Source organism: Oryza brachyantha, chromosome 8 (genome assembly GCF_000231095.2).
Source record: "Oryza brachyantha chromosome 8, ObraRS2, whole genome shotgun sequence".
NCBI classification, from domain to species: Eukaryota; Viridiplantae; Streptophyta; class Magnoliopsida; order Poales; family Poaceae; genus Oryza; species Oryza brachyantha.
In genome coordinates, this window is record NC_023170.2 from 15669936 (window position 1) to 15780296 (window position 110361).

The 110361-nt window shown below is 40.8% G+C and overlaps 12 protein-coding genes and 1 long non-coding RNA gene across 17 annotated transcripts; 7 read left to right on the plus strand and 6 right to left on the minus strand.

Moving 5' to 3' along the window:
* Positions 1 to 9137: 9137 nt before the first annotated feature.
* Positions 9138 to 10776, plus strand: LOC102713844 (serine/threonine-protein kinase UCN-like). Its single transcript, XM_015840171.2, has one exon. It carries the CDS (start codon positions 9244 to 9246, stop codon positions 10549 to 10551), a length of 1308 nt encoding a protein of 435 aa, XP_015695657.2. The 5' UTR covers positions 9138 to 9243; the 3' UTR covers positions 10552 to 10776.
* Positions 10777 to 23492: 12716 nt separating this feature from the next.
* On the plus strand, positions 23493 to 24996 carry LOC102707422 (60S ribosomal protein L31). Its single transcript, XM_006659503.2, has 2 exons — positions 23493 to 23646; positions 24624 to 24996. Exons 1-2 carry the CDS (start codon positions 23558 to 23560, stop codon positions 24901 to 24903), a joined length of 369 nt encoding a protein of 122 aa, XP_006659566.1. The 5' UTR covers positions 23493 to 23557; the 3' UTR covers positions 24904 to 24996.
* A 2530-nt stretch (positions 24997 to 27526) lies between these two features.
* LOC102707702 lies at positions 27527 to 31641 on the minus strand. Its single transcript, XM_006659504.3, has 8 exons — positions 31461 to 31641; positions 29760 to 30534; positions 29377 to 29671; positions 28995 to 29201; positions 28727 to 28900; positions 28364 to 28555; positions 28153 to 28266; positions 27527 to 28022 (listed from the first exon to the last, which is right to left on the minus strand). The coding sequence occupies exons 2-8, from the start codon at positions 30497 to 30499 to the stop codon at positions 27681 to 27683; spliced, it is 2064 nt and encodes a 687-aa protein (XP_006659567.1). The 5' UTR covers positions 30500 to 30534; positions 31461 to 31641; the 3' UTR covers positions 27527 to 27680.
* Positions 31642 to 37421: 5780 nt separating this feature from the next.
* LOC107304781 lies at positions 37422 to 38600 on the minus strand. Of its 2 annotated transcripts, none has more exons than XR_001550837.2 (3): positions 38411 to 38600; positions 37794 to 38211; positions 37422 to 37713 (listed from the first exon to the last, which is right to left on the minus strand). It is a non-coding gene; the product is annotated as an uncharacterized LOC107304781 (long non-coding RNA). The 2 variants fall into 2 exon arrangements; XR_001550836.2 differs by having other exon boundaries at positions 37794 to 37873; positions 37964 to 38600.
* A 3105-nt stretch (positions 38601 to 41705) lies between these two features.
* LOC107304747 lies at positions 41706 to 42383 on the minus strand. The gene has a single exon (XM_040527015.1). The coding sequence runs from the start codon at positions 42291 to 42293 to the stop codon at positions 41937 to 41939; it is 357 nt and encodes a 118-aa protein (XP_040382949.1). The 5' UTR covers positions 42294 to 42383; the 3' UTR covers positions 41706 to 41936.
* Positions 42384 to 45595: 3212 nt separating this feature from the next.
* On the minus strand, positions 45596 to 47123 carry LOC102714118 (DNA damage-repair/toleration protein DRT100-like). Its single transcript, XM_006660197.3, has one exon. The coding sequence runs from the start codon at positions 47119 to 47121 to the stop codon at positions 45988 to 45990; it is 1134 nt and encodes a 377-aa protein (XP_006660260.2). The 5' UTR covers positions 47122 to 47123; the 3' UTR covers positions 45596 to 45987.
* A 6330-nt stretch (positions 47124 to 53453) lies between these two features.
* On the plus strand, positions 53454 to 56777 carry LOC102707990 (OVARIAN TUMOR DOMAIN-containing deubiquitinating enzyme 4-like). Of its 3 annotated transcripts, none has more exons than XM_015840359.1 (7): positions 53454 to 53740; positions 54558 to 55075; positions 55183 to 55304; positions 55393 to 55433; positions 55533 to 55631; positions 55959 to 56156; positions 56240 to 56777. In XM_015840359.1, the coding sequence occupies exons 2-6, from the start codon at positions 54577 to 54579 to the stop codon at positions 56122 to 56124; spliced, it is 927 nt and encodes a 308-aa protein (XP_015695845.1). In that variant the 5' UTR covers positions 53454 to 53740; positions 54558 to 54576; the 3' UTR covers positions 56125 to 56156; positions 56240 to 56777. The 3 variants fall into 3 exon arrangements, with proteins under 3 accessions (XP_015695845.1, XP_015695847.1, XP_006659568.1); XM_015840361.1 differs by having other exon boundaries at positions 56295 to 56777; XM_006659505.2 differs by having other exon boundaries at positions 56298 to 56777.
* A 2917-nt stretch (positions 56778 to 59694) lies between these two features.
* On the plus strand, positions 59695 to 61979 carry LOC102714397 (receptor protein kinase-like protein ZAR1; the record flags this gene model as incomplete). Its single annotated transcript, XM_040527178.1, has 2 exons — positions 59695 to 61144; positions 61222 to 61979. Coding segments are annotated over 2 exons (2067 nt in total), but the record flags the coding sequence as incomplete, so codon positions are not given.
* A 1099-nt stretch (positions 61980 to 63078) lies between these two features.
* Positions 63079 to 65699, minus strand: LOC102708271 (putative tRNA (cytidine(34)-2'-O)-methyltransferase). Of its 2 annotated transcripts, XM_040526923.1 has the most exons (8): positions 65561 to 65699; positions 65340 to 65449; positions 64664 to 64732; positions 64490 to 64548; positions 64305 to 64365; positions 64164 to 64217; positions 63549 to 63839; positions 63079 to 63452 (listed from the first exon to the last, which is right to left on the minus strand). In XM_040526923.1, the coding sequence occupies exons 1-7, from the start codon at positions 65697 to 65699 to the stop codon at positions 63561 to 63563; spliced, it is 771 nt and encodes a 256-aa protein (XP_040382857.1). In that variant the 3' UTR covers positions 63079 to 63452; positions 63549 to 63560. The 2 variants fall into 2 exon arrangements, with proteins under 2 accessions (XP_040382857.1, XP_040382856.1); XM_040526922.1 differs by having other exon boundaries at positions 63083 to 63839.
* Positions 65700 to 81414: 15715 nt separating this feature from the next.
* LOC102714669 (transcription factor bHLH130-like) lies at positions 81415 to 84316 on the plus strand. Its single transcript, XM_040526910.1, has 6 exons — positions 81415 to 82352; positions 82522 to 82877; positions 82975 to 83130; positions 83244 to 83309; positions 83487 to 83555; positions 83801 to 84316. Exons 1-6 carry the CDS (start codon positions 81887 to 81889, stop codon positions 83864 to 83866), a joined length of 1179 nt encoding a protein of 392 aa, XP_040382844.1. The 5' UTR covers positions 81415 to 81886; the 3' UTR covers positions 83867 to 84316.
* Positions 84317 to 94316: 10000 nt separating this feature from the next.
* LOC102714945 (cytochrome P450 76M5-like) lies at positions 94317 to 95944 on the plus strand. Its single transcript, XM_040527053.1, has one exon. It carries the CDS (start codon positions 94327 to 94329, stop codon positions 95842 to 95844), a length of 1518 nt encoding a protein of 505 aa, XP_040382987.1. The 5' UTR covers positions 94317 to 94326; the 3' UTR covers positions 95845 to 95944.
* Positions 95945 to 101120: 5176 nt separating this feature from the next.
* On the plus strand, positions 101121 to 102731 carry LOC102715230 (cytochrome P450 76M5-like). Its single transcript, XM_006660201.3, has one exon. It carries the CDS (start codon positions 101121 to 101123, stop codon positions 102642 to 102644), a length of 1524 nt encoding a protein of 507 aa, XP_006660264.3. The 3' UTR covers positions 102645 to 102731.
* A 668-nt stretch (positions 102732 to 103399) lies between these two features.
* LOC102715506 (IRK-interacting protein-like) lies at positions 103400 to 106209 on the minus strand. The gene is made up of 2 exons (XM_006660202.2): positions 105752 to 106209; positions 103400 to 105019 (listed from the first exon to the last, which is right to left on the minus strand). Exons 1-2 carry the CDS (start codon positions 106202 to 106204, stop codon positions 103511 to 103513), a joined length of 1962 nt encoding a protein of 653 aa, XP_006660265.2. The 5' UTR covers positions 106205 to 106209; the 3' UTR covers positions 103400 to 103510.
* Between the last annotated feature and the right edge of the window lie 4152 nt (positions 106210 to 110361).

A 110361-nucleotide genomic window follows, 5' to 3' on the forward strand; every position in this document is an offset into this window, starting at 1 on the left:
GACGGTTTGAATGGATGCAAAAATTCCTCCGTTTTCTCTTTGTAACCTACAGAAAAGACAAGTCCTATTTTCCTTTAACTATGCTTTACTTTTTTACTAACCAAATAGCATCCATTGAAACTAATGGTTAGTGATTATACCATCATCTTTTTGCTTATATTATGCTTATAAGCCAAAGTTTGAATTTTTAGTCTTAAAACTGGAGTTGATTTTGGGTTTTTCACCAAAGTTTAAAACCTTGATTTTTTTTATCGTTAAGAATATATATATAAAAGTTTTAGTTGCAAATTATTATTCATGTCCAAATATATCCAAATAATCACCCCTTAGTTTTTTCTTCTCCGAACCTAACGAGCCCTAAAATGAGTAAAATCTAATTGCTAACTGTCACGGCAGCAGGATGGAATAATGTACTACACTTTACCAGTCTTTCATCCTTATCTTTTGCACTACAAGTGTGCAGGCGGCAGCTCCGGTCGAGGATAACTGACGCGGAGAAGATCCATTTGCCAGAACAGGGGCGTCGAGTACAATGATTGGGACTTCTGGGGACGCCATGAGAGGCGGCCTCAGAGAAACACAGGCTCAATGAACTATTGAACTCTGCTTTTTCTTGACAGCCTTCTCCTTTCCTTCCTTCCCTTTGGCCATCCGTCCTAATCGAGCCGCTGCTACCTTTTTTTTTCCTGTCATGTTTTGAGGTTAGTGATGATAGATCTCAGTGTCTCGTTGGGTTTTGATTCTTAGTGGTGGCATGCCATCATGAATGGAGCTTTTGACTAGGTGTAGGGTGATCGGATTGGCTGGCGAGAGATGTTGTACTTATGGAGGAAGCTTGGGACAACAAGGCCAGACAGCGAGAGATGGATGGACTGCTTCCTTTTCCCCTTCTATTTTTTGGTCTCTTTTTTTGAGTTTCTATGACCCTGCATCATGCATGTGGAAAAGTTGGTGTAGGGGATGGGGTTTTTCTTTCCATGGCCGGAATTTGGCCCACGTTGGGCAGAGAGACCAGCGGCCTGAAGAATGTATAGCCCATCAGCAGGCGGCCTGAATAAGCTCGTAAGTCTATCCCAAACTTGCGATTCGGCCAGCCGCGGATGGATGGGCCGCAGCAAATCGCTGGTCGGCTTGGGGGGCGTTGGCGACTTTTCGCGTGGTGGGCGTGCGCCCCGTCACCCGTGTACCGATCGATGCCGATGAGGCGAGGAAGAACGCGCGCGGCGGGCGGGTGCTGGCCCGGCTCGGCGCCCGAGCCAGCGCGATGTATGTATCGCCTGCAAAATTAAGGCTGCACCGCGCGTCACGATGCGAGAGATTCGATTGGAGCGCGCCCCATGCCGTGCCGGCGGTCCCTCCACTCCACCGGGCCGACGCGACTAGGGTGGGGGGTAGCTACATACCACCATGCGTCGACGTGCATCGCCATGCGTACGTATGTGCGTGTGCGTGCGTACCCGGCCGGCCGGCCGGTTGCTGCCTTGCCTTGCCTCCGCTGCGCCTGCGCGCAGGACCACCGCTCGCTCGATCCGCTGTATCGCGAATTCCTCCTTTCGATGCGGCGCCCGCGCGGTGAGGTGAGGTGATCGTGGTTGCACGCGTGCTGCGTGTGCGGGGGCCGCCTGGTGCGTGCACGCATGTGCCGGAATCATGCCCGCCGGCGCGGTGGAGGTTGCAGCGAGGCCTTCTCATCATCACCTGCCGTGACAGGCGCCTTCTGTATCCGTTTTAAAATATAAATATTTTTAGAATTTAAATTTTATTTAAAATATAAGTATTTATTTGCAGTACCATTTATCTTATCGACCACTTCATATTCAAAATATTTTATTATTTACCTCTATATAATGTTTCATCATCATTCACTCCTCACTTATTAAGGGTATCATAATATTTTCTTTTCAGCTTAATTTCTGCTAGACAATCTAGAAATGATTATATTTTAGAACGAAGAGAGTATTATCTATCTATCTCGATCATCTTCATATTACGAGTTACCATTGTTTCATCCGTTTTAAAAAATAAATATTTATGTAATTTAAATATTAAATTTTTTGGCAAAATATAATAAACTTTAAAACTAGTCATACTATTACTTGCCTCATCCATCATTTCTCATGCTAATTTTTTTCTACTTTTATCCCTCCATGCCCTCCTTAATCCTTCGCATTTTATCTCTATGTATTCTTCTGCTCCCACCCATTACTTACTTATTAAGAAACATCATAGTATTTTCTTTTCAAATTTATTTCATTTTAAATAAATTAAAATATCTATGTTGTAGAGCGGAGATGGTATAATTTCCCAATAGTCAATACTTAACAGCTCTACCTCGAGTACAAAAAGATCTTAAAATGGATGCACCCTTTTTAGAAGATAAAATTAGCCACTTGATCTTGCGTAAAACAAGAAAAGAAATGTGATTGGTATATGATTAATTGAGAATTAAATATTAAAAGTTAAAATTTTTGATTTAATTAATTTTTAAAATACTTTTACATGTAAAATTTTCATTAAAAAAACATCCTTTAACGGTTTAAAAAGCGTACTATGGAATATCGAGATAGTAGCTTATGTTTAAGTAGTCTAGAGCACGGCCAATATCAGTCTAGCTAGCTCTCACCTGCAATACTAACTGCTAAGGGCTAGCTGTATATGTCTAATTGCCTACACCCGACATCCATTCTTTGGCTTAGATTGGTGGCCCCATCCAAAGGATCAGAACGGCTCCTCTTCTATAAATTACTACTAGTACTCTATCTCTGCTTAATCACCAATCACCCCCATCATCTCTTGGTGCCAAAAGGCCAAGAACCACGGGTTAGCCCATCAAATCTAATCCTCCCTCTCTCACACACACCCAACATGACAAACGGCGCACCATTCAGCAGCAGAGTGAGAGATCAAAAACAAAATCAACCACCTTTACACATTCATGTCCCCCTTGACATGTCCAAGGACCACTATTTAATTGATGCCCAAATGGTAAGCCTCCCTTTACTCCCTAAACCATTACGCAATGGCCGACCGATCCACCCATACAAAAATGGGCAATTTCCCTCTACTTTAGGCCTTTTTGCATTGGTGGGCTAACATGCTTGCAAGTGCAGCTTTAGAGCAAGTTCAATGGTAGAGCCAACTACTAGCTCTAATTCATCTATAGTCAATTTATATAATAGTTACCTACAAAACATCAATACATGGTCCCACATGTCATATACACATTTTGTCTTAGAGCTCGTGTGCAGCTGGCTACAAATTAGTAGCCAACCTCTCTTCTCTCTCCCATTTTATCTCTTTAAATATATTTATAGCTGGTTTATAGCCTGTTATTATACCTGCTCTTACACCTCCTTTGTTTTTGCTTGGGAATTGAAGTAGTGGGGATGCATGGGCAAATCATGTTCAGCAAATCAGGGGCTCTACCCCTGGTGTAATTTGGCTTCTTGCTTATGTTGTTTCAATTAGGAGGAGGGACAGGATGAGATAAATAATTGTACCAAACAAAAGGAGGCCGAGCTGATTGTGATCTAGCTGCTAAGTAGGTGAGTAAGTAATTAACTCTTTGGATTATCGATGATTAGTAGTAGTACTCGAGTGATTCTGGCAAGTGGAGAAAGTTTGCTACAATTTCTAGGGGAGACTTCTGAAATTGTGGACAAGAACTAGCAAACATGTCACTGTGGCAGGCCATCCTTACAGTTAATTACTCAAGGAACTAGGCCATCAGGCATCAGCTGTCACCTTCTGCACCTTTGCTTTGCAACAAACAGTGCTGTGCTGCGTTTGTTGAGCTCAAATAATGCCATGAGGAGAACCTTCCTGACTCAAGATGTTGTTTGTTTCTGAGACGCCGCTAAGAAGAACGTAAACACTTGGTTGCTGCATAAGAGACAGAAGTACGCATAAGACGCTATCACTCTCAGTGACAGCATAAAAATCTGAAGAGAGAAATATGAGAAGGTTATATCTATTTTTTTTGAAAGAGAGGCCGGAGCTCTGCCGATCAATAAAAGAATTCAGTACAACCTCTAAAAAGTAGATGGGGTCAATCACATTTTAGCAAAGGCTAAGTGTCTCTCGTCATATAGATCCAAACGCTTTCTGGGTAACATCGCTCGGTTGAGCGTCGGAGTTGTGATTAAAAATCCTATTGTTCCTCTCTAGCCAAATTGTCTTGGTAGTGTAGACCACGAGGCCATCAAACGCTTTCATCACCTCTTTTAGGAATTTTCGCCTGCACTTACTCCACCCGTGCATAAGTTCACCTTGTGTCAGTAAGTTGAGGGGGGACGTGGGCCCAAGCCCTTGAAAGGTTATATCTATTCAGAGTGCCTTTTTATGGGCTACGCGAGCATTCAGTAAAATTTTCAGTTCAGTAATTGCTAGCACTGAAAATATTAAGTTAATTTCCATCTGAGCCGATAATGTGGTTTATTTCTTCATCAACTGGTTATGAACAGTTAAAAACATGCTTAGACGGCGATCTGTTCAGGCTTCAGCTATGAAGGGTGGCCTAAGAGGGATAACTTCCAGGTCTGTCAAATTGATTGGTTTTGATTTTACTTTTAACTTCTGGGCGATGCTTCTTTTTAATTATCATAATGCCCAGAACCCAAGATCTTTATGAGACGATCCAATGATAAGTTTCAATTATTTATCTCTCTCTTTTTTTAAAAAAAAAAGGTCAATCCGCTATCCATTACTATTATTAGGTAGGTCAGCACTGGCATAATTTCTCTTCAAAATGTTCATATGCTATCATTCAATTTGCCTTAACCACCCAATACTATAAAAGTACTAAGTACGTCCTATAATAATTTTATTTTTTGTTTTTCAGTGTCTAACATTTGACCATTCATCTTATTTGAAAAATTTGCACAAAAACTTTAAAAAATTAGTCACGCATAAAATACTATTCATGTTTCATCATCCAGTAAGAATAAAAATATTAAACATAAAAAAAATTCAAATAAGACGAAGAGTTAAAACATTGTATCAAAAAACTAAAAAATAATCTTATTTCTAGACGGAGGTAGCAGCATGTATACATACTTCAGAGAGGGGAGATATACACAATTGAATGTCCTTTTCTTCTTCGTTTTTAAGAGAATAATTTGAGAGAATTATGTCGACTCTTGCACGTGTACTTGCCTCTGAATTCTGAAACCTTGAAACACAGATCAGATCAGACATTAATGGAATCGGTCAGAGAATTTATTAGATGACATATAAAGGTTGTTGAGTTCAGTTAAGAGTTGGCTCAATGAATTGCATTTCCGCCAGAGATACACTTACCCCAATCTTCTAGTGGTAGATTACGGTGATGTTTAGGTGCTAAAATTTTTTGGCAAAAACATCACATCGAACATTTGACCGGATGTTATAAGGGGGTTTTGGACACGAATGAAAAAACGAATTCACGGCTAGCCTAGAAACCGCGAGACGAATCTTTTGAGCCTAATTAATCTATCATTAGCACATGTTGTTTACTGTAACACTTATGGCTAATTATGGACTAATTAGACTTAAAAGATTCGTCTCAAGATTTTTTCCATAACTGTGCAATTAATTTTTTGATTCATCTATGTTTAATGTTTTATTTAGGTGTCCAAAAATTCGATGCAATGTATTTCGAAAAAAAAATTTAAGAACTAAACCATTCAACGGTTTGTCTTGCCAGCTTGTATGTTTCGGTTTCCATATGCATCATCGTCTTTACTTGCTACATATTGACCCAAATGATTGCTCCAGTTATATTTATACTAATTTCACTTAAATTTCAGATAAGGTCTCTCAAATTCAAGTAGTAAAATTAAATTAGAGGAAGTAATTCTGTGGGGAACACTACAGCTCATAGTTCAAACTGCACTCTCTCAAAAAGTAAAAACAACAAAATTTGTCATTTTAAATTGAGAGAGCTCTCTGCTCACTGCTATTTTGCACCTGACCATTCTCCCTGGTTGACTCTGAGTTATTCACTGCATACACATTAGCTTAACTTAATCCTACATTTTATTGCCTCTCAAAAGCATACTGAAGAAACAAAATTCAGCTATCTTTGAAACATTCGATACTCCACACAAAAGCTATAGTACTAATAGTAACAGACACAGCAACAGCAATTGCACTACTTGTAATATACTATTAACACTAGCGCTGTCTATACAACTCTGCACTGTGATTAGGTGTTACAGAAGAATAATCCCGTGCCCTACTCTATGATTCTCATCACATGCAGCTCATCGGGATGAGCAACTTGATCCATGGCTGAAAAAATATTTATGGCAGCAGATTCGAACTGTAAAGCTAGCAAAAAAAATGGAGTCTGCTGCTGATTTTTATCAGAACGAAGGGCTTCAATACTAGCTGTGCACTCTGCACTCTTTCTCTTTCTCTTTCTTTTTCTTTTTCTTTTTCTTGAGAAGCAGACTTGTGATTTAACAATGTATGTGTGCTCCTTCTGGGTTGCTTCAGTTGCTCACTTGATATTTTTAAAATTTAACAATGTATTTTTAAAGTGATGTTTTATGGTGTGCATTGTTTGTGAAACAAAAGTATTTATAAGAGCAGACTTGATACTATACATGCAACCTGACACCATCTGATATGTTTTTTTTCTTTTTCTGAAGCGAAGTCAGAGTTGCACGAGATACTGTATTGAACAATTGTTCAGCCGATGTCCACGCAGAACTGTTAGTTTAGCTTCATCACCTGGAAATTGAACAAAACTAACAGAAAGTAATCTGTTGGAATTGTCTCTGGTCACACACGTAGTGCATTAGATAGGTAAAGATCAAACAAAAATTCTCCTGTGCATGCTGCAAACCAAAACGCCGTGACCTTTTCTAGTTGTGCAATATTCACACATCAGAAAAACAGTGCGTGCAACTTAATTATCACATTACACTAGTAACTACTCCATCAGTTCTAAAATATAACAATCTAATACGAAATGTGTTACATCACAGTGCTACGAATATAGACATTAGGATGTTTATGTCCAGATTCATACAACTAGTGCTAAGATATGTCATATTCTGTTATAGGTTACTATAATAATTTTGAAAATGGAAAATAGCAACTAGTTTACATTTCAGGTGTGTTAAACAGTGAGAATTAAACACCATGACGGTTGCACCCAAATTTCGTTGGGAATTATCCCTTCTATATAAAGGCACATCGGATTCTAAATTAGCTCATGCTTGCATCCAAATTCCTCTCACAATCTATTCCATTGCAGTATGATTAATCAGTTACTTATTATTCTTCAATGGATTTATATTTTCGTTTCTGTTGCATCCTCCACACGTGGAAACCTCCGTTTTTGCCTCCTCGAGCTCCACGCCCAGTGCTAACCCTTTTCTGCTTAATTAATCAAACAATTAACTAACGATTTGCATAAACAAGAACAGTTTTTTTTTACTTCATCCGAGTTACAGAATTAGTGGATCAACAACGTTGTCTGTTACTATATTTTAATCATCTTCACCGGAAAAAGGAAGCATTCATCTCCCTTTTACACATTCACGCCAAAGGCACGCATGCATTGTTACTCCGGTTGGTGCAACATTCTTGTAAAGTGCTAAAGTGTACTGGTTGGCATTTTTACGCACTCAAACATGGCATGTCAGTATTAGAGCGAAGTTTTGTGGCGGAGGTGACGATTAACTCTAATTTTGTCCAAATCAGTTATTCATAAATTTAAAATCAATATAAACAATACGTTTAAAGTGCACTAGCCTAGGAAAATATTTTCATAGTTCAATTGGATATACAAGTTCAAATTCAACTTATATAAGTTATAACAAAATAATAAATTTAACCTTAAACATGCACATGTATATTAGTTTTAGTTTAATTTATTTTTTACAACATGTGTAAGTTAAATTTGAACTTGTATTTTTGTGGAGTGATATAACTCATTTTATCCATTTTTTTTAAAAAAATGATAACTATTTATATGACACGTCAGAAAAGAGTGAATATTTAACCGAGAGATGAAAATTCATCTCCTAATATATAGCCCCAATACTCTATCTACCATTTAACTCGGCTTTTTCTCCTTATTTCTTCAAATTTGTGTGGAGTTTGTCTCTTGCATTAGGGGAGACTTATCATCTCTGTTCTATTCTTTTCTCCACATATAATCTTTTAAATCTACATGGCACCTTCGGGCTATTTCTTAGAGGTGCCTATAGTATTTGCTGTAATCCTGACATGCCATTCTGTTATTCTTAGATCTGAACTTCAGAAATAATACAGACGTAGCAACCAAACAGTGGATTATTTGATACAAATTACATGAGGTATTAATTGTTTGGCATACACAAATTCCGTGCAAATTTCTATATCAGTAAGAAACCAGACATCCTGGAAGGAACTGTGCTTTAGTTACCTCTAGAGAGGGGCTGGTCTAAGGAGTAGAAATGACAGGAAATTGAGACTGGCTTAAGACTAAATGTATTCAATATAAAAACCAACATCAAAATTGCAAAATAATATTGGATATAAATCTATAATCTCTATTGTTATAGTGCTAAAGCTACAGAAAAGATTAGTACCTGTACGCTTGAATTAATATGTTAATGAGAGGGGGGCAAAGAGCATGATTTATGCTATCGATCGATTATGGTAGCTCAGGATTATAAAAAGTAATGTGGTGCATTAGCATTAACTTTGAAACTGCACGAGTAATTTGATTAGTTTACGAGCGAGGATCTGATCGGTTGAGCAACAACCGATGAGCGTAGATAAATAAATGACCAAAAATAATTTATGTATAATTTTTTTACGTGTATATTTAATTATTAGTGGTTTTCACTTATGTTTATGTTTATAAGTCAAATATTTAAATTTTCAACGTTAAATTTGGAGTTGATTTTCATCGTAGTTTATTTTTTAGCATATGCTTTTATATTGCTAAGAACACATATAAAAATTTTATTTGCAAATTATTTTCTACTCCGTATTTGTAAAAAATTAACCCCTATAGTAAAGAGAAAAGAGAGAGAGAAATGAAAAAAAAAACGAAAATGAAGCACGTCCATGTCAGTTATTTTTTTTCCCACGCTTGGGTCCTCTTATATCTCGCCTCCAAACCCTCTTCGCCTCTCCATCGCCTCGCCTCGCCTCGGCGTCTCCCTATTCTTAGCCCGCCTCGCCACCTACGTCCCGGCGCGCGCGCGGCCGGCGCACAAACCAGCGAGCGCGCCCTGCCCCCGCCGCCATTGCCGGCCACCCATGGACATCGACCTCGACCGGGCGCGCGCCCTGCGCGTCCTCGGCCGCGGCGCCATGGGCACCGTCTTCCTCGTCGCGGCGCGCCACGGCGGCTGCCGCTACGCGCTCAAGGTGTTCGACAAGCGCGGCGCCGCGGCGTCCAAGCCCGACGCCGACCGCCGCGCGCGGTGGGAGCTGTCCGTGCTCTCCCGCCTCGCGCACCCGCACCTCCCGTGCCTCCTCGGCTCCGCCGAGACGCCCGACCTCCTCGCCTGGGCCGTCCCCTACTGCCCCGGCGGCGACCTCAACGAGCTCCGCTACACGCTCCCCGACCGCGTCTTCTCCCCCGCGGCGATACGCTTCTACATCGCTGAGATCGTCTCCGCGCTCGCCGAGCTCCACGCGTCCGGCATCGTCTACCGCGACCTCAAGCCAGAGAACGTGCTCCTCCGCGCCGACGGCCATGTCACCCTCACCGACTTCGACCTCTCCCGCATCCTCCCTCCCAAGCAGACGCCGTCGTCCGCGTCGCCGCAGCGCACCAACCATCACGTGTTCCATGGCGGCCACCGTCCGCGCGTCTCGGCGCGGAGCGAGATCCCTCTCGTCAGCCAGGCCAAGCACGAGTCCTTGCCGCCGGCGATCCCGTCGCCGAGGCAGCAGCTCCAGAACCTGGTCCGGTTCATCATGAGGACCGACAGGAGCGAGCTCTCCAAGAAGGCCAAGTCGGCTCGGGTCTCACCGGTGAGCCGGAAGCCGGCGAGCTTCGCCTCCTCCGGCGCGTCCGGCGCGTGGGGGAAGTCCTACTCGTTCGTCGGCACGGAGGAGTACGTGGCGCCTGAGATGGTGAGGGGCGAGGGCCACGGGTTCGCCATCGACTGGTGGGCCGTCGGCGTGCTCGTCTACGAGATGGCGTACGGCCGGACGCCGTTCAAGGGCAAGAACCGCAAGGAGACGTTCCGGAACGTCCTCCTCAAGGACGTCGAGTTCCCGGGGGACAGCCGGCGGCGGCTGCCGGAGCTCACCGACCTCATCGCGCAGCTGCTGGAGAGGGACCCCAAGAAGAGGCTGGGCTACCACGGCGGCGCCGACGAGGTCCGAGCCCACCCGTTCTTCGCCGGGGTGGCATGGGACATGCTCGAGGTGCTGTCCCGGCCGCCCTACATCCCGCCGCCGGCAGACGACGACGACCACGCGGCCGACGCCGGCGGCGACAACGAAGTCGACGAGCGAAAAGAGTTCAGCGTAAGGGAGTACTTCGAAAAGCTCCACCAGCCGCCGCCTCCGGAGACGGAGAGCTCCTCGTCGGAGTTCTCGTCGGAGTTCTGAGCTGTTGTTCGCTAACGTGGCTACTATACCTGAGCTTCTCTTTTTGCGTTTTGGTCCTCGTTAGGTTACGATTTTGTAACGAAGGGGCTGGAGTGCGGTGTATATAGATGGAGGAGGGGTGGAAATGTAAATTCGGTGTAGAGGCTGTGGAGATGCGCAAAAACATTTTTTTCGAGCGCTGTCGCACCTGCAAGTTTCTGAATCTGTCCAAGTCATTTTCCTCTATATTTTCGCGTGGCATTGAAGGCGAGGAACACAGGATATGAGCCCACCACAGGTCTCGATGCAAACTAAATGTACAATAATTGTGCATCCTCCTATTTTAATTTGGTTTATTTCTTTCTAAATCGACTTATTTTAGGATATATTTTATCGAAATAGTCACGTATTTTGAATCAGAGAGGATAATTTTCTAACACCTAAAACATGACCCTTTGTTACTTCAGAATAACACTAACACTGTTCATGTGGTACAGTGGTGGAGTTATAGCTATTAGCACTATTTCATATTACAATATGTTTTAGCTAGTAATATATTTATATAAATACTAATAAATATAGATACACATATATAAAACATACTCATCGTTTCATGGATGAAATGATGAATCTAGATATGATAAAAATATCTTATAATTATTATGAAACCAAAGGAATAATACATGACTTAAACTGTATACCCATCAGCGTTTGGAATTCTGGCGCCCATAAATTCTATCACGCTCACATACACGGGGTGCATTTTTATCACGATTTTAAGTGAGGTAAAGGTGCATCGATGGTCTTTTATCTTCTTAAATGTGTGTGTACTGTGCGTAGAAAATGTGCAAGTATTTTGTGATCCGTATTGATCAGTGTTTTTCTCCATCATAAGGAAGCCATACCACGCACACAAGTGTGCCATTGGGTACTTGGGCCTCTTTTCTTTCGATTTTGCATGCCGGGGAGAAATTAAATTGTATACGCATGTTAATTATAATTGAAGTTTATAATAATTACCTGATCCCGTACATCTACACAATGATTGATTCACGAGCGTCGCTGGTTTATTTATCACGCCAATTCCGGTTCGTACACATGCAAGCCCGATATGATTAATTAGTCTGTGTTGTTAATTCTGAGCTGTTTGGTGGTTGAAATACTAGCTTGACATGCTCATCTATCATGGTTTCCAGAATTTTAATTGACACGCATGGCATGCTACTCCGTATTTTTCAAAATATAAGTGTATTTTGTTACGCTAGGAAATAAGTTTTACCAAAGGTTATATACTCTAGTAATATCACTTTTATGTGACACAAAAATGTAATAATAGAAACTTTCAAATATGAATAAACTAATATCAATTTTATGTCATAAAAATATATTCTAAAGAGTAATTTTTTATCAAACTATTGTCCTAACGAAATAAAATATGCCATATTTTATGCATGCAATATTTAATCTCTACTCCCTCTGTCCCAAAAAAATCAATTCTCCGGTTTTCGTATCCAACGTTTGACCGTCCGTCTTATTTGAAAATTTTTTAGAAAATTAGAAAAAAAATAGTCACACGTAAAGTACTATTCATGATTTATCATCTAATAAAAATAAAAATATCAATCGCAAAAAGAATTTGAATAAGACGAAGAGTTAAAAATTGTATGTGAAAAGTGAAAAATTAGTTTATTCTGGGACGGAGGGAGTAGACCTTAAGTGTTCATGAGGATATACATATTGCACTTATTTTTTTAGCTAAATGTGCACGGATGACCTGATTCCTTAGTTAATTTTTTTTCGTATCATATTCAAGACAATTATATGTTAGCTCTCATTAGAGGGAAAGAAATATGTGCTTTATCTGGTTACATAATACTCGTTATTTGAGATAAATCTAAAATCAGACTTTTAAACCTTTAACTATAAATAACTTATAATTAAAATATTTACATCAGAAACATGAGAGCTATATATATCCACACATTAATTTCGAAAGGTTCTTCTATAAAATCGTATATTTGTTGATAATTCTATTTATATTGTAACAAAAAATAGTGGTTAAAGTTGTTTTCTAAAGATCATATGTTTTATCCAAATGACAAGTGTTACGGAACTATTTATATTGTACTTGAAGTGATATATGGTCAGTCGAACAGGTTAGTTAGCGTCGGCCATATATAGACCCACAGATTAATTAGTTAATTAATTAACTTTGGGTGTGAGCTTGCAATATATAGCTAACGTACTAGCATGGCACACCATACACACATGTCGTTGGTTGCCGAAAGCTATTAAGAGTGGTACAATAGTAGACTATAAATCAGCTATAAATATATTTTAAAGAGGTAAGAGAGGAGAGAGAAGAGTAGTTGACTACTAATTTATAGTCAGCTGCAACAGTCTTCAAGACGCAGTGTATATGATAAGTGGGACTATGTATTAAGGTTTTGTATGTGACTATGGTATGAATTGACTATAGCTAATTTAGAGCTAGTATTGACTGTGGTATTGAACTTGCTCTAATATGTACGATGGTATTTAAAGTCCGGCATTTAATTTGACCAACTTTTGGTGTGTGTGGGCTCCTAAATCTTTTTATCCGATTTTAGTGTAAATTGAGAGAATTTCGTGGAGAATGCTCGAGCATTAGGAGACAGTGGGCTTGCTTTACACATAAATCAAGGGGCTGTAGCCATGCATCTTCCTAAAAAGCATTAGGATGATAGATCCATACTGCGCGTGCATGATACATTTTGCACATGTGTGCGTGTAACACTTGGTTGTGGGACAAAAAAAAGGTGACTTGTTGGTAACCACGTTCAAGTATGGGTTGAATGCCCCACCATTCTCCTTGAGATGAACATATTTTTAAGGGTCGCTTTAAAACGCATAATTAGGAAAAAAATAGGATTTTAATAGAAATAAAAGTATAAAATAGAGAATTACGAATTATAACATGAACGATCGTTTGACTAAACCACAGGAAAAAACACAGGAATTTAAAAAGAGTTGGAGAATCAAAGGAAACTTTATAAGATGTTAGACTTTTGGTTAATTTTACCCCAAAACATGCAGGAATGAGACATTTCATAGGAGTTTTATAGAATTCAATAGGATCCAGTCTTTTGTACCAAAGAGTCATACATAGAAAAGTATATTATAAGATTGGAATCCTATAAAGTTTCTATATGTTTCCTCCAAATCAAAAGGAACCTAGGTACGTCGTCCAGTTTATTAATTTTTTTCATGTTTTTTTCTATTACACGAAGACACATACATAATAGGCCCTCTTTAAAAAAGTCAAACAATATATTTACAAATAAAAATAATTCATAAATAAAAATTTATATATGTGTTCTTAACGACCTAAAAGTAAATATAAAAAATAAACTATGATCAAGAAACCACAAAATCAACTTCAAAATTAAAATTTTACATTTTGACTTATAATAACAAGTAGAAGTGAAAAGATGAAATTGATGATTGCCTTAATTTTTTAAAAGAAGGGTATATTTTTACTAAGCCTCTGTATGCAGCCATTTTAAAAAAATTTGGGAAACTTAGCTCAATTAGAGAACTTAGTCTATCAAATAACCAATTTAAAATTCACGTTCCTAGAGAGATTTGAACGTAGGATCTTAGGTGCTACTTAGTTCGCTGCAACCAATAGACTGGCAGTTGTGGAAAGAGAAAAACCGCGGGATCTTCGACTCGACGCTGTCCCCCATCCTTGCGGTGAAGGAGCTGGTACTCTCGGAAGGCCAGCTGTGGTCGGCCGTCGGCGTCGCCAACTTTGGAGATCTGTTAGGAGTGTAGAGCGATCCTGTCCCCCTCCCTTCTCCTAGTGTTACGTCTTGTTTCTTAATCTCGCATCTAGTTTAGTTGCTCTGTTTTCACCTCTCGGGTCTGTGCCTTAAGCCTGACTCTGTCAGGCTTCTAGCCGTCGTATACCAAAACTCTTTCCTTTTAATATATTGACGTGCAAATCTTTTGCGCGTTCGAAAAAAAATTAAAATTTTATAAAATTCAAATCTTATATGATCAAATTTTATACGATTCAAATCTATAGGAGCGGCGAATGGCCAGCATCAAATTAAGGCAACCATTCGCCCGCTCCTCAGTTTGTTCATTCCTCTGCTGTGCAAGCTTGTACAGTATTAAGTGTTCAGTTAACTGGAAATTTAGGCTCCATAATGTTCAGTTCGCCGTGATCATTATGCAGATAATATATTCATCTTGGATGCCGACGGTTCGATACATACAACCATATCTACATACACTGAACATTCATCTTTTTTGCTTTGAGAATTGAGATATACTGGTCACTTCCTGAGGATCTATCAGCACATTTTCTTGCAACATAAATACTTTCAGATTGGCTACTGCAGGGTGATAGTTGGCTTTTTCATGAAAAAAAAGATAAACGACATACTTACAAGTAAAAATAATTTATAAATAAAAATCTTATATATATATATACGTATTATTATTGACCTAAAACTGAAGGGTGAAATATAAATTTTGATGAAAAAAATCAAAAATTAAAACTTTAACGCTTATAAGTATAAACAGAAACGGAAAACGAAGACACGAAGACATGCCTTTCTTTCGTCAGCTACTGAGAATCTTTCAGCACCAACAGAACAGCTGGTTCATACATGTGCCACGTAGTCTCTGACGAAATTAGAGGTGTGTATGTATAGGAGAACTACACTTGTCAATGTGTAATCACAATGGGGCCTCTCCTTTTTGGTCACTACTCTGCATTCATACGCAGTGGGTCTATCGTGAATTCATGATGCAGTCAGTCTCAGATACTGATGGATCAGTGTAAGCTACTGTCTGCATATAAATCCGAGTACATTGAACCTATCTATGAACCTTTGGCTTCAGGCGATCGATAATAATGTCAACGAGCCTAATATAAGATATTTTAATTTGAAATCGTGCGGTTAATTTGAAATTTGCAGGGACAAGTTGGGAAAAAGCTCACTACATATATACACACACACACACACACACACATATATATATATATATATATATATATATATATATATATATATATATATATATATATATATATGCTAGCTCGGTCCACAAATATAAGATATTTTAATATTTAAATTATCCAAAAATACAAGGACTCTTACCCAACTACTTCCATTTAATTTTCACCCAATCTTATCCCAATAACCATCACACCCCTAAGTCTTCCCACATTTAATGAGATCGATTTTTTTTTCTTGTCGTGTTTAACAATTAAAAACCCTAAAACCTAAAATCTCATATATTTTTGATAGATTGAATAACTTTTTTTATGAAAGCATCCTTATGTAACATTCCATCCATTATAACTATTGCTAGCATTCATATTTTGTTATAAAACACATCTATTTCAAAAGAAACATATAGTGTTTGTAGTAATAAAAATGTCTAAGGGCTCCTTTAATTGGATCAGAGTATTTTCATATGAATTTCAAAGGATTTAAATTATAAGTAAATTTTACTAACTAGATTTTTTGGAACATATGATTGAAGCTAGCCAAATTACTTTAGATTGCACGTGAGCTCTAACATCATTTTAATTTTCCTTTTAAGAATTCCAATGCTTCTTCCCCTTTATCTCTCTTCATTCTCTTTGCAGAAGCAAACTAACTTCGTGTGTTATTTTTCTACGAGCTATCCAAACACGTTATCTTGGAAATATATTTTGCATTCATGTTGAATTTGCTTATACATAACATCTTAATCCTACATTTTTCTCATTCCTGTATTTCTAATATCCTCACTCCAAAAAAGCTCTAAAAATACTCCTAATTTCTAATCCCCCTACACACATCCCACTAACAGCGTAGGCAGATCTAGGGTTTTATTTTTCCGCAGCCCACCCAAAGGTCCCAAGGTCTAGATAGGTATTTTGATTTAAACCAATTATGTATTGATATAGTATATTGGTATACTATATTTGTGATTTTTAAAATATATATGTTAGCTGGACCACCTGTATCTAGCTATAATTTTAGACGTCACAGCTAACCAATATAGATATTTTTTTGGGGGTGGAGGTTGTAAGTTTCTTGTGAAGTAGCGGGAGCATATTGGCCAGACGTATGTGTGGGTTTGTAATTTTGCAGCATTTCATTGTGGTCATTTTTTTATTTTTATCTATGCTTATAAGCTAAAATTTAAATTGTTAACCTTAAATTTAAAGTTGATTATGAGATTTTTTTTTACCGAAGTTTATTTTTCACTCTCGATATTTAGATCGCTAAGAATACGTATATAAAAGTTTTATTCATAAATTATTTTCATTTATAAATATATCGTTTGATTTTTTTTCTCCTAAGAAAACCAAACAATCACATGTCTCTCGTAAGAATTGACGTATCATGAGTTGCTTTGTCTCCCCCATTAATAGGACGTCAGGCTACTTCTAGCTAGGTTTTCATTATAATCCAGAGAGTGGACATCATGCATGCATCTGCGCACTCTTAAGACCAACAGATTTTTTTTAAGTATGTGTCGTATCAAATGTATTAGAATTATTAAATATAGACTATTAATAAAACTCACTATGTACTATTTCGCGAGACGAATCTACTGAGCCTAATTAGTCCCTGATTAGCGATAGTGATGCTACAGTAAACATTTGCTAATCGTGACTTGATTAGGCTTAAAAATGTCTAATGAAATAGCATTTTTTATGCAATTAGTTTTATTATCATTCTATATTTGATACTCCTAATTAATGTCCGAACATCCGATGTGACAAGTAACTAGAAAAAAGTTCCTGGATCCAAACAACCACTTACGTTACTTAGGGCAACACCAATGTATTTAGCAAAACAGTACATAGATGTGAGACCCACATCTGGGAGTCCATAGTTTTGGAAACTACCACACGCGTGCAATTAAGGTGGGTCCCACTAAAGGCAAAAAAAATCAGAAGTGTCCATAGTGCTACTTGTGTAACGGGTTACAAGTTCTTTTGTTTAATATTTGTAAACAGTGCCACAGCATAACTATGCTTTTTATTATCTTCTTGCCTATCCACAGTGCTATGGACAGTTTTTATTATTTGCTTGCTATAGACTAGTTGCAAAATATGTAAAGATAGCTTAATGGACTTTTTTATTCTCTATGGACTGCTTTTCAAGCACATTGTGGATGCCCTCGATCATAATGTGGCCCTGCCCTTTCTAGCTTTCAGAAAAGAAAAAAAAAACTCCTACATAATATGCAATGCACGCATGCGCCGATGCATGAACACACGTGCATATATGTTTCCATGCACCAACATTTCCAAAAAAGTTGTCACACGAGTGTTCCCGGGCTAGCACAGCCATGGCATTGCACTGCAGCAGCAGCAGCACGTGCGTAGATTCTACTCGACGGAAACAGCTAGACCAACTTACAGTCTTGTCATGACAGACATCACCAATCCACTATCGCCCTCATGTTCGCACGAAAGCAGAGGTAAAACTCACGATCGTGTTTTTGATGGATGAAGGACGAAGATTCTAAATGTATTTTACAAATATAAAGCGATAAAGTTGTATATTTACATTATTCAGCTGTTCGGATAGCATAAGTATAGAAGTCAAGTAAAAGGCCGAGAATAATATAAGAAGAACATATACATTTTACCTATCGGAAGCAAGGAACAATGTGATTGATGTGCAAACTTTTGGTGCAACACATGTTTTTTCTTCCAGAAAAAATAGGGCACCGTACGGTTGTAGGGTTTCTAGGGGCTTACCTTTTCCAAAAGTATATTTGGCGAGTAATTTGTGTATCCCAGCCCAATGCCATAAGCCAGTATAGTCGGTTGGCCACGAAGTAGGGCTCTACCGTGTTTTCCTATTCTAAAAAGTATGACACATAATCCATCAACTCACCAGTCTGGAGTAGACCGACCGACCAAGCAAAAAAAAAAAGTCACTTGAGTGGAGCCAATCCCTAATGTATACTAATGTATATTAGGCTGACGGACTACATCTCCCTATGGGTTACTGATATATATGTAATCCACTTATTCCTTGTCCTTGAGTGGAGCCAAATCCAAAAATGTGTTTCACATGTAATTCACTCATTCCATAGCTCGGCGCAATGGCTGGGGCTAGTTTAGTTGGTCAAGAGCATCACACGACTTTGGTTTTTTTTTCCTATTCCAAAGATGTGTGTTTCAACATAATCTCACGCATGGTGCCCATTCGGTAGGCCGTCATCCAAGTAGATTAATTTGTAGTGCTCCATCCAACGGGATACTTGGTATAGAATACACCTTACATCGTGCCACCAATACCATTTGGCCGTGATGTGATGTGCGCATGCACACCAAGTATCGGTGGGCTGATTGGGCAATTAATCTGTTTGATATTAGCTACATTCTTTAATTGGATTATGTACTAATTAATTTTGCCAAATCAATATATTGGTACCTCTACAATATCACCATAAATTGTTTACAACACCATGATTTTGTAGCCCAGCCATGTCATATGCCATGTAAGGAGTCCACATGGATGTGTACGAGGTATCCAATCACACTGCCGTAGCAAAGAAACAGAACAAGACATTCATAATAATACCTATAAATATCAGGTCTTATACATAGATACTAGATTTAATCCTTATATGCACAACGTTGATACCTAGGTATCAAGTGCGATACCTATAGATACTGCATCAAGCTGATGTGGTACTCTTAAAATGTTAGTTAGGATGAAACTAAGCATTGAGCTATAAACATAGTTTTAGTTATCAGAGGCCCTCGGATAGTCCTAGCAGTCTTTAATTGTGGTTGTGAAGGTTACTAATCATATCTTATTAAAAAATTAGGGACTTGCAATAAATCATGTGGTTACCTTTGTAATTTGCAGAGACAGCAAATTGGACTTGCCAAGATCTTATCTGCCAGTTCCTTTTTTTTTTGTGCAGTACTACCTAGCTAATTAGCCTTGAGCTTTACCATGCTACTACTAGTTAGTATATGTACAGTACATGTCACTGGGTGAAAAGCTGGATGTAATGTTTATCTGTTGTCTTTTTGGAGGGAACTGTGTTTATCTAGGTTTATGTGGAGTACCAGGAACGCCTATTGGCTACTACGACACATGCATATAGTTTTGTTGCTATGTAGCATTTCAACTTAACTGTGACCTAACGTCCAAGCAGCGAGCTATTAGCATATAGTGCGAAACACCAAAAAAAAGGATTGATATGAAATGACGCATTAGAGCAAGCCCAGTAGACACGCCATCCAGTCCTCCATCCAGATTTTGGCATACGGAAGCAAAAAATCGATCTCCAGCGGAAGCGCTGTCGGGTCCTCCAAAATTAGCGCGTCTGCTAAACTTGGAGAGAGAAAACCCAGAAATAGCGTACCTCTCTCCCCAGGTCAAGCTCCCGCTCCCTTGTGGACTCCGGCGCGACCTCCCCTCCATCGCTGTCGTCGCCGGCCGAGGACAAAGGTGAGTGGAGGAGGGAGGCGTACCAGATCTGGAAGGATGGCGGCCGCCGCTTGCGTCGCCCAGCTCGCGTCCGCCCCCCTGCCGGCGTCGCCCAGCTTGCAGCTGCCGCTCGCTCGCCATCGCTTGGCTCATCCCCGCGTCGTCGCCGCTCTGCCGCATGCCCACCCACCTCCGGTCACTCCACAGCACACCCTCCACGCCGCTCATCCATACGCTCGCCAGCGCCGGTCAGCCGCCGTCGCACCGGCTGGCTCGTCCGCCACCGCTCCTGCTAGCTCGCCTGTCACTGCGCCTATTGGCTGCCTGCGCCCACAACCAAAATCAGCAGAGACTGTGTTTATTTAGTTAGAGCAAAGAAAAGAATATGTTAATTTTGTTTGATGCTACAATGTTTGGTGTACTTTATGCTCATTATATTTATATTGGCACATTTTTAACCATTAAACATATCTTCGGTAAAATTCACTCATTTTTAATTATTATAGCGATACATAACAACATTAAAATTTAGTTATTTAAAATATATCCCTTAATAATACAAATATAAAGTTAGTTGAAAAATATTACTAAAATATAAAAGAGTGTAATATAGATGATGTAATATAGATGATTTGTTGGACTAAAAAAAGATATGGATGAGAAATCTTGTATGGATGACCATCCATATAGGCATTTGGATGATCAAATGTGGATGATCTCTTGGGGATGCTCTTATGATTTGCTATGTCTGTCTCCCCATTGGTTTATTCCATCCCTTGGATCGATTGGATAGTTAGCTCTTAGAGCATCCTCAACAGCTCTTTCATCCCATCCTCCATCCTAGAAATACAGGATGAAGAGTAAAAGTTGAGCTCCAGCAGAACATCTATCTCATCATCTATTTTTGGATGTCATCCATATTAAGAAAGAGAACCTTTATATTTAGATGTTCTCTCTCCAATCCTCCAAATAGATATAGAGGATGTTATATATAGATAATCTGCTGGAGTACAAATGGATATGAAGGATGAAAGTGTTTTAGATGATCATCTAAATAAAAATATAGATGACCAAATTTAGATTAGCTGTTGGGGATGCTCTTAGCTGGCCTGGTTTGGTTGTAATAGTCTTAGAAACTACTCGATCCCTTCGTCCTTAAATATTCGGCACCGTTGACTTTTTATATACATTTGACTATTTATTTTATTTAAAAACTTCTAAAGCATGGGAATGATCCAAAGACTCAATCATCGTGGCTCTAGTTTTAATTGAACTGATTCATTGAATCATAACAAGATAAGTTCTACCAGAAAACTACTCTAATTTTTTCTTTATTTAAAAAAGCTAACTCAATGTATGTTAAGTCTTTTTATGACAACTCCATAGGATATATCGACGATCGAGCCATACGCCTGCATTACGTGGTAAAACTGTCAATCATTTTGAAGTTTGAACAGTTAATAGTTTGTGCATGCACCGATCGATGGCTCGATGCATGAAAAGTTTGGACATGCACGCGCCGCGTTTGACGTTCCCATTCCATGCAGTGCAGTGCATCGACATACGATCCCAAAATGTTGTCACACGGGTGTGCCCCGGTCTAAGCTAGCTAGTGGCTATGACTTGGGGCGGCACGTGCGTAGATTCTACCCTACGGAATAGCTAGCCCCAAGTTACAATCTTGTCACGAGAATGGTAACTGCAGAGTGCACCGGAGTCTAGCTTATCCAGTACTATTTTTTCTGTTTTTAAACATTAAATAATTTTATTACTAAACCTATTAATTAAATATTTTTATCACATAAATTCACGTCACCTCCACCTGGCGTACGGTAAGATAACGTTACCACGTATGAGTTTGAGTAGTTGTTATGGCAGTCTTACCACGTATGTCAAACTTGGTGTGATAACTCTTTGTTGCCACGGCAGAAGTAGGACAGGGCAAAAAGGTCCAGATGATAAAAATATTTACATAATAGGTGTAGTAATAAAATCATTTATTTATTTAAAAATAAAAAATTTCAATCATCCCTCAATAAATACTCTGCCATCCAAAATACCCCCTATTTTTCGTAATATAAGAATTTGTAGTCTTGTTTAAATTTATATAATATATATACTAATGAATGAGACGTCGATATAAATTATATATATTTACCATGGATGAATTTTGACAAGTCTTGATATTCTTACCATATAAAACGGAGGTAGTACTACTTTTAAATTTAAACCAAGGAGTTAGCAATATTTTAGGATGAAGGGAGTGTAAAGAAAACTTTCTTACCAAGAAATTAAGATATCGAGTTCACTAGTTTTAAAAGAAAACACGAAGGATTTTTGGGGGGAAATGATGGTATTTTTGGAACATATGGATTTTATAGGCTTTTCATATGAAAAGGTTAAATTCCTCCCGTTTTGAAAATATTTTAAACCAAACCAAAGCAACTCTGAACTATTTCATGTGAAATTTCTGCATTCCAAATGAGTCATGAGGAGGAATTAAAAACAATATTATGCCCTCATTAAATAAGAAATATCTGGAAATGGGAAGTACTAGTACTCTACAATTTCCTATATTTCAAATGAAAAAATAAATAATAAATGGTTGTGAAGGGGACAAGTAGTACACTAGAATTTCCTATATTTCCAACAAAATTGAAACCATATGTTCCCTTATATCTTGGGACAGATGTACTAATTAATAATGCAGGAAAGAGGGCAAAACCACGCAGGTTCCCTATAGTAGCTCACATATGCAACATGGTCCAGGAACGATACGAGTAATGTGCAAATCCTTCATGCACCATATTTTCTTCAGGTTACAGAATGAAGCTAGGGTGGTTGCCACAATTTCATCTATGTTTAGAGGAGCTTCTACCAGCTAATGGTACTCATTCAGTAACTTTTATATGTTTGAAAATTTGTCTTATTTAAATATTTTATATAAATTTTAATTTACAATTAAAATAAATTTACTAATAAATCCAACCACAACCAAATATATTTACTAATAAATAATAATTACATAAGTTTTTTAATAAGACGAATGATCCAACACTTACCGAAAAGTCCACCTCATCCTCTACGAGAATACGTAAGGAGTAGTATATAATTAGAATCTCTATCTCCCAAAGTAGTTTAGATCCTTGCTTAGATTCTAAGATTTTAGTGCCTAAAAGAATCCAAAATAGTATAATTTCTCACTTTGGTTGTCAGAATCTCCAGCTACTAGGCTGGTTGGTTTGCCATTGCATCGGCGGAGCAAAACGAATCGGCGAGGCACAGCACACGCGCGGCCCAGACTCAAACACGCCTGGGCCCATACACGGGCAGCTCGGTCACACGGCCCATGTCACACGTGAAACGCGGGCCTGGCCCATGACTACGTGAGAAACGCGGCCCTCGTGAAAAGCCCACGCGAAACGCGGCGGCCCAGCCCATTTCAGCCTTGGCGAGGTGTAGGTAGGTATAAAAGCCTCCCCCCGCGTCGCGGGGTAGGGTTTTCCTCTCGCGCCGCCAGAAGAGCAGAAGCGAACCGAGCTTCGGTGAGTCGAGTCGAGGAGGGAGAGGAGATGGTGGAGAAGAAGGGAGGAGCGGCGAGGAAGGAGGAGGTGGTCACGAGGGAGTACACCATCAACCTCCACAAGCGCCTCCATGGCTGGTACGTCCGTCCGTCCTCCTCCTCTTCTCTGTTCCCCGCTACGTGAACTGTGAGATCTGACCCGATTTCTGCTAGATGCGAAGCTGTCATTTCGCATATGATTTACGTGTCTTGATGCGTGCGCTGAACCCTAGTGAGATTTGAATTTACGGTGCCAAATGTGCGCTCGTTGTTCTCGCGTATAATCGTGCAATGATTGGCAGCTATGTCTCGTCGTCTGCAATATCTGCAATATCAATCTCAGTGCTCTTCGGAATTGCAGCTAGTCGTGAATTTGTGATTCGGTTGTCATTTCATGGTAACATCCCGAAAGGTTAATCTAATTGCGATGCTTACGGCTGCGAATAGTTAAAGAGCTCAGTTGGCGTAGGAAGATGCATTCTCGTAGGTGAATTAGTTGGCAGTGTGAGTGGCAGATCTTAAGCCCCAATATATTGAGCTCCACAATAAGCTTATTAATAAGCCCAGTATAATTGATCACCACAATAAATTTTCGTTTCAGCTTCTTACTCTAATATACTGGCTGGTTTACCTTATTCTTGAATGGTGGTGGACTGGTGGCACAAGCTCGATAATTGACAATGAGTACTGAATGCCAAGAAAATGCAGCTTGCTCATGCTATTTTCATGCTAAATTTTGTGTGTATTTCAATGTGCTTGCTTTTGAATTTTGGTAGCACCCATAGCATTTCTCTCAACATAATATGTTCTTCAGTATTTCTATGAACATAAATCGTAAGTGTTTTTATCGTGCATTCTTTTTTTGTCATGGTGGCATCTTCCCTTAACCATGCTTCGTTTAGTTAATTCTATTTTGGTATTTAATTAAAACATTCAGAAGTCCGGTGCTGTGATTTCTCACCCAACAGAACATGATGCCTTTATTACTTGATAACCTGTTCCTATGGGCAAATTTCACTCATGTTGAATATAAATGTGTCTTCTTTTAATGGTGTTTTTGTTCTTACGTTGAACAGTACATTCAAGAAGAAGGCGCCTAATGCCATCAAAGAGATCAGGAAGTTCGCACAGAAGGCTATGGGCACTACCGATGTCAGGGTTGATGTGAAGCTCAACAAGCACATTTGGAGCAGTGGGATCAGGAGCGTACCACGGAGGGTTCGTGTGAGGATTGCCCGCAAGAGGAACGACGAGGAGGATGCCAAAGAAGAGCTCTACTCTCTGGTCACTGTTGCTGAGGTCCCTCCTGAGGGTTTGAAGGGGCTGGGAACCAAGGTTGTTGACGAAACGGATTAAGCTTTTACCTTCTCTGCATCTCTAGAATGAGTTTAGTTTGAATTGCAACAGCAAACTTTTTTTTTTGCAAATCAGAAGTTTTGGACTATAGCACATCGCAAGCTGTCTATTTATCATCATATATACTCCAAGGATTACCTTCTTGATCGTGTAGTGTTCATTATTGCTGCTGATATAAGCTCTGGTATTCTGAGATATAAGCTCTCCATCTTTTTTTGCTTATGCTTATGTTTATAAGCCAAAAATTGAGTTTTAGACCTTAAATTTGGAATTGATTTTAGGGTTTTTTTTCATTGTATTATTATATCTAGCTTTTGTTTTTCGATCAATAAGAACACATATATAAAAGTTTTGCCAATAAATTATTTTTAATTGTTAATAAGGCGTTTTTCTTATGCTCATAAAAAGCAAAGAGATAAGGGTTATGTTACATGTTATACTCAGAGGCTTATGGAATAAATCATAAATGCGATGTACTCTCTCCTTTCCGCAAGGACTTCAACTGGGAGGCTAAAAGATAATAACCTAGCAGTATTGCCAAGTGACGGGTCACATTTATTGTGGGATTTAAGTTTTCGATTTGTGGGGAGTATATATATATATATATATATATATATATATATATTGATTGTGAGACAAATGGGATGGTTAAAAGATGTCTTTTTGGGATGCATGGAGAACTTTGCCATCACTTATAGATTTATGTTACTTTGTGGATAACCCTATGTTCTAAGTTTTCAACCATGCAGTGAACCTTGGAGGTAATCGAAAATCAGTGTCATAATACCAAAATTCGGATGGTACCAATTGATGCCACGGAACATGGCCGTTAACCGTAATAGTACATTAGTATGGTTACATCCAGATGCAATTATTCGTCACATAAAACCCATTCATGCATCTATGTTGTATTATTTTTTTCTTGGCCGTCCATGGCCGTTTTAGCAAGAAAAAGGTTCACTTCGAGTCCCACGACTGTCGGTCAAGTTTCATTCGTATCTCTAAATCGTAAAACCATATATGAAGTATCCCCTGCTTGTAAAACCAACATTAATTGAGTCCCTCCGCTGTGCATTTGTTACTTGATACTCATTTCATATGATATCTAAATGGCACATAAGCAAAAATTAGAAAATTGAGTTACTTATGGGATCCACATATTTCTCTCTTCTTTCCCTCACCTGCCCCCTTCTCTATAGAATCATTGCTCTCTCCTAATAAGTAGGGTTTAGTGCCAATGACGTCAATCGAAGGAGGTGGCAATAGAGGACAAGATAAGGAGAGTTGATGAGGGGATGCACCCATCAACCAATGGTGGTGATGGAAGCGCACTCCTATGAAGGCCAAGCTCTCGTGCCCCCAACCAAGCTCTAGTGATCGATTTGTCCCAATCATCTTCTAGGTTTAGTGCGTCAAAAGACTACATCTAGCACAAGGTTTACATGTTGGAATAGGGAGATGGTCAACATGTAGGTCACCTCCCATGGTCCATGACCACCACCAACAAAAAGGAAGTCAAGAAGATGACCAACGCAACCTGGGTTGTCACCTACCCTGTCTCTGCTAAGTTGATGGCTTTGTGTCCACCTCTATTGAATCTCAAAAGAGGCAATTGGACATACAATGACACCTCTAGTGAGGAGAAGGCAAGGCGAAGGGGGCAGCTCGTAACATCGGTTGCATTATCGGCAAGAGGGAGGATGCCAAGCCTAACTACATCAACATGTCGGTTCTACTGTATTCTTACCCAATCTAAAATTTATACTCCTATGGAGATTTGAACTTAGAACCATCAGGCTATATGCCCTTTCACGTCATTGTAACCATCAGGATACATAAGCTAGCTATGTAAGTCAAAGTCTTATCCATACTGCCCTACGACTCGATTTGCGTTGGTATTAGAAGATGATAAATGTGCTATAGCTAGTTTTACGGTTAAAGGACACATGAAATTTGATCGACAGTTGAGGACGTAAGGTGTATATATTTTTTTTTCCTTTCAGCAAGCATGGACATGCACAAGAAAAGCTGGCCCAATTAGGACCTTTTGGTTGTTCTTACTAAGCCCAGAAGGAGACGGATTATTGACACTGCTGTATATCATCACTAATGTGATCAAATACCAAAAACACTGTTGTATATCATCACTAATGCGATCAAAATGCCAAAAACATCAAGTAGATCATCACTAATGTGATAAAAGAAAAACATGGAGTTGCAGTAGTGAAAACATGACCAGCATCAGCTCAGCAACGCGTTAAACAGTAGTGAATGCAGGTGGCGAGTCGCCATCGATGGGCGGCCGTCTGATGAAATGTTGACGAGGACTGAATTTTTTGTTGGGCCGTCACTTGCATTGTGATATGTTAATACCAGTGGAAAGTGGAAACAGCTCACACGTAAGTGTCTCTCAGTCATGATCAGATTTGTCGGCAAGAATAAATCTATCTATATACAATAGAACTGTTGACAAATCATGCATCAGAATCTGGCCTACACAATGTGTCCAGGTAGAACATTCATTCGTTTCCCAGGGGACATCGCATTTCTTTAGCTTCAAGAGACAGCAGAAAAGTTCATTTCTGACTTTCTTCTATTATGCTACAAACGAACATATTATGTATATGAATGTACATGAAATGGTTTGCATTTTCAAAGCAGCCATTCTTCTGGAGTTAGCTGGCTCTGCTAAGAAAGCAGCTTCTCTCAAAGGTTTCACCTCAGCAGGTTTTCCTCCCAACCATTTTTAAGATTCCAGATTTGTACAGGTCCATCGATCACTGCCTCTCCAACCATACCTCTCTGAGAAGAGTGAATCTCGCATTCTCCATGGAAGCTCCTCCTTGAGCAGTAAAATGTGCAATACCGTTGGATGGCGAATGTGGAGCGCTCTTGTCGATAAGGGATGCAAGGGGAGAGTCCAGGTCATCCAGATCATCGTCACTGGTGTATCCTCTCCTCTGGACCATCGACGCTCTCCTGTCTAGCTTTGCATTGCCACCAGTATCTGCCACTTTCTCTGCCACATCCAGTAGCGATGGAGGGCGGTACACGACAGGAGCAGCGATGCATGGAAATGCGCTGGTCGCATTTTTGTCGGTGCATCGCTCCAGCAAACTCTGTGTAATGTCAAGAATCATGTCAATGTCAAGAATCATGTCAACTACAAAGATGAATGTATCTTTGTTGATTAAACAATGTTTGTAACACTAGAAGCCTACAAAGTTTCTTGAGAGAGAAAAACAGCACCTCAGAATTCAGCTCCTCTAGGACTACGCTAGGAACAGGATCAGGACAGAACTCATCAGGAGTGAAGTTACATAGGATTCTTGTTACTAATGGAAGGCCAATCGAAGGGCAAACCTGACAGAGAGATAAAGTCTTAAACACAGCTAGATCGGTTGCTAGATAAATAAATAACGGTACGACAATTCATCAGGAGCTATGCGTGAACACTAACCTCTTTCCTGATAGATTTTTCTATTAGCATGTCCTTTGGGAGCATAAGGAGATCACTCAATTCATTAAGCAGTTGAAAAGACTTTGATTCTGCTGCACTTGTTTCGTTCCCTGTGTCAGTGCCATCCTCTTCCTCTGAGTCATCAGCGTCGATTCCAAGGTTATCTGTCAACCATCTCGACCAATTCCCAATCTGCATATGCGTTTTATTTCATATAAATTGGTTACTTGCCATCGATAATTCAATATTTGTAGTCTAGATTTTATGCACATCAGTTTAGCTTTCCATGCATGAATCGTCGTTGAGTAAATAAAAGGAAACTGTTTCAGAATGCACTTAAAAGGAACTGAATCAGCTGCGTACAGAATTCTTCAGCTGTGCGCCTGACCCAAAGCTTAGATCACCAGCTGGAATTGGCAGGACTTTTGGGTCAACAATTGGATCTGATATAGGATCAGTGGGTATCTCACTAGCTGATTCCCGAAGGATTGCATTAAACATTGCAACGTCTAAACGGGCTACACATTGCTCCATCACCTGATAAATCGCAAAACACATCATTATAGATTTATAATTATATTTTGAGTAAGAAAATGCTTATTTTTTTCAAGCTAAGGATGTCAAAGAATACCAATTTGGCCAACACTGGTAAACAGCCACATTCATGTCCACCAGCACGGAGGGGGCAGATTCTGCTGAATGCGTCGTGAAATGCAGCCTTCCACAGGTTAACAGAGAAGGTGCCTTGCTGCTGATCACCCAAAGAAGGACCTAACACTCTCCCAGCCTTTGGGGTTGATGATCCCTCCACCGGAGTTTGCATGTGAGGAGTTAGTGCCTGAACAAGAAATGTTCTTCAGATAATTGAAAAAATGGAAAAATCAGACATAATCACAGAACAATATAATTGCAAAGTATTTCTTTGTGGAACCCTAGACTAGCGCTGCCAGTTTGGAGCAAGGGGTGCTCTTGGTTTCATGCATGTGTCAACAAGAATATAGTCTAGCTTTTACCTGCCACCACACTGTCTCAACTATCCGAGAAAATATCCACGATTCAATCTTCTCCAATGTAGCCAAAAGCGTACTTGTTTCCTGCCAATCATCCGGTATCTGCATGCCAGTAAATTTGGTTTGTTTGCCGTTGGAGCTATTTTTCCATAGCATTGGCATCGATCTCCCATCAGGCCTTTTAGCACCACCATTCATGTTGATGGTTGTAGTGGTTGGAGGCGATTGGTGCGAGATGCCGAAAGTTTGTGCAATTATCTCCCTTAGCACAACTGTATTGGACAGCCAGAATGTCAACCTACATTAAGAGCAGAGTTTAATTGAAGGAAATTGATGCTTATAGCCTATTTTCAAGTTAAAGTAGAGACGTTGTGGCCATATTTTACCTTGATGCATCATTACTGCATGATTTTGCAACAAGCACTAGGCCAGACACAGTAGTTTTTGCCACTGAAGCTATCTTATCAGAGGACCAAAATTTTGATGCATGAATGTACATCCTAGAAAGACGCCGTGCTGGGGTATGCAGCTTATGTGCTGAACTTCCATGCTCCGGCAATACAGAGTAGAGAGAAACTTCAAGTGCAGCAACTTCACGAAGTTCCTGTTCCAACTTGTCAATCTTTGACCGTAACTCCTCATTCCTGTGATACACAACTGATTTCTCCTCATCCACTATCTTTTCTTCAATTTCAGGAATTTCATCGTCAGTGCCAGTACTCTGGTCACAGTGCGGAGCTTCATCTAGCACATCAATCTCCTTGGCCTCTTCATTGCCTTTATCATCAATGGTTCCAGCCTCGCTCACTATATCATCTGTTTCCTCAGACAATTCTGATGGAGCACGAGAAGGAACTCTTACAGTATCTGACTTTCTAACTTCAACAGATCTTGCAGTGTTAATTACTTTCCTTGGTTTAGGAGATCTACTCTGAATGCTGTTTGAAGCTTTATTTTGCAGCTTGTTCTGAACTTGACGGCTGCCACTGGTTTTGGCAATGCGGGGGCTGTTTTCTCTTGTATCTTTTCTCATGAGCTTCTTTGAAACTCCAGAAGCTCTGGCTGGTTCATAATCTGATCCAACTCCTTTGTCATCTCTCACTTCCCCATTATCTTTGGCACCCATTTGTGAATATTTCTAACCTGTTAGAAATGTGATGCCTGGGGAAATAACAAGTCCAAAATGATTAAACATTCTAATTTGCAACAACTTTTGCAAGGGCGATCAAATAATAAAAAGAAACGCATGCCCAAACAAGAAATATCCAGACCACCAAATTATGATTCAGAAGATTTTCAGCGCATCAAAAACGAGACTTTGTCATACTAGGACGTGTAATATATCATAGTGACATAATTCCGCATAAAAAAAGATCAAAATTTTGACAGTAGACTACTTCAAGTGAGCGGTTAACTGAGATAGTAAAAAGATTATTAAAAACAAAAGTAGCAACCAAATCATAACTATTGGCCAAAGAAACCTCCCCGCAAGAAAAAAAAAAGGCCAAACAAACCAATCATCACCAGAACCAACTAGTAGTAGCATGGCAAAGAGCATCTCGAAAGAAAAAAAAATTATTACTAGTTGCCTGAACGATATTCCGTCATAAATGCAGATGGCACCACGCATCTGCCCCCAAAATCCTAATCTGCAACCGAATTGCTCATGTAGACGACAAGGAATGCACAAGCAGGAAATGAATCAAACAGGTTGAACGCACGCTCATGGAAAACACAGTGTCGCCGGAAGGCAGGAATGCGGATCAGGAGCTCCCACCAATCACTCTCCTGCGCATGCCCAATTCATCATGATTCATGAGAGCTCAAGTACAGTACGGGAGACAAGGTAATCAATGCTGCGGCTGCTGCCCTGAAGCAAAGATCCTGGTCACAGTGAGAGCAACGAAGCTCCAGACGAACACCCCTCCCCCTCCCGACAAATCAAGAAGCGGCGGCAAGAAAAACGGCGAAGCAAGATCGAATCCGGCGAGCGAAGAAACAAATCAAGAAGCACACCGAATCACCCCCAGAAGAGCAAGAGATCGATCCGGCTGCGGAGGAGAAAAACAAGCGCAGCGCTCACCCACCTGGCTCAACGCCGGGCAGCGGCAGACCGCACACCCCCGCGGCGGCGGCGGGAGGTGGCGCGGCCGTGGCAACCGACCGACCGAGCAACACGACGCAATGCGGCGGCGGGGCGGTTCCAGTCCCACCAAGAGGACGGTTGTAGTAGGCCGGGAGGAGTGGGCCGTCGGCGGCGGGAGGAGGCGGAGGTGGTGGGCTACGCTGGCGATGGAGTGGTCGCCGGCGCTTGGTTGGGGGTTATATGGGACTCGACTCGACTCGAGTGTGTTTTCCACTCGCGAGGGGCGGGCGAGTCCGCTCACCGGGTGGTGCACGCCGCGTTTGTTTGTAACCGGTTTTCACTTAAATATAATTAAAAAATGTGGTATTCCTTACGTCATAAAAGAAAAAAAAATAAGGGAGGCTGGATTTAAATCTTGTATCAAAATATAAATATTTTTTATTATTTATGGTACCGATTGTTTTTCTGTCGTTCACGGTACTTTTGGATTTAAACCTAATATCAAAATATAAACCTAGAAGCGCATATATTTTAGGACGGATGTGATAACTATTAATTTTGTTTTAAATATAAATATTTTTAGGTGGTTTTATAGGGATTAATGTTAAGAAGAATTATTATAATATCTTTTAATAAATAAAAATAAATAGTGGTGGGGTGGTAGATGGGATAAAATAGCAAGGACTTTAAATGGAAATGATCGAGGGTTGTGAGTAGGCTAGCAACGTTTACAATGTAGTATCAGATTATATAAACGATTACATTTTGGAAAAGCTAGAGTATAATGAAATATAACGTAGTTACATCCTAACTAACATATAACTACCATATAATGAATGATATGTAAAGAGTGAAATAACTACCCAGGTTTGGAAGATTAAACCTCTTCACCTGTAAGTGTGGCGTGATTTTATTTTTATACGAATCTGAATATATCTACCAAAAATATATTTGTATCCCTTCTTATGCACATTTTGGAACGAGTCTAACTACATCTAGCGAAACCTCTCAGGAACTCATTTTAGTTTTTTTTTTTCCCGGCGAGAAGTGACATCAGTGGACTTTTGTGTAATATGTTTTTTTTTTGGACATTGTAGTTGTTAGAAACATTAAAAAAAATCTATGTTCAAGCTTCACAAATTATTTTATGTTCTTCCTTTTAGCCGGGCCGTCGTGAAGAGCCGGCCAATTTTATTAAGATCCAGCTAAATTCATTTATTTGATGCTTTAAAATGCCAGAGTCTCAACCGTGGATCTTGATGTGCCTAAATTCATCAAAGTTGGGAATGCATGAATTTTAATGATGCATGTAAGCAATGTTGTACTCAAAATTACCACAAAACAGAATGAATAAGTGAGGAAATAATTTGTGTGCTATGCCATGGTCTGAAATTAAGTGCACTTTGGACGTGATTTTGTGCGGTGCTTAGGTGCGTACTGTTTACCTTTGTTGCACGTTGGTCTGTGGGGATTAAAAAAGGGTGCACTCTAATTCTGTCTTGGGTAGGCGCATGCTTTCCTCCTCTCCTTTTTGTCTCACTACTTTATTATATTTTCATTTCAATTGTTTTGGTAAAAAATATTTTATGTTTGTTATGTTAATCATTCTTAACTCATTTATCTAAAGGACATGTACAAAATTATTTATTAGTTAACTCTCTTCGTTGTCACGTAAGTAAATACGATGATATGGAGAAAAGAGAAGAGATGGAAGAGTTGCTACTTATGATAGTTGGCTTATATCGACTTGTATTATTTATTAAAGTTTTTTTTCATATGTGGATAAAAAGATAATAAAACATTATTTTTATTTTATTGATTACGAGACCATAATTGACTACATCTCCTATAATATGAGTTCTTGTTACTGATATGGATCAGAAAAATGGATCAGAAAAGAATCAACTATAGAGTTACCTTTGAACATGTCACGTCTTTATGGTGCCTTTCCTTTTGTTGTATTTCTTTTTTTTACGAATCAAAATATTATTTTAGTACATGCGTTTGTAAGTAGTCCTAAATGCATTTAGCAGTAGAGGAATCCACAGCTTCATTTACAAATTAATTCTTCTGGGCATACACATTTAACAAGTTATCAGCTTTGAGAGTACATAAACAACTACCCATGAACGAACAAATTAATAAGAAAGTGTTTGATCCCAACTATCTTCCCTTCACCTTTAAAGATAAGATCATCATTCCCTTTAATAAAATGCTACTTTGGTCCTTTATTCGGACCCTATATTTCTCAGTCATGTCATTTCTTTTCCTTTGTTCGTCCACACACATTCACGCAGCAAACATGCATACTCTTTTTTAATACATGATGAAAGATGCGCACATATGTATATTTATTGTGGTGCTCCTTTAACACACGCTTAAAAAAGACAGAGAGCAACAATAAATCTGCGGCAACAAATACCTAGATCTTTTGTTTTAAATGCACAATAGATTGTCTGATTTTGTGATAAATCTTAAGGGTATAAATGAATAATTTAGCCGTTGCAAAACTAAAAATGTTCTAAAACGAATATAAAATTCTTACATGTATTTCTTTAAAAAATGGTGCCGTACGCCTAGAAAGCATGTACCCTTCTGTTTTATATTATAAGACTTTCTGGGTTTGTCTAGATTCATCCATATATTAATGTATAAGTTTTATATATATATATATATATATATATATATGTCTAGATTCATTAGCATAAATATAAATCTAGACAAGGCAGGAAGTTTTATAATACGAAGAGAATACGTCATATCCATGATCACATGAGGAAAAGAAGGGGTCTAAATTAATTTCGTCTGGTCCTCGAAAAACATATCTTTATAGGAACTTTTGTAAATTTATCATTGGTCTTTTTATTATAAAAAGATCAATCGAATGACAGCTATGACGATAATTTTATAATTTTTTAATAGCAGTTTTACAAAAACGATTTAAACCGATAGTAAATTTGTAATTGCGCCGTGTCTATGCCGTGGTGCCGTAACAGCAAGTCCTTTAAAGTAAAATTGGTTTGTGCACCGGCCAAAAAGACATACATCCACACTTCACCACCAAATCACCTAATTACGAGAAGATGGATCCTTGTTTATTAGTCCCCACCTCACGCAACGCGACACATTTACTACACACATCCGTCTGCTACGCCGTTGACAAAAACGGCGTGACAATCTGGATCCATATAGTGTGCTGCCAGTACAACATGCCAGCACAGAAGAGTCTCCTAACGATTGCGCTGTTAAAATATATCAACTCGCAGCGTTTAAAGTTTTTAAAGTGTACTCTGTCTTTATTAGGACAACATTCGATCAAATTTCTAAAATTCGATAATTAATATTGTGCTAAGATAAATTTATGAAATATAATAAGTTTATGGTATGATGGTAGTGCTTTTTGAGAAGAATATATGTATTATTTTGTCGTGTGTTTAACCTAAGCATTTACGAAATTATTGAGGCTTGGAATTTTAGAAGTTTAACCAAATCTATCTTAAATGATAAATATATTTGACTGAAAAGAGTAAGTAGTTTCTCTGTCTGTGTTTTTTTATCAACCAATCACAGCATCGCTTTATTTAATCTCAACCTAGTTTCTTTACTAATCAACAAAACATTTTTCTATTTTAATTCTACCTACTCTACTGATAACCGTACTTAATATTATTTGTATATACACTTTGAGACGGAGGTGACACTAATTAACCTTTTCTGTGAATAAGCATCTTTGTGCAATATTACTACAATGCTGCACACCTGCATGTGAGATACAGACAGGTGGGCCCGAGGTGTTCATGAGAAGATCTGGACAACATACCACACACATGCATATGTTCCTACCATCCTTGTGATGCATGCATATTCCAGTCCAATATGCGTTCTCTCTTGGCACCAATTAAAAGAGCACAATCCCAATTGTTATTATCATTTCAACAAAAAAAAAAGAAAGATGAAGAACATATTCTCCTGGCCAAGTCATTAGTGCAAAGAGAAAGAAACAGACATGTAAAAAAAGAGAGAGAGGAGGATCTTGTTTTCTTTCTTTGATTTTCTTAAAGGGGAGGTGACCGGACTCCGGTGCAGTTTCTGGGCAACCGGGAGGAGCTGTCGGTGACCACCGGTCGCCGTGCGTATCACAGAATTGGCTTATGCTACGGATTAATTATGTACACCCACTTGATAATTCTAGTCGTTTCGAACGGTAATACGGTCTTTTAAATTTAGCTTTAACCATAACTTTTATTAAAGCATATTTTGTGATTCATCTATATATGTTATAATATTAATTATATATTTTAAAAATTATTAATAGTTAAAGTTTTAAGAGTTCAATTCTTATTCTTATCTGACAAGATAAAGAATTACGGAACAACTCGAGTGAGTATTTAATTTTTGGTGTATTTATGCTTTTGCCCTCGGCCGCCAGCACGCCGGAGTATTCAAGATGCATGGGCCCACATGCAGTGGCAACGATGGCCGGGCTCCCTGCTGCTCCGCACCGCAACCTACCTACTGTAGTACCGTATACAGATCATTACTAGCCCATACATGAACGTATAGACAGGGGAACGCCTTAGGTGGTTGTTAGTTGCTAAAATTTTTTGGCAAAAACATCACATCGAATGTTTGATCGGATGTTAGAAGGGGTTTTCGGACACGAATGAAAAAATGAATTTCACGCCTAGCCTAGAAACCACGAGACGAATCTTTTAAGCCTAATTAATCCGTCATTAGCACATGTTGGTTACTGTAGCACTTATGGCTAATCATGGACTAATTAGGCTCAAAAGATTCATCTCAAGATTTCTTCCATAACTGTGCAATTAATTTTTTTTGGTTCATCTATGTTTAATACTTTATTTAGGTGTCCAAAAATTTGATGTGATATTTTTTTAAAAAAATTTAGGAACTAAACATGGCCTTGTATAGCTAAACATTTGGAGTACATCGCAATTAGTGTGGTAGGAGTACAGTAAGGTAAGGTATAGTCTTGGAAGGACTTTGTCTTCCATAGTTTCGCTTTCTAGAAGAAAAAACAAAAACGTATTTTACAAACGAAAAATAATTTACAGGTAAACTTTTATATATGTGTTCATAGCGACTCAAACAAAAGTTATAATGAAAAAACCATAAAATTAATCTCAAAACTAACTTCTAAAATTCAAATTTTGGCTTTTAAATAGTGATAACTGCGAAATGATGGCAGCATCTGTATCGGGGCTTGTTTGGATTGGAGGAACTAAAAATCATGTAAAATCCATACGTTGTGAATGAACCCTTGGGTTTGCTAAATGCTAATCGGTCTAATCTTTTCACTTTTATGTTTATAAGCTAAAATTTTAATTTTTAACTTTAAATTTAGAGTTAATGTTAGAGATTATTTTTCAGCATTTACTTTATAAATGTTTTATAAAAGTTTTATTTATAAATTATTTTTAATTTATAAGTATATCGTTTGGTTTTTTTCTTTAAAAAAGGACAGCCAATCACTGACAATAACTTCTTGCTTTGGGGAATTGGGGTTCACCGACTATCTGGATCTTTGGAACGCCAGAATCCTATATTAAATATACAGACAATGGTCCAATTATGATTGTCACAGATTTATAAAATTTCTTTGCAGTAAATGGGATAAGATGGGCAGTATGTTGTATTTCTCGTATAGTAGTAACTACAAAAACGAGAGGCATTTAACTTTTTACCACTCTTAAAAATGACACATAACATATTTGTCACCCGTTGTCTATGACACATGGATCCTTATATGTCTATGACATGTGAGCCTAGTGGTAAATATGTTAGTGTCATTTTTAAAAATGACAAAAAGGTTAATTATTCCAAAAACGAAGCTGCACCAACTGAAAATCCCGCCAGGTACGGGAAAACCAACCTTTCAACTGAGCCCTCCAATACCAAAGAACTCAGGCATTAAGATTAAGCAACAGAGAATTACACTCAACAACAAAATAGTCCAATCTCATTAAGGATGTTCAGTCACCAGTAATCCCATATACATTCGTACAGAGTATTATTAAACCATGCTTTGACAGACAGACAGACATGTGGTCCTTGAGGACACATTTATCATGTATAGCTCTATGTGTACTCATTCGGTTTTGGTCCGTGCGGATCCAACAACCCCACACAGTGGATCTGCTAACGGTCGGTGAGAGACCCTTTTCAGTTTTCATTTCCATGCTGTATGAATATGTCTCTTTCATCCTGAACAAAGAGGCTTTGGAAAAGGATGTCTACACACATGGAATTATACCCCTTTTTTATAATGGAATTATACCTGTACTGTGAGTTTTCTAAAAGAATTTTGTCATACCTGCAAAATAAACTTTGCTTTGATCGACAGGTGTTCCATACAGCTAGCTGATCGTCACCCGTTTTGGCATATAGAAAGAGCTGCAAGGCAGGCCATATCAGTAGAATGGAGTTGCAAAAAAGAAAGAAAAAACTAACTTAGCAGCATATTAGGAAGGCGACTGCTCTCACAAGGACATGCCAACAACAACCACCGTATCGGTATTGCTTTGGTATACAGCTTGTCAGCTCGCATTGTGTGCTTCAATGTCAATGGTTGCTTCATAGTACCTCGCAATCAATCCCATAGGTGGTACATTGATTCCCATGCTAGTTCCTGAATAAAAACGTCACAACCACAGCCACAGGAGTAGGTAAATGTACTGACCTGGAGTCACGTTGGAGTTACGTTCGGAGGGTGAAGCAAACCAGGCAACCAGCTGAAAGGGCCAAGAGACCACACACACACATTAGAGGTAATGCATCAGATTGAATGATGATGAGACAGCAATGTTTCATTTACTTCCATTAGGGATGAACAGAACTTAGCTATACATATCCGTTGGATCACAATCATAACAGGCAACAAGAGAGTGAAGCAGCAGGGGACAAGAAATAAAGCAGAATTATATGTTGTACCTGAGATGGAGCAGCCTGAGGCACCATAACTAATGATTATATCCACCCCTTGGCTCCAAGTATATGTTTCTTTGATGAAATTCCAGAAATTGTGGGTAGTGATTCAAACAAGATAAGTGCAATGGAACTTCTGTTGCACATCTAAATTTCTTCAGCAAGATATTGCAACTGAAAATGTTATATCAGAACATTTGTTTGACAAGAGATATATCTCACATTTTGGAGTTCATCTAAGGATATCATCAACTATGACTGGCAGTTTGGGATTCTCACTAAGGATAACATCACTGAAATCAATCAACTTCGCTAGCATAATAGAAAAGGCAGAAGATTAGCTATCAGTGAGAGTAACTCAGCTTATAAATTATTAAAGATATATGAAATGTTAGTCATCAAATAAATTAGCATTTCTTCGAATGACATTATCAGGTAAGAAGTTAGTGTCACAACAGGAAGATCGGTTCATAACTTTAGGATAAAAGTTGCAATCTTGCAAGATAAGTTACTGCAAATCTAACTTTTGAAGGTGATGTGCCTTGTCAAGATGCAACGAGAGGTATCTGCTACAGATCTGAAACCCTTTTGAAAGCTGATGCCAATGTGAAGGTTGAAAATGTAATCATACGAAGTTACAAAGTAGACATACACAAGCCACCAAAAAGTTCATACATAGTTCAAACATCACTTTAAAAAAAGCTTGTAGAACAAATGTACATCGAAGAGTTAAATAAACCCTCCAAAGGACTATAAATTTGAAGGCTGTAACGTTAAGGTACAACAAAATGTGAAGGGGTGTAGCTTTATTTGGTAGACCAAAAAAACTCCACGACATCAAACTCTCACCAATTAACTGAAAGAATAGTGCACAAGAAATTTTAAATGATATTCAATGGAGTTTAAATGCAGGTGATCAGGTTAACTTAAATCTATGATGATTTGTTGTGCAGTATTAGACTGTTTATTATTAGCAATTGCTTGTTACATAACATAACGGAAATAAAATAATGAAGTATAGCTTTATAGTTACCCAATGTCAACTTGAATACATTAGACATTAAACAAAATGCCAGCACCTCATGTCCACGCTTCTGGTCCCTAACAAGCGGAAACATCCCATCATGTTGACTACATTGTTTAGAAAATGCCAACAATTAAGGGGAAAAAAAGATGGTTTGGTTCATGCCTCACAGGCAAAACAAAATCTACTCCCTATGGTTTTAGATCACATAGAATTATGAGAAGTAACACTAAAATGCCAATTCTAATAATATGAATAATTGGTTTAAGGACTTCTTGAATTCATTCAGTGGTTTGGTTGGTAAAATTTTAGCATCAACCATAGCTTCAATGAAACAACGAAGTTATTCATATGTCAAATCATTAAAAAAAAGCATCCGTGAAATTTTGGCACGGTCTGTTTATACAGATCTAGAGAATTAGAGTAAGAAATTTATATTAGCAAAGCTGCAAGATAGCATTGGTGTCCACAGAGATTAATCATAGCATGAGCAAGAGCAGCACATGCCTAGACATCAAAAGCTGCAGTGACAGTGTAAAAAATGCTTCGTTGGTAAAGATGCAGACACTGTTCAAATCCAATAAAACCACATAATGCTCAGATGTCAGGGACTCAGTGCACAATATATTTTTTCTAGATAACAAGTAAATATCATTAGTTGGCTTTTTGGAGAAAGCCAAAAGCAAAAAAACAAGGTTCTACAGAAAGGGCTAAGGAGAAAGAAAACGAGAGAGAACTAGAAAGATGCACAATACAATCACCACATGAAGAACAATTTAGTAAGAAATAAACTACATGAGAAAATTTCATAGATTTGATAAGAATTGCTATTCACGAAGAAGCAACAGTGCAACACATTGTCTAAACTGTTGGAAAAGATCAAGACTGAAATGCAAGATTTGAAACATTCTCAACTGTAAAGCTGATTTGTCAGACATGGAGCCACCCACAACAAAATGCATCAGGTAGCAGCCGAACAGGCAAACAATATGTGTAACATGTTAGGTAAGTGTTGGTCGATAAGAAGTAGCACAGCGTATGCCTGCCCAAGTAAGTGGTTTATTCTTTTCAGACTTTTCTAATCAAGTGCTTCGTCAACGGTACCATGCATGTGAAGGTTTCAAAAGGAGGGTTCATTAATAAATATTTAGCATTATTCAAATGAATTAACAAGTTAGCAATAGTTTGTTAAGCATGGGCATATAATAATGAAGTCCTGGAGTGGACATTAAATATTTTAGTGAAACTTTCCAAGATATCTGAATTTAGCCACACTGACTGGGCTAATATTACAGCATGGGTCATCATAGAATATATATTGAATAAAGCCCTAATAAATGTTCATATGGCACAGCCTTGTAGTCCAAAGTTTGCACAATATAGGCAGGTAGGCTGCCTGTAGAAAGCCTTAACATTTTGGTAAGCAACCCCTTATTGTATTGAATAAAGGCAGGCCCAACCCTGAAAGGGGCCTTGTAACAGGGAAGGACCATAAATGGTCAAAGAAAGAGAAATATTGAGTGTCCTTACAACTGAAGGATAGTAGCACAAACAACTTAGAGATTCAGTAATTCAGTTTGATTCTTTGTAGTTTAACCCTTGATCCAAATGGAAAATTGCACTTGCTTGTAATTGCTATCACCTTAGCCACCTAAATATACCTTCATGCTCTATTGCCGCAGCACATTAAGAACCGCCACTTCTTTCAGACATGAGAGAAATAGGTTGTAACAGCTTAATGTAACATATGACATATCCCACACGTTTCAGTGAGGAACGTGCTTTTCAAATACATTTATACTATTTTCACAATTCGGTCTTTGAGGAATACATTACCTAGAGCAGAAGGGAGGTATTACTTTCCAAATTTGTTGTTAAACCAGGATCATTTTATGCCCTACAAAAGTCATAAGGATATCATGCATGCATTAGCATGATCCCTATGACTTTCAACAACAATGGTCACATTCAACACATAAATTATTCAAGCTTCATATGAACACCTAAATTTGATTATGCATTGTAACAAACATTTCTCTGGAGGACAACAACCATAGCAACACAGTCCTAGCACAATTCCATGGGCTTGTAGTTCAAGCAGCCTCAATATCACTCTCCCTGAACAACTAAATTACCTTTAAAAACTCACCTGACACTAACAAAAGTTTTGGCAGTTTAGTCGAGATATAACCTACTACTTAACTTCTTGTAGCATTTTGCCGAACAAGAGCGAGTGACAAGCCAATGGATGCCAACAAACAACTCTGCTGCAACAAGTATGCAAAAAAATCCGTCCGCAAACCACCCAAAATGTATAACATGTTCACCATCATGCAAACAATGAAGGTACAAATCATGACTCATGCTGTAAGTTAGCCAGATGAACAGCAGCAGGGATACAGTTTTCATCTGTCTGAGGTTCACCCAATCCACTTATGGGATTACACATAACAAAGTTACAAACTGTTTTAGCAGAAAATTCTGAAGTTTGGGAACCTGAGCAGCGGATCACTCGGCATCGGCATCGCCCACGGCGGCGAGCTCCTTCTCCTGGAGGCGCTCGAGGGCCTTCTGGTGCGCCCAGGTCTCGAGGGTGAGGTCGGGCTTGGCGTTGAGGCCGACGCCGAGGATGACGACGGTGAGGAAGGAGGTGACGTAGCAGGGCAGCTCCCAGTCCTCCCACTTCCGCGACTCCCCCGGCGGCGGCGGCGGCCGGTTGAAGAGGTGCCCCTTGGGCCGCTCCTCGTGCCCGGGCGTCGTCCACCGCCCCGCGCCGTCCCCTCCTCCCCCGCGCAGGCGGAGCGACGCCGCCCGGAGCCGCGCCCGCAGCATGCCCCCCGCCGCCGCCGTCGAGATCCCCGGCATCGAGCTCCTCCTTTGTGTGAGTGTGACAAGAGGGTGGAGAGAGAAAAAAAGGGTGGAATCTGAAGACGACGTGGGCTTCGTAAACTAGGCCAGGTTGGTTTTGCGCCTAGTTGAGCTTAGCTATTTAAATGGGCTGAATTGGTAAAAACTTAGTATAGTTGGCCCACAATAACTAGTCCCTTCGTAATTCGTATCGTAGTAGATAATATTGGTGACTTTTTTGGTAAACAGTTGATAATTCGTCCTATTTAAATTATTTATGTAAATATATGAAAATATAAGTTAGAATTAAAATATAATTAGTAATAATCAATCATAACAAAATAAATGATGATTATGTAAGTTTTTGAATAAGATGAATGGACAAAAGATCAATTATATCATATATTAAAATAAGAATAGAGTATTTAATAGTCTATTTATTTTGGAATACCGGTGAAAATTTATGTTTCTGTCGAAATTGAACCACGCATGTCGAATTCATATGTTAGGATTTGTGGAAAGGAAATGATTGAAACAAACAACAATAATTTAGTGATAAACTTTTTATATCTTACAAAATAGATTATGATAAAATAACCTCTAAATGAACTCTAAATTAAGCTTAAAATTATTTGGTTATAATTGATAAGCAGACAAACAAACCTGACCATGTGTAACAACAGTACACGTTGCTTCCAAAGTTAATCTGTCCATGCTTTGCTCATCGGCTAAAAAATGTGAGTAAGAAGGACGGGTCCACATGGACCATCGGCCAGGGCAGATTAGCAGGCACGGTCCATTTCTCACAGATTCATCGCAGCTACAGAAAAATGTACGGAGCAATAGGCTCCAAAGCTCATCAAATGAAATGCTTAATTCCGATGATATAGGCCATGTAGTTCCTAAAAATCAAATTCACCTATCACATCGAATCTTTAGACATATATACAGAACATTAAGTATAGTTTAAAAATAACTAATTGTATAGTTTAGAAGAAATCTTCGAGACGGAACTTTTAAGCCTAATTAGTCTATGATTAGCCATAACCATTACAGTAACTCATATATGCTAATGATTATTAATTAGGCTTAAAAAATTCATCTCGTGATTTTCTGACACTCTATATAATGTTTTTTAATTAGTTACCGAAATGGTCTTCCGATATCCGATCAAACATCCACATAACCCAAAAATTTTCGCGAATTAAACAAGTATTATTAGTATTATTATTATATGATTTGCAAGTAAAAGCATCAATAAATTCTCATCCTTCAGACCAAACATTTTCAATTTGAGTTGATCACGGCTGGGCTAATTTATTGCGGAGCTTTGATTAAGGAACGAGACAAGGGGGCAGATGGATTGAACGCGGAGGGTGGCCAGGAAACGGGGCTACATAACCGGTGAACGTAATGGCAGAGGGGACAAAATCACTGTGCGATGATCATGCAGATCCAGGCATCCAGGAGTACCTGTAATCTTAGTTATATGTTCTGATGTTCATGTCGTTTGATTTGAAGCATCTCCAAATTCCAAGTAATCAAGCTACAAATTGCGACTTTTGCAACTTGAATAACGATCGCAACTTAAAAATTTATGTACGAAAATAAGAATAGTATGTACAAATACAGCAATGATCGAAGGTCACGATCATCGGTGAGAACCATTTTTTTTCATAGACAACCGTATGAGAAGACACGTGTAAAATAGCCATGATTGAAAAAAAAAGTACGTCATAAAAAGAAAACCACATCCATACTCTGAACCATCGCTTGTGTCGCCCTACTCGAATATGGCTCTACTCTCTCTCAAATATCCAAAACGATGCTGCATTGCCTTCCTACCTCTCCAATCTCTCTTAGACCACATGCCTAGCTCTCTCTCACACACACCTCACACCATAGGAGGAGCGGGGCGGCAAGAGATTGGGCGGTTGTAGTAACAAAGAGAGGCACAATGACGGGCATATCTCAATGGGTAGGTAGGCAAATGCGGTAATATGGAGCAGATATGTGCAATCAGATCCACTGTATGTGTATTTGTGCCATGACGGTGAGTTGGTTGGCCTCCTCTTCAATCTATCCCCGAGCATCATTTCGTCTAACTCATCCACAACAACAGTAGTCGAAGGGTTAGAATCAGGCTGGTTGAGTGATCGATGTCCTTTTCTCCATAACAACAAGGGTTCAACTTCCTCCATCCATCCTACGATGCAAGACCAAATCTTTCTAGATCAGGTGGGGTGGCGTCGTATGGGATACCAAATCTAGTCATGCTGGCGTGATAGGACAAAAGATTCGTCGGTTATGGTAGCAACACTCACTAAATGTAGTTGTGTGGAAGGGAGATGATGGTGGATCCAACAATAAACACAGTAAAAAGGTTGTTTCACACAACTTAGTTGAGTGCACAACAACTTTCTTCACATTAGCGGCCTCCTGAATATGTCAACCATGAGGTAATTCCCCATTTTGAGTCATTGTTCTCCATGAGGGAGACGAAGAGGTCAAGGGCTACATTTATGACCACCAACACAATGAGTGCGAGTTTCTAAAGCTACATGAATTTGAATTAAATTTGTGAATATTGATTATTATTTTTTAGAAATTGTTTGAACTCATGGATTTTCACTATTGTTTTCTAGAATTTCTGAACTCGTGGAATGACGTGGAATTTCTGGATCTGATATGAATTGGATATGGTCGAAGACATGAAGGCTTAATTTTGTAATTCTAATTTTGGTGTGTGTCCAAGATTCCTTAACCAATTGGTAAGCTTAGATGGTGTTTGGGATACGGGACTTATGTTTAGTCCCTTGTCCCATCTAATGTTTGGACGCTTATTATAAATAGTAAACGTAGACTATTAATAAAACACATCCATAATTTTGGACTAATTCGCGAGACGAATCTATTGAGCTTAATTAATCCATGATTAGCCTATGTGATGCTACAGTAAACATGCTCTAATTATGGATTAATTAGACTTAAAAAATTCGTCTCGCGGATTACCATTTATTTATAAAATTAGTTTTTTTATTAGTCTATATTTAATACTTTAAATTAGTGTCCAAACATATTATGTGACATGAGGCTAAAAAGTTTAGCCCCATCTAAACCCCCCTTAACATACTGACTCGTAAAAATCGATTTTCATAAAAAGGTTGTCTAAAGAGTATCGCAATTTAGCTGTCTAAGAAAAATAATTTGTAGTAGTGCATTTTTCTTTTAAAAAAAGAGAGAGAAAGTACAATCACAATTACAATTTAACTCCCACATAGCCATATGATCAGTTCGTACGTACTCAAAGGTACAAAATGTGAAACACAACTTCTCATGCAAGATCTTAGTATTTCTTATGCTTTTGTCACTTGTACAATCCAAGCTTTAAAGTAGAACTATCAAGTAAATCACTAGCAAAACAAAAGTTGAAAATATAAAGAAGAAAAAGGCAGAAAAGAGGAACATTCTTCTTTTCTTAACCACTCCCTCTTGCTCACACACACACACTAGGCACAGACTTTTCATCTTGTTCTATATTGTACCCAAAACTATAGCCCAAGAGAGTTAATTAAGCAATTAACCGTCGCACGTATATAGGTTTTCGCTAACATCGTACACGGCACAACACACACCACACATTCGATCAGGTTCCGATCGATCGGACGGCTCTGGTTGTGGCACGTCACGCTTTGGGCTTGTCGCGCGTGGTTTACGTGCACTTACCGAGCGGGCCGCCGCAGAGGCAGCTGTTGCTGGCGAACGACGCGGCGTCGAGGTGGTCGAACGGCGGGCCGGTGGGGATGGTGCCGCACAGCCGGTTGTGGCTGAGGTCGAGGTGGCCGACGTAAGCCGCCGCCGACAGCGACCGCGGCACGGTGCCGGTGAGCCGGTTCCGGGACAGGTCGAGCACCATGAAGTAGGACTGGGCGGTGAACACGTCGGGGATGGCGCCCTCGACGGCGTTCCGGCTCAGGTTCAGGATGCCCACCCCCTTGTTCTGGAGCAGGCTCGCCGGGATCCGGCCGGAGATCCGGTTGCTGCCGAGGTAGAGGGAGGTGAGCATGTGGGCGGAGCCGAGGTTGTCCGGGATCGCGCCGGTGAGCTGGTTCTCGGCGAGGTCGAGGTCGGCGAGCCGGGTCAGGGAGCCCACCGACGTCGGGATGGGCCCGGAGAGCTTGTTCCGGCCGAGCAGCGCGCGGCTGAGCATGGCGAGGCTGCCCACGTCGGCCGGGATCCGCCCGGTGAGCTGGTTGTTGGTGAGGTCGAGGTGCTTCAGCGACGCGAGGGAGGTGATGGAGCTCGGGATGGCGCCGGAGATGAGGTTGTCGGCGAGGTTGAGCACGGTGAGGCGGGAGAGGCTACCGATGGACTGCGGGATCTCGCCGGTGAGGCGGTTGCCGGGGAGCTCGAGGATGCGGAGGTAGGGGAGGGAGGTGGCGACGCAGGGCGGGATGGCCCCGGAGATCTGCTTCCAGTCGGCGAGGATGAGCGACGAGAGGCGGTCGAGCCGGCACACCGCGTCGGAGATGTAGCCGGACATGACGCCGGAGGCCGGGCGGCCGGCGGGGGCCATGACAGGGTCCTCGGCCTCGCCGCGGAGGGTGAGGTCGGCGACGCGGCCGGTGCTGGGGTCGCAGCTCACGCCGTACCAGTTGGTGCAGCACTCGCTGCCCGTCCACGACGAGAACACGCCGAGGTGCGCCTCCGACAGCGCCGCGCGGATCGCGAGCAGCGCGTCCCGGTCGGTCGCCGAGCACCCGGCGGCGGCGGAGGCGGACGCGAGCAAAGCAAGCGCGGCGAGCGCCAGGAGCGGCGCGGCCAGGCTTGGAGCGGGAGATGCCATGGTGTGCTCACTGTCACTGCAGAGTGGTGAGCTCGCAGAGCTTTAGTAGAGGGTGGCAGAGTGCTAAAATGACACTTTTACCCTTCGCCAAGCGCGTTCGTTAAGCATTCTTCTGTCTTTTTAGCTTAGCCCACAAAAGCTAGTGCCAAAAATCAGAGAATCTCTATAGACTATCGCCGATGGAGCTTTCATTCACGGTGCAAAAAATACCCATCTTATTTCCGTTCGTTCCAAAATAATTATTGTTTTTTTAGAATTCAAAATTTATTATACTAGGTACACCGCTCATTCAAGATTTTCTCTATTATAACCCGTATTTCACTCACTTCTAATTCTACAATATTTACTAAGTAGTATTATAGTCTTTTCATTTAGAACCATAGTAGATATTAAACCATCTAAAAAGCTATCTTCAATTTATAGATTTTTTAGTCTTTCTCCCGAAATAAGATCACTTTTTAGTTTTTTAATATAATATTTTGACTTTTCGTCTTATTTGAATTTTTTTGCGGTTAATATTTTTATTGTCACTAGATGATAAAATAGGAATAGTACTTTATGTGTGACTATTTTTTTAAGTTTTTTAATAAATTTTTCAAATAAGACGAACGGTTAAATATTGGACACGAAAAAACAAAAAATAAAATTATTAGAAAACAGAGATAGTATATAGGGGAGGGACTAATCAATAAGTCCCTCCACTTTAGTCCCTTTTAGCCCCTAAAATACCAAATATGAATGACTAAAAGAGACTAAAACTACATAGATCTATAAGTCCCTAGGAGAGGTGTTAAAAGGGACTAAAAGCCTACAGTACACATACTCTACTACTCTAGGCCTATATATATGTGTGTGCTATGTACTATTGAGTATGTCATTTAATAAGATTTTAGTCTCTTTTAGTCTCTCTAAATAAACAGGGTAGACTTATGTTTTAGTAAATTAGTTCTAGTACTTATGGAAACAAACACCAGCATAGTTTCTGACGATGATAAATGTGTATACTAATTTGGATTGATGCGTCATTTGACGAGGTGGGGACACGAGTCTCTGCACGGCACGTGCCGTGCCGGTGAAGGGCATATTACTAGCATTCAGGGAGCCTTTATTTTAGTGATATCTCTCTCCTCGCACCGATATTGCGTGCGCCAGACCCGACAGACAGCGGCTGCGTGCGCCCGCGTCACTCTGCTCGTTTCGCTCGCAGCGCGATATGATGGCGCGATCTGCCTCGCCTCGGACTGAACCGTATTCAATGCACGGGTGTGGGTGTGGGTGTGGATCGCGCTCTCGCAGCCATCGGTTTTTTCCCTTTTTTTTCCCCCCGATCGCAACCACGATGACCCTTCGTCGACGATGTGATGATGTGCGGAGTTATCCATCACGCATGAATCGAAATGATGGCAGGCTGGCCCGTGCCACCTCCAAGCGATTCCAATCTGGAGATCTGATAGGGGTTGGCTGGGACCAGAGAAGCTTCGCAGCCATTTAGCTCGAAAATACAAATTTTATTTATTCGGGAAGCGTACATATAAAAACAATAAAAAACAAGAATAATTAAGAAAAAATAATGCAGGACAAATAATACCATATATTTACTTAGTTACAAAGTGTGTTTGTCATTAAACCCTAAGAGCAGGTATAATGGTAAACTATAAAAGCATCCCAACAGCTCATTCATCCCATCTTTCATTTTAGATTCCATCCTAGAAATAGAGGATGAAGAGTAAAAGTTGAGCTCCAGCAGAACATTTATCTCATCATCTATTTTTGGATGTCATCCATATTAGGAGAGAGAAACTCTATATTTAGATGTTCTCTCTCCAATCCTCCAAATAGATATAGAGGATGCTATATATAGATGATCTGCTGGAGTACACAGGGATATGAATGATGAACGTGTTTTAGATGATCATCCAAATGAAGATATGGATGACTAAATTTAGATGAGCTGTTAGGAATGCTCTAAGTCAGCTATAAGCATATTTTAAGTAGATAAGGGAGTACAGAGAAGAGTAATGGACTACAAATTTATAGTCAGTTGCAGCACGGAGTTCGAGATACATGTATGTATGATGGGTAGAACCGGATATCAATTATGTAGTATATGTCTATAGGTAACTATTGTATAAATTAGCTATTAAATTGGCTATAGATGATTTAAAGCCAACAGTTGGCTATATTATTAAACTTGCTCTAAGGTGTAAGGTAGTGTTTGGTTGTAACATGGCGTTTCAAACATTAGTTGGATCGATTACTATGTTGGCGTAAAACAATGTATCGCTTTATTGGTTTTTTGCCGCCTTAACGCAGCGGCATCTATCCACTTGCGAAGGTTTGATAAAAGTTGTATGTGATTAACAACATAAACCTCCTCGATGGTGTCTTCTCCGTGCACATTAAGACATTTGCGAGGATAAATGTGACGTCAGACCTTATATTAGAACTCCAGATCGCCCGTCATTCTTATCGTGGCACAAAGTCGTGCTTTTACCTATTAAGGTAAGAGCAAAGAAGTGGTTAGCGAGAAAAGCCTTGGGTGTTGTAAACGTGGAGAAGTCCTAGTGTAGATGCGCTAGGATAGGGGAGTGACAGTGGCAGTGTTTATTGAAGCTATACGAGCTCACATCATTGAGATACGTATTAGTAAGGGCTCAAGCATATCGCTTTTCTAAGATGCTATTTGATAACATGGTATCCGATTCCAATCAACCTAAACTAAATAAATGTACTGGTTTCCATTTACACCGGTAACATGATTCAACCTAAAAATCAGCACAAGCAAACACCTTCTACTAGTATAAACTACTGCTGGGTCCAATTTAAAAATCTTAACTCTAGTACGTGACCAAGAAAAAAAAGGACATTTTTGACATTTTAAAACGGATAGTTGAAGTGGGCAAGCTTGTTCTGTCGCGTGACTCGTGTCCGACGAGAGAGAGCTATCCGCTGGCGGCAGAGTTATCATCGACTCTTATATGATCCACGTCAGCAATAAAAGTCTATTTAATAATGATATGTATAAAAATAAAGTTAGTTATAGTTCTTTTTATTAATGCAATAAAATGTTTTTTATTACGTTAGTTTCCTTTTATCCATCCTACATTTTTTTAATAAATGCTAAGAGTCGACTCTAAGCTATTGTTATGCATGACAATGTCTTTTTTCTCTCCTTCCCTCTTTTTCCTCCACGTCACTAAATTTGCTCGCGTGACGATTAAGAGAGTCAGTTAATATACACATTTGTACGCGCTCTAATACTAGCTACTTCTTTAGTTTTGTAACTCTTTTCGTTTTAAATAAGAATAAGTATAACTTTAAAACGTTAACTATTAATAACATTTAATATATATTTTTTAGAAATGGCTAATGACAACATCCGTAGAAGAGTCATCAAGTGTACTTAAAAATAATATTTATTTATTTATTAGTATATATTTTTAATAGAAAATCAGGATAAAATAGATTTATAACCCATTATCTTTATCTAAAACGAACATAATTACGAAGCTAAATAGCAATAAATTGATGCTGAGAGAGACGGAGACGCTTTGAGACAGGGACGTGCGTGATGCCGGGGCACGGGCACGTGCTGCCGTATTCCCGTCCCTGTGTGAGCGCATGGATGGTCGACGGACGTGGTACACGCCGGCGGAGATGACCGACCGGCCACCGCGCAACCGTGCACATGGATGGATAAATTGGATCATATGGGTGCCGATCACTTGCCGCATCCATCCATGGTTTTCGCTTTGCAGCACACATGGACGAGCGTGACCGCGCCGCTGGTTCTCGGACACGTGGCTGGTCTGCCGGATCCAAATTATGGAATTGGTGCTGTTTGGAAGGATAGGAAATCGAAAGCTGTTCGTAAATTACAAGCCATAAGTACACATGCTGTGTACAGTCGGAATAAGAATGATCAAATTAACCGACTGCCTAGCAGACTACTATGGAAATTGTAATCGGCATGCTTTAAGGATCCATTAGAGCAAGTTTAATAGTACAGCCAACTACTGGCTCCAATTCATCTATAACTAATCTAATAGCCAACTCATATAATAGTTATCTGCAAAATATATACCATCTCATATGTCATACACACATTGTGTATTGAAGTCCGTGCTGCAGCTGGCTATAAATTAGTACCATATTTCTCTTCTCTCTCCTTTCTTATCTACTTAAAATATGTTTATAGCTAGCTTATAGCCTGCTATTTTACCTGCTCTTAAGCACAAGTATTTTTTTCTCTCAAGAAGCGATGAGAAGGTCATAATGTCCTATGTCTAAAACAAATATCATAGACCCGTTTTGTAACATATGGAGAATTTAGATTTTTAAATCATCTGATATTTTTATATCTATTTAATTTTTATACATGCAATGGATTTATTATTGGAAAGTTAAAATTTTTATTTTAGAAATATTAGAAATAAAAAATGTTATATAAGTAGATTTTTATGGAAAACATATAGTTTAGTAGATGGTGGGGAACCATGTGGGGCTATGTTGTAATGGAAAAAGGAAACGGAAAATAGGTGGCGGTTAAAAAGTTTTGGGGATGGTGTTAATAATTGACCTGTGATTGACCACGGCACATGCAAAGATGCAACTAGCCAACAACGTCAATGCGGCGTTGGACCGGGGTCATGCAGACAAGGGTCATGGGGAACCGGGCAGCACAGCTGGACCGGTGGGCCCGGCACTCATGATCCCGCGCAAGGTTCGGCACCTAAACTAGGAACCAGATTAAATCAAGTCGGGGGATTAATCAATCGGGATTAATAATATAGTCATCCCATGCAGACAGAAGGCAGGGCACGTCCCTGTCTTGACTCGTACATTATTAATTCATCCCTAACGCACTACTGCACTGTGTTCTTTCGTCGATAAAAGATGAAAGAGTTTTTTTTAAAAAAAATTAAGTTATTTATTACTCTATAAGAATAAAAATAAATGTAAAATGAGATTATTTAGAAACCTAAAAACCTATATTGCGTGTGTGCAAAGGCTTTAAAAAGGTAAAGAGAAGTATGTGCGTCAGCCTTCGCTGCCGTTCCTTTAAAAAAATGTCTATCTGATTTACTGGATTTGGAAAGAAAATCGAAGGAATAGAACTGTCTTCTATAAAGGTTTTATAAAATTTGTGTGTTCCAAAAGAGGTGTTTTTCCGTTGAGCGGCACATTTTTCGGACCCCTAAGCTACGTAATTTCCACAAAGAAACTTTTTATTTATGAGTTTCCTATAAAACAATTTTAAATATATTTTTAGCATTAGAAGAACTATTATATTTATTTGTACCCTAAAACAACTACTGCATAATCTTTTAGCCCTTGATAATTTAATTTGTGAGTGAAGGAACTACGAGCTTTTCGTTTTCAAAGGTGGGCTAACTATCCAAATTTCGAATGGGCTGGACGGATAGACAAGTACCATCAAAGTTCACCATGAATCTGGATCTGGGGTTCGTGCATATCCGCCACTCCATAAGTTTGATGATTGCTGACAGTATGTTTGATTGCTCACAGTCAGAGACATGTCCTAATCGTGAAAAGCACTGCTACTCCCTCAACTCCCTGAGGATGTACTTGGTTGTGGACTGATTGGATGAGTTAGAGTCATTATAGGATTATCAGATAGGTTAATTTTATTTTGTATGTTTGGTTGGAGGAAATAATTGACCTATATTTTTTGTTAGGTGAAAGACATAAATAAGGAGTAGGATGGACGACGTTTGTCATGAGGCCACCGCAAGTTAGAAAGGAGTGGGCGCGGTGACAATGAGACCACTTGCACTTAGGGGGAAAGGCATATCCACAAAGAGACAGTCGAGCCACGTCATGACGTCGGCAAGCCACTTCCCCACCACATGCTTCCGTATGATCTTACCGCTCGTTCAAAACCCATCAGCACTGACATCGCGCAGTTCTATCCGAGTGGGTTGTTGGGTCCAGCCAATTTTGACTGACGAACTGAAACAAGATCTAGAAGAAATATTTTTCTCTTCGATTCAACCAATACTACCTATTCACGAACCAAACAACCTTAAGAATAAGATTGACTCCGTGCCAACCAGACTCAACCCTAGAACCGAACACACCTTAACAGTGGCGCACACATGCATAAGGCCCTTCCCAGCCCAAACCGAAGAGGGCCCATCAAGTGGTTAAACATATGGGCTTCAAAAGATCAGGCCTATACAGAGCCCAATTCGGGCCCGGTAGGCCCATCAAGCAAGCAAAGCCCACCCCACCATCCCCGTGCCTCTTGTCGTGTTAGTTCCGGAATCCTCTCGACCGTCGGGAACTTGAGTCCCCCGCAGCCCCGCTTCCAATGGCTTCGCTTCCCTTCCCTCGCGATCGCGATCGCGAGATCGTTTCCTTCCTTCCTTCCTCCTCCTCCCGCGGCGAAGCGAAGCCGGCCCACGCGCGCGTCCCGACGGAGCACTTCTCCTTTCGCCTCTCCTCCACTCCTACTCGCCTCGCCACGCAAGGAAAGGGCAAGGCGGGGAAGAGAATCTTATAGACCACCGGTTGGCGTCTCCTCTTCTTGCAAGCACTGGCGATTTCTTCTTTCTTCTTCTTCTACTTCGCTGGATTTGGTCGAGTTCGTGCGCTGGTATGTGTATCTGATTTTCTCGTCTGCACAAAGGTTTGTGTTATGCGCTAGTGAACGTGTGGCGTGCCGCCGTCAGCCCGTCATTGAGAGATTGTGCTGAGAATTTGGTGCCGGTAGGATGGTGCGCAGCATTTGTGATAATTTTGATGTTTCGTATGCTTTTTTAGGGTCGAAAATAGGTGCTTTGGATGATTGTAAATGCTTTTGTTATTTTCATGTTTCGTCGAAATATATGCTCCGTATTATGAAATCCATACTTGCATTGTCCCTAAAGGACATACGGAGTAACAAGCAAAGGGTGCTAGGTTTTTGCATTGTTTATCAGGTAGCTTGAAACTAACAGAATAATTAATTCTTCAGCCAAGTCATGTAGTAGTAGCTCACAACTTTATTCCTCTCGGTTGTCTGCCCTGTTATTTCAAAAAAAAAAAAAAGAATATATGTGGATTGGAGTTATTATTTCACTTATAGTAAGCATAAGTGAAACGAACATATTAGCAATTAAAAAGTAAGTTTTGGGTAAAACTTTACATATGCTTTCTTATCGTTAAAAACAAGTGTTGTAAAATAAACTACGATGAAAAATCCCTAAAATCAACTTCAAAATTAAGCTCTAAAATTCAAATTTGGCGTATGATTATTTAAAGTTGTCAAAAGATGAGGTCCAGTTCTTTTGGGAACAAAATTGTGGTGGTGCTGATGTTGTACTTGATTGATCTACATTAGTTGGATTCTGTCCTGTGCTCTTATATTAATACTAGAATAATGTCACCATGTTGCATGAGTTTTAACATTTAATTTGGCCACTCAAACACAGGTGATATTGCTTCAACTGGATGCGGCTCTACTCATATATAGTCAATTTGCGGCGATCTTCTAAACGAATCATGTATTCCCAATCTAGCCAGTTTCATGGAGGATTAACACAGGGTTTAGCACTACGGAAGTGTTCACAGTCACAGTCACCGAGTTATCATGTGAAGCTGGGTCCTGTCGATTGTTTTGTTAATAGGAATATCAAATCTTCTGAGCGGCCTAGTCTGAGGTACTTTGCCAGCTTAGTGGGTCGGCAATTCCGTTGTGGACTGTCAGGCAGAGAGGGTAGTTTAAATATGAAGATGGACATGCATTCACGCGACAAATTTTCTAGTATGAACTGGAATTGGAGAGGTTTGCACCATAAAATTGGAGGTACAGCTGGTGGACTTTTCTTAGGTTTTGCAGTTTCTGGAATAGCAAACAATGAGGTTCCTGTGGAGATAAGCATAAGTGATTCAGCAGCATCTTCCAGTTCAACTCATGGGAAGGAAGTCTATACGGATTATTCAGTAACAGGTGAGTATTCACTTGTTAGGTTTAGCTATTTTGCTTGGGTTAATTTGGAACTTGGGAATGGTCAAAGCATAACATCTAGCTGATAAACATGTTTACAAAATTCCTAGGGATTGCTGGAGATGGAAGATGTTTGTTCCGCTCATTGATTCATGGGGCATGTTTTAGGGCAGGAAGATCCATACCTAATGAAGATCTTCAGAGAAAACTAGCTGACGAATTGAGGGCAATGGTATAGCTTGCTTCCTATTTATAGTCATACTTTGATTATTTGTCTTGTTGCCATTCAGAAAGCTCAGGTATAATTTCATTGTTTTTAGGTTGCTGATGAATTTATTAAGAGACGGGAAGAATCGGAATGGTTAGTTGATAACCTTCCTCATCATCTTTTATGTTGCTGTAAGTTGTCATCACTTGTATCCCTGTGACTTCTGTGTTTTGATGTAATACCGAATTGCAGGTTTGTTGAGGGAGATTTCGATACATATGTGTCCCACATTAGGCATCCACATGTGTGGGGCGGTGAGCCAGAATTGTTGATGGCATCACATGTTCTTGAGTAAGTAATGCTGTAATAGGGTCTGTTGCATCCTAATTGCTTTGATTTAAAAGCGGGAAAAAGGTGATATATAATCATGTAAAAAACATTTTAGGCCCTAAATTCCAATAACGTCACCATGAAACATGATGGATTGGATATTTTTAATTGAATTGATTAAATTTAGGATGGTTGGGTTTTAAAAAATCAGACAGCTAAAAAGAATCAAACCCATATTGGTGGAGCGAAAACGTGGCTATGAGATATTCAAGCAGCATAGACTCATGAGCTGTCTGCAGCTGTGGTCTTATGGAGTACTAGAGAACTAACATCATTTTCTGTTCTCAGGATGCCAATAACGGTTTACATGCATGATGATGATGCCGGTGGTTTAATAGCAATTGCTGAATATGGCCAACAGTATGGGGAAGAAGATCCAATCCAAGTTCTATATGATGGTTTTGGTCATTATGATGCTCTACAAATTCCAGCAAAAGGGGCTCCCAGTACATGATCTATGATTTTTTGGAGTTCAATGTTCAAATGGTAGGTTTTGGTTTAACCCATTTTCCTTTCTTTCCATGCATATACAAGTATCGGAGTACTGACAGTTGACAATCTTGCGCTAGTGTGAATGTGGAGGATCTGTGATCTGCAAACTGACACTGCCTATCTTGTTAAAAGCAGAAGAATCGACCCCCCTGATTAAGCTTGTCGTGGCCCTTTATTGTTCGAATGGCTCTGTGGTCAGGCTTCATGAACGGACGGAGATGGCAACAGATGACAAAGGCATATGTTTCTGAATGTGAAACTGCTGAAAGAACCTAAATTGAAACCTTTCTGCACTAATGCTTCTGATGAAACGTCAGACAAGGCAGCATAGGCATACTTACGGGTGACCGAATCCTGTTTGACAGTTGTTCATTGCACTGACTGCAGGCAACTAGGTACCTTTAAGAGTTTAAGCCTGTAAACTATAGCGATATCCTGCTTACTGACTTTATTCATGCTTTGTGAATAAAAATGGTAGGATATGATGTTTTCTTCCTGCCAAATGCCAGTGGCCACGGGGGTCTCCTGATGCAAAGCTTTGGTGCCAATCGTTTTGTTCAGACGTTCTGTTTCGTTGTTTCATGCGTCTTACTCGATCTGAACCTGAGCTAATGAATTCACTAATACTCTATTGGTTTTACTTACTTGACGCTGTTAATTTTAGGATCTCTTCATTTTATTTAAAACTTTTGTACAAATATAGTAATTATAAGTCATATCTAAAGTTTCTTTAGTAAAATCAAATCATAATAAAATAAATAATGATCATATATCTTTAAATAAGACATGATTTTCAAAAATAGAACTGTGGTAAATAAAATATGCAGAGGGATTAATAATTTAATATCCAATGGAGGAGAGGGCGTTGTGCTGCTGCTCAGTAGTTCGCCGCTTCTGCAGCTTCATTCTAATATAAAAAGATTTTTTTTGCCCTGGGCCACTGGGCCGACTCATCAGGCCGGCGGGCTCAAATCGCACGAGCCCATCAGACAGAAAGAATGACTAACTTGCCACTCGTCTCGCTCCTCCGAACTGTTATGTGAGTTAATGTCCTTTCTAATCGGTGGAGATAATACTCCATATTTTATGAGCCACGCGTTTAGAAGCACGCGATCCATCAAAACCCGAAGAAGAAATGTGGCCCGCTGCGAATTCCATTGGGGAGAGACCGAGAGATTTGAATTCTGTTCGGTAAAGTTTGCCCTAATTTTAAGAGCATTTTTCCTGAACTTAACTCACTAACATTTAGTCTCATAATTATATCAAAACTACATATACTTAGTGAGTTACTATTTATTAGGCACACGGACCGAGCTGACTCGTTAGCCATCCTGAAGCTCACCATTGGTAATACTCAATCACCTCGAGCTCAATCCCGTGCATAGCAATCGCTTCCTTTTGCCTTTACCCTCGGACGGCAGAGGATCCGGATTTGCAGAACAAGAAATCGTTTTCACTGTTTCAGTTGGAATGCCCCCAGTAAATCAATCTCCTGAAGGGCTAACCAGAACACAAGAAGTTAATTCCACGGGTTTACTTTTGCACTTCAACGGTACGGCTCGGGATCTTCACCATCCGAAATCACCGTTCCGTTCCGTTGTCCTTGAAAGCCCGAGTAGTTGTCCTCGTCCCGTTGTCCGTCAAGGGACCTTCCGCGTGGTGCACTGCGGGCCCCATAAAACATTTTTTCTGGGCCCACCTACACTTTCGGGGTAGATAATAAAATTACTACCAATTTAACTTGTCCTACCAAATTTACTATCAATTATTTTTTTCCGTCTTTATTTCTATAGCCAAATACATATATCTTATATATTTAAAATTAATTTTTACTTGTAAATATACAGTACAATAAGACACCAGTTTTGGGTGCTGACATTAGAGCATCTTCAAGATACTATCAATTTAACTTGTCATATCAAATTTTACCAATTATGTTAAAAAGTTGTTATTTACATGGCTAAACATGGCTCTTCAATGACCAAATCCAAACAGTTATCCTTCCACGTAGCAGGATTAGTATTTGTGAATTTCACATGATTAGTCACAGAGTCATCCTTTCGGCCATGAGGATCTAGAGAGTAGGAATGGAGAGTCTGCTACAGTACACATTAATTTAAATATATAGTTTTTAAATATAAATAAATAAATTAAAATAAAAAAAATCAAATTTAGTCATTCTCTCAAAAGACGCTTTAAGGATATTCCCAACCCCATAACACTAGACGTAGTTTCCATAAACTTCACATCATTAAAAAATTAGTACTAGACACTACACTTCCAATATAAATACCACTATTCTATACTTTAATTTAATGCTACTTATCTTACATGATATCTTGAATGTTGTGTAGAAACCATGTCTCATGCAAGACATGGTTTTATTTTTTTCTTATTTATTCACTTGCCATATCATTTTTCATCCCTTATGTCAACTTAATTAATGTTAGAAACAATATCCTAGTCATTGGGTTGGAAATACTCTAACAACAAATCGGAGCTCAAACCACCAAAATGGTTTGGGACTAGTAGGCGACAAAGCCCCCTGCCTTCCTTGTGAGGCGAGCCGGCGGCAGCGCCGGTGCGCGCTGCCCCAACCCCACCCCACCCCGCTTCTCTTCTGGCCGCTACCGCTGTCGTCGCGTTACCACGCCGCCTTTCCCGATGATGCCGAATCCATCTCCACACATTCGCACGCAGACGCAGGCCCGGCCTCCGTGCACCGCAACAACACACACAACACGAACAGTAGCAGCTTCTACGAATCCTTTATTACTGGGAAAAAAAAAATGATGCAGATCTGAAGGCCAAGCAGCTACCACTGCTGCAAATTTCAAAACACGTAGAAAAAGGATAATGGTACTAACTACCTGTACTAGTACTGTGCGCATGTGCCGAACTGCTGCTGAGCGATTGTTTAGGGGTTCCGTGGAAAAGATACCCTATTTAGCGATTGTTTGAAAAAACTATATATCCGTAAATAAAAAAAATCTATAAATAAAAATTTTATAAGCCAATGCTAGAAAATAAAATTCGGCGTAAAACCTTAAAATCAACTCTAAATTAACATATAAAAATTTAATTTTTGACTTATAAGTATAGTCAAAAGCGAAAAGAGGCAGTTATAAAGTAGGAGGTCTGACACGGCGGGCCCACCCCACAGTGGCACGAGCACACGTCCGAGTGTCTGACTCTCTCGCTGCAACAAGTACTACTACTTACTAACCAGTTTATTAATCATGGGGATTAACTATAATCCTTGAGATTTCCCCACATGCAGAGGGAGACACACACGCTTAATTACTTTAGCAAAAGTCGCACCCCAAAGCCGTCGAATCCACCATTCCACCTCACCCCCTCCTCCAGCGCTGTTCCCCGTGCGCCACTGCGTTCAAATCCACGTACCCAAAATACCCCTCCCGTTTCACATAAATCACGACGCCGACCCACGCCGCCACCTACCCTCGTGGTGGGTATTTACGTCATTTCGTGCCTAAATCTCACTCCCTAAACCCACCTCACCACTCCTCCGGTTGTCCTCTTCTTCTTGCCTCTTCTCTGTGCAGGCTGCGATGGCTGTGGCAGTGCTGTAAATTGGTCGCGGTGGTGGTGGTGTAGGCGGCGGGGGGCGGGCATTGCCGTCGTCGCGATGGCGGGAGCTGCGCGGGTGGTGGTGGTGGTGTTGTTGGTGGTGATGGCTGTGGAGGTGGCGGCGCTGAACACGGACGGGCTGGCGCTTCTTGCGCTCAAGTTCGCGGTGTCGGAGGATCCCGGTGGCGCGCTCTCGACGTGGAGGGACGCCGACAACGACCCCTGCGGCTGGTCCGGCGTCACCTGCGTCGACGGCGGCGGGGGCAGGGTGGCCGGGGTTGAGCTCGCCAACTTCTCGCTCGCGGGGTACCTCCCCTCGGAGCTGTCGCTGCTTTCCGAGCTGGTGACGCTCTCGCTGCCCTACAACCAGCTCGCCGGCCAGATCCCGGTCGCCATCACGGCGCTGCAGAAGCTCGCGGCGCTTGACCTGGCGCACAACCTCCTGTCCGGCCAGATTCCGGCGGGGGTTGGGAGGCTCGTGTCGCTGTCCCGGCTGGATTTGTCCTCCAACCAGCTCAACGGGTCGCTGCCTCCGGCAATCGCCGGGCTGCCTCGTCTCTCTGGGGTGCTCAACTTGAGCTACAACCATTTCACCGGCGGGATCCCGCCGGAGTTCGGCGGCATTCCGGTGGCGGTGAGCCTGGACCTCCGGGGGAACGACCTCGCCGGCGAGATCCCGCAGGTGGGCTCCCTCGTCAACCAGGGCCCCACCGCCTTCGACGACAACCCACGGCTCTGCGGCTTTCCGCTCAAGGTGGAGTGCGCCGGGGAGAAGGAAGATCCAAGAATCCCCGAGGCGAACGGCGGCATCAACCCTGGTGCGGCTGCGGCGGTGGGGAGGCCGCCGAAGCGCCGGTCGTCGCCGACGGTGCCCATTCTTGCTGCCATTGTGGTGGTTGCCATCGTCGCCGGGATAATCCTGCAGTGGCAGTGCCGCCGGCGGTGCGCAGCGACGGCGAGGGACGAGGAGAAGGAGTCGACGAAGGATAAGAGCGGCGCGGTGACGCTGGCCAGCAGCGAGGAGCGGCGCAGCGGCGGAGAGGAGGGGGAGGTGTTCGTGGCGGTGGACGACGGGTTCGGGATGGAGCTGGAGGAGCTGCTGCGCGCGTCGGCGTACGTCGTCGGGAAGAGCCGCGGCGGCATCGTGTACAGGGTCGTCCCGGGCCGCGGCCCCGCCGTTGCCGTCCGCCGCCTCAGCGAGCCCGACGACGGCGACAGCGGCTCCGACTCCGGGTGGCGCCGGCGCCGCGCGTTCGAGACGGAGGCCGCTGCCATCGGCCGCGCGCGCCACCCCAACGTCGCCCGCCTCCGCGCCTACTACTACGCGCCCGACGAGAAGCTTCTCATCTACGACTACCTCTCCAATGGCTCCCTCCACTCCGCTCTCCACGGTGACGCGACGACGAATCTGTTCTAGCAAACTCCCATTGGGCTCGATCCGGAGCTAACGCCGTGTTCTTTGCTCCAGGTGGCCCGACGGCGTCGCCGACGCCATTGCCGTGGTCGATGAGGCTGTCCGTCGTGCAGGGCGCGGCGAGGGGGCTGGCATACCTGCACGAGTGCAGCCCTCGCCGGTACGTCCACGGCTGCGTCAAGTCATCCAAGATCCTCCTCGACGACGAGCTCCGCCCCCACGTCTCCGGCTTCGGCCTCGCCCGCCTGGTCGCCGGCACGCACAAGAATGCGCAGTCCAAGAAGCTCGGCGCCGCGGCGTGCGCGCTGCGCAGCGGCGCCCTGTCGGCGCTGGCGTACGTGGCGCCGGAGCTCCGCACGCCCGGCGGCGCGGCGGCCGCGGCGACGCAGAAGGGCGACGTGTTCGCGTTCGGCGTCGTGCTGCTGGAGGCGGTGACCGGGCGCGAGCCGACGGAAGGGGAGGGCGGGCTGGAGCTGGAGACGTGGGTGCGCCGCGCCTTCAAGGAAGAGCGGCCGCTCTCGGAGGTCGTCGACCCCACGCTGCTCGGCGAGGTGCACGCCAAGAAGCAGGTGCTCGCCGTGTTCCATGTCGCCCTCGGCTGCACCGAGCCCGACGCCGAGCTGCGCCCCCGCATGCGCGCCGTCGCCGAGAGCCTCGACCGGATCGGCTAATCCGGCCATCTTCCACCACATCCGCCATTGCTATCCTCTCCATCCTAATCGCGCAGTCCAACAAGCTAAAAAGCTCTTCCATTTCCAGTAACCATGATTAGCTCACAAGAACATCAAATTCTGTAGATTAGACATGGCGGCAAAAGAAGCTAAAGAATCCTCAGAATCATTCGCCGATGTGCTCCCAGTAGGCAGCAGTAGAAGTGACACTGTTCTTTAGCTGCATCATCAGCTGCAAGTCTGCAACCTCTGCAGAAGTGTAATTGATGATCCCTTCCAAACAATTGTATCTGCCTTAATTTTCTTTTCCTCCTGTGTTTTGGCATCATGGCATTGTCCTGTTCATGCTTTTGTAGTGTAAAAATCTCTGGCTTTCTTGGGGTCACACAGCTCACGAAACTTTGGAGCACAATAGCACAATGGTGTCATCTTCAGCTTTGGCACAGTTGACTCTGGAAAGATGCGAAAATGACACAGGGAGAGCTTTGCATCCATCTGGTCAGGGATGTTGTCTTTTGGCCTGTGCATCTGTGCATGCATAACAGACAGCAGCACGCAGTGGTTATCGCTAGGATAGATTGAACTCGGTTTAGTCCAAATCCAGCTTAGTACTACATGTTGCTATGATGGCAAAAGCACACTTTTGTTAACAATGACAAGCCTGGGATCCTTGTTGAGAATAATATGCATCAGGATGGATTTATCTATCATTGGAGCCATCATGTACATCGGCAGGATCCAATGTTGAGCCGAAATGCCCAATAATTGGAGGCATCGACCCAATCAAGTTTGTCACGTACTCAACTTAGGTTGGATCTTCACATTGTAGTCATCTCAAATTTTGTGATAAAGGTGAATGCTAATGGAAACTAACTTCTTTCAGAAAAAAAAGGACTACTGGGTATTTACCTATTTGCCACTTTTAGGGACATGTTGATCTTTACGTGTATGACATGTGGATGATAAATCTATTATCACTAGACGTAAGAGACGGGTGACAAAAAGTTAATTAATCCAAAATTCCAACTTAATCATTCCACTAGCTAAAATATCCATTTCTGGTTCATTCGTCATTGAAGCACCGCAGAAGATGGAAAATATTGTACAAATACAACACTAAGCCGTTGTTTTAAGTTAGACCAACAACCATAACGTTGCCAGATAAGAGTGACAAATTGCTGATGAACCAGGCATTTATAGAGTCCAGGCCAATCAGACACCCAATAAAATTCACGGTTGAGATGGGGTCTAGTAGTATCTCAGTTGGCTCGTGAGCAGACAGAAGTTTTAAATAGCAGTGAAGTTCTTCACCAACCTTCGTCACCAGATTTAACAGAAACGAAACATCTGTGCATATGCAAATGCAAATCGACAAACTTATCGTTTCAGTACAAGCGCACAGCTCAGTGTGGGACAAGTCAGAGGAGGCCTCATATTATCAATACTACTGCAGTAGTACATAATTACCTTCTGACTGCAGCTAGTATATGAAACTAATGGCATGGTACTTTGACCACATCAGGGGTCCTGTGCACATTTTGAAATGGCATGCAAAACAAATAATTACTCGACAATGAACAGATTGAATTTTCAAGAGAATCCCATGATATCCTCCTGCTCAAAATGAAATGTTCGTAAGTAAAAGCACATGGTATAGGATCTGAGGGATTGAATTCAGGAGCAACAGTGTGTCAACTCTTGTGAGTGTACCACGAAGTGTTTTCACGCATAAATGTCCTCAGCTGGGAATAGTCCTTGTGCTTCTTCCGGGAGCTCCGGCTGATAGTTGAGCTGTTCATAATTGAGTTGTCTGGCTGCCTCGTACAGTGCTACTCCAACGCTAACAGAAAGATTTAGGCACCGGACATAGGTTTCCACCATTGGAATTCGTATAGTTCCACCACCTATGCCTTCTCTACAGCAGTCCTCAAGGGCAGATTGTGGTAAACCTTTCGTCTCAGAGCCAAATACTAACCAGTCCCCAGGCTTATACGAGAAATCCTAAACCAAAAGATGGATAAAGTAATCAAACAATCTTGATAAACAAATCGAAGAATCTGCCTTACATATCACTTTGCATTTGTATATTTATCTGGTTTCTAGATATTAAGTCCAATTGCTCGTACAGAAATGCCTGTTTGTGATATCAATCATGTAAGAAAATCATTGCAAATATAACAGTCTAACAGTTGGTACCAAACTACTGAAAAGACATTGTCTATTTAACTGAGTAGTTCAATATATTAGTTAATATTTGACAAAATGCAACTAAGTTCCCAAGGATTTACTTTTAATCAAAGATACATGATTAGTGAAGTTACTCACTGAATGAATGCTTGTGCCTCTTTTAGTAAATGCCAGTAACCTTTTTTCTCCATCCTGATGTACAAAAAAAACACTGGTTCAAGATTCATGCATAGTTGATAACTACATTGCTGCACCATTACAAGAGTAAAAAGGGTGCACCTGCTTCATGAAATAATCTTGGAACTCTTCCCAGGAATCATGAATCTTGACAACAACATAACTTAGTAGAAATAGTCAAGGTTGACTAGCACTCAAACTAAAGATGAAAACGATACATGAATGCACCATTAGGATAAAGCATATAAAAGTATCGTTTAGGTAAAATGCATAAAACAATAGGATACGGCCAATAATCCAATCCAGCGCGCTTCAGCTTCGTGTCATCTACCTTAAAGCCTAATGGCTGGAAAAATTTCCAAAAATAAAATTTCCAGATCACATATAGTACCCGATGAATAACAGTACAAGGAAAAGGACGAGAAACAATTCAATGTTCTATCAATAAACACTAACCTTACCCCGACAAGATGCAGCCCAACAGCTGACGCTGCACATGTCCTTGCAATCGATCCAGTGTTTCCTGGGATCTATGAAGTACATTTATAATTCAGTGACAACCAGCGACTCTTTAAGTCTCATATCTATTTTTCCACATTGCAGAACATAAAGTTCAGGCAGGATGCTTTAAAAACACTTCTCCAACCATTTTCCTTAGTAATCACCGGAACAACGGCAATGTACTACACTGATGCAACTTTTTCACCGGGCCTACACTGATATAACTTACATTCCTAAGCCAAATGTTCAAACATAGTCCTTCCATCCCAAAATAACTTCATTTTGCACTCATCACACATATACCTATACGAAAGCTCCAAGAATAGAATACCATCGCTTTATCAAATCTCCATACAATTATCTTCTACTTTATCTATTTTCAATGCACTTATTTCTTACATTCACAAACTACAAAATGCAATGATTAGTCAGAAATGAACTTATTTTGAGACAAGATAAAATGGACAAAATTAATCTTATTTTGGGACGGAGGTAGTATATGAATGGCTGCAATTCCGGAGTCATAATCACAAACAACAGTAGGCAAACGCCGAATTACATTTTTCACCAATGCAGCATCGATCGAACACTCAACACTGACGAGAAGGAGTTGTAAACCGAGCAGTTACTAATTACCAGAGGGGAGACCAGCACCACATGAAGCATCCTCTTGGCCCGCGCGACCTCCGCGCCGCTCCCGACGGGTCCGGCGACAGCGGCGGCGGCTCCGTTACCGCTCGTAGCAACTGGGACACAACACACAAGGAGGAGGAAACGTAAGACCATGGGGGGGGGGGGGGCGGGGGGGGGGCAGCCAGCCACGGGAGGCAAAACCGGAGAAAGGGTTGGAGACGCACGGGAGCAGAAGGCCGAGGCCCCCGCGAGGCGCGGGCGGCGGGGGAGCCGGCCGCCGCCGCCGTGCGCGGCGGGGAACGGTCCCCGGTGGCCGCGGGCGCGGCAGAGGCCGAGGGCGCGCAGCCGTAAGCCAGCCTCCATTTCTCCCGCGGCGGCGACGGCGGCGGTGGCGGCGGCGTCCTCCGGGATAAGGTCCAGAGGCTCCAATGGGGGAGGGGAGGGTCGACGATGTATTGTAGTGGGCCAAATGGTTCAAAGTTTTCATGGATTGGAATTACATTATGGGCCTCTTTTCTGATGGTTTATGGGCCTTGCTTTTCTATTGGGCCAGGATTTCATGTCCAGTTTTCATTATCTTTGCAAATCTGCCTCCTTTTCTTGCTCTTCTTTTGGGTAAAATGGCAAAAACCCCCAAATGTCACTCTTAGGCTGAGATTCCCCCGTGATTTGTTGCAAATATATACTTTTTTCGTTTTATATTGTAAAAAGTATTATATTATAAAACAGAGATAGTATTTTTCTAATTTATTTTGGTTTAGAATTGCCCCATGTTATGGGCACTCACCTATTGTTGTGGCTAGACATTTTCATCTATGGTTTGAGATGGATTTCAATAGTAACCCAAATAAACTCGTAGAAGCCAGTGTAGGGGCGAGTTGGGTAAATGGGTTGAATGAGTTATATGTTTTGTAATTCTGGGTAAGAATAAAAAGTACTCCCTCCATCCCTAAATGTTTGACACCGTTGATTTTTTTATATACGTTTGACCATTCGTCTTATTTAATTTTTTTTAAAAAATATGTAAAGATATATATACGCATAAAAGTATACTTAACAATAAATAAAATGATATATTTTGAAATTTTTTGAATAAAACGAATGGTCAAACTTACATAAAAAAAGTCAATGGCGTCAAACATTTAGGGACGGAGTTCGTAACAAATAACATATGGCCATGGTTATTTTTATCTGTCTCGGCGTCATAGCCAAATACCATCTCCACGAGTTGAGCGCGCTCATGGAAAAAATCGCGAGGAATTAGCATTGAACATGAGTTTAATAAGTGTGCAAGAGCTTGGATGGAGCTCGATAGTCCGACATCACAGTGATTTTGTAATGCAACAACAAAATTTCTTGGACCACCATGTTGCACGTTCTGTTTGGTGATGTATCGTTTTTGTTTTCAATATCACATTCCCATAATGTAAAAGATATTATGATAAATGGCGGGGCTTGATTAGATCCATCAAGAAAATGATTTTGTCTGGAAGCTAGTACTCCATGTTAGTCAATTTGGAGTTACCATGATGACAAAGTTTTTAACAATAAAAAACTATCTAATTATACATGTTATCTGTACCTGCTTTCATATACATGAGCTCAACGAGTAACTAAGGGCATGTTTAATGGTAGAGTTCACTCTAAGCTCTCTCTTAAACCACATCAGCAATAAGAGTATATTATAATCTCTTAAACCACATCAGCAATAAGAGTATATTTTATAATGATACGTATAAAGGTGGAGTTAAATGTGGTTTCTTTATTAATAAAATATTTTTTATTACACTAGTTTCCTTTTTATACATCCGCATGCAAGAAAGTTTACTTTAATAAATGCTAAGAGTCGACTCTAAGCCGTTGTCATACATGACAACAACTTTTCTCAATCCTTCCCACTCTTTTCTCCATATCACCAAATTTGCTTACGTGGCGATTGAGAGAGTCAGCTAATAAGCAACTTTGTATGTGCCCTAAGAGCAAGTTCAATAGTATAGCCAATTACTAGCTCCAATTCATCTATAGTCAATCTAATAGTCAATTCATACCAACAAAACATCAATACATGGTCCCACATATCATATATACATTTTGTCTTGTAGCCCTTGTGCAGCTGGCTACAAATTAGTAGCCCACCCCTCTTCTCTCTTCCCTCTTATCTCTTTAAAATATACTTATAGCTAACTTATAGCCTGGTATTGTACCTGCTCTAAGGGTACGTGAGCCAGCTTCTTTCAGAAACGAGTAAAGGTGTCATTGTTGGGCTTTTTAAAGAAAAATTTCAAACAACATATTTATAAATAAAAAATAATTTATAAATAAATAAATATATATATTCTTATCAATCTGAAAGCAAAGGCTAAAAAATAAAATACAATGAAAAACTTTAAAATTAAATCTAGATTTAAGAAAGATAAGTCAAATTTTAGTTTATGAGTATAAACGATCAAAAATATGAGACGGGAAGAAAGCTTGGGCTCGGAACGGCTCGATATCAAGCCGTCACGAGTCCGAGCTTATTTTTCACCCCTTGCGTTGGGAACGAGACTGTTTGAGGGTTTCGCACGGTCATCCACGTTACAACCCACATGGCTCACAAATAAACTTCATCTGATGGATTCTTTACTTTACTGGGGTAGAATTCCTTTCAAAATCTCGGATGGCTGTCGATCGTGGGAGAAGATAAACAAAAACAGGAGGCTCATCACCCATCGTTCATCAAACACATTCGTAGCAAGAATCTATGGCGTTTTTAGGGTATGTTTGGGAAGCTTCTCCTAGCTGCAGCTTCTCCAAGAAACTGTTTCTGCCAGAAGCTACCCCAAACGGCTCACAGCTTTTGAGAATCCGTAGTTACAGATTCTGGAAAATGAACTAAGAATCCAGAAGCTAAAAAAGCTGGGTTTAGGAGCTTTTCCAGATTATCAAAAGCTGACTACCAAGTTACTTCTCATAATCTAAAGCTTCCCAAACAGGTTCTTAATACTGGACAGTGGGATTCATTGTGAAGCCCAAGGCTGTGTATGCTGCTGGGCCAGCCCAGCCTAGGAACCATGAAAAAAGATTGGGGCATCCTGCAGGCTGCAGGCATGAGGGCACATGTGACCCTCTCAGCAAGCTGTTTGACGTTGCCGGCTGCTTGTACCGCGCTGTGCCCAACATTTCCATTGTTCTCCGGTACCACAAGATGCAACTGCTTTTTAGGCCGCGTTGAGAGGAGCTCGTGTCACCTGCAGATATTCCCGAGATCTTCAGTTTTTTTCAAACGATATATATTCTCTCCAAAGTATGGAAGGAAAGCTGTAGAATTCAGCGAGAAGCATGTGAAAAACCTAGTTCTTGTCGACTGCTTCTCAAAATCTGTAGGTCCTAAGTGCGTTCACGATACAATAATAGGATAGTGTTTATAGATTTAAATGAGTTGTCACATAGATAAAAGATGATGTGGCAAGTGAGTTACTGAAAAAAGAGAAGAAAATCATGTTTTGTATGAGACATGGTTTCCACATAACACCCAAGACATGATAAGATATAACTAATATTACAAATATAATTTAGTAGTGTTTGCATTGTAATAATGGTGTCTACTACTAGTTTCTTCGTGACATATAAGATATAGAAATTACAGCTAGTGTCTTGCATTAAGATTACTCTAAGAGGGTTTCCCTTACCGACTCGAGGCCTGGGTTTATGACGATAAACACAGTTGTTATGTGATAACCACTGCAAAATGTGAATATATAGATAAAATTTATCAGAATCTTAAAGTATTTTAAGAATCTATGTAAATTTAGCATGGTCACCATGTCCTTTCTGTTATCGAGCCCTAACGATAAAAGCGTGGTAGCTACCTGTATTGAAAACCCTAGAACTCCAAACAGGCCTAGGTGCCTTGGGAGTCAGAACTAGCCAACTTTTTAACAAAACAGCAAAATAATACTATTTCTTGTTTCATAATAGTTGTTGTTTTGAACATGAGTAATATCCAAAGAACAACTCTAATTGTTATTTTATATCATAACATATATAAAAATATCAATAGATACATAATTTTCTTGAAGTACCTTTCAAGATAAATTACATATAGTCTTCTTGATTTTAAACTAAATATTTTAAAATTTATTTATAACCAAAGTTTCTTTAAAAAATATTTGTAGCCTTATCCAAAACAGTAAGTACTATCGAACCGAGGAGAGTAAATGGGTAGGGAATGTAAAGTGTTTGATGTTGGAGATAAAAGTTGAAAAGTGTGTGGACAATACAATCGGCTTGGACGTATCTTTAGAAAACTTATTATCATCTGAACTTTCTGATAAGGATTGATTTTGGAGTTCGATTGAAGCTTAGGTAGGTTAAGCCGTAGTGACTAGGTAGCAACTCATGATGTGCTCACCTGAGTGGCTGTCCCAGCTATTTTCTCTACCATGATTACTAACCTCAACCTGCTGGCCACTCTGGTCGTTTTGTTTAGCAAACTAAACAGTTCATATTGGCCCCCATCTTCCATTGTTAATAATGATTTTTTCCTCTCCTTGTCACAACTAATTTTGATTAGTAAAGCGAGCTTAATTATATAGTGCTAGTGCAAGCATCTGTAGTACTGATTTTAATGCAGTGGATTATACGCTTGCCTTAATCCAAGTAAGCTCCAAGCATCTGTTCAGGCCTCTGCCTTTTCCTGTCTCCCTTGCCGCACGTGTGGCCCACATGAGCATCCTGCTTAAACAGCACTGATCCCTCTGCATATAAATATTTGGGAGATCTAGAGATTGGATCACCATGTTTCCCACTATCTGCCATTTTTATTTCATTTCATTTCACCATCTTAAATTTCATAATCTGTTCTTGCTGGATTAGACTGTCACTGATGGCTGATTACAGCTCTGGTTCTTGACAAACTACTCCTGAATTACTAAACCTATATGCTTCAGGAGGAGAGTGGTGGTCTTTGCTAAGGACAATTCGGCAGAACTGTCAGTTCAGTCACACTAACTACGTAGTACTAATTCAGACAATCTACTACTCCTGCCATTTTCTCAAACTGGATCTTCAGATCGCATCTTGCAATCAGCTCAGGCCTGATAGTAAACAAAGTGTACATGAAGTCTAAACAAGGAAGAATATGTGCAGGCATTTATGTCTAATTAGCATTGGCCATAGAGATTCCATGCATGGACATCTGAACATGGCCAGCCATTGACAAGTGAGCTGGGAGTCTGTGGCTCTGAAAACGTCTGTCCCTAATTACAGGACATGAAATTCAGAGGCTAACCTGGATCAAAATGGCTACCACTTGGGCTGTCTCTTGGTGTCCTCCACATCTGATGCACACATCTCAGGTGCTGGAGCTTAAGATGGAACAGTGACAACATCCAATCAATCATGAACTAAGCTAGTAGTAGCATGCATACTATTGGTCCATGGTTTTGGTTTTAGGAGTAGTTGGTCATCTCATCTCCCAGCTGTTAGTAGACTCAGGACACCGTCAGTATGTGCATGATTTCCGGAGAAGTACAATTGCAGATGTGACTCGTGTGATTGCATAAGTTTGCCCAGATAGTAGCTTCTATGGTTTCAACGAGAGAAAAGAAAAATATCGTGTAACCACTTGGAGCACTAGAATTCCTCCTTGTTATTTGTTAACAATTTTAATTCCAGCAGGATTCTGATAGAGGAAGAAATCATAGTCCTAGATAGAGCTTCAGATACATTAAAACCATCCTATTATTATTATTTCAAATGCAAATTGGGATCCTCAGATGCGACAGTAATATAGTCAATTGTAGTATATCTTATTGACACATCATCGACCCCGTCTTTTCGTTTATGCTTATGCATATAAGCTAAAATTTGAATTTTAAAATTTAAATTTGTATTTAATTTTAGACATTTTCATTCCTTTCTGGCCTTTGCTTTTACATCGTTAAGAACACATATATAAAAGTTTTATTAATAAATTATTTTTAATTTACAAATAAGTCATGTGAAAAACCTTAAAAATCAAATATAAGATTGAAAATTTTAATTTCAGCTTATAAGCAAAAGCAAAAGGTGTGCATATATTCATATAACGTGGCAACTCCTATGTCATGCTCACAACATTATACCATGTTTCTCTTAACACGCAATGATCATGATGTGGGCAGCATCAGCATGTAGTGAGGTAGTATAACACTACGACACATGTCATCCCCGCATCATATGATGCGATCATTTTTGTGATCCACTGTAGCGATGATGAACTGACTGCGGGCGGAAGCCGTGCGTCCCGTCCGTGCGGGTGAACCTGCTGCCAAAAAAACGAGGGGGGAAGGAAGAAAAAAAAAAGAAAAGAAGCAGCAGCAGAAGCAGAAGAAGAACGCGCGGAAAAGGGAGGCGAGGCGGTGCGCGGTGCGCCTCCTCTTTTTTGGCTGCTGCTGCTGCGCTGCCGATCGACGACGCGTCGCTCGCACGGCTGCCGCCGCCGCTGCTTGCGTGCGCTCGTGACATGGCCGGCCCCATGGTGTAATATACCCCCCCTTCTTTTTGCCTACACAACCCAATGATTAGTGACTGCACGCCACGGCGAGCGGCGCGGAGAGGCCTGAGCTTTTGCTGGGCTCCTACGGCGACGGCGATCGCTTTACCATGGGCACGGCCGTGCGATAAGTGGATAATTTTTATACAATTAAATAAATTTTATTTTAATTTTTAATATTTATTTAATTGAACTAAGTTAGCTCAAAATTATTGATGGGCCGATACATGTCCATATCTGCCTTCTTGTTATTTTTCTGGCCCGTGAATAAGGGATGACGCATAGCTGGGGCGGTAATGGGCTCAGTTTTTTTCTTATAAAATTTAATGGTTAGGTTCAAAATATGTTGAAAATAAAATTGTATAAAGTTTTTAGCTAATTTTTTAAGGATTAAATATGGTTGTGAAAAAAAAAAGCTAACGATCTTGGTCCATTACCGCTCCTACGCACGGTTGCCCACCCGTGGCTTGATCTTGATCTCGAACTTACATCGGCTTTGTACATCCAAACCACCCAACTGGCAATGCAAATAACTCGAAAACAAAGAAAACTTTTGAAACCTGAATTCTTTCTATGACTTTTGAAAAAGGTCTGGGATAAATTCAAACATGTGAAATTCTTTGGCCAGAGGCACATCTTTCCAGGATTTATACTGTATGCTGCACCCACAATTTGGAAATTTTCATTCCAAACTATGAAGTCTATTTCAAGATATGATAAATTATTTTAGGAGGCTTGAATAGGGTACATTAACAACGAGTCTGCTCATCTTGGAAAATTAAGTGGATCAGACAGGACAAATCTGGTGGACTTTTAACAAATTGGAGTATACAGAGCACATTGCCACACTTAGAAAAAAGGAAGGGGGTGTATATATAGTCTGACTTGCAAGCAAATAGAGAGATGAGACTATTGCCGACTTCCCCTTTAATTTTTCCGATGACATGTTCTTTTTCCTACTTCACATCGGTTTTTCACACTACAATGTTCCATGAAATTATGCTGTAGATATAATACACCATACATGAATATAGTATATCTGTAGCAAAAAATGGGTTTGCATTTAGCTTGCGAAAAATAATTACTTTACTAGCTAGTGCATGAAAAACTCTCACGCGTGCACTGGGGAATCAAACCCCCCATTACCTATTGCCCATCTGCGCGACATGTTAGGATTGAGATTCACTTACGAATGGGTCCCATTACTTATGGGATCCACGTATCAGTGTCACTATCATAATGATAGAGTATCCAGATCAAACACGCTATCACCCATGTTGTCAATCATTTTAATATGTACTCTCTCAAGTTATGTACTTATGTCTTCATTCTAAAATAAGTGATTGTTTGGACTAAAAAAGTATCGCATAATAAGTAACTGCTTTGAGCTTTAGAAGGAAAGAAACCAGATTAAATAGGGACATGCATAATTATTGAACATCCTTTCATTTCCAAAATAGTAACGCTGACTAATTTTGGACCGGAGGAGATACATTTGAGTTAAACTTATAATGTACTCACACTACAACCATATACTACATTTATTGGATATATTTTGGAGATTTTTTGTGGAAAGTTGTACAGCTAGCCCTAATAAATATTTAAGACTAATCTTTTAATTACGATTAAGGTAATGTTGGATCATTATTTGAAGTTTGAATAAATATACATTCAAGGTGCAACACAGCAGAAGTAGCTAACGAACTTATCTTTAGACAAAAGAGCTAAATTAGCGAGTTAGCTGGTCAAAAATCATTAGCTCATGACAGTCCTTAAGAAGAAAGCCTACACTAAACAATCTTTGGCTTATATATTGGCTAGTCAACTATGAGCTGCACACGGATGGATTCTTTAATTTTCTTTTAAAACTGTCCCATGCCTTCCTCGCGGTGAAAAAAATAAGGGGTACAGCTGGACTAGTTAGTTCCTAAATATGCAAGCATGACACTGCCACCGATGCATGAACAGTTCAGCATTATATTGACCCACATTGACTAATAACCAACGCTACTGGCTTACCTACTAAACTAGAGAACAATAGACCATGCTAATCACTTGCAGATCGCAAGACAATCAACCCTAATTTCCCATATTAGTAGGGGTTTATGGTAGAAAAATCCATGATCCTTTTTTATTTACCCAAACTCATCTGCTTATTTTTCTAATTTTAATTTTTAAATCACTAAAACATGTATATAAAAGTTTTACTTATAAATTAATTATTTATTATTAATAAGTCGTTTAGCATAACGAAGACAAGCTAGAAAAGAGGAGTCCTTTTGACGTTTCAGCAGCCGCGAGAAACGATGTCATGCTTTGGTCAGATGTAGGAGTAGTGTAATCTTCAACTTTTTTTGTTTATTTTCCGTTGTGGCATACCATTGCTTCCTTTAATTTTTTTATTTATCACCGTTAACTTTTACATATAATTGATCATCCGTCTTATGAAAAAATCATATAATATTAATTATTTTATTATGATTTGATTTATTACTGAAATACTTTAGACATAGACTTATATATTTATATATTTACATAAAATTTTTAAATAAAATAAATGGTTAAATATAGATGTTAAAAGTTAATGATATCGAATAAAAAAGCCGGTGTGAGTATATACTACCTCCGTCTGAAATAAGATCGTTTTTTAGTTTTTTGATACAATATTTTGACTCTTCGTTTTATTTGAATTTTTTTTGAGATTAATATTTTTATTCTTACTAGATAATAAAACATGAAGAGTACTTTATGCGTGACTAATTTTTTTAAGGTTTTGTGTAAATTTTTTAAATAAAACAAATGGACACAAGAAAACAGAAAATAAAATTATTATAGGACAGATGTAGTAATCGATACGTCTGCGTCTGTTGCTTCTAAATACGGCGTGGTTGTCTGGTCCTAATCCCGTCGGGGCGGTGGCGATACACGCACGCCTTTTGTCTGCATGCACCCGTCCTCTGTGTATTGGTGCCTGTGCCTTTCAGTTCATCAGCCGTCATCTTCGTTTCTCTGCAGGTAATACTACTGCTCCATAAGCCATCGCTTACCTTAGGACGATGTATAGTTTTATAGTATAGATATCAAGATTATAAACTAAATAATTGAATCAGATGAGTTTTATGGGAATAAAACTTCTCTCTCATCTCATAAAACTCCCTTATTTAATAATAACCCTACTAAGTTAGTAATTTTACTGATGTGGCACCCTATTTAGTGTGCATGATACCTGTATGAAACATGCATTGAGACTGGCCTTACTACGACCTCTGTTCTCATATTAAGTGTATTATTGAAATTTAAATTTGTCCTACGTAGAATGTATTTATAAAGTAATTTATACAACGCATGTCTTTAAGCCGTCTGTATATTGCGAAATTTGTAAAAAAAAAACCCGCCCTATCTAACAGACGACCACAGCGTCTCTTCACGAAGCAGGGATGCGTGCTCCAATACCAAACCGACACCACTAGCACTACTGTATGCCGCGTCTCGTCTATTCGCTAGTACTATTAATTACATTGATTTATGTGTCAAATGATAAATTAAATGTTTTGCAGACGAACAAATAGACAAGTCACTGGAAAAGCCGTCTATTTAGCTATTCGCATTTGTCAAATAGACAACAACCATCGTCTACACTGTGTACTTGCCTTTAGTCGTCTTATTAATCACTTTATATTGAAATCTCTATGTAATTTATCGATATCTATTTTTCACTCAGTAACATCTCTTTATTTTATAAGTGTTGTTTAAACTATTTTCTTATAATCAATTTGTTTCTATATTATTATAAATATATTTATATTGAGACCAAGAGTACTCCTTAGTACGTGAGTAACGTCGACGTCACATGAGTTTGATAAGGAATCGCAGTCTTGCAGAACACCATTGGCGAAAAGTCATTTTTACTACTAATTAAGTCTTGTTTAGTTTCCAATTTTTTTTTCAAAAAACATCACATCAAATGTTTGGACACTTAAATAGAGCATTAAACATAGATAAACTAAAAAACTAATTACACAGTTACGGAAGAAATCTTGAGACGAATCTTTTGAGTCTAATTAGAAAGTGATTAGTCATAAGTGCTACAGTAGCGAATATGTGCTAATGACGGATTAATTAGACTCAAAAAATTCGTCTCACGATTTCCAACCGAAATCTGAAATTTGTTTTGTAATTAGACTACGTTTAATACTTCAAATATGTATCCGAAAACTTGATGGGATGTTTTTGCAAAAAAAAATTTGTAAACTAAACACCACCTAATACAATTCCTTCAACTCTCCCGTTACAGAGTAAACAAGTATAGTTTTTCTAAGGTCTATGTTCTGCACCTTCATTTTATACTACTAAATAATTCTCCAATAACATGACAGCTCAGGCGTTATATGAAGGCCGCATTTTTATACAAAAGATTAAACATTATTTGTTTTTTTTATTATGATGGGTCAACCTTTGTAAAGTTAAAAAATCTACACCAAAAAATAAAGATGATGAGCTTTTATATTGATTTTTTTAAAAAACAAATATATATTATTAAAGAGTTTGGAAAACGCGCGCATAAAAAAATCTGGCAAAAATGCAGGCTTAGTGTGCGGCAACTGTGTATAAAGCAAAATCAACAATTTGAATAAAAATAAACAAGAACCAAAAAACGAACCATATATGTTACCACGGTCTTTTGTCGTTAAAAGTGAAATACGAAAGATTATATATTTTTTAATAGCTATTTAACGATATAAGTGATGGAATGAATTGCTGTAAAATTAAAAATCTATTTTAGAAATATAAGATGATAAACTTGTATAAAATATACTACCTCCGTTCCATAATAACTTTATTTTTCAGTTTTTTGATACAATGTTTTGATTCTTCGTCTTATTTGAAATTTGTTGTGATTAATATTTTCATTGTTACTAGATAATAAAATATGAATAGTGACTAATTCTTTTAAGTTTTTGTACAAATTTTTAAATAAGACAAATGGTCAAACGTTGGACACGGAAAAATAAAAAATGAAGTTATTATGAGATAGCGTGACTATTTTTTTTTACGTTTTTTATATTTTTTAAATAAGACAAATGGTTAAACGTTGGAAAAAAAATGAAAAATAAAGTTATTATGGGATAGAGACAGTAACATTTAGTAGTTTGGAACGGGTGTGCATATTAGCAGAGAAAAAAAAATCTAAGGACAATCTGTCAAAAGAACCCAGCATATTGGTTGAGCATTTTTATGAAGCACAAACTTCTTTATAGGAATAATGCTGGGTTTTTCTAACCAACTTAGTCTTGGCTTCTTTTTGACTTTTGCGTGCAAATTTTCTGCAAATTTTCTGAATTGCTAAATGAGGTGTTCTTTTTGAAAAAAATATATAAAAGTTTATCATCTTAACTTTATAAAATAGATTTTAACTTTATGAATCATAATTTTATCATTTATACTATTAAATAACTATTAATATTCAAAAAAACCTTTTATGTTTCATGCAGAAAGAACACGGTCTAAATGTTTATGTGTTGTGCATATAGAAAGAAATTATTGGCGAGTTATAACATGAGGTGGTGTGTGCCAATTTTTATGGGAAAAGATACGACTACAGATATGTCATTTTCCTCTTTCTCAGTGCGATTGTTTGGGAGTTTTATGAAAAAAACCAAATAATATATTTGCAAATAAAAAATAATTTATGAATAAAAATTTTATATATATATTCTTAGCGATATAAAAGACAAGGCTGAAAAATAAATTTCAGTGAAAAACCCCAAAATCAACTCTAAATATAAAGTTAAAATTTAATTTTTTTAAACATAAGCATAAACATAAGAGAAAAGATGCAGTGGAACCTTTCCATTTTCTTCCTGCCGCGTGTTAATTCCATTGTTCATCGTTCAATCGAAGTAGGGCCACACTTATACTGGTTACTGGGCCTAACACGACATGATCTTAGTCAAAACAATCACCATGTCAAACCAAACTGTTGTCATTTTGTGCCAAATGAAGGAGTTGGCTTTATGCTAGTTTTCAAAGTTAGAACATAAAATTATAAAATTATTTTGGGAATTGAGACGCATGGGTTTAAACTGTAGTTAGATTTTTCTAGATGCAAAAATATACCCATGATTGTAACGTCAAAATCAATGGAGTCAAAGGAATTTTTTACGAGTTCTCACTTCTTTCTTCTTTCTCTAAAAACCATATTATTAAGAATTTGAGATCGGAAAAATCCTGACAGGAAACACCTCCAGAGGAAAACATAAGTTGTTTTGAAGCGCAGCTCCGCTGCTTTCCTGTTTCTATTTCATCAAAACATGGTTTAATTCGAAGCATTTGTATTTTCGCCATGACTTCGTAAATTGTTTATTTACGGTATATGTTTGGCAATCTCCGGTTCCTTAATCCATCTTTTATAGAGTTGTAGCTTTACCAAAGTGTTCAGCTTTAATAGAAGAGCATAAGAGACTAGAGTGACATAGGCGGATCTTGACGGGGCTTTCGACTCTGGAGACAAACAGAAAAATCTTTAAGTGCGTGTGTGTATATAAACATTTATCAACATAGGTAAAATACATTTTTGATTAAATTTATATTTTTATTATATATATTGTGTGTTATATTTATAATAATTAAAAAATATGTAAGTTGGATTATCCAAATAAAATTCATAGCATTAAACATAGATAAAAAAACTAATTGCACATTTAGGGAGAAAACGGTGAGACGTATCTTTTGAGCCTACTTACTACATGATTAGTTTAAGTACTATAATAACCTACATGTAGTAATGACGGATTAATTAGGCTCAAAAGATTCGTCTTGCGATTTTTAGGCGAGCTATGAATTTTTTTACTCGTATTAAAAACTACTTCCGACATCCGGTCAAATGTCCGACATGACAGCCTAAAAAATTTTGTTTCGTGAACTAAACAGGTCCTAGACACACAAAGTTCGTAGCCATCGGACCCATATGTGATATGTCAGGCATCAAGGGCAGCGAGAAATTAAGCGATCAATCAAACGAGAGAAGGTGGTGGGGGGGGGGGGGGGGGGGGGGCGCAGACATGAACGAAGAAGGTGCATGCACCAAACCACGTCCCAGCATCCCACCCTGCACTGTCCCCTCTGCAGAGACGCGCGTAAGAAAAAGGTTCAGATTGGCCGTGAAAAAGAGCTCGGAATTTATCCCATCCCCCGCTCCCGGCCCCCACGCCCACACCCCGCCACTCCGCTCCACCCATCCTATCCTCTCGGATAACACGTCAAACCCCTCACTGCTGCAGTGCCGCTCTCGCTCGCCCGCTGCCCAAAATAGTTTCCGCTGCGTTTGCTCAAAACGGCCACCAAAAAAATGCTGGCCATCTCTCTCCGCTATGCCCCTCACCAAGACGCATATTTTCAGGTGCTTACCCATTTGGTTGGGAGGGCCGGAGGGGGCCTTGGGTGCTTCAACTTTGCTTGTTTATACCCTGTTTGTTTTTTAAGTACTTGTCGCATTAAATGTTTGGACTAATTAAAATATTAAATACTCCATATACTATTAATAAACTCATCGTGTAATCTAGACTATTCTGCGAAACGAATCTATTGGGTCTAATTAGTTCATAATTAACGAATGTGATGCTACAGTAAACATTTACTAATCATAGATTAATTAGGCTTAAAACATCGTTTAATGAAATAGCCTTTATTTATACAATTAGTTTTGTTATCAGTCTATATTTAATACTTCTAATTAGCGTAGAACATATGATGTGATAAGTGACAAAAAAATCACTGAAACCATACAACCACGTAGAGCCACCAATGGTGTGAGGCCTCCTCCCTCTGTCCATGGTTTTGCCTTTTGTTGTTGTGTCATTTCTTTGTCACTCCACCTCTTGTGTAAAGCCACACTAGTGGGGGATCTTTTTCTTTCTTTTTTTTCTCTCTCCTGTGGTTATTGTGTTTTTTTAGTTGGTGTTAGTTTTCTTTTTTGGTTTTTGAGCCATTATGGTGGCAATTGTTCCTTGTGGATCTAAAGTGTTGCTTGAAAAATTACCTAACATTATTCTCAAATGTAAACCCTACTTATGGTAACCTTATTCAATAAGTAAAGATGATTACCAATGGATCATGAATTCATGATTGATAGCACTGAAATCATTTTTTTCAAGAAAATTTAAAAAATCAAGGATTACTATTTATGTCAGACACTTTTGTAATTCTATCAATATATCCGCGGCATGGAAATTTTTACAAAATAAATTAAATACGTAATGAAATGTGAAAACTGCGGAAAACTTTATTACTCGAAACTTTTTATAATATTGTAAAATGACATAGTCATTCCCTTGCTATCTTTACTCCCAACTTTTTATGATATTGAAATAACGCCATCACCGTCGTCGATGTAAAATAAATGAAATGCTTAGCAAAATATCCACCCGTGTCATTTTAGCCCACGTCTCACACTTATTCTCCATAGAGACCAGCAAATGAAAACGGTGTAGTGGTGGCATACATTAAAAGCAAAGCTTGAAAAACTCTATGGAGTCAAGAGAAAAACATAACATGTGAACTTCTTTTCGCAACGTGCCAGTCGTGTTGTTATGTTATAAGTTTAACTTTTGCCTTGTATTTCTACATGTCCATTTGAATCCAGGCAAAATCAAAGCTATATTGGTCGGTGCCACCTTCACCGTCATCTTTTTGGCTTTTGCTTTTGCTTATAAGCTAAAATTTAAATTTCAACCTTAAACTTAGAGTTAATTTTAAGATTTTTTTACTATAGTTTTTTTTTCGGTTTTGACTTTTAGATAAAAGTTTTGTTTGTTATTTTTTTATTTAAAATATGCCGTTTGACTTTTTTTTGTTGCAAAAGCCAAAAGATGACCCTATTTATGAGACACACAATACTATTGATTGTTACAAACATTCCAAACCCTAATACCCTCCATAAAATAATAGGAGAAACCAAGCCTTATATCTTATATTGTTTTGCTTTTACGACTACTTATAAACCAAAAATTTAAAGTTATTAGTTTATAGTTGATTTTGTAAAAAATTTGTCATAGTTTATTTTATCACTTTACTTTTAAATCATTATAAATAACTATGAAAAAAAATTTTATCCACAAATAAATATAAATATAAGTGCCTCTACATGAGATGAGCCAGCGTGAAAACATATGATTAAAGACGACACGCGATCCATCAATAAACATTTAGGTGTAATACTCCCTCAATCCTTAAAACCAACTGTAATATTGATTATGATATATTTTAATACAATAAATATGATATAGAGATATTCAGATTAGTAATACTAAAATATGTTATATCTACCCATGGGACTTTTATGTTGCTCAGGATGTGTCATGTGAGTCCGAGGGTAAGCACCAAAAGCAAGCTCAGCCCGACGACCACAGATCGAACCGCACGCATGTCAACCGAGGGAAGGCCAAAACTCACGCACACCGCGGCGGTGACCCCAAACCGAAGCCCACGAGGGCAGTTTCGTAATCCTCGCGCCTCTTTTTTTTTTTCCTCTTCTCTTCTCCTTTTCCTCGGTGGAGTACTCAAGCCACAGCGAGCGAAGCGAAGCGGAAGCTCTCACTCCCACACGATATAAAAATTTGCTCCACGCACACACGATCGCGTCCCCCGTGCCCGCCGATTAAACTAGCAGCAGCGGCGACCTCCCGATAGCCACCATCCTCCTCCTCCTCCTCCTCGCTCTCAAGCTTTTGTGATAGATAGGTAGGCGGAGGCGTAGCTTGAGAGGCGGGAGAGGTCGGGAGGAGCGAGAGTAAAGGTGGTTTCAGCTCGTTGGTCGGTCAGTTGGAAAGGCACTGATCTTTTTTCTTCTTCTCTTTTTTCTCGGGGCTGCTGAATTGGTGGTGGAGTGGATTGGATTGGATTTGTGAGTTTGTGTTCATGGCGAGGAGGCGGAGATAGCAGGAGGTTGGGTTGGGTTGTTGATTTGGAGCTTGAGGTGAGGTGGTGGAGCAGAGGGGATCAAGGGGGGGAAGGAGGGAGGGAGAGGTGTGAGGTGATGTACGGCTCGCCGGTTTCCAAGGATCTGAACCTCCCGGTGCAGCCGCCGATGAGCTCGTCCGGCCTGCTGAGGTACAGATCGGCGCCGAGCTCGCTGCTCGGCGAGTTCTGCGACGACTTCCTCCCGCCCGCGCCACGCGCCGCCAGCCCCGACGCCGCCGACAACGTCTTCTCCCGCTTCCTGGCCGACCACCAGATCCGGGACAAGTCTCCCGCGCCGCCGCCGCCGCCGCCCCCCGCCGCCGCGCACTTTCCCGACGACCCCACCATGGCCTCCCACCACCACCACAACCAGATGATGTTCCAGCATCAGCCGCCACACATGCCCTCTGTCGAGGGCCTCTACCGCACCGTCAGCTCCACCGGGATTGACGCCGGCGGCGGCGGCGGCGGCGGCGGCGGCAGCCTGATCCGTCAGAGCAGCTCCCCTGCCGGATTCCTCAATCATTTGAGCATGGACAACGGTTAGTACTTCCTTAATTCCAGCCCTTTTTTGGTAATGGTGGTTGCACACACCTACTTGCTCTCGCTGCTGCAATTATTACTGTTCTTGTCCGAGTTCTTCTCTTCTCGGCAACATTTCCATTTCCGGAACTGAGCCGTGCGTGCGCGCGCCGCACTGTTCAATTTCAGGGTACGGGAGCATGCTACGGGCGGGCATGGCTGCCGGCGCCGGCGGAGGCGTTGGGTTCAGGAACGGCGCTAACGCTGCGGCGGCCGACTCCCCCGGCGGCAGCGGCGGCGGGGGCAGGCTGAAGGGGCAGCTCAGCTTCTCGTCGCGGCAGGGGTCGCTGATGTCGCAGATCTCGGAGATGGGCAGCGAGGAGCTCGGCGGCAGCAGCCCCGAGGGCGCCGGCGGCGGAGGCGGCGGCGGGCGGGGTTACCTCTCCGGGTACCCGATGAGCAGCTCCGGGTGGGAGGAGTCGTCGCTCATGCCGGAGAACATCTCCGGCGTGAAGCGCCAGCGCGAGTCGTCGGAGCCCGCCCAGGTCCGTTCAACAAACTCGCCGCCAATTCCACTAAATTCCATTGGCGAAACCGATTTGCGCAGCAGCTGACGACGACGACTCGTTGCTTTTGGTGCAGAACGGCGGCGGCGGCCTCGCTCACCAGTTCAGCCTGCCCAAGACGTCGTCGGAGATGGCCGCCATCGAGAAGTTCCTCCAGTTCCAGGACGCGGTGCCCTGCAAGATCCGCGCCAAGCGGGGCTGCGCCACGCACCCGCGCAGCATCGCCGAGCGGGTAAAATAGCAAAAAAATTCGTTGGATCTTTCCTCGCATCCAATTGCAACAACCCGACGAGCACCAGAGGTGACTGATCTGATCGTTCTTCCCCATGACGTTGATCCGCGCAGGTGAGGAGGACAAGGATCAGCGAGCGAATCAGGAAGCTGCAAGAACTCGTCCCCAACATGGACAAGGTACCACTGCACCAGTCACCTCTCTCTCTCTCTTCCCCAATAGGCAATAGAACAGTGTTTGGTTTTAGCAAATACTACTACTACAGTGGCAGCCGCAGCAAATCTGCAAATGTGCAGTACAAGGACCACGCAAAAATTAACCTGTCTGAAACCTGCAACATTTCCGTTTTCCTGCAGCAAACCAACACCGCTGACATGCTGGATTTGGCTGTTGACTACATCAAGGATCTTCAGAAGCAGGTCAAGGTAAGCGGATTAGTGATAATCTCCTTTTTATGTAAGCGCAATTTATATCATCCGTAGCTTAACCAGTTGCTAATAACAGTCAACCTCCCCTAGCCAGTGAGGTCCAAATCAAGAAGGCCGCTTTGCCCTGTGACTGAGGGTGAAGGGTGCTTTTTATTGGGTCTTTATCCAAAAGTTACACTACACAATCCAGTACAGAAGATTTGACCGTTACTCATTGCAAATTGTCCCTCTGTTCATTGCAGGTGTTAAGCGACAGCCGAGCTAGCTGCACCTGCTCAGCGAGTAAGCATCAGCAGTACTCTGGCTAGAAAAAAAAGCTCTGTACACGTCCTGGAGACTCTGAGAAAAGAACACACGATTGTTTTTTGGAGATTAGCTAGGCAAAGCCAAGATCTCTGAAGATGTGTAATGGTTAATTTCATTTGTTTGGGGGTTTCTAGAGAGGCATACGGAAGAAAAGCTTGTGTGCCAGGCACTGCATAAGCAAAAGGGGCAATGGAGCAGTGGCATCATCAGGATTCATCAAAGTGATGAGGGAAAAGAAGAACAGAAAGAAGAACACAGGGAGAAGGGGCCGGCGATGGGAGGAACAATTGTATAGTTTTCTTGTAACTTTTGCCCCCATGTCCAGTGCATTTTCGACAGTAGAGAAGTTACTGCTAGTAATAAGTTTGTAGGTTTGTAGCATCATTTAACACCATGGCTCTGACCGACCTGCTCATATCGCCAATAAATACTATTGCAGTGTGGTTTCGTCCCTTTGCTCTTTTTTGCGGTCAAGTTGTTGCAAGGTGTATATGATCCGGGCTTCATCAAGTGGTGAAAGCCACTTTTTACTGTTGGGTTATCTTTTTTTTACTCAGCTCAGGTGGTTCATATCATCATAGGAGAAAAAGGCAGTGAGATTTTGTGCACTTCTTTTCAGCAGTTTTCTGATTGAAAAAGGTCAGCCGATGTGTTCACGGAACCTGTTATGAGGAGGTTCAATGAACGGAAGAAACATGTCGTTGCCAACTCTTTTTTTGATGTCTCGATTTTATATCTTTTTTTCTTGTGTTTTTTAATGTCAATGGTCACTGTCATTTCATCTGCTCCAAACAAATTACACATGTCTATCTCAATCCTCATCTCGAAACCAATGGGCGCCGTGGTTTGTGGGAACTCTCCAAGCATTTGGGGCCATGGTTTTCTCTGTTTGTCCGTGATACTACTTTTCTAATGTCTCTATTAATTGGGTTTCTGGCTTTGGTCTGAAAATCTTTGTATTAGGGAGGGAAAAAAAGGAAAGAAAAACAAAGGCTGATGGAAGAGTGTGAGGAGAAGAAAGGGATGGGGTCAAATAGTGAAAAGCAGCTAGCTGCACTGCACCCATCCTGATCACAAGCTGGACCAAAGAAAAATGATTGGTAGGATTTTCTTGGGGCATAAAAGTACGGGCACGAGCTTATAGTTTATCTGGAATCTACGAGTAGTTTTCTGGGATTATATCCGGTATTCGGATCAATAAGTTTGGAATAATGTTTCCTATCCCTGTTAAAATTGAAATGTTTCTTATGGCATGGTCATAGCAACGATCAAATTCTGAAATAGATGTGCTGGATTAACTTACTATATAAAAGTAAATTCCCAAGAACTACGTATATATTATTAAATCATCACGAAACTAAAGATTTAAAGTGTTGTGTCACAATATTTCTTGTGTTACATCAAATTTATAATGAAACTACAGATTTCCATAGGTTTGATGGAGTTTCCACAAAACTATATGTTTTAGAGTTTAGATCCTAATGCCCTTGTTCTACCAGGTCTAGAAACATTAAGGGGGAGATTGTTCTTTTTAAAGAAACAAATGATATATTTGAAAATGAAAAATAATTTATGAATAAAACTTCAACATATCTGTTCTTGGCAATTTGAAAGGCAAGACTGAAAAATAAAATATAATGAAAAAACTCTAAGTTCTACTCTAGGTTTAAGATGGAAAATTTAAATTTTAGCTTGCAGATATAAGAAGAAACGAAAACATGGGAATGCAACATTTTGCGATCAAATAGATGTTAAACATATAGTTTCACAATACTATGCATTAAATTTAAAGTTTCATGATAAAACTTGATGGTTAATCTGTATTTTTATATACCACCTTTTGGGAGAGATTTTATAAAAGCATATGTAATATTATGAAATTTAATCATATTACAATGATATGGATTAATTGATACAGTCATGAAAATACAGATTGTGTTTAGGGACAACATTTATACACAATGCAATTGTATGAGGAAAAGAGAAGCAAGGGTTGTTTATCAAATCAAATGTTACTTTTAAAATCAATCCCACAAAAATTTGCAAAAAAAAAAAGGGAAAACACCAAAGGAGCAGAGGTGTGGGTGCATGAGCCAATTCATAGTGCGCGCAGATATTGCAAATTTACAAATGCTTTTTGATTGCAATTTAGTCGTTCAGACACTTAGTCATGTTAGGGATTAAAATTTGAGTGTGTACTAGTGATCCAATTTCCGTAGTGTAAATATAATAGTGTGTATGCGTAGTGGCGTATGGGTGTATAAGCATGGGCATTATTATTCTATATTTTTTAAAAAAAATCAGAAAATACCCCAAGATAGTAACTATAAACAAAAGTTCCCATACAAAAACACGTAAGCACAACAAATTAACAATGCCAGACGCGGCAGGACTCATGTGAATCTTTTTCCAAGAGGAAAGTATGGACTCAACACTGCACGTATACCTGAATGACAGGTGCGGCGTGGGTAGTAGGGTAGAAGAATGATTGAGATATCTGCTCGCCGTCTCGAAATAAACCGATCTTTTTAGCTATAATCTTGCATTTTTATTAAAAAAGTTACGATTAATATTTTTGCTTTTATTAGATGATAAATCGTGATCAATACTTTACGTGTGACTAATTTTTTTTTAATTTTTGAAATAAGACGGATGATCAAACGTTTGACACATATGATCAAAAGTTTGTTTTATTTTAGGACAGAGGGAGTATACCTTTATGGAAAATTACAAAATCCCCATATATCACTTTTAATTTATTTCTATAAATTAATTCGTTGTAAATATCTACGTCCTAATTTACTTTGGTTGGAATTGGTCCGATTGTAACCACTTATGTAATTTTGTGACTAGACATGTTTATTCATGGTATAAGACGATTTTCAATAGTAACCTAGCCGAACCACATGAGCCGAAGTAGGGCAGGTTGGATTACTGTTGAACGGGTTATATGATTTGTATTTGTCAGCAGTAAGTTTCGTAACCATATCAACCGCGGGCTCGTTCGCCGTGAACTATTGACTTTAAATTTCCTCTCTTTTCCATGCACACGCATCCAAACTACTTAACGATATATTTTTTGCTAAAAGAATGTATATGAATGTTGTTTTAAAAAAATCATACTAATCTATTTTTTAAGTTTACAATAGCTAATATTTAATTAATCATATGCTAATGATTATTCTTGTTTTACGTGCGCTCATTAGATGGCTTTGAACCCTATATTACGAACGATAAAATATACCAAGAAAATAACAATACGTGAGCAGTGGTTATAGAGGTCAATTCTAAGCCGAAATAAGTTAGGAGATGGTATTCGTAACAAAAACAACTCTTAACTAAGAGGATAGGGGAGGATTGTGTAGCTTGTTTTATAAAAAAGCCAAACGACGTATTTATAAGCTAAAAATAGTTTAGGAATAATATATATATTCTTAGCGATTTAAAAGTTAAGAATAAAAATAAACTAAGGTGAAAAAGTTCAAAAAATCAATTTTAGATTTAAGGGATAAAATTTAAATTTTAAATCATAAGTATAAATAGAAGAGAAAAGATAAGATAATATTTGAGCGAGTTTTCCTAATTTTCCAAACCTTTCCGTTCGCTTTCTTGACGCACACGCGAGGAACCGATACAGAGTACCGCACCACTTCCCAGAAAGCTCTGAACCGAGAAAAGTCTCCCGCACGTCCGCGTACTATACGTGCGAACGGACCACCCCGCGCCGTTTTCCCAGACGAAACGGGCCCTCCCCACCGCACCGCACCACACCACCCCACATCGCGTCGCGCGTCGGCGACGGCGACGGCGGCGAGGGGAGGGGAGCGATCCGCGCCGTCCGCGTGCGGGATCGGATGGCCGGGGCCGCAGGGAGGGTGGGGGGGGGGGTCGAGGCGTACGTCGCGCCGCTTGTCCATTCCGGAAAAGAAAAACGCAACCGCGACCGCGACGGCGGCGACGACGGCGACACCGGCGAAAGGCACGCATCTCTGCCTCTCGCCCGCCCGTGTTTATTGCATTGGAGAGACTTCTTGGGGGAAGCGCCCGATTTGACGGCGCTGTCGCGGCAAAAGGCTTCGCTTATCTTTACGGGGTGTAGTAGTACTAGCTGCCTGCCTGCATGTCACGATACCTCCTCTCCCTTTTTTTGTTCGGCGATGATGGGGTTGTGCTTGTCACGGTTAACTGATAGTACATCCCGACTCGAAATAAGATCTCCCCATTTTGGACCTGTGCAACGAAGCTTTTTCGATAAAAAACTTTATAGTTAGTACTCTCTACCTCGAAATAAAATTGATATTCATACCCTACATTTCATATTATAAAATTATAATATTTTAGCCCTATATAAATTTATTAATGAATTAATAAATATATTTTATATATGTATGCAAAATCATTAGCATCCATATAATCTAAAAATAATCATGACATTTTATAATGTGAAATACATATGATACTCAAGTAATGGTTACAGTTTGCTGGGATAAAAAAAGCACATGAAAAAATCAAGAAAAATAACTGTAATTTATTGGAATAAAAAGGTATATATAAACAATTGTGCGTTGGGCTAGTGTAACGAAGCTTTTAAGACAAAAACTTTGTTTGTCTTAAAAGGTATATATAAACTTTGATTGTCCATTTTGAGATGAATGGACAAATTAGTTTGGTTTGTGCACGTAGAAACGGTGCGCGGTGGGCCGGAAAAGGTTAGGCAGGCAGACGCATACGAGGACGGTGAAAGATAAGGCTGGTTCGATCGGTTATTTTCCACTGTTCTGTCGTTGCGAGTACGAACGAATTAACGTACTGACCGTGTCGCTGTTGCACTGCGCCTCAAGTCCTCCATGCCTTGCACCTGGACCTGTCTGGCTACCTGCTCTGCTGTCCACAGACGCCGTCCAGTGCGTGCATGTATACCGGGAGTACGTAAGTTTGCCGACTTTGAAGCCGTTCCTGTTTTGTGCATGCTAATCCTTTCCCCTGATTACTGATTAGGATATGCTGCCAAAAGTCAATATGTTCTTGTATCGCTCTCGCGAGGAAGAGCGAGGAGAAGTCAAATAGATGTTTAAATGAGCCCGTGCTGTTAAAGAAGTGGAGTCAATTATTGTAGGAGTATCAGGTTTGGGGTTGTCGACCCAGGAAATATGAACTTAATTATATGATCCAAGTCAACGCCGGGTGAGATGAAGTATTGCAACTTTTGAGGCTTCAGTTCAGATGATGCACCCTGGCCAACTCAACCAGCGATACAACACCACCCTACCTCATGATGTGATTGTTTGGAAAAGGCTAACATCATATTTACAAATAAAAAATAATTTGTCAATAAATATATTTTATGTATGATTAGATATCTACTGCCTCCGTTTTTATAGTGCAAGATATTTGGTTTTTTTTCAACGTTAATCATTCGTCTTATTAAAAAATTTAGTACAAATATAAAAAATGACAAGTTGTGTTTAAATTCTTTTGATAATAAAATAAGTCACAAGCAAAATAAATTATACCCCTATAATTTTTTGAATAAAACAAATGTTCAAACATTACATGTAAAAAAGTCAAACATCTTACATTCGGGGAGTAAAAGCCAAATCTGAAATATAAACTTAGGTGAAAAACCATGAAATTAACTATAAATTTAAGTTTGAAAATTCAAATATTAGCTTATAAAAATAAACAGAAAGGAAAAGATGAGGCAGTAAACAAAGACTATTACATCCATCTTTCTTTTAGCTTATGTTCATGCTTATAAGGTAAGATTTAAATTTTTAATTAAAGTTAATTTATATTTTTTAACGTAGTTTATTTTACAGTCTTATATCTCGTAGACAGCTAAGAATACATATATAAAAGTTTTATTCACCAATTATTAGCCGGCAAATTCCATGGCAGCCGACCGGCCGGGCTGTTAGGCATATCTGCAGTTAAGCATTCCATGGGCTCCCATTTCCTTGCATGAAAGGTGGGAGAACGAATTCAATGTAAGCTATATGCTGTACAAGTGTGCTATGCGTGCTCGGACCACACCACGGTGGTGGTGGTGGTGGCAACCGCACGCAAGTAAAAGCACCGGAATTAAGCTACCATTTCGTTCCGGTCTCTCGGCGGATGATGGGCTCAGCGGAGTTTAGCCGAACTGAGCACTCGCGGGCGCGACCACGGCGGCGAGCGGGCGGATTTCGGTGTGGGATTTTCATCGTGGTCGGGCACTTCGGTGCGCGCGAGGAGGGGCCGCGCCGTGCTCGCGGAACGGGCGAGAGCCCGGCGAAACGCAACTGGCTACTACCTCCTTCGCATAATGATCTCATTTTTCGTTTTTCCGTGTCCAACGTTTAACCATTTGTCTTATTTGAAATTTTTCTGTAATTAATATTTTTATTATTACTAGATGATAAAATATATAAATAGTACTTTATACGTGACTAATTTTTTTAAGTTTTTATATAAAATTTTCAAATAAGACAAATTAGTAGATTTTATACCTCCGTTTGAAAATTATTAATTTTTACTCATATAACCATATCTTTTTGTTTCTATTTATGTTCGTAAGTCAAAATTTAAACTTTTAATCTTAAGTTTAGAGTTGAATTTAGGATTTTTTAATTATAATTTATAGTTAAAAATATGTGTATAAATGTTTTATTCATAGATAATTTTTAAATATGTCGTTTAGCTTTTCCTTAACAATCACCCTGTAGTTTTTGTCCAAATAATTTTCTTTTTCTAAAAAAATTGATTGCATCGGAATTTGTGATAATATGAAATAAATGCATTTGAAGTAGAAAATAATTGCACCGAGATTTGATAAAGCACGTGATATTCTAGTTTTTCTTGTATTGGTATGTGCGGAAAGAAACTATTTTAGGATGCGATGGAGGAGTACAAACACTGTAGCGTTGTGAATGCCGCTTCAATTCGGTGGTTTGTTGGAAGGTTCGGCGCCGCGGAGAGGAGACTGGGGGCGTCCCCGTGCGGCGCACCTGCAGCTAGCGGGTGACGGGGCAGCATTTAACATTCGTAACGACTCGGGTGGTGTGATTGGCGTTTTTCGCAGCAGGCCAGCGCCCAGCGGCAGGTTGGTGTCGGTGGGGCGGATGCAGTGCACGGGATCGTAGCGCGCGCACGCACGCCCTCCCCTCCCGGCAGGCATGGTACGTTCCACTCTGGAATCACGCATCTGCGAGGCGAGCCATGCTTTTGCTGAACTGAAACTGGAGGCGGCCCCGGCTGTTCCACGAACTTGGGTTCAGCCGTGCAGCGAACGGTTTGATTATGGTTAAGCAGTGCAGTGAGTACTGAGTACTGACTACAGCAGTAGTACCTAACATTGAACTGTTTTTCTGAGACGATCTGTGCTTTGGTGGACCCTAGTTCATCTTTGGTCATCTTTTGGATTTATAAAAGGAAATGCGAAACGACATGCTTGTAAACGAACAATAATTTATGAATGATCAAGATGGTAAAATTAACTACGATCAAAAAGTCCTTCGAATCAATTCAAATTAACTTTAAATTTAAAACAAAAATTTAAATATTAGTTTATAAGTATAAGTATGACACGAGTTTAATGCGTTAGAAACCATCATTCACTGTGTGGTTCAAATCGGTGAAACAGTGAACCACGACTCCAGAGCAAAAGCGGAACGCAACTGGCAGGTGTGCAGCCGCGACGGCCGACAGGGAGCGCGGGGGATTCCTATCCATCCGAGAACGGCGCATCGCCACGCAGCCGCGAAAAGCTCGGGATTCCGGACGGAGCCGGTCACGCGAGGCGCGCGGGCGTCCGCGTCCGCGTCGGCGACGGACGGGCGACCACCGGGGTCCGTCCGTCCAGTCCCCAGCGCCGGCATTGCTCGCCCCGTGTGCACGCGGACGCGCGCGCGTGTAGTGTCGGCTGGAAATGTGACGGCTGCCGTGCTGGGCCGAGCGGGATGGATGTGGAAGAGATTGTGACGGCGGGTTGGGCCGGTTCGGAAGGCCCGAGTGATCGGGTACTTCCTTCCGGGTGGTCTCTCTCCTGGCCCGTGAATCCGTGATGCGTGGGTGATCCGCTACACATACATTCAACTGTACTAGCGGAGGGGGATGCATGGCCCATATTGCCCTCCTCACAAAAAAGGGTACATTTTCTCAAAAAACTGTATACATGGCTTTACACGAATAAACTTTATATATATATACGCGAAACCTTTATACATATAAAGTTTTTTATACTTATAAAAATTTTATATAGACATATCTCTCATATATAAAAGTATTTGATGTATAAACTTTTTATATAAAAATAATTGGTATAGGAACTTTATACATAAAAAAATTCAATTTATAAACTTTGCACATATAACTATTTTCAACTAAAAGAAGAAACCGATACAAACATTGGATTCAACCACACATTCAATCCAAATTGATTTCGAACCTCGGAACCTGGCACCTGCAGTAAAAAGGAATCAGGTTAATCTTATACGTTAAACTTTATACATAAAAATACACATATAAACTCATATTTTATACACATAAAATTTATACATGGAAACTTATTACATATAGATTAGCTACCTATAACCTTCGTACATATAAATTTAAAATGAATTAAAAGAACACACTGAAAACAAAACAAAAAATATATATGTGCTGTGGCTGTGAGGCCAACAAACCTGGTGTTCCCACCATTAACATTCGGTCCACAATAAAACAGTATAAAAAAGCAAAACGACCTACTATAAAACCTATTAGCCATGAAGCCACGGAAAAAAGCATGGTCCTTGTATTACAAAAAACAGAAAAATGGCATCCTTACCAAATTTTCACCTGGCCAAAAACGGACATGCTCGGGCGCCGGCTATCGCAGTCGCTAGCCCTTTCATGCAAAGGGACACAGCGAAAATCTGTGCTTTAACATCATCTGGATTGCCAAAATTTGTCCTTAACTCTTCATGTGGAGCCCGCGATCTCGCCACCTCACGTACAATCAATCAATCATCTACCACTACCAGAAACGGTGACCGGACAGTCGAAGACAATTGGTGCATCTCTGCGATCGTGTCACCGTATCTGTCACAAAAATAATCCGGGTTCCTGAATGTACCAGAAATGTACAACATTTCAAGCAACAGCAGTACTACCAAAGTGGAAACTAAATAGCATTATTTTTTTCGCTTTTTTTTATAATTATAAATTTAAATTTTTAACCTTAAATTTATAGCTACTTTGGTGTTTTTTCTCTCATAATTTGCTTTTTAGCTTTTGTTTTAGATTATATTTGTAAATTATTTTTTTGCTTACAAATATGTTGTTTGGTTCTTTTAAAAGGCCAAATGATGAGGGTGAAAGCGAAAAAACATGAAACTCTTTCCATGGCACGCATGGGAAACAACAGTGGCGAACCTATATAGAGTTACCCGGGATCTTCGGACCCTAGGTAAATTATCCTATTCAATTATTACTAAATTATAACGAGTACGTATTGGATCTCGGTAATTTCTGTTCTAGGTCCGTCACTGACTAACCAGGCAGGTGATTGTAATGCAGAGACTGTGTGATTCTCGTTCTCTGTACTCCGTTGCTTGCGTATACCACAATAATACATATCAATATATTCATATGGGCATAATTAACCGGGCCAAATATCCATATGTAGAGAAACAGTTGAGGATACGATTCTGCCCGTGGCCTCTAGTGCACAAGTAATGATCATCTGGAACGGTCGGAGTAGCGTCCCCAAGTCGCTGCACGAACATTATCTGCTGCTACTCAATACACCAAGGCTAGGACAGATTATTTCTAGGTTTTTGTGTGCATGATTTTCAATCTAATAACCGATATGTTTTTTATTAAAATGATTATATAAAATTGATGATAGATTTTTTTCAACTTTATAATAGTTAAGGCACTATTTCTTTCAGCTTAAAATTATAATAATCTAGATTATTGAATCAGATTACTATAAGCTTAGATTGTTATAATCTGTAGTACAATAAGCTATAAGTTATTTCTTTCCTAGATTATTACAACATAGATTATTGGGTTTGTAAGTCTAAAGAGGAAGTGAGTAGCATGGTGGGTAATTTTTCACCCAATAATATGAAAAAAAAAGCTTATCTAAATGAGCTTATCATATTATAATAAGCTACTCTCTAGATTATAATCAGCCCACTTCAATAAATTGTCTATTTTTTCAGCTTACTTCTAATAATTTAAATTATAATAATCCTAAACAAAAAAAACATGTGCTAATTCTATTGTTTATATAATAAAAGAGTTATTATAAAAATAAGATATTTTTTAATCTTTCATGTCCGTCTAACAAAATAACGTAACCACAACACTGCAGAACGTTGATATTCGCGTTTTCGAAGCAACAGCGGCAGAACGGCAACACGTCCATTTATATACGGAGCGAGCTAGCTACACTTCGGCGTGCGCAGGTGCAAGAGCCCCACGCGCACGACACGAAATGGAGCACGAGGTGTGGTGGCTGCTGTGTGCAGCGCTCGCCGCGGCGATGGCGTACTGTGCCGCCGGCACGGCGCGGCGCCGGCGCCGGCGCCGAGGGCTGCCTCCTGGCCCGCCGCCGCTCCCGGTGATCGGCAACGTGCTCAGCCTGCGCGGCAACATGCACCACGCGCTGGCGCAGCTGGCCGGGGAGTACGGCCCCGTGATGACGCTGAAGCTGGGGCTCGTCACCACCGTGGTCGTCTCGTCGGCCGACGCGGCGAGGGAGGCGTTCACAAGGCACGACCGGCGCCTCGCGGCGCGCGCGGTCCCGGACGCCAGCCGCGCGCGCGGGTTCGCCGAGCGGTCCATGATCTGGCTGCCGAGCTCCGACCCGCGGTGGAAGACGCTGCGCGGGGTGGTGGCCACGCACGTCTTCTCCCCGCGGAGCCTCGCCGCGGCGCGCGGCGTCCGCGAGCGTAAGGTGCGCGACATCGTGGCCTACATCGCCAAGCACGCCGGGGAGGAGATGGACATCGGCCAGGTCGTTTACGGCGGCGTGATCAACCTCGTGTCGAGCGCATTCTTCTCCGCCGACGTGGTCGACGTGGGCGAGGAGTCGGCGCACGGGTTACGGGAAGCCGTGGAGCAGATCATCGCGGCGATCGCGAAGCCGAACGTCTCCGACCTCCTCCCCTTCCTCCGGCCGCTCGACTTGCAGGGATGGCGTCGCTGGGCGGAGAAGCGCTACGACAAGGTGTTCGGCATCTTGAATAGCATAGTCGACAGACGTTTGGCGGACGGCTCAGCGGGAAAGCACGCCGGCGACTTCCTGGACTCGCTCCTCGAGCTCCTCTCCGCCGGCAAGATCGCTCGCGACGACGTGACAACCATAATGTTCGACGTCTTCGCCGCCGGGACCGACACGATCGCCATCACGGTGGAGTGGGCGATGGCGGAGCTGCTCCGCAACCCGAGCATAATGGCCAAGGCGCGCGCGGAGATGAAGCGCGTCCTCGCCGGCGGCAAGAACGCCGCCATCGAGGAGAACGACGTCGTGGAGAAGCTACCCTACCTGCAGGCCGTCGTGAAAGAGGCGCTGCGCCTCCACCCGGTGGCGCCGATACTGCTGCCGCACCGCGCGGTGGACGACGGCGTGGAGATCGGCGGCTACACCGTGCCCAAGGGCTCGACGGTGATCTTCAACGTGTGGGCGATCATGCGCGACCCAGCCGCGTGGGAGAGGCCCGACGAGTTCATGCCCGAGCGGTTCTTCCACCGGGCGGAGGAGGCGGCGGAATTCCGAGGAAAGGACTACGTGTTCATCCCGTTCGGCACCGGCCGGCGGCTGTGCCCCGGGCTGCCGATGGCCGAGCGCGTCGTGCCGCTCATCCTGGCGTCGCTGCTGCACGCGTTCAGGTGGAAACTACCCAACGGCATGGCAGCCGAGGCGTTGGATGTCAGTGAGCAGTTCACCACCGTCAATGTTCTTGCTGCTCCACTCAAGGCTGTCCCTGTAATTGATTCTGACGAAATTTAAGTGAACTAGCCTTGAGTTAATTAAAGAACTTTTTTTGAATTTTTCTTGGAATAACTAATGCAGCAAGTCGTGCATTGGCACAATTATAGCTATCCTCGTTCCACCACAAATGAGATTGATATTTGTTTCGGTTCAACAAAAAAGTAACAAAAAGTATCTTGAGATACCGGTATCTCGTGGTACTAAATCGTTTTTTATCGTTGGATCTAACAGTACACATCGTACTTAGATAGACCTATGGTGGGAAACGATTTAGTATCGCGAGGTACCGGTACCTCGAGGTACTTTTTGTTGGACCGGAGTGCTTCAGTTCGAAAAAAAGTAGCTTGAGGTACAGGTACAGGTACAAAATCATTTCTGATCGTCGGATCTTACGATACACACCCTACTTAGCTAAATCTAATGTGGAAAACGATTTGGTATCTTGAGATAATTTTTGTTGGATCGGAACAAATCTAACCACAAATAACATGCAAGAGAATCTATAAATAAATATGATGATGGAAGAATTTGTCACGGTAAAGCATGTAAAAATATTATGGACATGGTACATATGCGATATCAAATGCTAATAAACAAAGTAAAATTTTAAAGTTTTTGTGATTGTACGAAAATTCAAAAAGCATTGTTTATTTAATACTAAAGGTGTTAATAGTATAACTGTGAATTACTACGACAGCGGGCTATAAAGTATTTAAAAGAATGTTGAAATACATTGTTTTGTTTTATAAATGTACGTCTTCTTTAGCTGCTGGACTGGATAAACTAGTCATGAGGTAGATTTTCGAGGAATACTTTTGTTTGAATTATTTTACTAAATATAATGTTAGAAAATGTATATTTAATTTGCGGTGATGTTAGCCGTGTTTAATTTAATAGGGTAATTTGTAAAAAGCAAAAAATATATTAGTAAATGCAAAATAATTTGTAAATAAAACATTTATATATTTTTTGACTATCTAAAAGCATAAACTAAATTAAACTATAATAACATATTCTCAAAATTAATTTTAAACTTAAGATTAAAAGTTTAAATTATCTTATGGCATAAGAAAAAAAAAGAAAGAAAATGACCTTACAATTTTTTTTCATGAAACCAACCGTTGCTATCGTTTTTTAAGATGGTACTGTGTGATGATTGATTTGCAATTTTCTTTTAAGCGATAGAGAGATCCAGAGGGCTGTAGAGATTGGTGGATAAGACATTAGATCGATTAGTGAAATGTTTTTTTTTTCTCAATAAGGCGCTGGAAAGTTCCAGAATATCTCTGTACGTAACTTCGTATACGTGTCCAGGTTGTATTCATATCAGATGGTTCTATTAGTTTTCATATTCAATGTCATAATTTATTTATATAATAAATTAAATCTATATATATTTATATTTTCAACAATCCGATTTTTGTGTAATGTTAACACAGTTGGATTTACCAATACATTACAACCGGAAAGTATCAATGGTGTGTATGCGATAGCAGATTAAGGTCACTTTATGGTTGATGGCTATAAGGGCATTCTAAGTTAGGGGGTGTTTGTCTCTGGACTAAAGTTTACCCCCTAGTCACATCAGATGTTTGGATATTTATTATAAATAGTAAAAGTAGTTTATTAATGAAACTCATCCATAATCTTGGGCTAATTCGCGAGACGAATCTAATGAGCCTAATTAATCTATGATTAGCCTATGTGATGCTACAGTAAACATTTGCTAATTATAGATTAATTAGGCTCAAAAAATTCGTCTCGCGGATTAGCTCTCATTTATAAAATTAATTTTTTATTATTCTATGTTTAATATTTTAAATTAGTGACCAAACATCCGATTTAAAATAGGGCTAAAAAGTTTAGCCCCATCTAAACAACTCCTTGCTAAGGACAAAATTGAATGAGTTAGTAGCAACAACGATCAGAGTGAAATAACTTGCTACTAGTATATGAGAAGCTTAGCTTGACATTTGACAAATAAGTATCCACTACGTAAAGGAATAAGGGCATATGTAAGGAAGGACATCTGTAGAACAGGTGTAAGTCCGTCAATATGACTATCGATAAACATTGAGGTCCTCTTCGTTTCATAGAAAATTTTACAAAAAAATTCAGAAAAGATAGTTCAATTTCTCTAGTTTTTTTGTAAAAATCTTTTAAAACGAAGAGGCCCTGAAAATGGTTCGAGTATATAATTTACCTAATGTATGTTCCATCTTGCTACGTTGGTTACTGAAGTCTATCAATAAAACTGTATCGTCATTATAGTACTTGACCACCACCATAAGTAGTCAAGATTCTCCCTGTTCACAAATATTTTTCAACCAGAGATAAATGAACTTTGTTCGTTTCTTTTTATGTGATGTTGTAAATCTAAAAGTACTTTCAATTATAAATCTAAAGATACAAATTTGATGTTACATAGCAGGGGTAGTCCATGGATCTCCTGGGTATTCTCATGAATATCCAATTTCTTTTGAAAGAAATCCAATTATGATTATATATGTATAAAATCAGGTAGGCCTAGTAATCCATTCTCAGCTTTTTTTTATCCCTCAACAAATCAACTCCTCTTGGGATGTGATGAATTTTATCTTGTATTATTGTGATGAATTTTAGATGGATGTGTGTGAGACTGTGAGCTTTTGCTAATATTATCTTGTATTCATCTGGTCAGTCTTATATATAATTATTGAGTGGATGCCGATCCTTAAAATATTGGGTTCACCATCCCGAAGGTTATAAGTATTACTCCCTCTGCTTATTTGGTTCGACGTCGTTAACTTTTTATTTACGTTTGATAATTCGTCTTATTCTAAAATTTTATCCAAATATATAAAATTTAAATCATACTTAAAGTTACCTTAGTAATAAATCAAATCATAACAATATAGTCAATAATTATATAAACTTTTTGAATAAGACGAATGGTCAAACGTAGATAAAAAAGTCAATGATATTAAATAAAATAATTGGAGAGAGTATAAAATAACTCAAAATCAAAAGCGAGAATTATTTGTGAGCAGAGAGTATCAATCAGCTGGTTAGAAATGGTTAGAAAGGTGACGGACTCTACTGGCGTACAGTCCTTTTCAAGAAAACAAAAACCCTCCCTTCTTGGGTCAGATGGAGAGAAGGACACCACACCAGCAGTCGTAAACCTGCGTTTTGTATATCGTAGCCCTTTTTAAAACATATTATGTCAATAGACCTCTTTGAGACATATTCCAGGAATGGGTCTGTGCCAAGCATCATGACGCCGAACCTAAACTACATGGCGCCATATCAAATGGCGCCGACAACGGTTGACCTAGGTCGCGCTCGGCTAAGCTGGCGCTAACGTGGCAGGGGTTTTGGCACCACGCTTTCTGGCACCGAGGCTCGGCGCCATGCTCCCTGGCGCCGTCCCCTGGAGAAGGGAGAGTTGGGAGGGGAAAATAGCCACCGGCCACACTGCCAAGGGTCGGCGCCAGGGGGCATCGCGCCGAGCCTCGGCACCGACCCCCTGCCATGTCAGCGCTAGCTCAGCGAGTGTGACCCCGGTCAACCGGCTTCGACGTCACTTGATATGGCACCGTGTAGTTCAGTTTCGGTGCTATGATGTTTGGTGCGCAGCATTAAGTCCATTCCTGAAATATGTTTCTAAAGGGATCCATTTGTAGAATATATTTCAAAAAAGGCTACAATATACAAAATTGTTAGTCGTAAACTGTAGTAGTATTGAATAGCTACAGAAGTGTTGAAAGGTACTCCATCCTCCAGATTTTAGCCTAGTTCAACGTGACAATACAAAACAGTGAAGAAATGTTATTCACTTTTTTTAAACGTAAATAGAATTGTTTTCTGATTTTTTTTCTAAATCACAAGGCATTTGGTGCTCATTTTATTAAATTCCATCACAATAATTTCTTAAAACTGATTTTTTTGTGGAACGAATAATAAAAATTTAAATTTTTATGGGACGAAGGATTATACTGAGTGTGGAAAAGAAATAACAAATGTTCCTACAGAGCCGATGGGAAAGGTGGGGAAGCTTCACGCAGGGGGCGGCGCAGGTGAAGGCAACGTACAAGTTTCAGCTGGTTTCGCTATCGATCACAAAAAGTCACGCGGCCCGTGGGTGCCCCTCCGTGGTGCGACCGCACATGTGTTCCAAAAAGTTAGGGGGCTTAAAATTTCCATGTTTCAATTGACAGTAGTGTGTTTCAATATTTTGGGATTTCTCGCTTTATTTTTAAAAGTTATTCTCTTATTGCTCTACTAATACAACGATGTGAACGCACGTTCAAGGGACTAACGATTCCTCTTTTTCTTTTTGGCGTTTCAAAAAAAAAAAGATGCGTGATGGTAACCATATCCGTAACAGATTATGCAACTTTGATTAATATATACAATTAAATTTATCATTTTATTTATTGATATTATTAAACCATAAGGACCAGCTTTGTGGTATGTACCGAGGGCCCAAATTTGTAGCTACGTACATGCGTGGATGTTGATTACATCTAGAAGAATAGAGAGTGCGGGCGATAGATCTAGGCCCTGTTTAGTTCAAAAAATTTTTTCTAAAAAGATCACATCGAATCTTTGGATATCTAAATAAAATATTAAATATATATATGAACATTAAAATAATTACGTAGTTATGGGAGAAATCGTGAGACGAACCTTTTGAGTCTAATTAGGACGTGATTAGCCATAAGCGCTACAGTAACCAATATATGCTAATGACGGATTAATTAGACTAAAAAGATTCGTCTCGCGGTTTCCAGGCGAAATGTAAAATTTGTTTCGTAATTAAACTGTGTTTAATACTTCAAATGTGTGTCTAAAAATTTGATGCGACGTTTTTGAAAAAAAATTGCAATCTGAACAAGGCCTTAGCCCTTGATTGCTGGTGATAAGTCGTCCGTCCACCTGAACGTGTTGAGCAACCTTCCGCTATCCATACATGACGGTTGTGTTTAAGATAGCTGAGATTTTAGAACTGAAAGATTATTTGATTGCCGTGATAACAATTTAAGTGTATAAACGACTAAATTAACTAATATACAATGAAACTATTGTTTTAGAAATATTAGGAGAGAAACTTTTTTATATTTTTTTGTATGAAATGTCATTTAAAAACTTGAAAAGTGTGTCCACGACAATCCAAAATTCATCACTGGTTTCAAACGGGGTCATCCGTGTTTGAAACGGAATTCGCCAAGTTCAAGTCTTATCGGTCCACACCTCATGTTATATGGGAGACATCCGCAGCATGCGTCGTCCATGAGCGAAGTAGCCACGAAATGGAGCTCGAGGCGTGGCTGCTATGTGCAGCGCTCGCCGCGGCGGCGCTAGCCTACTACACGGCGCGCCGGCGAGGATCGGGCGCCGCCGGGCGGCTGCCTCCTGGGCCGACGCCGCTGCCGGTGGTCGGCAACGTGCTCAGCCTGCGGGGCAACATGCACCACGCGCTGGCGCGGCTCGCGCGGGAGCACGGCCCCGTGATGACGCTGAGGCTGGGGCTCGTCACGGCCGTGGTCGTCTCGTCGCCCGGCGCGGCGAGGGAGGCGTTCGCGAGGCACGACCGGCGCCTCGCGGCGCGCGCGGTCCCGGACATCGCCCGCGCCCGCGGGTTCGCCGGCCGGTCCATGATATGGCTCCCGAGCTCCGACCCGCTCTGGAAGACGCTGCGCGGGGTGGCGGCCACGCACGTCTTCTCCCCAAGGAGCCTCGCCGCGGCGTGCGGCGTCCGCGAGCGCAAGGTGCGCGACATCGTCGGCTACCTCGCCGGCCGCGCCGGGGAGGAGGTGGACGTCGGCCGGGTCGTGTACGGCGGCGTGATCAACCTCGTGTCGAGCACGCTCTTCTCCGCCGACGTGGTCGACGTCGGCGCGGCGTCCGCGCACGGGCTGCAGGAGGCCGTCGAGGACCTCGTCTCCGCGATCGCGAGGCCGAACGTCTCCGACCTCCTCCCCTTCCTCCAGCCGCTCGACCTGCAGCGATGGCGTCCATGGATGGAGGAGCGCTTCGACAAGATCTTCGCCATCTTGAATGGCATAATCAACCGCCGCTTGGCCGACGCCGGCACCTCGACTGGCAAGCATGGCGACTTCCTAGACAGCCTCCTCGAGCTCACGTCCACCGGCAAGATAGCCCGCGACAACGTGTCAACCATAATGTTCGACGTCTTCGGCGCTGGCACCGACACGATCTCCATCACGGTGGAGTGGGCGATGGCGGAGCTCCTCCGCAACCCGAGCATAATGGCCAAGGCGCGCGCGGAGATGGAGGGCGTTCTCGCCGGCAAGAACGCCGTCGAGGAGACCGACATGGAAAGGCTGCCGTACCTCCGCGCCGTGGTGAAGGAGGCGATGCGCCTCCACCCGGTGGCGCCGATAATGCTGCCGCACCGGGCGGTGGAGGACGGCGTCGAGATCACCGGCTACGCCGTGCCGAAGGGCTCGACGGTGATCTTCAACGTGTGGGCGATAATGCGTGACCCCGCAGAGTGGGAGAAGCCCGAGGAGTTCATGCCTGAGCGATTCTTGGATCCGCATAGGGCGGAGAAGAAGGTGGAGTTCCGTGGGAAGGACTTCGAGTTTATACCGTTTGGGGCGGGCAGGAGGATGTGCCCCGGGTTGCCGATGGCGGAGCGCGTCGTGCCATTCATACTGGCGTCGCTGCTGCACGCCTTCGAGTGGAGGCTCCCCCATGGCATGTCGGCCGAGGAGTTGGATGTCAGTGAACGGTTTACCACTGCCAATGTCCTCTCTGTCCCACTCAAGGCCGTTCCCATACTTGCCTCTAGTGGAATACAAGTGGACTAGCAGGATTAGCCTGCCGCTTCCGCATTTACGGGGCTAGATTTACTTTTAAAGTTCGAATATCAACTAATACTATCAAAATAACGTTTTTTTTACCATCCTCAAAAAAAGTAATTTAAGATATTATATTTTTCAGTGTAAAAGTTTAATAACTTGAGATAGGTACAAGAATTTTACACTAAATTCTTTTTATCTCAAGGTGCTTCTTAAGAATGGAAAAAAAAACCATCAAAATATGTCACCATCACTTCTCTTGTTCTTCAACTTAAGAGCTTGAGTTCTCTCTACGAGTAGCATTATACTACTAGTGTTACCATCATTATACTACTAGTGTTACCATCATTTGAATAATCTCAGTAGTTGATTTAGATTTCTACTACTAGTAGAAAAATTATTGTAATGTCAGTAGTTCATACGACAGTATAAATATATTTGATTCATCGTATTATAAAAAGTAAATGGTCTAGATTAATTCTACTATCAGGAAGTAGATACCAACCATTGTAGAACACCTACTCTGAATAACCAGGTCTTCAATCCCTCTGAATTTTTATGTTTTATTTATTTGTAGTTCTACTTATTTTTATATTCAGTGAAATCAGCGTTTATGTGGATCGTCACTAAACTACGAGAGAGAAGGAATCTGTTAAGTTTGTTTTTTTTTTCCTTTGCACAAATCTCTTGCAACTGGCTTGTTTACTTGGCAGATGTTAATACAGATGTATTGGCATCAGCCACTAGGCAAACACGTGACCCAATATCCTGACATTCTTGTATGCTTTACAACTTAACAGAACAAATGCTACCACTAAGCTAACATCAATTGGTCAAAAGGAAACTAAACGATAAATCAGCATCGTGTCAAAGATTTAGCTGTACCTGCAGAGTACCCTGCATTTGAGCACCCGATCTTGGACATAGAACCCGGGAGTCACCATGATCTTTACTTCACATGGGTTCTGTGACCTTTGCTTGTCAAGATGGATATCTTCCATGTACATCTGATCGAATGCCCTGTTCTCCTCAACCCGCAGTATCATCAGAGGTGGGCTGAATGAGAATGCCAGTAAGTGCAGCAACCAGATGCACTTGGAAGCCACGAAAAAGCACTGCAGGAGCTGCTCAGCCCACGGCCATGACCAGCTCAGCATCGAGACAATGCAACTCATTTTCTGATCGCAGAAACGGCTGAAATCCTCGCAGTGGTACTTGGTGCCCTTCTTCAAGACTTCATTCCAGCTCAAGTTGCGCAGGGCGACAAATGAAGCAAAGCTCTCCTGGCGTTCTTGCTTCGGGTCGAGACACTTGGGTGAACCGTTCTTCTGAAACGTGCAGTTCTCAAAATCTTGATACATTACTTGGTTCATGAGAGCTTCGAGATGATACAGTACTATTTTTGAGTGCTTGTCAGTGAGCGTTACTTGATATGGTTGCAGAAGCAAGTTTAGCTTATCTGATAACCCATTGTCAACATCATCAACTTGTTGGATTAGTACCTTGCAGAATTGTTTAATGGAAAGGCGGGCCTCTGATACTATCTGCAAGAACCCTTCCACCATGACTTCATGACTGACGGGCATAGAATTATCTCTACTAACTCCAAGCGATCTGGCTGACCTTTTTGAGTGAGATATCATGTTCTTTGCGCTTGTTGCTTGCTTTAAAGCCTTCTTCAGTTCCGAGCAGTACTCTTCCAAGCTCACTAGCTTTGTAGTCAGTTCTCCTAAGGATGATTTCATCTCTGCAGCTTCTTGAAGAGCAGCGTCCCTATGTTCATGGGCCTCAGCAAGCTCCTTTTTCAGAGATTCTAGAGAGAACACCCCCCATTCCTTGAGAAGCTGTGACATGTTCTCGCATTCGATGGTGTTTGGCGACATGTCTGACTTTACTTTTCTCTTTGACTTGGGTAAGAGCCATGACAGAATATGTGGCCCTTTTTGCCTTGGCCTTGAGCATATGGAGGGATGGTAGTTTGATTGCGGCACTCTACTGCTGAGGTTCTTGAGAGCTTCGACATCAGCTTCAGGGTGCCTACTGATTGTTGCAGGCTTGCAAGTGTTGCAAGTAGTCACAGCTTTAAATTCTGCCAAATCTGTCCTCTTGCTAGCCGATTTAATGAAACCGTCAGCAGAGAGCGCAGGCTGAAGGAAGGATGGGTGGTTTCTGCATCCGAATCTGTTCCGCCGATGCTCATTTGATGAAGAGAAGTGAAGCTCACTGTTCGATGAAGAGAAGGTGTTGTGATTGTCAAAATCTGAGAAAGCCACCTCATCCTCCTGACCTTCATGGTCTAAACCGATCCCACTCCAGTTCTCAGAGAGGCTCCTGTTGTCTTGGCGAATATAATTCATTCCACCAAGTGGCTCTTCATCATAAGTCTGAAGGAATTCACCAAGAAACAATCTTAGTTGTTACAAGATGAATCAAGAAGCAAGCATAAGATTCAGAATATCATCAACATGACCCATGAAAAGGTTAGATTCCAAGAAGAGACAGCTGAATCAATGATTTATGCCAAGTTAGTGAAAGCATACACCAACAGCTTAGTTAGTAGATAGTAGTATTTGGTATATGCGCTACACTACTAAGAAGTGAGAAATCAGCTCGTTTCACAACGACAGTCTGCATATTTTCTTGGCTTATCTACTTGATGGTTAGTAAAAATGCTTACACAGTACGTTCACTCTGCATCAGTCAATCAAAGTAAACTTTCAGAGCTTCACCAAACCAAACACTGCAACAAAGTTTGAGCATTCAATCCCACCAATGTCCACTCGTTACCCTCTAAAAGGGGTTCATCATTTATCAATATGTAGAACCTGAAGATGCTCAAGTTAATCTGAAATGGTGCTTAGCAGGTACCAATAATTAGCAACCAAACCTACACAAAATAATCCTTGCAGCAAGAGGAGCAAGCAGATCCTGCACCTTAGCATTTCATAGTTGCAGAAATATTCAGAACACTAGCATGGCAAGCAAGCAGAACTGCAGAAGCTAGGCAAAATCAACCACCAAAGGCAACACTTGTCACACAGAGAGAACCACGCTCCTTCAAGCGGGGAAGCGTAGAGCCAAACCAAAGCGGAAGAGACGACAGGTTGCTTCCTCACCGGAGTGAAGACGGGGTAGTCCTCGGCGACAGCGGCGGCCGACGCCGACGCCGACGCCGAGGCCTTGGAGAGCGCCGGCGAAGCGGCGGCCGGCGGGAAGCGGATGAGCGCGGCGGCGGGGCTGCGGCTGGGGGCGCCGCCGCCCTGGCCCTGGAGGAGCGCGGCGTGGAGCGCGCGCAGCTCGGTGGCCTTGGCGATGGCGGCCTGGATTTCCCGCCGCGTGGCCGGGAGCGCGGCCGCCGGGGGTGGCGCCGGGTGGGTGGACGACGACGACGAGGTGGTGGTGGCGGTGGTGGTCGCCTCGCCCGCCATGGACACGGCGACGGCGACGGCGACGGCGGCGGCGCGAGAAGCGCGGGTCAAGTGGTGCGCTGGGCTTTTGGGAGGAGGTGGTGGTGGCGCTTTGCTTCGCTGCAGTTTGTTGCTTGTCGGTCCCTTCCGTTGGCGATGCATGTCTGGAAATGAATGCTGCGAGGGAACAAATTACCGGTTGGACTCCAACCCTATGATTTTCTTTGTTTTTTATATATATGTTGGGGTTAGAGTATGATCATGTTTGGGAAACATAAGATCCCAAAATAATGTCAAGGAAAATCTAGGAAAGCTGGGTGTTTCAGCTTCTCGTTTTTAGTTTATCTTATGAATTATATAATTGTATATTGTTAAAATCTTGATGGTTGTCGAAGGAGCTTTCAACGGCTTCATACTTTTTCTGTTTTAAAATATAGTTGCTTCTAAATATCAGTTCATCTCAAAATACTTCCTCGTATATTTCCTTATCTCGACCAAAAACCATAATTTCTTCAGCAGCTACTTTCTCATCTTAATCTTAACACAGTATTTATGGTTAATATGAGAAATGTATGTTATATGTTGCCTTCGGCTCCCTCGGTCTATTGTTATAGACATATTTTTCTTTACAAAGTATTTATGGTTAAAATTTTACTAGTAATTAATCTATCATAAAATATGTAAAATCAATATCGTGTTAAAGTATTTTTGAAGTGCTCTTGTAGTAAATATACTTATTGTTAAACAATTGTTGGCTCAAATCTTTTTAAATTTTGACTTCCTAAAATAAAAGGTGGAAGTGAATAAGGGGAGAGGGTAATAGGTTTTGCTATAATTTACCATTTTCAGAAAAATATTTAAATGACATTTGATGACACCATCAAGGCATTGACAACACAAAAACTGATCAACTCTTTGTCACAAAAGAAAATTGTTTTGCACTCTTGGATGGTAAGGTTTTGACCACACCATGTTGGCGGGATAAGCAGATGTTTGTCTCACGCGCCACACCATTTCAAGTTTAAGAAACCCTAATGAATTTTTCTGTTTGTAATTGAGCGTGTGAGGAAATACAAAATGGTAATCATAGTGGCACTGGCAGCAGTGGTAATGCAGGGCAGGACCAGCATTGGATTTGAAGATGTATGAAACGGAGTGGGAGACCATCATCAAAAATGAAGAAGAGAGAACTTTGGCTTTACAGATGAGAGATGCTGGTTTGTGGTATCTGCCTAAAAGTAGGAAAAAGAATGTTGAAGAGAAAGCATGTAGAATACTGTGCAGTGCCCTTATTCTTTTCTGGTTACCGGCAATTGTTTAGCAGTTGGGACATTTGACACTTCCCTCTCTTCAACCACTCTCTCTCACATACACACTCTCTCAGTGGTACAGAGTACAGAATGCATTGTGCTGTACCATGTACTGTCCTCCTAGTCCTGTACTCATGTATACTGTGGACTGTGTGGCTGGTTGCTTCTGCTGCAATGAACTTACAGTGTATAGGTAATTAAATCAGTTGATCAAATCCGTGTTATTTTCTTGTGCAGATTTTGGGCGCGTTCTTGAGAGCACATCCAGTCTAATAACTACCTCTTTTTCCACGTGCACGCTTCTCAAACTGTTAAACGGTGTGTATTTTGCTAAAATTGCTTATATAAAAGTTATTTTAAAAAGTCAGATTAATTCATTTTATAGTTTATAATAGCTAATACTTAATTAATTATATGCTAATGATATTTCTCGTTTTACGTGCACCGTTAATTCTAACCGCAACACCTTCTCTCCATCACGCCCTTTGGATTTCTTTTTGACATGTTTCCCAAACGTGTCTAAACGGTGTGTTCTGTACGAGACTTGTCTGAAACAAAATTCCAACTTGATAGAGGTTAATTTATTCGTTTATACCTCAAATGATAAAAGAATTCAAATAATTCAAAACCTTCTTCAGATGTTTCAGATATGCCTAATTAAAATGTTCATAATTAAGTTACCAATCTGGTTATCTTTTTCTCTCTCTTTTTTTGCCTGGCTATTTGAAGTTACAACTGTCATTAGGTTAGGCCAACTGGCCAGCCCAGCGAGGAAGCAGGCAAGGAGCACGGACAGATGGCTCCCACTCCCACACAAGCAGTGCACTGATTGATGACACTGTCCAGTGTGTGCGCCCAGTGCTGTGTGTGTTTCTTGACTTTCTGGTGGTGCGCGTGTTCATCCTGAATCATTCATTCACTGTCACCTTCTGCTTGGTGGCATCGTACACATCCATGTGTTTGTATTAGTGTGCAGTATTTGATGTGTATCGAGTGCAGTATTTGATGTGTATCACTGCATCTTCTGTGTAGAGCACAGCATTTTTAAGAGGAGATAAATTCGATTCCTGCATCACTTTGCTTGTCATATGGTTTGGAGTTATAGGTTATAGCTGGTTTCAGATGTAGATGATAACCGCTTGGTTATCGGACATATAGACGTGGTTTGAGATGTGAAACCGCTCGATAATCCAATTAAATTTAAAAACGTTTGAAACAAAATATAAAACTTTTAGCAAAATTTGCATGAAATTTAATGGTTTTTGTTCCTAACATATCATTTATCGTAGTTATGGACGAAACCGTTGGTTAGCGGTTTTTGATGGAGATAAAGGGGTGATTGTTTATCTTTTTAAAGAAAAAATCAAACAATATATTTGTAAATAAATAATAAATTCTAAATAAAATTTTTATATATGTGTTCTCGACGATCTAAAAGGCAAGCTTGAAAGTAATCAGTGATGAAAAAAACATAAAACCAACTCCAAATTTAAGGTTAAAAATTTAATTTTTGACCGATAAATATAAGCAGAAGCGAAATATAAGCCATGAAATGTTGTAGACCCAGCTTAGCAGAAGGATGTCTTAAATTATGGATCATGGGCTAAATAATACTACTATACACCTACTGAAAATTTCATCGGATTAGAACGCCACAACAATCAATTATTATCCAACAGGGGACACGCAAAATTTATTGTGGTGCGCCTAAGCAATCATCGATGTTCGCTCTGATCCAGTTAGCGACGCACAGGCACAACGGTACAAGACGGTTGCTCTCAGCGGAGCCTCCTGTACTGTACACTCGTGGTTGCACTGGCTACTGTTTGGTCACAAGGTTTTTGTACGAAGCTGATCATGCTTGCTTGTTTAATGGGTAGTGTTTGTCTTAGAGCTGCATGAGGCTGCCCGGTTTGGATTAAGGAACAGCAAAGCTGACCAAGATGATGATCAAGTGGCAAACTGGGCAATGGCCAAGTAGCCAGAGTCCAAACCAAGTGCAGTCTTTTTTTTTTCTCTTTTATTTTTTTTTTAGTTTTTTGGTCATGGCACAAGCTAAGCACCTAAAGAACAGCTACAAGGCAGCAGGATGAAGAGGCAGACGGTGCATGCCTGATGATGATCCTGTCCTGTTAGCTTAATACTAAATGCTGCCCGATGATAACACCCACTAGATAACCATAGTGAGTGAGTGCGTGGCTATTATATTATCTTTTCGCTGTTTGATTATGTTTATAAGCCAGAATTTAAAATTTTAACTTGAAATTTCAGGGTATTATATCTAAGTTTAATTTTTCAGTCTTTGCTTTCATATCACTGAAAACACGTCTATAACTTTTTATTCGTAAATTATTTTATATTTGCAAATATCTCTGTTGGTTTTTTCAAAAGAAAAGGGCAAACAATCAGTGTCTATGGCTTTTTGGTTTTGTGCTTTTAACCACTAAGAAAAACGCAAAAAGATGATTAGCAGATTAGGCTACGAAAGTGTAGTTGGGCACTAGTATCTAACATCTGGGCGCCATTACGCTCTGACGAGGCGCATGTGACCCTGCTTTTGTTGCTTTCTTCTCTCGGTAACAACAGAACGGCATGCTGCAGCTGCACATCGACGGAGCACTGTGGATACACATCAACACAACACCATCGTCCGTCAAGACGGTAGCAACGACATTTTAGCTAAGCTCGCGTCGCGTGCCTGCATGCGTGCTCAGAAACCAGGAAAGCGACCATCGCCTTTCTGACGAGTCCCCACGCCACAGGCACAGCCTGCGTCTGCGTGTGCGCGACACTGCAACCATGCATCATTTCGTCACGGCTAGCATGTATCCATCGCTCCGTCAGACCATTCCCAACCAGGGTTTCGTTTATGGTACGGGGAGTCGAAATCAGCTGCACGGAGATAGCATGATTATCAACGATAATACACAGAAACTTAACCGTGTGAATATGAATTTAAATTTTTTTAACAAAATCATCATGGTTTTAGAAGAAATACCATGCGATTTG

Excerpts from the sequence above, each read along its gene's own strand:
- LOC102713844 (XM_015840171.2), top strand. The coding sequence starts at position 9,244 with ATGGACATCGACCTCGACCGGGCGCGCGCCCTGCGCGTCCTCGGCCGC.
- LOC102707422 (XM_006659503.2), top strand. The coding sequence starts at position 23,558 with ATGGTGGAGAAGAAGGGAGGAGCGGCGAGGAAGGAGGAGGTGGTCACG. Across the intron at positions 23,647-24,623 it reads CACAAGCGCCTCCATGGCTG|TACATTCAAGAAGAAGGCGC; the intron begins GTACGTCCGTCC and ends TACGTTGAACAG.
- LOC102707702 (XM_006659504.3), bottom strand. The coding sequence starts at position 30,499 with ATGGGTGCCAAAGATAATGGGGAAGTGAGAGATGACAAAGGAGTTGGA. Across the intron at positions 28,901-28,994 it reads TACCAGTGTTGGCCAAATTG|GTGATGGAGCAATGTGTAGC; the intron begins GTATTCTTTGAC and ends GCGATTTATCAG. Across the intron at positions 28,267-28,363 it reads AAAAATCTATCAGGAAAGAG|GTTTGCCCTTCGATTGGCCT; the intron begins GTTAGTGTTCAC and ends TCTCTCTGTCAG.
- LOC107304747 (XM_040527015.1), bottom strand. The coding sequence starts at position 42,293 with ATGCCGGGGATCTCGACGGCGGCGGCGGGGGGCATGCTGCGGGCGCGG.
- LOC102714118 (XM_006660197.3), bottom strand. The coding sequence starts at position 47,121 with ATGGCATCTCCCGCTCCAAGCCTGGCCGCGCCGCTCCTGGCGCTCGCC.
- LOC102707990 (XM_015840359.1), top strand. The coding sequence starts at position 54,577 with ATGCGGCTCTACTCATATATAGTCAATTTGCGGCGATCTTCTAAACGA. Across the intron at positions 55,305-55,392 it reads CTGACGAATTGAGGGCAATG|GTTGCTGATGAATTTATTAA; the intron begins GTATAGCTTGCT and ends CATTGTTTTTAG. Across the intron at positions 55,434-55,532 it reads AGACGGGAAGAATCGGAATG|GTTTGTTGAGGGAGATTTCG; the intron begins GTTAGTTGATAA and ends ACCGAATTGCAG.
- LOC102708271 (XM_040526923.1), bottom strand. The coding sequence starts at position 65,699 with ATGGAGGCTGGCTTACGGCTGCGCGCCCTCGGCCTCTGCCGCGCCCGC. Across the intron at positions 65,450-65,560 it reads GGCCTCGGCCTTCTGCTCCC|TTGCTACGAGCGGTAACGGA; the intron begins GTGCGTCTCCAA and ends GTTGTGTCCCAG. Across the intron at positions 64,733-65,339 it reads TGGTGCTGGTCTCCCCTCTG|ATCCCAGGAAACACTGGATC; the intron begins GTAATTAGTAAC and ends TGTACTTCATAG.
- LOC102714669 (XM_040526910.1), top strand. The coding sequence starts at position 81,887 with ATGTACGGCTCGCCGGTTTCCAAGGATCTGAACCTCCCGGTGCAGCCG. Across the intron at positions 83,131-83,243 it reads CGCGCAGCATCGCCGAGCGG|GTGAGGAGGACAAGGATCAG; the intron begins GTAAAATAGCAA and ends TGATCCGCGCAG. Across the intron at positions 83,556-83,800 it reads ATCTTCAGAAGCAGGTCAAG|GTGTTAAGCGACAGCCGAGC; the intron begins GTAAGCGGATTA and ends TGTTCATTGCAG.
- LOC102714945 (XM_040527053.1), top strand. The coding sequence starts at position 94,327 with ATGGAGCACGAGGTGTGGTGGCTGCTGTGTGCAGCGCTCGCCGCGGCG.
- LOC102715230 (XM_006660201.3), top strand. The coding sequence starts at position 101,121 with ATGGAGCTCGAGGCGTGGCTGCTATGTGCAGCGCTCGCCGCGGCGGCG.
- LOC102715506 (XM_006660202.2), bottom strand. The coding sequence starts at position 106,204 with ATGCATCGCCAACGGAAGGGACCGACAAGCAACAAACTGCAGCGAAGC. Across the intron at positions 105,020-105,751 it reads ACTACCCCGTCTTCACTCCG|ACTTATGATGAAGAGCCACT; the intron begins GTGAGGAAGCAA and ends GAATTCCTTCAG.